This window comes from Semicossyphus pulcher, unplaced genomic scaffold (assembly GCF_022749685.1).
Source record: "Semicossyphus pulcher isolate SPU_LCO1_2020_fin unplaced genomic scaffold, fSemPul1.0.p SCAF_4, whole genome shotgun sequence".
Taxonomy (NCBI): domain Eukaryota; kingdom Metazoa; phylum Chordata; class Actinopteri; order Labriformes; family Labridae; genus Semicossyphus; species Semicossyphus pulcher.
Genome location: NW_027211715.1, coordinates 26,512,547 through 26,634,442, shown reverse-complemented (window position 1 = coordinate 26,634,442; position 121,896 = coordinate 26,512,547). Strand labels below are relative to the sequence as shown.

At 41.2% G+C, this 121,896-nt stretch overlaps 7 protein-coding genes across 8 annotated transcripts; 3 read left to right on the top strand and 4 right to left on the bottom strand.

Moving 5' to 3' along the window:
- Positions 1-314: 314 nt before the first annotated feature.
- lurap1 (leucine rich adaptor protein 1) lies at positions 315-21,709 on the bottom strand. Its single transcript, XM_069680078.1, has 2 exons — positions 21,079-21,709; positions 315-4,943 (listed from the first exon to the last, which is right to left on the bottom strand). The coding sequence occupies exons 1-2, from the start codon at positions 21,289-21,291 to the stop codon at positions 4,137-4,139; spliced, it is 1,020 nt and encodes a 339-aa protein (XP_069536179.1). The 5' UTR covers positions 21,292-21,709; the 3' UTR covers positions 315-4,136.
- Positions 21,710-28,881: 7,172 nt separating this feature from the next.
- ttc22 (tetratricopeptide repeat domain 22) lies at positions 28,882-35,016 on the top strand. Its single transcript, XM_069679999.1, has 9 exons — positions 28,882-28,953; positions 29,036-29,322; positions 30,766-31,066; positions 31,154-31,209; positions 31,293-31,408; positions 31,648-31,766; positions 32,420-32,581; positions 32,815-32,967; positions 33,050-35,016. The coding sequence occupies exons 2-9, from the start codon at positions 29,060-29,062 to the stop codon at positions 33,587-33,589; spliced, it is 1,710 nt and encodes a 569-aa protein (XP_069536100.1). The 5' UTR covers positions 28,882-28,953; positions 29,036-29,059; the 3' UTR covers positions 33,590-35,016.
- Positions 35,017-35,966: 950 nt separating this feature from the next.
- Positions 35,967-38,947, top strand: LOC138607556 (cornifelin homolog A-like). Its single transcript, XM_069680180.1, has 4 exons — positions 35,967-36,054; positions 38,075-38,180; positions 38,295-38,482; positions 38,566-38,947. The coding sequence occupies exons 2-4, from the start codon at positions 38,108-38,110 to the stop codon at positions 38,767-38,769; spliced, it is 465 nt and encodes a 154-aa protein (XP_069536281.1). The 5' UTR covers positions 35,967-36,054; positions 38,075-38,107; the 3' UTR covers positions 38,770-38,947.
- Positions 38,948-48,039: 9,092 nt separating this feature from the next.
- ttc4 (tetratricopeptide repeat domain 4) lies at positions 48,040-53,535 on the bottom strand. Its single transcript, XM_069680124.1, has 10 exons — positions 53,299-53,535; positions 53,030-53,147; positions 52,747-52,908; positions 52,452-52,529; positions 51,992-52,116; positions 51,812-51,898; positions 50,831-51,057; positions 50,498-50,582; positions 49,597-49,679; positions 48,040-48,530 (listed from the first exon to the last, which is right to left on the bottom strand). The coding sequence occupies exons 1-10, from the start codon at positions 53,407-53,409 to the stop codon at positions 48,431-48,433; spliced, it is 1,176 nt and encodes a 391-aa protein (XP_069536225.1). The 5' UTR covers positions 53,410-53,535; the 3' UTR covers positions 48,040-48,430.
- A 1,270-nt stretch (positions 53,536-54,805) lies between these two features.
- pars2 (prolyl-tRNA synthetase 2, mitochondrial) lies at positions 54,806-57,861 on the bottom strand. 2 transcript variants are annotated; one of them, XM_069680272.1, is made up of 4 exons: positions 57,762-57,861; positions 56,855-57,200; positions 56,134-56,379; positions 54,806-56,054 (listed from the first exon to the last, which is right to left on the bottom strand). In XM_069680272.1, exons 2-4 carry the CDS (start codon positions 57,182-57,184, stop codon positions 55,173-55,175), a joined length of 1,458 nt encoding a protein of 485 aa, XP_069536373.1. In that variant the 5' UTR covers positions 57,185-57,200; positions 57,762-57,861; the 3' UTR covers positions 54,806-55,172. The 2 variants fall into 2 exon arrangements, with proteins under 2 accessions (XP_069536373.1, XP_069536372.1); XM_069680271.1 differs by having other exon boundaries at positions 56,855-57,197.
- Positions 57,862-62,488: 4,627 nt separating this feature from the next.
- Positions 62,489-64,647, top strand: insl5a (insulin-like 5a). Its single transcript, XM_069680550.1, has 2 exons — positions 62,489-62,660; positions 64,493-64,647. Exons 1-2 carry the CDS (start codon positions 62,489-62,491, stop codon positions 64,645-64,647), a joined length of 327 nt encoding a protein of 108 aa, XP_069536651.1.
- Positions 64,648-66,499: 1,852 nt separating this feature from the next.
- Positions 66,500-101,987, bottom strand: sgip1a (SH3GL interacting endocytic adaptor 1a). Its single transcript, XM_069679398.1, has 24 exons — positions 101,805-101,987; positions 100,015-100,078; positions 99,234-99,258; positions 98,472-98,534; positions 96,781-96,844; positions 95,617-95,795; positions 91,276-91,287; positions 89,648-89,669; positions 89,477-89,561; positions 88,062-88,150; positions 86,127-86,207; positions 85,456-85,530; positions 84,496-85,257; positions 82,623-82,744; positions 82,260-82,413; positions 80,502-80,561; positions 77,665-77,724; positions 76,608-76,719; positions 75,061-75,216; positions 73,846-73,981; positions 72,947-73,149; positions 72,429-72,493; positions 71,208-71,372; positions 66,500-70,200 (listed from the first exon to the last, which is right to left on the bottom strand). Exons 1-24 carry the CDS (start codon positions 101,833-101,835, stop codon positions 70,178-70,180), a joined length of 2,808 nt encoding a protein of 935 aa, XP_069535499.1. The 5' UTR covers positions 101,836-101,987; the 3' UTR covers positions 66,500-70,177.
- Positions 101,988-121,896: the final 19,909 nt, after the last annotated feature.

Below are 121,896 nucleotides of genomic sequence, written 5' to 3'. Positions count from 1 at the left end.
ACACTATAGCTTGATGTAATGTGTTTTACAGGTTTGTTTCCCGCACTAAAATGTAGGACTTTTTTTTCCATATGGCTCTGCAAATTTGGAAAAGAAAACCACAAACTAGCAGAGCAGACAGTCTCTTTGGCATGCGACTTTGCTTTACAGCCAACACATATGTTAAAAAGGGAAGGAGGTTTCAAATGACTTCATGTCTGTACTGTGGCTGGATGATACAGCATGGTTGAAAAACCTGTTCTTCTTTTTTGTATGGGAAGAGATTTAGAGGGAAAGATGGAGCAACGGATTTTTACAAAAAAAATGCTCCAATTCATCCAAGAGTTCAAGGTCCGCTTCGAGCACATTTTCCGTGCCTGTCTCCAGGACGGGCCAACAGTCGCTGCTGGCTTTATGGTGCTGTCTCCAATGAGAGGGCATTGTGTGTGCATGATGTGTGTGTTGGCACAGACTGAACATTTCCACCGAACCAGTGTGGCGACGGAAAGTAGGATGAAAAGAAAGGAGGAAACACTTCGGTGGCTCAAACTCATCTTACTGTAGCTGCATGTAAAGATAGAATTTCTTTACAGTGAAACCTAGAGGAGAGTTAAATGGTTGAAAATGGACATCTCCATAGCTGTCTGCCATTCAACAAATGAACAACTAGTACCATTACGGGGAGTTAAAGAGCCATAATCCGCTAGCTGACTGTTAGCTAAACCCGCTCCTGAACAAGGCACCACAGTCCTGTCAATCTTTGGATTTCTCCAAACATGTGGAAGCCATTACACAGGGCTGAAGTACAAGCAATTAGTGTAAAAGTGTAAGAGCTAGATTAAGCAGTGTGAGTAATCCAATCATGCGTCAAATGTAATCGTTGGCATGTCAAGCTAACTAGCTTAGTACCTACAGTATTGACTTTCAAGGCAAAGCATTAGGATGAGGCTCTAGGCTGAGGGGTTACCGATCACGTTAAAAAGTTCACCCTTAGGACATCCACTGTGTGACTTCTCAACTGTGTGGCAGCCAGTCCTGCATTCTATTAGACTTTAAGCTAATGTTAGCAGCTCTGTCTTAGCCTTGGAACCAGAAAAACCTGAAAGCTCATGTTTCATTTGCACAAACAGAAGGATAGAGTCTCCCTATTCGTTGGACAAATTTGCATTTGACCTGATTCGGGTCAGGCCAATAGCAACCGGTTGTGAGTGCGGCTAGGCTTTATCGTAAACAAGATGGCTACCACTGATTTGGAACCGTCTTGTCACCATAATTACCTGCAGATTAGTTCAATGCGACAACAAAGTATTTGAAAGGTGTGGAGACAAAAATTAAAGGGCTCAGAAGTGAGCGAATGGTCCATGTATACCGCTTATCCTGTTCAGGGTCGCGGCGGGCTGGAGCCTATCCCAGCTGTCATTGGGCGAAGGGCAGGGTACACCCTAGACTGGTCGCCAGTCAATCACAGGGCTGACACATAGAGACAGACAACCCTTTGCACTCACACCCACACCTATGGGCAATTTAGAGTCACCAATGTGACAACCTTACAAGCATGTCTTTGGACTGTGGGCCCACCTTGCCCAAACCGGGGTTTAATCTGGTGACCTTCTAGCTGGCAACAGCGCTAACCACTGCACCACCGTGCAGCCCGAAAGGTCCATGTCAGGGTCCAAATACATTGGGTCCAGTACAGGGTCCAAATACATACACGATTCATGAATGTATGAAAAACTATGCCAAGGACTTTAAGGATGTTAAGGGTATGGGTATTAAACCTTGAACTTTTTTGGTAGTGGCTGAAATGTGTCCATACCAAGAACTGAAAACGCATTTGTTTTGGTAGCTGTATCAAAAGTCTTGTATTTGCACTAGTGATGAAGGTTCCAATGATTCCCAGCACTAAAGGGACATTGTTTAATTGAAGACTTTAAGCATTGTAATCTTGCAATAATCTCTTATATAAGTTAATTTGCAAGGAGCTCAGCTTGACCAGGTGTACTGCAGCATAAAAGTTACACTGATTATGTAATATGTTCTCCTCTGTTTATCAAAAGTGTTGCACTGCCCCTGCAGCATTCACATTTCCAACCGCAGACTGGTAGGAGATGAAGTAACACTGTGACGAATGAGCTGAAAACCCTTGAAAACCTTTGGGACTCATCTATTCTTATCCGAGCCTGACAGGCCAGCTGTGCTCGGGCAGGTAGCCGGCATCTGTCCCTAGCACACACACACACACACACACACACACACACACAAACAGACACATAAACACATTCCCTCCCTGTCAGTAGTCTTGGAAACTCCTGAAGAACAGACAATATTATTCAATTTCATTTGCTGAGAAGAGGCCGCTTACATAAGCCTTTCGAGAAATATTGCTTTTCTTCTGTGATTGTGTTGGGTCTTTCGCGCATTTCTCATGATTTTAACCGACAAAGCTCTCGGCACGGGGCATGCAATATCCACCCAGCCAACATAACACATTAAACACTCAACACCCACATGGCAAGAGCACACAGACTGTTGGTCTAGCCATTTGTACACGCAAGCAGAGGCCAGGAGGAGCCAAAAATAATACAAGTAAAATCACTTCAGATTATCATATCAACAGTGCAGTCATTTCAGGAGGGAAAGAACAGGCATATTTAGTTAAGGTTTACACCAATCAGGCACGACATCTGCTGATAAAAACTAGGACATGTCACCATAACGGTTAAAAAAAATACCAAATATCAGCCATATTCAGTATTTGCCTACAACCAGTCACAAATAGTACCTGATGCACAGAGTAGCTGTATTGCAATTCAGTGAATATACAATATTGCAGAGGGTTGGTTAAGCACTGAAGGTATTAACTTCACAAAGACACAAACGCTTACAGTGGGTACATCATTTCTCAATGAGGGAATCTTTTCCTAATCACATAGCTATGAGTTTGTGGACAAGCACGCCCACGAATATCCCCAAAAGGTTTTAAATTCCTGCCAGTTGCCATTCCCAGGTCGTCAAATACCGACACTTTGGCGTCCAAGGTACCTTTTAGCATCTGCATGAGACTCACAGGGCTTTCAACTCCAATTTAAACCCATCTCCAAATCCAATTTAAATGGCTCTGGCTGTCCAGCATGTGACAGATAACCTTGTAGAAAGAGCGACAAAGTCCTTGAAAGGTTGGCGCTTGGGGTTGTTGGGCAGGCCCAACAATTCAAGAGTTTTACCCAGGAGACTAGGGTTGGAGTCACACCATGATGTGTTGTCTGCAATGTTGATCTGTTGCAAGTACTTTTGGTGCACAATGTTAACTACGTGTTTATAAGGGTGCCTAAAAATAGCCGCTAAAGGGTACCTTGTTTGCTTTATAAGACGCCAAAGGGACAAGCATGGGAATTAGTCTAAGTCAAAGGCTTTGTACATTAATTTGTTCAGCCAATGTAACACAATGTGTTGATTGGGGGAACTTTGGTCTTCTACTAACTAAAACAGGCCATATAAGTGCTGTTAGTAGTCTAGTTATAAAGGTTGTGATGATTGTTGAGGGCCCACTACAGGACGAATGACGTAATCAAGGAGATCCCAAAGAGGTACTCTATAAGGGGGTCAGAAATCGTTGTTGTTTCTCCTGGGTTCTAATTATGGATTTAGTGTAAGTAGAGGATTTGCAGCTTATGGGAGTTATTATACATGGTGAAGAGGTCAAATTATAAGTTAAATCTTTTAACTTACAATCTGAAATCATGTTTCAGCTCTCTGGCAAATCACCCCACTGTGCTTTAGAAAAGAAAAGAGGATAAATCAGGAAATGCCAAGAGAGGCCCTGAGAAAAACTATGACACAAGATTTTAAAGTTGACTTTCCTAAGTTTGTTTGAGGCAGCCCGGTTTGGCTGGATATGGTCAAAAATCCTGTTATGTGCATCCACTTTAATACTGACATCATGTTTCATAGAGAGTTAGTGCAGTCACAGGAGGGATCAATGGGAGGAAAAAAACGCATTCTTTGTCTTTAAACCCAGTGTCGTTCAACAAGGAAAGCCTCACTATGTGCATTTCACAACAGCAGTTCGCTCTTCTTCTCTCCTTCAGTGATCTGGTCTTTGATGTTACGAAGGGGCTGTCCAATTGTGGCTTCAGTCCCCTCTGTTCGTATCCTTCTTACAAAAATGTCACATCTTCTTGCGACTGCACCCACCTCCAGTGCGCGTCGTACTCAAGATGCATTTTGCCGTTCATTTTGCAAGTATCCAAGTCAATCTTTCCGTTTTTGTAAGGTTTGAGTTTGGGGCTCTGACTGGTTCCACGTTTGTCGTTGAGGCCGAGGCGGGTTGGGCTGCCGCTTTGCATGGTTGGTTTCTCCAGGACGCCATTGACCTTTATGCCTTGTGTCTGGGTGTTACCCTTAAAAACAGGGCTTCTTTTGCCGGTCTCTGGAGCCTTGGTCCAGACCGGAGAGTCTTGCTTGGGGCCTTCAGACTTGGCTTGAGCCCCTGATCCACCATTCACCTCCGTCCCATTTCCTACCCCAGTTCCATTTTCATTCGCCCGAATCCCACTTCCAGCCCCAGCACAAGACCTCAACCCTACCCCATTTCCAGTCCCAGCTGCTGTAACCGTGGCCCCTGTCCGGCTCCCAGCATTAGCCTCTGAAACCAGCAGTGTGGTGGAGCAGATGACGGACTCCGAGCTGGAGGGGCAGTACTCGTCCATGTCGTCTGCCAGGGTGTCCAAGTAGCTGCCAATGGAGATGTTGTCCAGCTTGTCGTTGGGGTCCTGCAGGCTGCTCCAGGAGCCCCTCCAGGAGGTGTCGGGCCCCTCGCCCAGGCTGTACTGGCTGCTGGTGAGGCTGCTGCAGCGGCTTGTCAGGGTGCTCCGCTCCTCCAGCAGCCATTTCACCGCCTCGATGCCTTCGTGGACCGCCAGCAACTGCTGCAAGATCTTCACGTCCACCGAGCGTAAGTGAGCCTGGGAAGGAAAAAGAGATATAGATGAAATCACAAAGAATCAATAAAGTAAATAGTAGATAGATATTTTGCCAGCTTTGTATAGCATTAGTATAGCAATCTCCGCTAGCACTGCGCTGTTTGTAGTCTTCACATGTTTATACACCTGAAATGAGTTGATTTTGATTTTGACTCACTGCATCATGGACTGTACTTATACAGCGCTTTTTTAGTCTTTGCTATCACTCAAAGCTGCTTTTACACTACATGTCACATTCACCCATTCACACACACATTCACACACTGATGAAAGAGGCTGCTAAGTAAAGTGCCCATCTGTCAATCACTTATCACATTCATACCCGTTGGCTATGCCATTTGGGATTCAGTGTCTCGCCCAAGGACACTTCGACATGTAGACAGAGGGAGCTGGCGATCTAACCTCCGACCTTCCAACTGAAAGACGACCGACTCTCCCGCTGAGCCACAGCCGTCGCATCACTACTTCTTCATGACTCCTTGCGGTTGCACTTATGACATGGATGAGGGTAATGTGAACGGAAATTAATTGGCTGAAGAAGAAGTTGACAGCTGGATAAAAGAAGAAGAAGATGGCAGGTAAAAAAGTTAAGAGGTGTGCCAGACACTTTCAAATCCAAAGTCCTAATTAGTCAAATTCTGTGAAAGTGACACCAAATTTGCCGTGCATGTGTACATTTATCTGCACTTTAATTTTTAGAGGCATTCTGTATTCTTCAGTTAATCAGATATCGTGATGCCCTGCTGTTCCCAACCCTAATTTGTATCATGTTGATGTTTTGTTAGTTTGTAGTTGTAGGAAGAAAAATCCATGAAATATGAAAACCAGGCAGACTTTGGACCTGGAGAACTGCAGGACTCTCCGGATATTTATTTTAAGCATCCAGCTTTGGCTCCACAGACGAGTGCAAACACCGTCATCATGTTATTAAACCCTTGCAGATTACCATAATTGGAAGTTAAGTATAAAAGAGGCTGGCAGGTTGAGTATACACTGCATCCAATTTGGAAATAAATAAGGTAACGGAGCAGGGGGAAAGCTTAAGGACGAACTGGATAAAGGGGAAAAGAAGGTTTGGAGTGGGCGTAAGTCGTGGATTAAGTGTTAACAGGGAAATATTAGCAGAAACAACTCTGCAGGAGAAGCTGCTGAAAGACAGGATTTGAGAATCTGGAATTACAGTCAAGAAACGCTTAAAAATGATCCCTTGTAAATGGTGCAAACTACTTACACATACATTTCGTTGTCATATCATCTGCTATCATAAATAAAGTCACTGGTGTCGTCTAATGTGATATTTGTGTGTATGTGGGAGGTTGAAAAAGCTAAATGATGAATAAGAAGGAAAAGGCTGCGGTCATGGAAAATTCCTCCCTAGAATACATTAGCAGAGGTCTGCGGTGAGGTGCAGGGGCCAGGAGGTGATATATGGCACCAAGTCAAAGCTCAGCCTCTTCTGCAGATAACCAGTCCTTCTTAAAGCTCAGCGTTAAGTCTTTTAGTATCTCTGTTCCTTCTACATAGTAATTTCTTTCTTTTATTACCTTTTCTGTCTGTCTCTCACGGTGCCCCGATAGAAAGTGTCTGTCTCTGAGGACTTCTGTAGCGCTGTTTTCTGGAGTCACAAATAGTTTTATATGTTTGTGTCTTTTGTCTCACATAATCATGGCTACAATTTATATATCATTATTCATCCTGTTAAATCTGTTGCTTAGTCACATTTATGAAGATTTAAAACAAAATGTTTGTTAAACCATTTACAAAGTACTCCTTTACCTAAGTATAAGTATCCTTAAAGTTGTAATCTCAAAGATCTCAGTTTTGTTCTCTTTGGCAGCACCTATGGCGATAAATGGTAATTACAGGAGCACACTTCCCAGATATCCAGACAGTGTTGCATGTGTGACGTCCAAGGTTGGCTCCGGTTGTAACTCTTGATTTTCCTCTCTGACAGTCGCTTTCCTTTTTAGACTGTTTGCTTCATCTGAGCGTCGAGTTTGTTTCTTTTTCTTTGGATTTTCACTTATTGTTGAAGTTGTATCTGTAGTCATCCATCTTTTCTTTGTTTGTTCAGCCGTAGTAGATTATTGTTTACTCGCAACACTTGCAGAGACAGCAAAAGCAGCGGCTTAGCTCCGCCTACCCTCTCTGACAGACCAACCACTGCTGGGTGATGGAAAACGCGTCACTAACTGGGCGCCACTTACCTCATTCAGCGATAGATAGTGACTTAACAGACATTTATTTACATGAAAATCTTCACAACCATTACTTTAACCTTAGTATGAATAACAATACCATGCTGTAAGAGTCCTGGTACTGCTGTATATTAAGGTCCTTCTGATGAAGCATTATATAATAGGGCCCTAACATGTCCCTATGTGATGATCATTATGTGTTAATAAGACTATATACGTGCATGCTTAACATGTTTATTGTTAGATATTATAGATGTTATTTCTCATGACTTATAAAACAGTTTATAAAACGTAATTTAATAAAGTTACTTAAAGCCTGTTGAGGTTCTTATACTAGTTTAGTAACATTACAAACACATTTATTGAGTTAAACGAACCTTGACTCATGTTTTTTGTTGCCTTATGAAACAAATACTTACTTTATTATGCCTTAACTAGCAGTAAATCATGCATTTAACTTAACTTAAGCAGGAATAAGGTCTTATAAGGTTAATAAATCCTTTATTATGCACTTAGTAACGGTTAGTAACGGTAAGTATTGTAGCGTTACGGGGTAGCTAGATGGATGGAGTAAGGTTGATGTGTCCCCGCTAGCTCAACTAGTGTCATCTCTCTCGCAGCACGCTGAACTCCCGCTTAAAAGTTGCTTCATAACGTTGCCTCCCTCTTCCCTCCTCCTTCTCAGCCAGTTACCCACTACGCTGGACACCTCCCTCAATAAACAACTACAAAACTACAGCAAACTACAGCATTATGTGTGTGTGTGTTACATTATAAAAGCTATAGATCATTCGCTTATACACTGTAAATTATGCATCATGTATGGTTCTTATAGATTGTGTTAGGGGTGAAGGAGGGTTAGAGCTTATATAAATGTTAAATAACTAAAACTGCACATGTAGCAGAAGACCTTAAGTGACTAAGACCTTTGCTCTCTGACCCTTTTAAGTCCTTTATACCTTAGTTATTTCCTATAAGGTCCTTATGACCTTTCAGGTTACGTCAATACACCAGTGGGTTGGAACGTATTGATTCCTCCAACCTGCCAGGCTGTTTATCTCTTGCTCCTGCATAATATTAGCATTCAGTGCAGCGAAGCATCATTGTATTTAGTGTGTGTTGCTTTTCTGTCATGAACCTCAACGCTGTTAAAAACACCTACAAAATTGTTCTCCGTGTCAGTGTATGAGAGGCTCCTTTCTCTTGATCTGCCCTCTGTGGTTACAAACTCTGACTGTAGGTGACGAGGTAACACAATGGTGATTGAGCCTATGGCCCACTGATGAAAGCCTTTGCATTTGCAGTATTACAGACTGGGTGTCTGCTGCGACTTTCACGGAAAAAATCAGAAGCGGCGCCCAGTAAGTGACGCGTTTTCCATCACCCAGCAGTGGTTGGTCTGCCAGAGAGGGTAGGCGGAGCTAAGCGGCTGCTTTTCCGCCCTCTGCAAGTGTTGCGAGTAAACAGTAATCTACTATGGCTGAACAAACAAAGAAAAGATCGATGACTACAGATACAACTTCAAAAATAAGTGAAAATCCAAAGAAACAGAAACAAACTCGACGCTCACATGAAGGCAAACAGTCCAAAAAGGAAAGCAACCGTCAGCGAGGAAAATTGAGAGTTACAACCGGAGCCAACCGTGGACGTCACACATGTAGCACTGTCTGGATATCTGGGAAGTGTGCTCCCGCAATTACCGTTTATCGCCATAGGTGCCGCCAAAGAGAATGAGAGATCTTCGAGATTACAGCTTTAACAAGAAATATATTCTCAGCTTAAGCCTTAAAAAATTCTTTACATGTTACAACCAGTGAAGCGAAAGGTCATGAACCATACATTTAGATACTACAGCACTCCCCTCTCATGTCGAGGGCTGGCTCTTGTTACCAGCCATGTCATCCATATTGAATTTGTCTGGTGTCATCACAGCTGATTGCGATATGGGCCTATTAGCTCAAAAACTGTCGATTAGTCTGATTGCTTTGAGACTTTTATATGATTTGTGTCGATTTACAATAATTCTCTTGAGGCCCAAAACTAGACCATTACATTTCTGAGCCTTACCCCAACCCTTACCCAAACCATACCAAAAGCATCACATTCATTTTAACCAGTGTGCACAAGGCTGAAATCCCTTTTTTTAGGTCATATCCAATGCTGGCACTTCCAACTCTTTTTTAAAGAAGGAAAAAAATCTAACCCCTCTGCATCTAGCTTTATAGTAAAGCTTGTTTACAAGGAAATAAAGGCATGGGCTGTGTGGTCAGTGTGGGTGCAGATGTGCTGATGCCAGTCACACTATACGCTGAAAAGGGAGACATCACGTCCAATATAAACATAAAGATTTCTCACATGCTCATTCATCCCGTTCGTCCACCTCTAGTGTTCATGAACACACACATAAAAGCACACACCATGTTGCTGCAGGGAGGAATTGCCAGACAAAGAAGGGGAACCAAAGATCAACAGCCTTAGCTCTCTGTCCGTATGTGTGCTTATAAACCCGCTGACATTCTGTGGCACAGTTAGACATCTGGGTGGAGTTCAGGTTTGAGGTTTGAGGTTTGAGGCTGGCAGACGACTGGGTGAGCTAATGAGGGTGGCAGTAAAAGTAGCTCCAGGCCTGTCAGCGCTGAGGTGGCACAATGCTAACGAAGCTGAGCGCTCCGCTGGTCTGTGCCCGCTCTGCTGCTGAGCCGGGCCCCTCTGACGAGATTAGATCAACGGTTTATTTCACACCTTAATCTTTTACTGCTCGAGCTGGAAGACTGCATTTAACCGCATATTAAATTTTTAGCCAAAATGTTTTCACCCATTTGAAAATGCTGCAGTTTAAAAGTATCTATTAGTGCACATGTTTGTGAGGGGAATTACAATTAAAATAGAGCTAGGTCACTGAATTGAAGAAGCCATAGTTTGTTGTCATTTAATAAAAAATCAGATCCTTGTTCTAACAGTTTGTATGCATGCTAATTGCGTCTTGCATCTGCTGTTCTTCCATCTTCATTATTTTCATTCACTTCCCCATTGATTTCACCCTTTAATTATACACTGAGGTCAAACGTTCTCATTACAGAGAGCACTCAGTCAAATGTTAAAAGGTCAAACTGGGGTCAAAGGTTTTTTTATGTGATAGCGTTTAGAGTGAGAGCAGGAAGTGAACGTTCAGGATTTTGCAGCCTTGGGAACAGAAACGACATCAATCATGTTTTACTCAATTCTGTGCATCAGTACACGGCCAACAGATTTCAGTTTCCCTGCTCAGGCAGGAGGCCAAGCACCTTCTGGCTGATCCATAGGAGCCTGGAAAGCTCATTTTCAGGCCTTTTATATCTGGTGCTATAACATCTTGTGTGTGCTGCAGACAATATTCAGCATAATATCATACTTTACTTACAATAAGTCTGCTGAGTGAGTGAGATTTAACTCGGTGCAGGATTATTCTTAAATCTAATTACTTTTCCACCCATTCTGGTTTAATGGCACCTATTTCCAGTGTTGTGAACAAGTCATCTTTGCTCAAGTCCCAAGCAAGTCTCGAGTCATTTTTTCTGAGGCAAGTCGAGTCAAATCATAGGTTATTTCAAGTCAAGTTGAGTCTTTAGTTAAGGCAAGTCAAGTCACTTTTTTTCCACCTAAGATCCAGCACTCTTACCTGTAGTATCCGGTCTTTATAAAGAGAAAATACAAGGCATTAGCAGTCTAGCAGTCTACTAATGATATTATTGGCCAATTTATATAACCTGTTCAAAAAGTATGACAATGAATTGTATCTGTATTATCTTGGCACAGACGCAGCCATGATGATGGTTTGGTCTGAGAAGTAACGAGTACGACTGATGAGGCTCATCTTTGGGGAAAAAACATCAGGTAGCGGGGGCTTTGATGTTGCGTGTTGCCATAGCGAGGAGTTTGACTGACAGCCAGTCATCCAATCATGACAATCACATAACGGGAAGCTTTTCATTTTATATTTAACAGCTAACATTCAAACTTATGAACACACAAAAGTCATCCGAGTCATCAGGCTTCAAGTCCAAGTCGAGTCTCAAGTCATTAATTTTCTCAAGTCACAAGTCATCAAAACAGTCACTCGAGTCGACTCGAGTCCAAGTCACCAAGTCCCTCAAAAAATGTACAATAGATAGCCCAACATTGAAATAGGTAGTCGTGGTTCTTTAACGTGTGTACGAGTGCATACAGCTGAGATTTAGACAAAGACATGCGCTGAATACAAACAGCAGGAGAAGATGGCTGATGGTAGCACTTCACTGATCTCCTCTGCATCAGGGGACTGAACTGAAGGTTGGTTTTAAATCCCTGAATTAGACTGACCCATTTCTTCTTCTCTGAGAGCAGAAGGAACCAGTAAGACCCTGAACGTGCCAGGACTTCAAAAAACCACATCAAGAACCTTCAACAGCTTTGCCTTTGACAGTGAAAGCTGATTGTTGGAGAGTTTTCTGCTGTGTGTATTTTATCGGGCTTTAGTTTTCTGTCAGATTGTTTTTCCTTGTCGGACTTCTTTACCGGCCAAATTTGGATTTTGTCAGCAAATTGTGATGCGCTGTTTTGGATCTCATGTTTGGACGATAAACCTCAGTTTCATCCAGACATCTTACGCTACATCTGCTGCACATGTCGGCCCAATTATAGTTAAAAAGTGTCATCATTGTAATTTTTAAACATCAATCTGTCGTTTCTCTGCATACAAACAAAAGTTGAGGTTCGGGCATCTGATTCGGATGCCTCCAGGGGCCTTCCTTTCAAGCATGTTCAGCAGGAAGGAGACCTTAAGGTAGACCCCAAACATGCAAATGTCTTATGTTGGAATGCACCAGTATCCTTCAGAAGGAGCAGGATCACGATGCTTGAGAGAGGGATGTCTTGAATACCTTGCTCAGCATGCTGCCGCCATGACCCAGCCCCCGATAAGAGACAGAGAATGGATGAAGAATCGATCCAGCATCAATGCACGATATCATCAATGCTGCTTCCCTGTTTAAACCAAACCTAACTTGTACCAAAGCAGACTTATCCTAAAAGTATCGTTTCAATGGTACAGCAGGTCAGTTTTTCCTCATCAATATGCAAAATTAAGCTGCGAGATGCTCCAGCATCATCCTCACTTTGCTTTGTCAATCATGTACAGACAAATCGGGCGTCTGCATACAGGCGTTCAGTGATGATACAGTACATTGTGATACTGTATGCACAGCTGAAGCGTGATCGGTGACGCAGACAGAATCTCCCATGTGGTGAAAAACAGCTTCTCAATGTCACCCGGCTCCTGAACAGACTGCTGAATCACTGCCAGCAGGGACGGCTCAAACACACACTCGCTCTCCCTCATGCAGCAGCAGGATAAACAGCCGGCTCTATCTGCGCTCTCTCTCTCTCTCTCGTGTCCCCCTGTGTCACTGTCTGTCGTTTCACCTTCCCATCTCACTCGGGCCCTGTGCAGACATGTGGCGTCCTTGCAGAGGCCCTTCAGTTTGATACACAGCAGAAGGTCGGCCATGTTTCCCCTTGAACCTCCCAACTGCTCCATCTGTCAGCGTTCACCCCTGAATGCTCGCTAAAGAATCATCCTGCTATTTAGTCTCTATCTGTCTTTTGTGTTTCTGTGTCTGACTGATCAAAGTGTAGTTTTTCTTTCCTCCAGACTATCTTTGTCTCTTGTCTTTTACTCTTTTCTGTTCATATTCTGGATAGCAACATGGGGCATGTTACACAATCCAAGTGAGAGCAAATGAAAGTAAATGTTTCATGAGATTGAGAGACTTGCCGGAGATGATTCTACTGCATTTTATTTCGAGTAGCAAGTCTTGAATTTTGCACTCTTTATTCTTCAAACTGTCTGCGTAGATGCCACAGGGTTTCAAAAGTCTCATAGGCTCCGCCTCATACCAAAGTAGTTTCAACACATGATTGATGATATATTCCAACAAAGAGGAAAAGAGAATGCTAATATGTTGTTCTTATTGTTTTTCTGCAGTGCAATTAAAAAAGCCTGATGCTCCAGCTGCTGTGAAATCTAAAAAGCCCTTTAAGGTCACGGGTAAGTTGAAGAATCAAAATGAGCGACTGGAAGTTTAACACAGCAAACGAACACGTCCCGCCCCTTCCACTAACCAAACCAGATATTGAGCGCCACCCACTGCCGATAATCAACGCTATTGGAGCATGCTTCCCAAATGCCTAGGCTGACTCCCTTTGTCGTGGTTGTAACTCTTGATTTTCCTTGCTGACGGACGCTTTCCTTTTTAGACTGTTTGCCTTCATCTGAGCGTCCAATTTGTTTCTTTTTCTTTGGGTTTTCACTTATTTTTGAAGTTGTATCTGTAGTCATCGATATTTTCTTTGTTTGTTCAGCCATAGTAGATTACTGTTTGCTTGCAATGCTCACTGAAACTGCAAATGCAGCCGCTTAGCTCCGCCTACCCTCTCTGGCAGACCAACCACTGCTGGGTGAGGGAAAACGCGTCACTATCTGGGCGCCGCTTGTGATTTTTGTCCGCAAATGTCAGACACCCAGTCCGTAATAATACTATATACTGTAAATGCAAAGACTTTCATCAGTGTGCCACAGACTTAATCACCATTGTGTTACCTCATTCAGCAATAGATAGTGACTTAACAGACATTTATTGAAATGAAAAAGTTTGAGATTATCACTTTAACTTCCTTCATGTCAGCACAGCCAACAGCAGAACAGCTTCTTTGTGTTGGTCTGAAGCAGACATTCACAGGTATGTAAACTTCACTGACTGTAGTGATTGTTTTATTAACGTCTCCTCTCGTCGTTCCTCCTCTACTCTGCTAATCCGGAACAGATCGGCTGCAGGAGCCGTATTTGTCAACAGAGCTGTCAATCATCCTTTTTACAGCATCAAATAACTAATCAAAAATAAACTTAATAATAATGGGGAAAAAAAGAAGCTTTTTTCCTGTGTATTTTGATTTTATAGTTTGACTCATGTCCCATCTGTTAACATGGAGGAGGCCGGCTTTATGACCTATACTTCAGCCAGTCAGCAGGGGGCGATAGAGAGGGTTTGGCTTCACTTTTAGGGAGCTGTCATGTCGTCCATGTTTTTGTACAGTCTATGGCTTATAGCGAATCCAGCATTATAAAAATGTTTTGGGGGGTTATGTTTGGGCACTAACAGCCCGTTTTTCAGGTCAGGGAAAGATAACCGTCTTAGTTTGTGTCTGCAAAAGTCACTTGAAACATGAGACAGTACGTACATGTTAACCTTACGTTTATCCTAAACCAATGCAACACACTCAATTCTAAAACAACAGACACGATCTCTAATGTCACAGTATTGTGCTTTATACGCACATTTGCCACCCTCCTTATGACGTGCATGCTGTTAAAAAAATATGCAGCTTTTATCGCTTAAAAAAAACATTGACTGGAATCCAGCAACATTTACCCTTAAAGGAGCTGAAGTCATTTGGCAATGATTTAATCAGACGAACTCCTGCACCGACTGTCTCTGATAGCCTGATAGCCAGTCCGGGAAAGAACACTCAGATTAAATGAAGTAGATTTTTTTTATCCTGCAGCTCAGCTCTGCCTTTAAAGCTGACTTTGCACTGACATTTGGTCTGCCCAGAGGTGGACGACAGAGATGGAGAGCGACAGGGAGACGCTACAGAGACGAGCAGACATGGACGAAAAGAATAACAAACCCAGAGCAATAACATTTATCTGCTATGTCTCTCTTTGATAGCTGAAATACATGTGCTGACCAAAAATGCACCAAGCAGCAGGTATGAAACCGGCCGTGTGTGTGTGTGTGTGTGTGTGTGTGTGTGTGTGTGTGTGTGTGTGTGTGTGTGCGTGGCTGACTGCCAGTCTTGTGTCTTTTAAGGAGTGTCTCTGCATCCAGTAAATGTGTTTGGATCAGCTGTCTAATGGGAGACACGTTCTCCACTGGAGATGAAAGACAGAAGCTTTAAAACTCCTCCACAGAGAAGAACAGCAACACTAACAGCATTAATAACAACAGTTATTGGCCTTCAGCTCGCACTGCTGAGAAACGTTCCTGACCATACTGAGACATGAGAGGAGTGTATAAGAGTGTATCCAGATATCAGACAGCTAGGATGATCACACATGAAGTACACTATCTATCGATGTCAGCCATCTTTTGGCGTCTCTTTCCTCCTATATATTTGACATATTATGGGGGAAATGATTACATTTAGCATCTAGAAACATTACGTAAATAAATAAACTTTATGTGTTTCAGGCTCACTAACGAAGGCTTGATGCTGAAAAATTGTCCCACTTTGTTTGAAGGTTAACATAACAGGGTGCTGGTTTAAGATAAGATAAGACTTTAGTGATCAGCGCAAAGACAAGTAGCAAAGTAGCAAGAAGGCAAATAGAAATAGGAAGAGAATAAAATAATTAAATAAGAGATATAAGGGGCTGCACGACTGTTGCCTCACAGCTAGAAGGTCACCTGTTCAAACCCCGGCTTGGGCAAGGTGGGCCTTTCTGAGCGGAGCATGTTCTCCTCGTGCAGGCGTGGGTTCCCTCCGGGGTCTCCGGCTTCCTCCCACAGTCCAAAGACATGCTTGTAAGGTTAATTGGTGACTCTAAATTGCCCATAGGTGTGTGAGAGCGAAAGGTTGTCTGTCTCTATGTGTTGGCCCTGCGATTGACCAGTCCAGGGTGTACCCCGCCCTTCGCCCAATGACAGCTGGGATAGGCTCCAGCCCCCCGCGACCGTGAACAGGATACGCGGTACAGATAATGGATGGAAGAGATATAAGTGGTATACAAAAGTGACATAAGTGACATGATATGAGATAAAGTGACATATATGGGTGATAGCAGCAATATTTATCAATATGAAATGGTACAGTATAAAGTATGAATAGTGCAGTATAAATAAGGTGCAATATAAAAAGTGTCTAATAAATACACTATGTTATATTACAGTATGTATACATATGTAATGCAGTGTGATATGGAATATTAAGTCTATGTAATGATGAGATGTAATGATAACATAATATAGTGCAGTACTGTACGAAGACATAACAGTATATGGTAATTGTATAATTAAGTCAGATCAGTCGAGGGTCACAGAGGAGTGAGCTCCGTGGGTAGAGCAGGCGCCACATACACAGTACGGAGGCTACAGTCCTCGACACAGCGGCCAAAGGTCCGACTCCCGCCCTCGGCCCTTTGCTGCATGTCATCCCTCACTCTCTTCTCCCCATATGTCCTGTCTCTCTTCAGCTGTCCTATCCTCTAGAGGCCAAAATACCCAAAACATAATCATTAAATTGTTGAAAAAGAGAGTGCCAGTTTCCTTGTGATTCAGTGTCCACCTGTACACCTCAAACTCACTCTTTTCCAGTCCAGAAACGACCCCTGTTTTTTACCTTCAATAAATCAAGTCTAACTGGCACAAGCTAGCTTGTCCATCTATAAGTTTTGACTATTTGAGCTCACGTTTATTTATTTTTTTAGATTATTTTTTTTGGCATTTTGCCTTTATTATACAGGACAGCTGAAGAGAGACAGGAAACATGGGGAGCAGAGAGTGGGGGAAGACATGCACCAAATGGATCGGCAGACCGGGAACTGAACCTGCGACCAGTGCTCCGAGGACAGTAGCATCTATACACGGGGCGCCCGCTCCACCGACGGAGCCAAACCAGCGCCCCTGAGCTCACATTTAAGTGAGGATTCAAAGAAAAAAAAAACATGCACTTTAAAGTGGATTTTAAATCTTACATTATTTACAGTCATGTTTAAAAACTAGCAGTCCTCTTCTTCCCTGCCTTTTGCCTTTGCCACTGCTGTTACCACCAGCAGCTGTCTTACAATAAAGTAGATTAAAACCATTATGAAGAAGTCTGTGACATCACCACATTCCCAAACAAAACAGTGTCAAACTATTGCTGCATAGCATTGCTAGTGGTCCAAACCTCCTAAGGGTATGTGTATTTACACTGCATACAAAAGGACAGACATTGTACAGCAGTTGTTTTAGGTCTGATGAATCTGTTTCCAACACAGGGCAGTTTGTTTGTTCCAGTCTAACATGCACTGTAAGGACATGCAGACTAACATCCTGTTTCTCCTGACAGCTAACAAGAAGCAGAGCCACATTTCATTAGTGCTGGTGACACAGTGACAACATGGCCCACGCACGCACACACACACACACACACACACATATCTTAGATCCTACAGTAGACAGATGCTGTGTGGTTACAGATACAGAAGACTAACAGACGACTGTTCAGCAGCAGAGCACACAGACAAAGTGAGAAAAAGAAGCAGACATTAGCTTAAGACTTAACATGCTGTGTGTGTGTGTGTGTGTGTGTGTGTGTGTGTGTGTGTGTGTGTGTGTGTGGATATGAAGATTATCAGTGTGACAGGAAGTGTTCAGCATCAGAAAAGAAGCACATCCTTGGACCCTGTCAGATTAAATATGCGTGTGCGCGCGTGCCTTTGTACATGAGCCCTTCCATTTAGTCTGCGCACACACGTGTTCCTGCACAACTTACTAAGCAGATTTCTGATGAGAGTGCTCTTCTTCTGCACTCCCATTACTCTCGCACTCTCATAGATGAATGGAACAACCACACACACACACACACACAGTTAGAAAGTGGCTCTTCATCACTTCTCTCTGAGTCCTCCCTCTTTGCAGCAGACCTGATTAAACGTGTTAAAAGGAATCAGTCTGGTCCTCTGCTCTCGACAGATTTAGCTCTGTGAATCCAAATTAGGTGCTTCAGTCAACTTAGAAAACTGGTTGAGGAGTTTTGAGGTTATCACATGGCTTCTGTATCAGGTGAAAACACACAATGCAATGCTGGAAATCACTGATTTTGTCTTATCACCTGTGTTTTTGAGTACATAGTTGATTGAAACACTGATTCTCATTTTGTTTTGTGGACATTTGTCTTGAAATTATAAAAATGCATCTATGATATTAAAGTCTCATTAAGCATCCACACAATTCTGAGTGAAAAGAAAGCCCTCCATCCATCCGTCCATTATCTATACCGCTTTTTCTGTTCAGGGTCGCGGGGGGCTGGAGTCTATCCCAGCTGTCATTGGACAGGTCGCCAGTCAATCACAGGGCTGACACACAGACACAGACGACGTTTCACGCTCACATTCACACCTACAGGCAAGTTGTCACAAATGAACCTAACGAGCATGTCTTTGGGAGGAAGCCGGAGTACCCCGGGGGAACCCACGCATGCACGGGGAGAACATGCAAACACCACAAAGAAAGGCCCGCTTCGTCCGAACCAAGATTCAAACAAGGAACATTCTAGCTGTGAGGCGACAGCGCTAATCACTGCATTACTTGCTGCCCCTGCATTAGCCCTGCAAACAGAAAATATTTGTTCTCAAACAGCTGTTCTCAGCTACGTAATGTTATAAATAGACATCTGAAGTGGACACTCAATACCTGCGGCCATCTTTCATTGGCTTCAACTGCTCATGCTGGCCTAGTCATGGGAATCGTTCATTTTGCCATGAATAAATTCAACCAAACTACACCTAAGCACCGTCTAAATGAATGTATGAAACTATAAAGAGGGAAAGATAGTATTGATCGACCCTTGTTCCTAAAGTAAGTCTGATAATGTTTCCTCAGGAAGTGTTCAGTTACATTGGGGAGAGCACACTTCCTCTTTAGGACCCTCCAGACCTCTAAAGTGCTTCTGGGCTTGTGCTGCTTCATCCCTGGAGTGAAGTAAGATTCTATTTCCAGCATGTGAACAACCTGATAATGGTGTTTTGGATGTTTGATCGTAACTGATGTGTTTTGGAGCCACTCTCTGGTTGTTTGGAAGTTTGGTGGCTGTGCGGTGCATTTGCCATAACCATAGGAATGTATGACACACATGATCACAGGAGGAAGAAAAAACAACTGCGGGCCGTTGCTACAAGGAGAAATAAACTACTGTCAAAATAAAGAAAAGACTTGGCTGGAGAAGAGACTGCAGTTTGTAATGTTTGAAATGTGATGATGTTACGTTGGCAAAGCAAATCTCCGGCCCAGTATGTATTGCTATAAACGGAGGATGTACAGCAGGCAATAAAGAGTACGTATTAAGATGAATGGTGTGATTAGAGTGTTAAACACCTGACAAATACATCACATAAGTGCAGGCTTCTGGTGGTCAACTCATTTCCTCGAAACCGCAGCCATCAGTGGCTTCTGGCACGCTGAGGAGCAGCTTGTATACCTACTGAGTGAATATAAAGAGCTTACATGTTAGAGGCTGAGCATTGTGGGATTTTTGAGACCAGTAATGGTTTAAAAAAGTGGAAAATATGAAAAAGATTACTGACATCACACACAAAATCTGGAATTATGGAGCGGGAAGGATAATAGACCTTTTCTATGTGGTTGTGCAACATGTTGGCCTCTGCAAAGAAGGAGGGTGCTAACTTTGAAAGAATAAATTGGTCGATCAGACTCTATAATTATAACCGATGCATACAATAACTTTTATTTAGTTGCAATAAAACTCAAATATATTCTCAACTATTATTCTGCAAAGATATCTGCTGCAATAAATGAAGAAAGGGTATTTGCGTTCTTGCTTAGTGTTAAGTGCAAACATCCGTCGACGCTGTACCACTCCTTGTTGCCTGGTAACACCACGGTGACGACTCCAGGAAGTCACAACCCCCGGCCCGGGAGAGAACCAGCTACGTCACAGCGCATAAAACCACAAATTGTTTTTGTACTTTGCTTCTTGAACACATTTAAATAAACAAGATATAACAAACTAATTAATGAGCTGCTTCCTGTTCCAATGCTAAGCTAAGCTAATTTGCTTTTGGTTTTAGCTGTATATTTTGGATTTTCTAAAATGAAAAAAGAAAAAAGAAAAGGAAAGATAAATTACCATAAATATACAGTTCAGTTACACTCAGAGCCACACATGATTGTTCTTAAACAAGCATTGTTTAGATTACTAGACGCTTATTAATTGGTATAGGTGCAAAGAAATATCTTAAAATCTGGCAGTCCTAAATTTAACATGCAATTTAAAGCTCCTTTACTGGAGATTTTTTTTAAAGATTTTGAACAAAGTTTAGATTAAAGATGGACCAACTAAACACCCAGGCTGATAATATCAGATACTATTAGACTAATATTGGTAACAGAGAATATATCAGACCATGATTAACAAGAAATTGCAGGACAGAGTACTACATTAGGTTTAGGTTAACTTATAGTGTCATTTTTAAAAATTGTCCAGCAGAGGGCACTGATGAGTAGATTTTTTTAACTGTAAAATGTCACACCCACTATGTATCTTAGTCACAATAAATTAAAATGTAGCAATTTTTTTTGTTTATATAAAACTCTTTATTTAAAACTGTATTTAAAACGACAAAATATTAGTATTGGCCTCAGGAATCAGATACATGTCGGTTTTATGGTGCTTGTGTAATCTCTAAGAGCAAGCTGAACATTTACTAAGAATTAAATATGAAGGTCTTTGTTATCGTTCTCAACACTTGGTATGGTTAATATAAAATGGCTTGCAGTCATATACAAAATATACCTGACATTTCATCTTGACACCCATCTCTTTTTTTATGTTTTACAATATTTGTGCATTTACTTTTTAAATTTGTTCATATTGACGTCTTGAAGTGCTGTAATTTTGTTTTTCATAGATTAATCTATACTTTCGGTAGTGCTGTATGTATAGTTTTTAAGCGTGAGCCTTTAAAAACTGATCTATAGGCTAAATATGCAAATATTCATAAAAACAATGAGAGCTGATTCAAATCCTCCACCTCAGTTAAGCATCAACATGACTTTATGAACACCCAGTCCTTGAATACAAGAGTCCGCACACACAAACAATCGACTAACACACACTCTTACCATCTCCATCTTCAATTTCCTGATCTTCTCATCCAAACTCTTCTTCCCCGTCTCCTTCATGGTTTCATGCGCGGTGGTCAGCTTGGCGTCTCCCCGGAGAGAGGACGCCTCTTCCCGCATCCACCTGAGCAAACCCTCGGGGGTCTTCCGGCCAATTTTCACCTCTATGTCTTTCAGATCTGGGATGGTCTCGGTGGCGGTGCCTTCATCCATCGTTTCTGTGTGTTTACTCGTGAAAAGATCCGCAGGACAAAGATTACGTCCTTCTTGTTTGTTGGAAATAGTCACTTCCTACAGGATTGTGTGGCATCCTATGCGACTCCAGCTGAGTTAGACTGCGCCAGGAGAGGAAAACAATCTGACAGCATCAACACAACAACATGTTGGCAGGTTAATGCTTGAATTAATTTGTATTCTATCTGTATTTTCATCTGGTTTAAATTAATTAAGCTCGTATATCAAAACAAACTCAAAACAGGAAAAAAAGATAGCAGTAAAGAAAGAAAGCAGTAAACAGAGGCCGAGCTCTACAGTCCAGTGTCCGGTGAGTGTTCGCTGCAGGCCGGCGAAGGCTGCTGTGTCTGCTCGGAGATCCCTACACAGAGCTACATTGCGCAGATTCCACCTGCATGATGACAGCGACCAGCAGCCGCAGAGTGAGAGAGGAGACCTCAGACTTTCAAGTTAGCTGCAGTCATATCCTACAGCTTCCGGTGTAACCTTCAAAGTAAAACATACGGACAGGAACACGTTGGGTTTTAGCATTGAGGACTACCAAACTAAAACATAGATACTAGGAAGATTACTAAGGGTTACGTTTTAGTCGATCACCAGGGCTGTGATAACAGCTGTCCATCCATGAGCAGGCTGATTTCATTATACAGTCAAATACTGTGTTTTCAAGACTAAATTCTGAGAGTTTTGTATACTTCATCTTAAACACTTTGAGACGTCTGTTTGGTTCATTTTGACAGAGACTGATCGCGCCATAAATGACAAACAGAAGTTTAAAAATGCTCTTTTTTTCGCTGCGATGGTTCACATGAGGATAAAATCAACCAATACATTTGTTTTATTAGGATTTATTAAGTGAATTTGCACTTGCAGTTTACACCACTGTAAACGGTAAAATATTTTGACTCACTGTTGGCTCCGTTTTTGATCAATCTCAAATCTGGCATTTGTGGAGGACAGTGTGAAGATGACATGTAGCAGGTTTGGTGTGAATTCATTTGTTTCACAGTTTGACTACATAGTTCCTGCCAACACTTAGTGTGTGAAATATCCTGCCAAATTGGGCCAACATTTTGGTATAAGGCAGATTTCATGGTAAGAAGAAGAAGAAGAAGAAGAAACAAGAGGATCCAGCAGCTGATCTGCTCGGGCCTTGATAAAAGATTTTAACAAATGTAAATTGTCAATAGTATCTTTTTAACAATGACAGTCAGCCCCATCATGATTAGGACTGGATATCATAATGGCTGGATTAACTGGTTGGCTAAGAGGGGGAAAAGTATACTGCTGGGCCCCAACTGCTCTTTTACAATCCCCTGTGCATTGTGTAAATACCATGTTACAGCTCCAAGTCTCAATTAAGGTTTTATAGGTCCCTAATGACCCAATTAAATCTTCTAAGTCTTATATGTTGCTAGAATAACGCTTGCCCCAGGATTTATTTACTTCAGAACAGAACATTTCTTATCTGAGTATTCACAATGTGGACATTATATGAGCTAAAAGAATGGAGGTCTCACTATTAGACTTTTAACAGGGCTCCTCTATGAGATAAAATCCACTGACATGTGGTGAACCTGGGCCTTTTGGAGTCCTTGGAGTCTAGGGCCTTGAATAGCATTACATAAGTATGACATAGCATCTCACAATGTTGAAATTCTCAGTAAGCCACAAAAAAAAATTGTCAACAATTACACCTCGATAAATCTAATGCATCCCACACAGCAGCCTGTCTAAATGAAGCTTCACTTACAAACTCTGTGTGTAAAAGTAGAAAACCTGCTGCTAATCCTTTTGCCACAGGTTGTCGGCAATTCAATTGAAAGTAATTAATTGCTTCGTGTTTCACCTTTCTCCTGACTGACTTCACTAATAGACGTGTCAACTTTGTCCTTCACAAGCAAACCAAACATACCTGACAAAAGGTAAATCTTTTGCCATTTTATGCAAAAGGAAAAATATTTTTAGCTCAAACCAAGATTGCAAAATGTGTTCAGCTGATAAGAAATAATTTCAATAAGAAGCAGACTCCCTGTGGTATGATGAAGGGCCTAATCAGTGTAATGAAGTTGAACAGATGTCTGTGTTACTTAAGACTATCACATACAGTAACACACTCTCACACCCTGTGGCTCACGACAACCTTCTGTAGCCTTCAGCCTACACGCACTCCACGCACATTTTTAAGCAACAAGGTTTAAGCTCGCTGTTATGAGGCTTGTGTGCTGATGTATTATACTGGCACTGGTCAGGGGCGGTGATGATGAAATACAGCTGTGAGAAAATTCAATTAGCTGTATATAAAGCCCCCCTGTGACATTTTCCTGATGGCACATGAGGGAACGTATTTAAAGATTTCCAAATAAATCTGGAGATTGTTTTACGCACATGTGCTTAGCAAAAAAGACACGTGGCTACATGACCAACCTCAGAACCCATCGGCTATCATCTGACAGTGACATAAGCTGTGTCCCAATGGACGGGCTGCACGGGGGATGCTCCATTCATAGCCTGCGTAGACGGTTAAAGCCGAACTGAAATGAGACGATTTGGTCTACACTTGCGTCACCAAACGCAGCTTCTGTCGCCTAGCAAAAGGTAGCTAGCGGGCTAACTAGCTAGCATAACTAACGTTGCGTAAGTTAACTTCTTATTTTAAAAATAATTTGTGTCAAGGGCCCTTTCATTTTCTTAAACGTGTAACAATAGCTATTCGATTGAGTTGAAACCAAAAACGTTTACATTTTACAGCGTATTCCTCTGCCGTTTAAAATTCCGCCATTTCGTTTGAATTAGTGCGCAATGAATGTCGGGATACGATGGGCCAGGAAGGATGCACACGATGGATCTGCGGCCGCTGGATTGGGACACAGATATAGTCTCTGGAGTGACGGCTAACTTCTCAGGGCTTCCGTTGGACAGCGGGCAGCGATAAAGGACTTCGGGCCAGTGCGTTTGCAGTCCAATTAGCAACTTGAGAAGCAAGAATGCAGCTTGAGTTGAGATGTCTAAGATCGGACCATGTTTGTTTATAGAGATTAATAAAAAGCAAAATCGTCTTCAGATGACCACTGTTGGGTTGCGGGATTGCTTTGCGGCCGATGCGTTCCGCCCCTTTTGCTCTCCACACGGACTGTTTTCCTAGTGGACGATACAACTTGGACTACAAATGGAAACCAAAATGCTCCCGAAACCCAAAACCCTGTCACATGCCTACATTTATATGTGTGTAGTCATAGCTTGAACTTTTAGTAAATTGGTTGTATGTAAAAGAAAATAGCTTTGATGTAGCTACTTTTACCGTGTTGCTGTAGATTAGCTTGCTGCTTTTCTCTGGGCGTTAGCTTCAGTTGTAGTGAAGCTTCATTTAATCTAGAGTAGCTGGCCAACACTGAGATAACTGCATAACAAGCTAGAGCTGCCATTATTACTTAATTAGTCAATCAAAAGGAAATGGATCCCAAGGGGCGCTGGTTTAGCTCAGTGAGCAGAGGCTCCATATACAGAGGCTATAGTCCTCAATGCAGCGGCTACAGGCTCTACTCCCACCCTCAGCCCTTTGCTGCATGTCATCTTCTCCTGTTGTTTCCTGTCTCTCTTCAGTTGTCAAAATGCACAAAAAATAATCTTTGAAAATAAAAAAAAGTTTGAGTCATTTTCAAGCAGAAATTTCATCATTTTCTGCATTTTTTTGTCATCGTGGAACAAACGAAGGGCTTGGAGCTATGGGAAAGTGTGCTGGGCTCTTTTTCACAGCTCTTGGACATTTCATAAACTAAATAATGAATAAATTATTCATGAAACTAATTGTTAGATCAATCAGTTATGAAATGAATCCTAAATTGCAGCTATAACACAGTCTTTATTAATTTATAACCAGGATAGAAGTGTGATTTTGTTTAACATCATAAACTTTACCATCATTTTTGTTATATTTACTTGGCTAAGGTTTTCTGAAATTGCTGCACACTTCCAATACATGTCCATTTCACACGGAGACAGCACAAAGAGACATTCAGCTGTGTAATCTGCAGTCAGAGAGGGACTCTGGAGAGCTGCAGAGTTGCTTTTCATGTGAACACTCACTCAGAGTGCCAGAGAGAAGCTGACTCAGAGCGGAAAGACAGTCATGAAGTGGCTTAGAAAGGTTTTTCAGCTACAGCATGGGCACTAATCAAATGCACAAGTGCGTCTCAGGGGAATAAAGGATGAAGGGGGGAGTGTAAAGTAAAAAAAGGGGGGGTGGATATCAGCCTTAAATACCAATATGTTAAAAGCAGGATTCAGGATGTGAAGTGGATTAGGGCTGTCTCACTCTTTCTGATACGGCAACGTAAGGCTCCTTTTCCTCAGATTGAAGTTTAATACACGCAGAATAATTAAATCCTTCAATTTCTAATAACGCTTTGTGCCAGCCAGATAGTGAACGTGTAACAAAGGTATTAACAACTGAGGCGAGCTAAGCCTGCAGAGAGGGGATAGAAAGGTATAAAGTCTGGATTAATGAGGCTTTCCTGTGATCCTATGATCTTTTGTATTCAGTGTCACATCTCGTGAGGGGCCCCCAAATTTCCCCGCTATGCTCCTGTCAATATTAATGTGATGTTTCTGTAAGAGGACGTCTTTGATGCTGCCATGTCTGCTCTTATCCTTGTCCATCTGTATATTAGTAATACACCTCGTTTCTTTGTGCCAGAAATTAAGACAGACTCCAGAACAATGAAGTAGGTTAAAAAGGGGTTAGTGTGAAGCAAAGGACATTTATTAGGACACGTATCCTAATCCTGCTTTACAGGGGTGTACTTTAAAAGCTACAGGGATTATTAAGGGTAAACATCTTCCCCTTAATACCTTTGCAGTCTCTTGGCTGCTCTGGTGTAAAATTCTATCATCTCAGTCGGAGCCTTTATCGTCAAAATGCTGTTAAAGACACACAAACAAGCATCTGTCATCATTGTTACCATGCAATCAGCCTGGTATCCAGGATTGCCGCCATGGCAACGCTTTTCGAGAGGAGAAAATTTTCAGTTTTCTGTACACCCACATGGTACAAATGGAAAAGCTGCCCACGAGGAGGCAAATTTGCAGTGCTAAACACACATTATGCAACACACTCTGCTCTATCTCCAGTTTCAGGGGCAGCAGAGGTGGTTCGGAGCTGTTCACTGAGGCATGTGTGTGGGTTTACATGTTCCCTCCATATTTGTGTGGGTTGGCTTCAGGTGATCAAGTTTCTCGCCGCATCAGGAACGGTAATGTTTTCGAGTGCATGCCCTCTCGCTGACCTGTGTGATCTGTGAGCTGATGGTTCGCTGCTGCCAGCTGTGGTCTCTTCGTGCCAACTCCTTCCTCCTCTGATGGGACTCTCTCTTCTTTCCACTGTAGATTTCAAGCAGATTTTTTCTCCTGTACTGTTAAAAACCCCTGGGCCTAACCTTAAAGTAACTGTTTCTACTTCTACTTAAACATGTCCTGAGGAGATCTTTTAGTTTTTGTCTTTATTTTAACTGGTGGATTTAGGAGGTATGATAAAGAGGTATAGAGGTATGATAAAGATAAGATGCCCAACTAGGGCCAGGGGAAGAAAACATAAGATAAGATAATCCTTTATTGATCCCCAGGGGGGAAATTCGGGGAAATGATAAAGAACCCTTAAATGTACCCTTGTACTGGAGAACCATTGTATGTACCATTAAATGTGCCCTTCCAGTGGAGAAAATGTGATGAAGTGGCCTCTAAGGTGCCCTACCGATGGAAAAACATGATAAAGTACCCTTGAATGTGCCCTTGCACTCGAGAAATGGTATAAAGTGCTTTGCCAGTGGAGAAAATGTGAAAAAAGTAATATCTCAGGTGCCCTAGCAGTGGAAAGAACAAGAAGTACCCTTAAATGTACCCTTGTACTGCAGAAAATATGAAAAAGTACCCTCTAAGATTTCCCTTTAAGTGGAGAAAATGGGAAGTGCTCTCTAAGGTGTCCTACCAGTAGAGGAAACAGGAAGTGCCTTTTAAGGTGCCCTACCAGTGGAGAAAATGGAAAGTGCCCTTTAAGGTTTCCTACCAGTGGAGGTAACGGGAAGTGCCTTTTAAGGTGCCCTACCAGTGGAGAACATGGGAAGTGCCCTTTAAGGTGCCCTGCCCTTTAAGGTGCCCTACCCGTGGAGAAAATGGGAAGTGCCTTTTAAGGTGCCCTGCCCTTTAAGGTGCCCTACCCGTGGAGAAAATGGGAAGTGCCTTTTAAGGTGCCCTGCCCTTTAAGGTGCCCTACCAGTGGAGAAAATGGGAAGTGCCCTTAAAGGTGTCCTACCAAAAATGATATAGTATCCTCTAATGTTCACTGCACTGTAGAAAAGGTGGGAAAAGTACCCTTAAGATGCACTTTCAGTGAAGAAAAAACTGCCCTCCGTGGCTTTTTCAGTAGAGAAACATCATAAATTGCCCTCTGAGGAGCCAATAATGCTGTACACAAGCAGGCAGTTATTTATATTTGTTACATGGAGAGTAATAATATGATTAACAACTGTGTAAATGCCGTCTTAAGAGCAGTTTTTCATTGTCGCATTGGTGGCATTGTGATGCATACGATACAACATTCCTTAAATCCAACAGTTCTTCCTGTGACGGACTTCTTATACATCTTATATCGGTCTGAAGTTACATTACTGCAATACTACTAGACTATTGATTTTTCCCACCTATGACTACTAATGCCTCCAGCTCTCAGCTGATCTCCCTTTGAAGTATCTCTCACAAAATGGTCTCTCTTATGTGCTGAGGTTTTGTGGAGTTTTTCCTTCTCTTGTTAGAAAGCTTTCACTTGTTTGGGAACCACGTTTGATGTGGAACCTGTAGAGCCCACAGAGACGACTCTAAACACCCTGTCCACGTAGTCAGTCTTGTTGCTCATAACACAAGTTTTCCCTCTGGTGGAGAAGAACATACTTTTATGCAAAAGCATCCAGAAACAAAAATGTGCTCATCATGTGTTTATCCGATCTTGTGAGACAGAAGTGTGGCCCGCAGGATCATGAGGACTCAGTCAATGTTTGCTTTTGTTGATCTCTTTGCAGAGTATCTGCATATCTCCTCCAGGTGTGAACACAATAAGTCAACAGCTCATCATATAGCTGCTTGTATCTTTTTGTTCTCATTTGTGTTAAGTCTAAATTTAAATTGGAAGAGTTACCTTCAGCGTGTCACTCACACTGATCCTGACGGTTCACATTCTTCTGTTAGCTGCAGGTGACTTACGCAGGGGCAAAAAAACAAGGCTTGACAATCATTTTTGTGTAACTCAACGTAAATATTATCATCCTGTCAGAACTGACTTAAAGGAACGTCTGCTGGTACTTCTGTTTAAGAGAAAAATAAGATACAGAGTGAAATGAAGACAACTCACAAGTCGTCTTTTTGTAAAAGAAAATAGAGACAATGTCTTCAATTTTAAGGGGAGAGAATTAAAACAGGGACTTTTAGGGGGGAAAAGGAAGAAATAAGTGCTGCACTATCTCCCCCTTAGACTCGTCTCCACTCCCTCGTCACTCCCAAGTCTAACCTGCTCAACCTGTCTTCACTGTCTGCAAGAGTGGGTGGTGGACATATGTCACAATAGATTCAACGGTCGGCTCAAGAGAAAGAAAGGTATTTTTCTGTACGATTTGAGAGCAAAATATATAAAAGCAGTTCTTTTATTTTAGTTTAATTTCTGTTTTTGTAATACCAGGTGGAGGAGGAGGAGCAGGAGGCCATGGAGGGAGACAGCACAGAGGACATCGAGTCCCTCATGGAGGACTTGGACTACATCCCCGGCCACTTCCACCTGGAGCTCAACCTGAACTGTGATCCAGCTGGGCCTGCCAAGCTGAGACTCAGGGACACGTACCTGAAACAGGAGAGTCTGAGGGGAGAGCTGGAGGCTGAAGCTGGATGTCTTCAGTACGCCGTCCGGAATTTGCTGGGTCTGCTGGCTTTTCACCTGGAACAGTTTGACACGGCAGAGGAAATATTCAGGTGATGATACACTGTGATTTAAAAGGTAGTATAGTCTGAATATCCTTTAAGCAAGAGGACTTATTTTGAGACACTGGTGAGACCTGATTTCACAAGAGAGCTTGACTAGAAATTCTTTATCAAACTTCACTTACTCAATAGAGGCTACTTTAGCTCTGAGCTAACCTAGAAGCACCAAGGAATGATCTCACAGCGGGAGAAAAGGCAACACAAAAAGTGTAACATGACCTTTTTACAGCTACAATTAAGTAAAATATATATATATATTTATTGTCATAAATTCATAGCAATCTTAAATGGGAATGCTGCGTGACAAACATATGGTTAACATATTCTAGCTAGGTAGCTAATGGCTTGTTTAACTCATGCAAATAATATAAATATATAAAGATAATTGAAATTATATAACATAAGCTCTAATGAGATTAACACATTAATATCTACTAATCAATTACACTCATGATAAAGTGCAATTATGTATTAATAATGCAACCTATACTTACCCGCAGATAGCTACACTTTATTATTTATTATTTGTATTATAGTATTTCTCTTTGCGTGTTCGTGAACGCCAGGGTCAACAAGAAAACTGCACTTTAGCAAGACAGCAGTTAACAAGTCCAAAGACACACGAGCTCATAATAAAACACTCGGGGGCTGCTGTGGCTCAGCAGTAAAGTCTGTCATCTTTCAGTCAGAAGGTCGGGGGATTCGGGGAGCTGGTTTAGCTCAGGTGGTCGAGCAGGCGCCCCATGTGCAGAGGCTACAGTCCTCGATGCACTGATCACAAGTTGGACTCCCGGTCTGTGCTCATTTGGTGCATGTCATCCCCCCCTCCCTACTCCCCACATTTCCTGTCTCTCTTCAGCTGTCCTATCTAACACAGCCAAAAAGCCAAAAAAATAATAATCATAAAAAGAGAAGGTTGGTGGTTCGATCCCTGACTGGCTATAGTCACGTGTCGAAGTGTCCGTGGGCAAGACACTGAACCCCAAATTGCTCCCAAAGGCAGAGCCATTGGTGTATGACTGCATATATTGATTGGAGATTGGCACTTAGGTTTTTGCCATCAGTGTGTGAATGTGTGTGTGAAAGGGTGAATGTGACATGTAGTGTAAAAGCTTCGAGTGGTCTGATGCTCAGAATGATAATGCTACATGCTAACGTTTTAGCAGGTAAAATATTTACGTCGTTCAACATCACAGTTGGGCATGTTAGAATGCTAATATTCACAAATTAGCATTAAACTCAGAGCATGTAGAGTTTGTATAAAGTCATAAAAGTAATTCTTTAGTTATCACAAGTCATCCTGAGGGGAGTGTGGATTTTTGTGCTCATTTTCTGGGAATATCAGAGGATTATTTAAAAATAACTTCCAATGTTATAAAGACCTGTATGGGCGGATCTGTAACCCCGCTATCTCTGTGCATGTCGGCCTTTCAGAGGCATTTGTAAAGAAGACCCCGGTAACCTCAACGCTTGGGCCAACCTGGGCTACGTGTACGACAAGCTGAGGAGAGAGCTGGACGCGGGGGAGTGTGTGGAGAAAGTGTCCCACCTCATGGGATTAGATGCTGGAGAGTCCTCTCAGGAGGAGACCCGGGTCCTGGCGGCTCGCTGCCTGGCTGAGCAGGCCTATGTTTATCCGTACGATGTGGAGCTGGACAGTGAGGAGGACCTGAGGGAGAGACTGACGGCAGCGCTGACGCTTTACAACAGAGCCCTGGACTACGGGGGGCAGCTGGTGAGATGGACACAAATGAAGCTGTACATGTCGTAACATAAATGTTCCTTCCTGCAAAATAAATGGGATTGTACTTTTGTTTTGCAGATACAAATAGAAGAAAAAAGAAGCTGGTATTTTAAGATGGCGACCATCTATATAAGGTACAAATCTGCAATCAAAAAATAACTATTGCACCACTTTAGATGTAAAAATTAATGTGTACTTACTGATTTTCCTCCTGCAGACTGGACGACATAGTAAAGACCAAAGAGGACTCTGAGTACTCCAGACTCTCTCACTTCAATAAGGGACTGAAACTCCTTAAAGAAACGCTTGAATCTGAGAAGTCACAAAACAAAGGTAAACAAGGTTTGTTTTTCTTTGCATATATCGGCTTTATTGTACAGTCAGAGGCATCGTGTTGAATCTTTAGTGCTAGGCTGGTATTTGTTTTAAGAGCTGCAATCTGTTGATCCTGCTTTACACTCCAAACTTTGTTATACTGGTAAAATCAAACTTAAGATGTTGCTTCAAACAGTAGTCACAACTATCCATGTTTAATCTAGAGGGAGAAACTCTGATGCAATGTTTCCCCTCAGCTCTGGCCTGGTGTTATGTTGGTCTCATGTTGGAGAGGAAGGACGAGTTCAGCACTGTGCCCATGTCTATACATGACTGTGGCTACTCAGCCTCTGACCCTCTGTCCTGCTATGGAACTGTGAGTTAACACACACACATTTAGATCTCTCAGCAATAATCAGGCAAGCTACGAAAAAAGTTAGGGTCTCTTTAAATCTTGCTTTATCAACTGCACAATTAACCTGCTCTGGAAGTTTGTTCAGCTGTAAAAGGCTCATCCTTTCACTGACGATAGTCTATTCTCTATGAGTGATATAGTCTTACCTTAGGGAATACATTATTGGATGTGCAAACAAGTGGTTAAATAAATAAATTAACTTACACCTTTACATGATTAGTAATCTGCTGCAGCACTCCTCTCTTGCCTGATTTGCAACAGCAGTGTTGCTTTCTACATATTCATCATAGCTGCTCTGATAATGACCTAAAGGTTGAAAGCGAGCGCTCCATTTTCTGCAGAAGAAGACTCAAATGGCTCCCCTTGATTGGGAACAAACACAGAGCCGAAAGACAAAAACCCAAGACCAAAAGCAAGTCGATAAGCAAAATCCTGCTACCTGTTATTTCACGCTTGGTAGTACACCTCCAGGTCTAGAGGTTGCTAAATCTTTAGTGGCGTACTTGTAACTCTTACCCGCAGGCACAGTCCTATAGCTGTTGAACTTACATTACTAGAGACACCTCTTTACACATTTTCACCACAACATATGGTATACCTGTCCGTGTCCTCAGGCCATAAACCTGGCCAGTGATGATGCATTCACCCTAAACCTTCTGGCGAAGGTCTTCTTCCTGCTGGGCAAACATGAGATGGCCACAGGGATCTGCAACATGGCCCTAAACGTGCTCCCAGACCCAGAGCTCAACTGGCAGGCCTACTGCACGCGTGCAAAGGTACATAAAGTCAAGGCCAAAACCAAGCTGGAAAAATCCTCAAAATGTTTGAGAGTTTGGCCACATTTAAACATCACAACACTTCACATATTTGTGCAATTCCAAAATGTTTAAGCTTTTTAAACTATTAATGGTGATACTGACATGGTAAACGTTACATTTTATATTCCAAACAACAAAAAAGATCAAATAAGATGCTATAGAGCGAATACTAATAAAGGTTGTTCTTTTAGATCAGCATGATGCTCTACATCAGGGACCTGGAGATTGCTAAACACGGTGAAGGTGGTATCCCGGACCGACAGAAGCTAACTGAGGCCAGAAAAGACCTGGACAAGGTCCTGACTGTACGTCCGTGTCTGCGGACTCACCTGGAGATGGCACAGGTAAACACATGATCAATGATGATGAATGTAGATGGATTTTCTACAGCGACAGAGGTTTTAAGATTCATCTCTGTCACTTTAGGTGTACTACTACATGGGTGTAGACGCCCTCCAGGAGAGTCTTCTGGTGGATGAGGGGGCGATAAACTGTGCACTGGTGAGTCTGTCCCACGCCCTCCAGTTCAATCTGAGTGACAGCCTGCCGGACCTCCACGTGCTCAGAGGACGCTGCCTCCTGCTGAAGGGCGAGGAGCAGAACGCCGCAGACTGCTTCAAAGGAGCTGTGGAACTGGAGAGACCCGGGAGCAAGGACACCACGGCGCTGCGCTGCCTCCTGGAGGCTCTCCTCGCTCTGTTCATGCAGGGAGGCCCAGACCCCTACCATGCCACCACCCAACTGGAGCTGTGGGTGAAAAAAGCAGAGGAGAGGTACCCTGCGGACGCCGTGAAGGCCGAGCTGAGGTGCCTGTACAGGACTCACACAGAAGAGGTGACGGAGTTATCGCGGGCTCTGATCAGGACGGGCAGACTGAGCCTGGTGAGGAGGCTTCTGGACACTGTGGTGCCTAAAAAACTGGTTAACAGGAAGAGACCAATAACAAAGGCCTTCTCCCTCTCATGAAGCAGCATGAGAGTTTAATAATTACACACAGTAATCAATGACAGCATTTCACAGATAAAAATTAACTACAGCGAGCTCTCTAATCAAGCTGTCTTGACTAGAACTGAGTAAGTTTTGAAGCTGAGATTTTTCTGCAAAGTCGCCTCCAGTTACAGTGTTACAGCACAGGAATATGTTCCCTTTGAGCTTCCTTTGTGTGGGAAAATCAGTTCAAATGTTCGGCTTTTGTATAAAACAGGAAGGTCATGCCTTTAAGGGCATTGTCCACTTGAAGAGAAGGTGGTGAGGAGTGTTCATGGAGGTCAGATAGCCGTTTTTCTGCTTAGCAACTAATATTAGAATTATGTCGGGATACCTTTCCTTCAGTGGGATATTTTGAACCTCTACCCCTGAAGACCGGCGGACGGATGTGTACACTTCTATAAAGATGCTGCTTGTTTATGAAAAGTTGTTGTCTTTGAATACTGATCTATACTTGTTTTTGAATCTCTCATTATGTAATCCATGCTCTCTCGTTTATGGACACGTGACATTCAATCGTGAACTGGAATGTTGGATCTTCGACAAAGCTCCTCACAGGAAAACATTAAAACTTTTGGAAATAACAGAGACAGAGAAAAAAATGAGAGACTAACGTTTTTTGTTTCTCACAAGTTCCCTGGTTAAAATAAGGTTAAAATAAAAAGTCTAAAAGAAAAAGCAATTGTCTGAAATACCTATTGGAGATGTTGTGTTGCTACTGTGTGTCATTTACCCCCCCTTAAAGCCACTTTCAGTAGAGCTTGTTTTGTTAAGACTCCCTCTTGTGATAGCATCAGTAAAGATACTGTGACACTGAATGCACGACTGCAGCCGAATAGAAAAAAAAACATCCTGTTTATTTTTCTAATCACTATATTTGACCTGAATGGAAGAGGTCATAAGAGAAAGAGAAAAAAATGATTGCACTTATACGAGGCTGTATACGACACTGTCCAGTGTAACATGTGCGATTGAGATAAGCTCTTATCAGCTCTTATCATCATCTAGACTATTCAACAGCAGCCCTGGATTGATTCCTGCACTAGTGCTGCGTTTCAGACTGTACTCAGCAAGCCTTATTGACTGTCAGCAGGGTGTAAGGCGTCGGTTCTTCATGTTGTCAAAGGGACACCCAAAAGACCCTAAAAATGTGCAGTGTGACGAGGGACATGAGGGAGGCGGGATGTTTTTTTTATCTGGTTTCAATAGGACGTTTAGGTGCCCACAACTCTGCTGGATGAATTTTGAAAAAGTCTACAGCTGTGTGTGTGTGAGATCCCGACACAATGTTTCAGTGTGGGACGTGATTATAGTTCTCAAAAACATTGCCTGCCTTTGGTCTGATGATTCTGTGTTGTGTCGGAGCTGCTTTACCTGAACTACAACTAATAAAATCCTTTACATGAGCGCCTAAAGCTGTTTGAATTTCTTTAGTAATGGGTGATTATGAGATAAATCAAGCCTATTGTCCGCTTATGATAACTTTCAATGACATAATCACGGCAAAGTATATAACTGAGGCTGATGAACAAAAGGTAAAACAGACGGAGATGCATTCATAACCTCAGATGCAGTTCAGTTTCAGTTCAAGCTTGTGAATGACATCTGTGTTTGCAGTGCAAAATACCTAAATGGAAGCTCAGAAAAGACATAGATGCATCAAAACTGTTGTTTCATAATAAGTCTCCAGATGGTACATTGGTTTGGCTCGGTTGGTGGACAGGGCCCCGCGTGAAGAGGCTGCAGTCTTAGACGCGCTGACTCCCGGTCTGCCGATCATTTGGTGCATGTCATCCATTCTACTCCCCACAATTCCTGTCTCTTTTCAGCAAAAAAGTATTTTTTTCAGTGATGTTGTTAGGGAGGGATCTCTTCGTAAATATGGGAATGAGAGTTGAGTGTGTGGAAACAAATTTTGATTCACTTTTGGGCCAAAGCTATGACACAAACGGAGGAGTGATTGCTCTGACAGGATAATGTAAACATCACTGCAGATAGGAAATACAAACATCACAAGAGGACATTTGGTTTGACATGAATTTAGGTATTCTCAGTTAGCCTTGGGGTGATGTGACATTCTTTACTACATGTTGAATCTCATTCCTAAAGAGTGTAATATTTAGTTTTCAACATCTAAATGCAAGTTAAGAAGAAATGATCCATTATGTGCTGCGATTGCACCTGATGAGAATCGTGATTCGCGCGGCTCTTTAAAGAAATACTTTGGAAGTAAGTGTCTGACTGGTTTGCCACACCTGTGTTAATAAGAAAAACAATGGAAGCACCTTTTTTAAGGTGCATGTTTTCCATCACGTCTCATTGGTTCAGGTTCTGCAGCATTGTTGGTCCTTTACTAGCTCAAAATGCGTGTCATGCCACTCCTCATTCATGGGATATTGTTTTGCAGCCTTCCAAGGTGAGAACAACGCGCTGAACTTCATCAGGTAAGATTGCTTAAAAAATAAATGTTTTTAATTCAAATATAAGGTATAAAAGCTTAATCTGATATTTTGGAAGGTCACAAGAAAAGCGAAGAGAAGGATTGTTGGTTTTGTTGATGTGTCTGACAGGTTATTTCTGAAGCTACCTTCTGTTGGGTGGCATACTGTTCAACTTCTCAGATGCTTACTTGCAATTAAGAGAACACCATAAAAGGTGTCTACTTTTGTTCTATTGCTTGAATCTTATAACCACAGTACCTCTAACTGCGTCCAGGGTGGCTACAAAAGGTGAATTGGGGTCACTAACTAGGCAGACTTTGGTGGAAAGCCTCAGAGCCGCAGAGGCCTTAGAGACACGAGTTTGAGGATTTTCTCTGAATATAAGCCGAGCTGAAGCAACCGTACGTGTAGACAGTCTTCTCGGTCATCTTCCTCTGTTGTCGATGTCTGTCTATGTTTTCATTTAAAATAGTCATTGACTGTAAAATCCAGAATAATAGATAAGGTAATATAATAAAATACCGCAACACAGTAACATACCTCTCATTTTATACTGTTATATTGGTCGCACTGCCGATCAGTGAAGTGTGTCGATCAAGATGTTTACAAAAACAGAGGGCACGAAAAGTCATGTAGGCGTTGCTGCTGCTCTTTGCTTTGAGAATTCTGGCTACAGAGCCACGCCTACTCATACCACATTATAAAGTCACTTATTTTCAGAGCCCTACGGCAGTCGTAGGATTTCAGAGAACAATAATTAATTTTATTTTTCTTTCTTTCGAAAAAACCCCTCGACAGAATGTGAAAATGAGGAATGAGGTGTCTGGGCTCAGCTTTAGAAATAGGTTAAGGAGCTCAGATATCCGGAGAGAGCTCAGAGCCGCTACTCCTAGAGCCAGTTGAGGTGGTTTGGGCATCTCAGTAAGATGCCCCCTGGGCACCTCCCTTTGAAAGTTTTCCAGGCACGTCCAACTAGGAGGAGACCCTGGCAGACCCAGAGCTCGCTGGAGGGATTATATATCCCGCCTGGCCTGGGAACGCCTCGGGATCCCCCAGGAGGAGCTGGAAAATCGTTGGTAGGGAGAGGCCTCGGGTCACCTCGCTTAACCTGCTGCCACCGTGACCTGGCCCGGGATAGATGGATGGATGGATGGAAAAATTTTTTAGAGGGGAATATTAATTTTGCAGCGATTTTGCAGCGATACATAAACATGTCAAAGTAGGAAGAAGGCAGGAAGGTTTTTCATGACTCTTCCTAGCCATGCCTTGAGGAAGACCCGATGAGGGTCGGCGTTTACTTCTGTGATATTGATGTTTTTTTATGAGAGATGCCCTGATTTAATAAAGGCATTTTAAATTAAATCCTTGGCTCGGTGTGAGTGTGCCTGAACAAAGCCCAGTGGTTTCCCTCCCTCGACAGTTAACTTTTTAGCCTTCCCCTGGCATTCACCTGGAGTTTAACAACTGGAGCACCTAGTATCCCTCTCTCTCTCTAGGAATAAGGCAGCTTTCTTAAACAAATTATTTTATGAAAGAATATTAAAAATCATTAGATTATCATTACATGTTTAATGTGGACCACTGTCTGCTTAGATGTGATGCTCCGCTACATGTGCTGCAGACCGCATCGAGAGTACTGTGAACTATGGTGTTGGAGCACCCTCTGCTGGACAAACACATTAGCACTATTTCCTAATCTACCCAAGTGTTTTTTTCCTGCATTTTAAGTTCTTTAAAAAAAGATTTGATGATGTAATGTATCGGAATATGTACACTGATACCAATGTATCTCTGATTGGAGCGTATCAGTCCCATATCTGCTCTTCTAACTGTCTTTACAAAGTACATGGCTGGCTCTAATTTATGAAATCAAGTATATGTGAATTAAAGTATATTTCTTTCAAATTTCTGCCACAAAATGGTCCAAAATGTCAACATATTATCCACTCTGTTATAAAAAGGTATTCTGAAATTAATTTTCCCCAGGTTTTCTTGCTTTACTCTCATATTTGTGTGTTGATAGGTTAAATTATTTGCTCTCGGTGGAGAAATTGAAATGGCGGTTGCAGCACATCCCCTGACAGAGTGGAACACCGACCTGTTTGACTGTTGTGAAGACCTAAGTACATGTAAGAGGAAACGTCACTACTTTCAATTATGATTAGATAGTAACAAATTCTTTTCGCGATAAGGATAATGTTAAGGCCTTAATTTTTCATGTATTTCCACTGTTTATTTTCCAGGTTGCTATGGTTTCTGGTGCTGTCCTTGCCTCGCCTGCACGGTTTCAGGAAAATTTGGGGAGAACCGTTGTCTCCCGTTATGTGACATCTGCGGTCCTGCCATAACAGCAGCGTGTGGGTTGCCTCTGTGTGTGCCTCCTGCTGTCCTGTCCCTACGGGTTGGCATGCGACACAGATATGGTATCAAGGTATGCCAAGTGCATAATGAAAGTAAGACATTATATAAGGAATACCGTAAAAAGAGCATAATTGGTACTTTGGTTCCCCTCAGGGTTCGCTTTGTAAGGACATTGCAACTTCCTGTTTCTGTGAGTGGTGCTCCTGGTGTCAGATGAACCGTGAGTTAAAATACCGCAAGAAAAACAGGGCCGTCATCATCAACGTGCAGCCGCCTCCAGTGATGATGGCTCCTGTGAATTCTCCTCCACCGGCTGGTTTCATGGGCCAACCTGGAGTCGTCATGACTTCATACTGAGCGTTGTGGCTTCTGATTGGTCTGCTCTGCCCAGTGAAAGAAATTTGAGTAGTGAGACCACGTTGTGATTGCTTATTGTTAAAGTTTATTATATTATAGTAAGGTGTGGGGCTTAGAGGGAGAATAATATCTTTGCTGTTTGTTTCGTTTCACTGAAGACAGAAGTGTTATATTTTTATCAGTGAATTACTAAGATGTGATTATTTTAAATTGTTTCTCTGAAATCAGAGCATGCTGGGTAAATTCTAGTTCCATATTGTAATGATGTCACGACAGTTGGTGTATATTATCAATTATTTACTCTTTTTTAAGCACTATAATCACAAACTATACTGTTGTGAGGTGTCAAGATGATCTGTTCTAGGTTCCCATGTACAGTATGTTGAAGAAATGCTGATTAAGAGTATGATTTAATCTAATCTAAACCGTCCAGTCGAGGCAGATAGCCGTTCAACATGAGTCTGGTTCTGCTCGAGGTTTCTGCCTGTTAAAAGGAAGTTTTTCCTTGCCAATGTGGCGAATATTGCTAAGTGCTACTTATGGTAATCCATGTCGGCCTCTCTTTAAATAACATAACAAGAGTACGGTCAGGGGTCTCAACTCTCACGCAATGGCCGTGAGACTCACGCGTTTAAGCCAGTTATCACGGTCTCACGCCACACATGATATTTCTCACGCTGAAATGCACAACACAGAATTACGTGGGGAGTGAGACCTCTGCACTGACTTCATACTTCCAACTGCCAATCAGAAAACAATACTGTTGGATGAAACATCTCCGTCACCTCTGGCTGCTGCTGCAGGACAGGTCGTCTGCTTAAAGCAGCCTACGTAAGTGCACTCAAACATTGTAGCAAGTCCCGTTAGTTAAAAATAGTAATCCGATGTTGAAATCCGTGTTGAAATCCGCAGAATAAAAGCTAATTAGCGAACTAAACGAGGTGCCATAAGGTTATATTATGATGTGTTCGAGGTTGGCTCAGAAAAATGACCATTAGGCGACAGTAAACAAAAAAAGTAATCATGGTGTGTTCTAATGCAAATTCTAGAAAAAGAAAATTTAGGTAGGCAACAATAATATAGTTGTATAGTGCACTTTAATGATAAAATGAAAATATTTAAACTGATGTAAAACTTAATTTATAATAATCACTTACATGGATTAATTTATAAAGTTATTCAATAATTTGGGGTCAAAGTGTTGTCTGTTCATCTTAAAATGTAAAATAAAACAGTTAATCAGCTGATTCAATTTGTCTTATCAAATTAGCCCATTGTTTTCATTCCTATTTGTGCTTGTCAATTATGAACAGTATGAAAAATTGAACTAGTTTTTAAATAGCAAAAATAATTGGGTGGGGCCGAGGGGCCTCTGGGGCGAAACTACAAAATTTTGAGTCACTACGGCCTGAACAGATGAAATCTCACTCTGAGCTCTTGATGAAACTTGAGAGGTCTGAGTACGATTTGACTTGAGTCAATCCAAAGAGCTTTGTAGTCCCAACTTGTAGATTTATTTTAATTTAATGTAATGTAATTAATTGCATCAATACTCACATAAACGCATAAACATGACTCTTTTCTGTCTGTTGATGAGGGAGAAATCACAACGCAGTTACAAACATGAGGGAAAATTAATTAGCAACACTTAATTTTCTTTATACAAGATCTGCTTTCTTTAGGTCTCAATAAACTGTGATCTATGAGTTACTAAACATTACCGTTAACCAAAAATAGGATTCACTCGATAATACAGCCTCAGTTATTGCATAAAATGAAAAGAGAAATACGGTTGTTCCCTGGAAATATTGGCTATGGTTATATTTTGTAGTACCAAAGGAAACCAAAGGATGGCGCCAAACACTTTATCAAAATCTAGACCAAAGCACACATTTACCTCAACAAAGAAATCCCGGCAAAAAACACTTTGAAATTGCGTTCTGGCTGATATTTGCTTCCAAGGTTCTTAAAGCAACACGTATGTCTCACCTGGTTTATAAAGAACAGCTGCAACTGTCTCTCCAGTCGCAGAAATACGTTTCAAAGAGGTCCGGCACTGTCAAAGACCACTGGCACTACTTCCTCCGGTCCCCAGCTACTGCTAAAATTCAAACACTGAACATTTTTCCTCCTGTTGAGATTCAAAACAAAAAGGCACATTTTTTATCAACTACACTGGTTACCTTAAGAAATATTGTCATGGTGGGGTTGAAAGGGTCTTTTAAAAATTACCCCCAGGCAACAGAAAAGTTGATAGATGGTAAAAAAATAAGTACGTACATCAAGCTTTATGCCAAGATTAAACAACATACATGATAAGACATTAGCAACTGCTAAGACAACGTTAGCATTCGGCCTCTTCCTAGCTAACACTACTGTCAACACATTACAGCTTCACTATCATATCTTTTCACACTATCAAACAGTAACGTTAACATTCATCCACTCTGGCTAACGGTCATTTTAGCTATTAATTGGCTGAATGCTAACATTAGCTGTTGTATAACGATAGCTATTAATGATAGCTATTAATGAATTAATGAAATGGTCAGAGAAGAGTTTTCTCCCCTGTGTACTAAAATCACAAGTTAATGAAACACCTTTCAAAAGTATGAGAAACAAATCACATATTTAAAACCAGCATTATGAAAACCCTGACTAATGTCAGAATATGATTATTATACATTTGGTATGTTATTTCAACATTACAAACCTACATATGGCTAGGCAAGTTGCATGAATATTTGAGTGTAATGCCTCACACTGGTATCACTTTTCCACCAGTGATAAAAAAAGATTTTTATATGGAGATTATGTTGCAACAGCAGAACAGCTTTGTGTTCATAAGGCCTTAACATGTCATCAAACGTCAGAAACTGGGTCAGAAAGATCAAACTGTCCTAGCTTTAAGGATCATTTGATCCAAACCTGTTAAATTCTCTGGTCAAGTTCTTGTCATCAGGAGGTGAATCCTGGGAAACACCCTGCAGCCAATTCATCACTGTTTTCCCTCAGTGGAGTTTTCTTTACAAGAGAGACTGTCCTTTTAACTGAAACAACAAATGTACTTATGAGTAGTAGTGAAATAGGACTAAGAACTATTCTTAGCTTTTGCTTTCGTTTCCTTTGTGCCTATAGATTCAGGTTTTGCAGCATTGTTTTCTTGTGCCGTCTCGCATGCATAAGATCATAATCCAAGAAACATCCTGTCACATTTTACTCTGATCAGAGCTGCCAGGAAGGTGTCCTCAGTCAGGTAAGTTCACCAATAAGACTTCTATTCTAACAGTTAAACCTTTACAGATAAATGAAAAGCCCCAATTAAAACAGGTGGGGTTCCTGATTTTATTTTATTTAGCAAAGCCTCATAAAGCAGTTTTGACAATCTTACCTCAACTAAAAAACAGAGGCATCCCGAATTTATGTTTTAAATTAGATCGTTAGGGAGCCACCTGTGTGACTTTACAACTACGGTCATTCAAATTGTGACATAGTAGGAATACATACCTCTGGAAGACACATGTATGGTGGTATAATTTAGATTTTTAACATCATTATTAAATTGAAATATAAAAAAATTTAAAAGTATCAAACTGTCAAAATTATTCTTGGAAAGAGATCTCAGTGGGTTGAATTGGTTTCCCTCTCCAACATCAACCAACATCTACAATCAGAGCACTATATACTATTATTCTTTAACTTTATATTGTAATTCAAAGTTTATTGTTATTTTCTCAGATGTATCAGTTTCAACTGTACAACTGCTTTAAATTTTTTTTCCATATTAGTCTGCACACCTGCACCTCTATTCATGGGTTTCCAAATAATGAGGAAGGCATTATTTCGCCCATTTTTTGTTATATTTTAGGTGGGTACCTTGTTCCCTTAAGTATCTTAAATCAAAACATGATTGCCACAGGTGGAGGTTACACCATAACAGGATATTCCTGTGTTAAAAAAAATTCTTCTGCATTTTACACATATACACACCAAAGCAGAAATTTATAGGAATAATAATTGTACTCAAGTGAAACTAACTTTCACTGCTTGAAATGTGCCGTGCCCTCAGGGTCTGATTTTATAAACTTGTACCTGAACAACATCTCATGATATGTGCTGGTTTCATGCAACTCTTGACTACATTCTTCCTGCAAAAAAACCCAAAGCCTGTGGAAAGTTTTACCAAGCATTATTCTTTCTGATACTGACAGAATTTTTTAAGGCTGATCCTTTTTTTTTTTTCTTTCTCAACATTTTCAGCTGTTGCTTTTACGATTCAACCACAAATCTAATTTTTGGATTTTCATCTGTAGTTCAATCTTAAAAATGGCTTCAAGCTAACACAAAAAACAATGACAAACATTAACTCCAACATGATTGTGTTTGACACTTTATGTCAGTTCGTTAAAATAGCATTGTTAAATATTAAACTTTGCATTTTATATCAAACTTGGTAACTTATTGAAGATATGGTGATATGATGTATTTAAGCATTATCGCACAGGAGGGAGTGATGTTGTACTGAATATCATCACAGTGATATTCAGTACATCACTTCCTCTTGTGTTATATTGCTTTTATGCAACAGTAACAACAGCAGCAAATAGTAGTAAAGGTTATAATAACAACAGATTCTTTTTGCTCCACCAACTGAACTAGTTCCACAACTTAACTGAAACTGGACTTTTGTTGCCAAGCAACCCAAACATTGTCCTGCACTTTGTGTGTACAGGTTACCACAGATAAGCTGTTCTTATCATGTACATTTATCTGTAGGTTTTAATTTCTCATGAACCAGTGAAATAAGAGCCTGCAGCTTGATCAACGTAGACTTACACTTTCTGCTGTTATGTTAATTGACAGTATTCAGAATACATGGCTGAGGCGGAGTGATACAGAGAGTGAAAAGTCCCACTTACTCCCATTGCTTGGTCAGAACTAACCATTGTAAAATCAATACATACAATATAATATTCAACATATAAGGTACCAAGATGAGCTCTGGAAATACAACATTGGAAGTTCTAAGATTGTTGTTACCCCGTGTTCACAGGTTCATTGTCTGTGCCTTAATTTGTCCAACAAGTGATGGCAACACAACCCCTGGTGGACTGGGACTCTGGTCTCTGTGACTGCTTTGAGAACGCGAGTACCTGTAAGAAGCAAATCCACAACTATTTTTTAGGGTTAAAGGTATTTCTCTGTCATTTGTCTGAGTCACTAATGAAAAGTCACTTAATGGAGTTTGTACCCCTCTGCTTCAGGCTGCTATGGTTTCTGGTGCTGTCCTTGCCTCGCCTGCACGGTTTCAGGAAAATTTGGAGAGAACTATTGTCTCCCGCTATGTGACGTCTGCAGTCCTGCCATAACAGCAGCCTGTGGGATTCCTCTGTGTGCACCTCCTGCAGGTCTATCTCTTAGGGCTGCCATGAGAAACAGATATAGCATCAAGGTATGACACATGGGAAGCTGACGTGATATGAATGTTATGCATCTATGACTTACAGTAAAGTAATATTGAGTTTAAATGTGTTAATATTTGTTACATTTGTTGTTTCCCTGCAGGGCTCTCTCTGCAAGGACATCGCAGTTTCCTGTTTCTGCGGGTGGTGCTCCTGGTGTCAGATGCATCGGGAGATAAAACACCGTAAAAAAACTCCAACTGTCATCAATGTGAATACTCAAACTGTTTACAACGTGCAGCCTGCTCCGATGATGATGATGCCCCAAGCATATGTGAGCCAACAAGGGGTCACCACAGTTATTTCACACTGAGTTTTGAGGCCTCTCATTGGTCTTTTCAAGTAAACAAAATGTGATCGAGGTGCTTCGATTACAGTAAGATTAGGAATAACAGTCATTAAAAAAATAATTACATTAATGGATTTCAAATCAAATTATTTCATTTTACGTTTCAAGTTTCCATTTAAAAACAAAGAACACAAATTAGCCCCTCAGAGCACAAACGTGGTGTCAGTTAAATCAGTTTGATAAGTTTCTGATTTGATTCATAGAATTTCTTTTTCCAAATAAAATTAAGCTGTCTTAGTTGCCCAAATGTTACTTGTTATTTGCTTGTTTTAGCCAGACGAATGCCACATTTTCACTCATTTGTGAGATTTCATCATTAGACTTAACAACGCTCCTAAATGACCATATAGCGCTGCCCGTTTTTACAGTCTAGGGCTGTGTTCAAAATGAAGTACTGTGCTGGCAGTACGTACTGATTTGGCCAAAATGTAGTATATAGTATGCAAACAAAAGCAAAATGTGCAGTACGCCAAAAATACCCGGATGCCGCACTGATTCGGAAAAAAATTCTAGTATGCATCGTGTCAGTACCCCATCTGTCCCGGCTGTTTGCTTGATTTCTTTTTGGGATAATACATCATAAGAAACACACAGCTCTAGCATGGACAATGGACTTCTTTTGCCTGTGTACACCACACCCCCATGGTGCCTCAGTGGCCCTTTCATTATGTTGTAATACCAGCATTATGAAAACCCTGACTATAATGTGACTTTAAGTGTTTACAATATATACTTAAACCCGACAAGCCAGGCCAAGTTTCATGAGCTGTATTGAATATTTGAGGGTAATGCATTACTGCTTTACACTGGTATCACTCTTCCATCAGTTGCCTTTTACACTGCGGTCCGCCTAAGCGGATGAAGGTCCGTCCTCATGCCACCTTTGAGATTCTACATTGAACCACGCAACGCCGGCGTAAAGCCGCCCCATAGTGTGTTTTAAATAGCGTTCCGTAAGCAAAACATGCGCGAGGTGTAAACAAACAGCGCGTGTTTCAAATACACACACACGGCACTATTCCGCCCTGCCGGCTCTGCTGTCTACACAGACGCCGTTTCGCCTCTGTTACTACCTCCGACACCGGCTCAGAGGCCGAACGACTTCACCCCAGCATACCGCCTCCGTGCGTTCTACATAGAAGACAGAACGTAACAGAGGCGTAATAATCCCGCCTTGAACTTGCAGTGTAAAAAGCCCTAGTGATAAAAACATATTGAGGTTATGTTGCAACAGCAGCGTGACGGGAGAACAGCTCTGTGTTCATAAGGCTTTAACATGTCACCAGATGTCAGAAACTGGGGCAAAAATACCAAACCTTCCTACCCCGTGTTCTCGTCTTCAGAAGTTGAATCCTGGGACACAAACTGCAGACGGTTCATCACGGTTTCCTCTCCATGCAGTTTGAGTTTTCTTTACTAGAGCCTAAATTAGAAATGTTAAAATTTCTCACATAAGCAGCTTAAAATATACAACAAAGTAATGATAAAAACTATACTTAAGATGAATTTATCTCCTGTCTTTTAATGTAATATATTTTTTATCTGCTTTCCTTTTTATCTTCTGTCAAACACTTTGTGACCTTGTTAAGAAAAGTGCTATACAAATAAAGTTTTATCCATATATTGGAAATTTAGTTTCCGCCTGTTGGTTTTTTGGGACCGGGGAAGGAACATTTCATGTACCTTTATGCTGCACACCTACACCTCCCTAGACGGGTGCGCAATAATGCAAAGGAAACTGGTGATTGACCATCAGTATCAGCTTCCCACATGCTTAGCACTTTACATGCTAGCTCCTATCTTAACAAATGGACTGTACTGTACGGATCGTTTTTTAACAATATCCAACCTTTCTAAAAAGAACCAAAGCCTCTTCTTCTTTAAAAGGGTAACCTGTACCTTGCATTTGAATTGCGTATCATCCTCATTCTACTTAGTTGTTTTATATGATTTTGCCAGCAGCTTAGTAGTTAAGTTCTCAAATTATGTTGACGAGACGGATCGAATAGAAAACCCATAGCTTCAGGAAATTGAGGCCTTGCTTGGGTGAGGTTATGTTGTACTGTTTATCGGCATTACAGGAGTGGTAGATAGAAGAAAAGCTGGTTTTGTCACACTGCTGAATGAAACAACATGACCTGCCAAACATTCATTATCTTCAATGTCAGTCTCGTTCAGGTGGATGTCGCTTAACCTCATTCTAAACACGAAACATCTTCACTGTTGCTTTCACTTTTGACTTACCTGTTTGTCGCTGGTATTTTTGAGGTATGAGGAAGTTTTGTTGACAAACCTTTTCCTGGAAAGCAAAACTTTCCTTAGATCGAGACTTAAAGGTCACATTCAGACAATGCGGTACATAAATGCGCGCTTAATGGGAATGCCCCTTGGTTTCCCCATTAATGAGGAGTGTTTTCGATTATATAGATGAATGGTTGGAATGTGAACCAACCACGGCTAAATAACGTGCGCTACACTGACTCTAAGATGTTGGAAAGAGCCTCAAACCCCGACACTGAACATGTGGAAGGAACAAATGATGGGAATCGCTGCTGAAGGGAATGATATGATTCAAGTTGTAATCTTGAAGATGTTCGTTTCATTCTCTTTGGCGTCAGACGAACGTGTGCGATACGTAAGCGTAAGGGCAGCATCTATTTTACAATCTACACCGGCTGCGACTGGAGCAGAGATGTGTACTTGTGATTCCTGGCCATAAATAGGAGCGGCAGTGACGCCAAAGAGTGTGCAGTCTGCCAGAAACAGTAGAAGACAACATTGCAACCGACTTGTAGACTTATTTCTTAATCAGGCATAAACTCTGTATTTATGTAGGAAGTAGAATCAAATGAGAATTAATTAATAGGACAGATGTTGAGGAAATGTACATATTCATTGCTCTTTGCCTGCTCATCGAGTCTATCAATAACTTCAATAGGAAACTAAGATCGAAGTTGGCCAAAATGAAGAGATCACATCGTCTAACATGGATTCCTGGGTTGTCATTAAATGGTTTTCTACGCTTCACTTGCGTGCAGCAGCGAGGAAAAATAAACTTGGCGCGTACAACAAACAGAGCAGAAGAAAAATAACTCGCATATTACGCCTGCCTCCCACACAGCTTACGCGGCTGGTTGAGATTGCAGCATTGAATAACAGCCGTTCTGTCTCGGCACACGCGTGTCAAAAATAGGCTTCAAATACGTTGCCTGTGTAGATTCCCGGTGATGGATGTTGTGAACTATTTCCCACTGCATTGTTGTAACTGAATAATTACCCTTCTCATGTGAATATCTGCGACGTTTCCTGCCTATTCTTTATGTTTTGTCTTAGTTTGTTTTTGTTTTCTTTTTAAAATGTTCTTGTTGTTGGATATCCTTCTTATAAAACTCTATAAAATCTCAAATTGTTAAAAAAAGAAGAAGAAAAAAGTCAAACTCAGGAGCCAATGAAGTCTGTTTTTTCTGTTGTCTTTTTTAATGATGTCTTTAAATGATCTTACAACCACTTCTATCAATGTTGATACCCAATAAGTTTTTGTTCTTCACTGTTTCATTGATTATTCATCATTTCAGCTGTTTAATTATTTGTCTACATAAACACTTGTATAAAATGTCTTTCATGTTGTTTTTGATCTGCAGTTTGTATTTGTACAGACAGAAACAAAGAATCCAGGTGAATTACCTTCAGATATCTCATGTTTTATACCCATGTATATTTGGTGTACAACAGAGTGTTCTGCTCTTGGCAAAATGAGACAAAAATGCTTGCCATGGTGTCTTTTTCAAGAACAAAGTTAATCCTTTGAGGTCGTTGTGCATCCAAAGTCCAGGACTTGAGACCCATGTCCTTACAAACCTTGTATTTTCTTTCCTGTCACAAACTGCTTTCTGAATGACGAGCCGTCCACCAGAACAATAAAGCTGGGAGTGCCTCCCTTCACGTAAAACCTGTCAACAAATCAAAATAATCAGGTAGGTGTGAAGGTGATTAATGTCAAGGAGTGTTAAGAAAGGAGGAAATAAAACCTTGGCAGCAGAGTGAAAATATGCTTCACAGATAATATCTCAGAGATATAAATTCCTCTGTACAGGATTACAGATGCAAAGTATCTGTAACACGGAATAAGGATCTAAACACATTGAGGTCTTATAGGACAAAAAGGAGACGCAGGTTAAATTATATTAGAGCACAGACAAGAATACAACAAAAGTGACGTTCTGCAGGGATTTAAAAATAAAAACTCTTGATGACCATCGTACAAAAGCTCCTGTGCGCGCTCCTGCATGCATTGCTGGCATCAGTTTGAGTGTAGTGACGTCGCAGTTCAGTTAATCAGTACAGACAAGTAACTTCTCCCCTTTGATCCGTGTGCGTGAATGAACAGAGTGAAAAATTGCTCATGCTTTTGTAACTCAAATGCCAGTTTGTTTTCCATTAGTATGTATACCTTTGTATACCGTTTTTGTTGTGTATAATTATTGCTGCGCCTCGAGGTGCGCTAGCTTAATAGCGAGTTACAGCTAGGTTACTTTATATCTATGGTTCTCTGCATATTGGGTGTAACGTAGAGAGAGCTTTGAACCCACATTTGTTGACATATCTGAGATGTCTAACTGTAAATGGACCGGGGAGAACTTCAGGCTACTTCAGCCTGGATTTCTAGTCTTTGCCTAGCTTATGTTGCAATCAAACGTAGCACCCACACTACAAACAGAGAAAGTGAGGCAGGTGTTTTTATAAACAGTGTTTTGGCAGACTTGGATATAAGGCTAGATTTATTCTAGCAGAGTTTAAAGGGAACAAAATGCAGCCAAGCGAGACCGAGGCTAAGGCCGCTAACGCGTGCAAAGCATCCTGGTACTTGTAGGTGCTGACGTACAGCTCTGCATGCAGGAGAATTGCACTGACAAATGTATTGCTTCAGTTCACTACGTTTACCGTCAGCACTGATTGGGAATCCACAAACATGGTGGCAAAAAAACATATTTAATTACTTTATGTCAATGGACGTACCTTTTATGCTGCAACACTTTTAAAAGTGGCGTCTCTAGGTGGACCTGGAAGAGCGTCTCATTCTTCTCATCTTCAAAGTACAGCTGGAAAGAGGAAAAATCAGTTGCGGTTAATTAGGATTGAAAATCAACCATTTTCTTTATAATTATATACTCCAGCTAAACTGCCCTGTAGGACCATCATACTCTTGATTACTTATATTAATTAATGTATTCAGTTCCTCTCAGAATGTGGCAATAATGTGTCCCTGCTATAGTTTGAAAGGAAACGTTTATTTTTCAAATTTAAAGGGCCAGTTCGCCGATTTTCAACCTCAGTCCTATCATGCTATTATGGGGAGCTAATGCCATTATGGTAGGGAAAAATGCAATTTTGATCTGTGCCTTTGGAGGACGCTATCTGCTTCTCCATTGGGCCCTGGAAAACCTAGACTACGTTAAACGCGTCATCTGGCGGAGGCCAGGGAGCTCGCTAAACTACACATCCTCAATCTAGGACGCCCGCCTCCGATGTCATGTCTCGTTCAAAATCGTCAGGTTTTTTAGACGATCCACTGGCATATTCTCGTCATATTTCAGATTCTGTACTGCTCTGAGCCATTGCCTGCAGCAAAACAGTAGTACTTCACTCCAGAGTCTCTCGATGGGCTGTTCCTTTCAGAGGGAGGGGCGCAATGCATGCTGGGTGTTGTAGGAATGTAGAATGGAATTTGACTGACAGTGGCTTTTTCCAGGGGCGAATTGCTCCTTTAAGGATGCCAAACAAATGAGCAAAAAGTACACACTACATTGTCTTCTTTAGGATGATGCTGTGTATCTTTATCACAAGAAAAACATGCATTTTTGCTTGTCTCTAGTACTTATAATGAGGGACCAATACAATTTAGGCAGTATATACAAACCTGCAAATTTTGTGGATGATATTTTCTGTCCGCGTCCCAAGGTGGAAGTTCTTCTCCAAACATGACAGCCAGGTGATCTATGAAACTGGGGCATACAAAAAAAGGGATACTAAAAAGGAGGAATTTTGCAGCTGCATTTCTAAATGCAATTAAAATTCCATTTAAATTTATAATCTTATTTATGATTATTTTCTCAAATGAAAAGGAGAAAGGGGGACGAATGACGTATCCTGATAAGTCACAATACACAAAAATACTAGTTAGTAACTATAATCAAATAAACAAAACCAAGATAAATTCAGGACTAGAAAAAAGAACGAGAGGATTTTTTACCAGTTGTTCTCACAGAAAGCAGAGATGAAGTCACTCTGCTGGTGTTCAGGATAGAGGAAGAGGACGGGCCAATGCAGGGAGCCCTGTTCGTCCAAGAACACCTGAGCCCCTGTCACCTCCTGGGAGCTGAGTCCGTCCAGGCTCAGCTGTGATATCGCTGCTGAGGAGCCCTCATCCTTGCTGTCTGAACCTCGCTGATGAGACTTGAGGAACTTGATGCCTCGATCCTGCGTGAAACACAAAATGATGCATGATAATCACTAAAATGGATTAGCACTTATGTAATTTTAACAGAGATAATTAGAGATAGAATTGGTGTCAGATTGTTTCAGGTCAAATAAAGTTCAGGGGTGATCCCTGCAGCATTTCATTCCTCACAAACAGGTAATAAGCTACACCTGGGGTGCTTTTCTTTATGCTAACGTGTCACACAGGACTCTCTTCCTTGCATCTTAGCTCCTCCCAGCAAGGATTCGATTAGATAGAGATGCAAGAAAAAGTGAGCTCAAGTTGCCATATGAGAAATCCATTGTTCTATAATTAACTTCAGTCTTAAGTGAATCAAACTGTGGGTCACATTCGAAGGTGTGGGATTCATACACTAATAACTTGATGAAAGCACTTCCTAAGAGGATACACTTGTGTTGTAAGCTCCTCCAGAATCCTCCTCTCTCTTTGAGTTGCATTTAAGGCATTAGGAGACCATACATAAGGGGGTAGGGGGAATCATTTCCAGGTCACGGAAGGAGAGAGGAGACGAGGAAGCATAATGAAAAGCACCCCTGGTTTCAGGTAGATAATGGACAGGTGTGGTGGCTCATTCACTACCATGGAGGATCAAAGGACCTGACTTGAACACCTCTGATAGAGTGATTTTTACATATTACATATACATAGTGTTTGTAAAGTTTCACCGGTTTGATGCTTTACTAACAGAATGTTGGAGTTTAATTTTCCTCTCAGTTTAAAAAGGATGCTTACCTTTATGGCAGCCAGAAGAGCTTCTTTTTCACCATGTAGCTTTTTTTCTTTGGCCTTGGCCTTCCTGGCGTCTCTCTCTGCTGCTCTCTACGGCGCAGAAAAAAAATAAGCAGGGATTTAAACTTCACTGAATCTAAAATCTGCACCACAAAAATAATTTGCACTTATAAGTGAATGTACCTTGTTTTTATCTGCTGCTGCTCTCAGCTCAAGAAGCTTCTTGTCCTTCGGATGGGCCTTGAGCCCCTCGTCACACCACTGGAGGGCCTCTCCAAAGTTTCGCAGCTCAGTGCAACACTGAACACCTGCGAAGACATACACAAGATCTTCACATGACTTTTCTGATCAGTGGTTCAATATTATCCTGTGCTTTTTAATATCTATTGTATTTCTTTTTTTGGAATTTCTAAAGATCTTTGAGTTATTTTTGCAAGAGAGAGACCTGAATGTTTCTTGTAGCTGACAGCAAGACTTATTGAAACACTTCCTTCTGGCAGCGGGCCTCTTATTCAACCCCAAGAACACTAAACATTACATTCATGTAAAGCTTTACATGCTACATAACACAAAACTTTGGATTAATATACTGCACATCTTCGAAATTCGTAGTTTATACTTAGGATTCTTGATTTTTGTATACCTCTGATCAAGGCTTTAAGGTGGTCTGGTTTGATCTTCTTTGCAGCTGCTGCATCATTCAATGCAGATCGCATGTTACCTGTGTAATAAGGACCAGAAAAACTAGGATGAAATTAAGCATGAAACGTCTGTGGATAGGAAGCATTGCATGAAGAACTATTATTTTATGATACATCTTCTTTCTGAGCCAGTTCATACATACCCATCCACATTCTCAGTACTAGCAACACATTTATCTCTTGAAAAGATGTAAATGTACATGTGTTTTGCATGTAAATAAAATCCCTCCTCCTCACCCAGGTGGAAGTGTGCTGCCGCCCGGTTGGTGAGGAGAACTGTGTCGATCTCCTGATCACCACATTTCTTCTTCAAACCTGCTGTGTAGGACAGGATCGCTTTTTTGTAGTTCTTCTCTTTAAAATACACATTACCCTCATCTTTCAGGCTCTTAGCTTGCTCTGTAAAGAAATGAGGGGGAATGAATATAATTATTTATAGTTTCTTACACGTAGAAAGCTTTTTCACTGATAAAAGAGGTTTTAAAAAAACTTTAAGGACTTTAAGCTGTGGCCCTCCTACCCTCTGGAGGTCTATCTTCATCGTGGATCATGGCCTGGATACAAGCTAGCTCTGGGTATATTTTGGGGTCAATCACTTCAGGAGCTTTTTTCATGAACATGGGTACTCTATCAAATTCCTGCATGAAGAAAAAAAACAGATGTGACATTTTACCTCTATCAAGAATACGGTTAGCGTGTTAGCTTGCTAGCTTAAAACTACATGTTGACACAGCTCATTTTCATGGACATATTTTTTTTCTCTAAAGTAGACATCAAGTAGTTTCTTACCTCCTCCCAGTTATTTTCACTGAAGCCATTTTCATATCCCTCGGTCTTAAATCTGTCCATAAAGTCGTCCATGCCATCATCGCTGTCATATTGATCCTCTGATGACGCCATTTTTTTTAAACAACGGTTTATTACTCTTCTGTTGTGTACAGAACTTACACAAACTATGACTTTATACTAAACCAACCTTTCAGTTGTTATACCTTTACATATTCTAGAAGTTACCCAGCGCCTTGTCTACACGTGCACGAACGGTGCTACGTGACTGACGATCCGTGCGGAAACACAGCACTAGTACATTTGTTCCGTCACAGACTGCAAGGAACAGATTTTCTGGAAACGGAAAATAACTATTTACATGCATTAAGAACTATAGCCTATATGATGTCAATTAAAGCTAATGGGCCTTTACTGAATTGTTTCCATTTGATGTTTCTTTACTGTTAATCTCCATTTTTCATACAAAACACAAAATCATATTATGAAATAGAATCAGAATCCAGTTTATTGCCAAGTAGGTTTACACAAACAAAGAATTTGAGTTGGTGTTTAGGTGTAGAATACAAATAAGTAAAAAGCAATTTAACAGTAGTACTCCTACTGTCAGTGAACTTAAGTAGAGTAAGATAAAAATGGACTATAAGAATAACATATAAAAAAGCAATATAATACTAAATATGTACAACAGGTGTGATTAAAGACTTGTACAGATGTGCAGGTTTGCGCAAGATGATGGTATATAATAACATACATGTAGTCCAGTGTGTGTTAATGTAGCGCATACATCTGAAGAATTAACATTATTGTGATGTTAAGTGAGGACAAGTGAGTTTGTCGTGAGGTTTTGGTCCTGATGGACCGCAGCCTCTTGCCAGAGGGGAGGGTCTCAAAGAGACTGTGTTAAGGTTGAGAGGGGTCGGCCAGAATCTTACCTGCATGCCTCAGGGTCCTGGAGGGGTATAGGTCCTGGAGGGATAGGAGACTGCAGCCAATCATCTTCTCTGCAGAGAATTGTTGGAGACTTCACACACCCAAATTAAACAAATCAATTTTGACCATAAGCTATTAATGTCTGCTTTTTTGGAATAATTATAAAACTTGAAATAAAATATCAGGCAAACCTGGATTTTACATCCATTTTACGTAACGGTTGTACTCTTTTTATTTTTGAATGCAGGTATTGGCACTTGTACAGCTACATATTGCTGCAACTGAAATGACCCAATTGCATATAAAAGAAATTGACTTTTTCCATCAAAAATAATGTTGCTTATATATAAGAATAAATAATCCACACTTTTAAATAAGGCTGACCTTTCTTATATTGTGGTAATTGTTTTACTTGCATAAAGTACCTGAGTTTCCTTTTACATGTAACACAGGAAATGATCACTTTATCATGGTTGTATTTGCAGTTTGTACCAAGTGTCACCTAACTTCTATTAAGATGCCACTAATGCGTTACCGGTGCAAATAAACTAAAAGACGAAAACACAACAGACGAAGGTTGATATTTCTGTTTACCTCAGTGGGTTCATGTTTTTTATTTTTATAGGATCATGAAAGGCCGCAAAAAAATAAATAATGAAATCTTGCATTACATCGTGGTGACCAAATTTATCAATTTAATTAAAAAAAAAAAAGTAAATTATATGATCAAATATCTATTGTCGTATCAAGCCTCTGTTGTGACAGTGAGTTTTATATAGTAGATTTCATAATTTTGTAAACCAAAGACACTTCCTGTCTTCTTCAGGGCATAAGACGAAAGTAGAAAATATATAAGGCCTTAATGTTCTCTCCCCTTCACCTCACTAGTTGATTATATACACAAACACAGAATAAGACATTGATTCCCACATTCAGCTTGTAATTCATACAGTTTCCACTCCTCCCAGGAGATCCAACAGTCCATCTTTACTGAGAAACACCGTCTCACCTGTCTGCTGACAGATCACCTCAAACTTTGGCGTTTCCTCCAGAGCTCTCGGTCCTATCACAACAACATACGGGTATCCCAGTCTGTTGGCATCCTTCAGCCGCTTTCCAATGGTCATCTGTGTACGGTCATCAAGGACAACTTCACCTCTCAAACGAGGCAGTCTCTCTCCCAAAGTGTGAACCAGCTCCTCTGCTAAAACTGTTGCCTCATCCACCTTACTGCCCTTCTTTGGGGGTAAAACACAAACCTGGTAAGGGGCGAGAAGGCCTGGCCAGCGGATCCCCTCTTCTGTAGACATCACTTCAATGGCTGCTGCCAGAATACGGGTCACCCCGAGACCAAAGCATCCCATCTCTGCAATAATAGGCTTGTTTTGAGCATTGCTGAATGTGGCATTGAATATATGAGAGTACTTTTTGCCCAGGTAAAATGTATGGCCGACCTCTATACCCTTTGACTCTACCAGTGTGCCAGTTTTGCACTGTGGGCATTCAGTTCTGTCTGTTGACATGGTCTCTACATTAGCAGAGAAGGAGCAGCTCCCACAGACCAGCAACCTGTCCTCACCGATGTCTGCAGGCAGCTGGAACTCGTGGGAGAGTTTACCGCCGATGTTGCCCGTGTCTGCCTGCACCTGAACACATCGCAGACCCAGCCGGGCGAACAGCCTGGTGTATGCCTGGCACACAGATTCATAAGTCTCGTAAGCTGCTTCTTCACTCACATCAAAGGAGTACATGTCCTTCATGTAGAACTCCCGTCCTCGAAGCAGACCAAACTTAGGCTTTGGTTCGTCTCTAAATTTGCGCGTTATCTGTTTTTTCAGAAAAACAAACTGTAAGAAATGCAGCAAAATGCAGCAAATAAACTTTTAACTACAGAGTAAAGGTTACCTGATAGAGGAGCAGAGGGAGCTGTCTGTAGGAGAGAGTCGTCTGGTGAGCGACCAGAGTCGTCACAGCCTCCTCATGAGTGGGAGCGAGGCAGTAGTCGGCTCCGTGGCGATCTTTCAGACGGAGCAGCTCCTTTCCCATCAAGTCCCAGCGCTCACTGGTTTTCCAGAGATCAGCTGAGCACAAACTGGGCATGTCCAACTTCTGCCCACCAATGCCCTGCATCTCCTGGTCAATTATTCTCACCTGTAGATTTAACAAGTTAATACAATTTTTTAAGACCGAAAAACCCCTAAAAACCAGAAAGCAAAATATTATATGCAGAAGTCTTTTATTTTGATTTTAGCTTCTATAAGTGGTCTTCTATTTTAAAATTACATCAATCCAAAACATTCAGAAAGTTTAATGAAAATAGGAGAGCAAAATCCAGACATAAACAACAGCTAGAAAAAGTAACCAATTTTAAAAAACAAAAAGGAGAATTCTAAAAATTATACATTAAAAATCAAAAACTGTCCTGAAGAAATAAACAAAATAATAATAAAAACAATAATATTGTTTTTAAAAATCCAGAGTTATTACTTTTACAGCATACACTTGTAAGATTATTATTATTATTATTATTATTTTAATGATTTCAAGTGAATTTCGTGTGTAAATATGACATAACCAAATTCAGAATGCTTACTTGATTTTAAAAAATATCTTTGAAAAGTCTCACCAGCTTCTCCATGGAGCGGACAGTAGCAGGAAGATAGTAGTAACACCCGGGGTTAGAGGGATAGATGAGCCCGGCCTGCTGCATAAGCCTCTGGCTTTTACATGTCACCTCTCCTTGCAGCCGGGTGTCCGGCCCCACATCACGCAGGTTTGCAGGCTGGTAAAGTCGGGAAACAAGAAGAGTGGGCTTTTGGATATGTCTGGATTTGGTGGAGGCAGGAGCGGTGGCATGTTCAGCAGCACACCCTGAATGGCTCCTCCTCAGAAGTACTGAGGTTCTGTGGAGGCGCTGGAGGACTCTCGGCCAGATCTGATTCATTATGGGCTCCATGATAGATCCAGACCTGCTGGACAACAGGAAGAAAAATACTACATATGTTAACTTAAGAAGCACTTAGAAACTAATGTGTGGGATCTATCTACTTTACTTTACCATTTTATTCTACTGAACTATAAGTACTAGTTAAATTAGTAGAATTTCTAATGACATTACTTATAATGCATTATTATATAGACGTACTAGAAGTTGAACTTAAGTAAAGGTACTTCCTCCACCACTGACAAAAACACGTGATCTCAGTGCCTTACTTTATAGGAATATTAAAAGATGGTCGCAGCATGCACGTAGTAAACAGGTATAGTCAAGGACGTCTCAACCCAGGTAACTTTAGGTTGAATCCACAAAATATATGCCCTAGATTATTACATAAATGCTGATAATTCAAAGCTGTGGTTTAAAATATAGATACAAGTGAGTCGTAACACATGTCCAAAGTTATGTCCAGCAGTGACAGTTCACAGATGCGTGTTAACAAATGTTTCTAATATACAGTTTAGTAGTTTGGCTAGCTAAGGTTAGCTTCACTTAGCACACAAAAACGTATGCAAAACTATTACTTAAGACTGACCTTGAGACCGAACTACTGTTTAACTGTTCCGAGTAGATTATCTTTGCAATTGTACAAAGAATTTAATTTCTATTAAGTTGTTAAGCTGCAAAACGCTGAAGGTCCCTCCACCATGCTGCTGTCTTCCTTTGCTTCAAGCACGGAGGCTCGTTGCTGTAATGTTGCATCGCCCCCTGTCGGTCTGGAGTAGTAACCGCGTGTCATCGTTCTCAGTGTGGTGGGAAAGGGGAATGTATTCAGATACTTCACCCGACTAAATTAGTATTAAGGAGCTCATTAAAAAAAAAAACAGTAAAAAAAGAAGACAGATAGTTCAATGTTCAGCAGACGAGTTTTGTTACAGGTCAATTTCGATATCTGTAGGCTATTTGAGCTTTCAGTAAAATGTAATCTCCCTTATTGGGATATACTTGCACTTTTAATAACATTGCACATTATTGCATATGTATGTATTTAAATAGCTAAGTATATCCTGTATTTATATAATAGTCCACAGAATATTTTACTTTATTTAGTAAATTCCCTTTTTTCAGTTTTCTTCGCTTGATTAGCAATTAGTGACTTGTTGGAACAATAATCGTATTAAAGCCCTTTATTTATTAACTGGTATGCTTATTCATAAAACAGGTGTCACCATTGTAATAGAGAGTTGAAACAGTAAGGCATCAAACTGTCACATGAAGAGATCTCCTGGTTTCTGCTTTGCCAGTTACAGTATAATGTCGCCCTCTAGAGGCAGAAAAGTGTCTCTGCACCGGTAAACCATAATACAGTAATGTTTAGGCATCTTTTTTTTAACCAACATGACGAAATACACAAAGACCAATCAGGCAAAACCAGGAAATATGTCTGCACCAAAGGAAATAATGTTTTTATGACATTACTGAGGTCCCGAGTGGCCCTTTTTCTTTTTGTATTTTTATGATATTTAAATGTGTTTTTATCACAGAATACAATTTATTATGTGTATAGTTTTAACAATTATTCAGGGAGGTAACTCAAATATATGTTCAAATATAAAGTGTATGGGTTAACCAGAAAAGTATTATTGCACATAATGAGCATAATATAACCTGATATTGTAGGTGTTATTGCACATGATTTTAGAAGTTGCACATTGTGATAAAAGTCCCATCATGCTCCATTTGTCCTTCTGCTGAATGGGGAGGAGTTCTTACAGTCTCATGGCCTCAGGTAGAAAAGACTTCTTGTGCGCTCTGCGGTGGTCTCAGTCTACCGCTGAAGGTGCTCTGGTAGGACTCCAGTGCGGCGTGCAGGGGGAGAGCGGTGTTGTCCACGTTACTGAGGAGTTTCCTCACCATCCTCCTCTCAGACACTTCCACCAGAGACTCTAGTTCCGCTCCCGGGACAGAGCCAGCCTTCCTGATGAGCTTACTGAGTATGTTAGTGTCCTGGTGCCCCGGCACACTACAACGAATGGGATGACGCTGGCCACCACCGAGTGATAGAACTTGTGGTACTGCAACGTTAACTTCAATAAAGATTTAAATACTCTTCCATCCTGGTTTAAATAAAATTACTAGTAAATCTAGGTCTATAATATAAGTTATCTCCACTGTTACACTTTTAGTTCTTCTCACAGAACAGAAGATGCATGTTTCTTGTTTCATACATGAGAAATAAAGATAAAATACATGGTAAAATATTTGAGACACTGTTTTTGTACTATTGATGAGTTTTTATTGAGCGTACTGTCACATGTAATTCTTGCCTTCTGTTGACATGACGCTGCGCTGCAGTCTGTGATAATGCACTGTTACCTACTTTATAGCACTTTATGCCAGCAATTTGAATCCATTATTCCCTCAGTCAGTCAATGACACACGGGCCCCTGATGGTCAGCTCACATGGCATCTGTGTCTTCTCTTTCAGGTGGACACTGTGGACGACACACACACACACACACACACACACACACACACACTGATGTATTCCTGAGCCAATTAGGTGTGCGTCTGTTTCTTCCATTTACCTTGTTGCTCTTGTTGTAAGATTCCGTCCTCAGAGAAAAGGGCGACTGAATGTCTCCTTCAGATACGAACAATCCCATTAGGACGGAGTTTATCTGCTCACATCACATTTGCCTGTTTGGCTTTATACTAAACATTGAGTTGTCATTTTCAGTGTTTCAGGACTTCGGTCAAGGTTTCTGGGAAATACAGTGTAGAAATACACGTGTGGTGCTTTAAATGTACTGAATCAAACATAAGAAAGGATGTACGTCTGGTTTTAGAAGCGAAAGGAGCACAATTAAGTCCATGTGGAACCGAAAATTAAAGAGTGAATGTTATTTCTTTCCAATATATCTACAATATAATACAAGGTGGTAATCAGGCTGCTAAGTAGGCTACTGACTGATTTGAAATTACAAATGCTGAGTCATCCACTTAAAATCATGTTTCCTTAATAGAGATTGAAGCTTTATTATCAATTATTTTTAGTTTGCCTTTACTGTAAGGACTCAAGCTAAACTATTTCAAAAGGGAATAAAAACTGTCCATGAAAACCCTCAAAGCCAAAATGCGCGAACATTAATCCTAACCAAGCTGGTCCTGGAGCTTGGGGGAAGCTTGCACAATGATACGCTCTTCTTATCCGCGTCCCACTGGGTGACAAACCAAGTTAAACAAATGAAACAAAGCTGTATGAAAAACAGGCTAAAATAAAGGTTCACAGGGTTTGTACCTAAAAGGCTGGATACTGAGAGAGGAGCTTTCTAATTCAGTAAATGCTACAAGCTTTTCTGCACCATAATGTCTGTTAAATTGCACAAACACTGAGCACCGGTTTAGCTCAGCGCTTAAACTGCGCATCCCGTACACAGAGGCCACAGTACTCGACATGGTGGCCCCGGGTTTGACTCCCACCCTCGACTGCTTTGCCGCGTGTCGTCCCCACTCTCCCGTCCCCCGTTTCCCACACTATCCACTGTCCTGTCTCTCTCAATAAAGGCAAAAAAAAGCACAAATATTGTTTGAATTAAATTTAAGAAACCACCTTTTTAGTATCAGAAAAACAGTCAGGGATAGAGTCTAAGTCTCTTATTTTCAGTTCATCAGGGCATGGCAGATGCCTTAGGGTCATTTAAGGTAATTTAGGGTCATTAAAGGTCATCTTCATCATCTCTCCAAGCCATCATTATAACCAAAGGAGTCCTGATTACAGCAATCAACAGAGCGCATCAGGGTTAAAATCATTAAGGTAACATACGTATACGCATATGTTTTCTTGCTGCTCTGAAAAATAACAATATGGATCGGAGGAAAACCCTTTGTTGCTCTCTGTGCAGTCATAGCTTATTCACAATTAGCAGGCAAAGCAGTAAATAATGGCAACAAACATGTTAGCCAGCATGCTAAGTCAGGCTAACTTTATAGACCTAAAAGTCCCAACTCAAGATCTTTTACTGGGTTTTTGCAGAGCTTTCAAGCGTCGTCGTCTTCTGTTGTGATTTCATTTAGAGAGCATTCATGTCTTCAGCTGATGAACACAAGCTTTGGAAATTTGTGTATCTTGTAGTATAACGTTACGGTGCGTGCAGTTATAGGAGGACACGATGTTCTCTGGCTCAGTGCTGAATTGCTGACCACAGCTGTCAGAGGTTCCCCAATCTCGCTGAAACAAGCCGCTTACAAAGGCAACAACAAAACCTAAACATGTGAAAAGTCAGGAGGTGGTTCAGGGCCTGAAATCAGACTCGTACATTGTGGTTATTTTGTGCGACAAAGCAGTAAATTATCACTGATTTCACCTCTCACCTTTCACCTTTTATGAGAAATTGAAAGGGCAGAATGGATGCAGAATACAGGCCCGGAACAACAGCAAAATTGTGCCACAAAATATAAAGAAAAACATGGATATCTTCATAAATCACTTGAAATACTTGTTTGGTCTTTTAAGTTTGCTTGAGTGCCGTCTATCTGCTAAACTTTAACTCAAGTTTCATTAAGAACAAAGAGCCAAAACAGCAGTAAAGGCATCAATCATTGACTAAGTATCTATTTCCACACTAAAAACATTTTTTGGTGCTGCCATATGTCAAACTAAACATAATATAATTTCATTGACATGCTAAGTGGGACCTCCAGCGTTAATGATTGAAGTCAAATGTCTTCCAGAGTATCACATCCCACCATCAGCAGCATCCTAACGACCTGCATGATGGACTGTCAACATTGATTTTCTTCCTCTTATACGGACAAAAAAACTGCTGTAAAGACCATCAAAGTGCTGTACACACATGAAACACCTGTTAGACTGCGGGGCGGGGGACACTTTAAATCACTTAATTATCCATGCAGCGTGGTGAAGGTCGCTGTAATCACGGCCTTAAAGCACATCATCACGGAGAGGATGAGGAGGCTAATGTGATTGTCTGTCGAGGGTCGTAAAAAGGATGACGGCTGTCACTTTCTCTGAGACGGCTAAAGATGGTGGAGATGACCGGAAACATAAAGGACTTAACTGTCATGACAGAGGATGTGAGTGTGTGTGTGATGGGATGGACTAAGACGCCAGTAAGAGGGAGGAGGAGGAGGAGGAGAGATACTCAAAGGTGGATGCTACATAATAAAAGCCGATGTAAGCGCTGGTCAGGGAAGGAAGACTGCAGCGAGATAACAGATCACAGCTCATTGAGTTTCAGAGAGCGAACAAACAGAACAGATAGACCTCCGTGCAGTCAGACAGACGGACAGGTATCCAGCATGCGGGCTCTGGTGGTGTTGCCTCTGCTGTTGTGTGCAGCGGTGCAGGTGGAGCAGGTGAGAGCGGAGGTGAAGGCGGTGAAGCTGTGCGGGCGAGAGTTCCTGAGGGCCGTGGTGTACACCTGCGGAGGCTCGCGCTGGAGGAGGTTCCTCACGGAGACGGACGTGGACGGTGAGACAACTTCTCCTGCAATAATTTATCTTTAATTAAAAGAAGGGATTTTTCCTCTTTGATTGAAGAACAAATAGGATTAACATTGTATTAGACTTTTCTCTCCCTGTGTAGACTTAGCCTTAAAGTGAAATATGCAGTTAGTCAGTAAATCAGTTGCCAAATGACCCATATGGAAAATGAAATGCCTCTAATCATTCCTCGTGTTTATACCAACCTCGAGAGCTCTCCTGATGCGCTTTGAGTTTAATAGATGATGGACAAAAACAACAATCCTTCTGTAAAAATAATGTGTTCAAAATGTATCTGAAGTTGTCTGAGTTAAGCCAATCAAACAGATACTTATAAAGTAGTAACCTCTTTGTTACTATCCCTCCATGTCAGTTAAACACAAATACAGGACCTTGTTGTGAGCAGATAACTGTGGAAGATAACCTAATTTTAAATATACTTAAACTTTTGTAGTCTACTAAACTCTGTTTTCTACTTTTTATAAGATATCTGTAAGAGATGTCCTAATTTCATCCTGTAGAAATATCTTTTCTGATCCACACAGATTTAAAAACAAGTGTAAAATCTAAAATTAGTAAAAACCAGTGAGATCATCTTTCACTGCTTGTATTTTATCTCTTTATTGGATTGCTTTTTTGCTTTAAACGGCTTCCGAGGTCGGCCTGTTTTATCACCTTTATTTCCCTTTATTCTTGTTGACCTTTGCATTTGGTTCTCGCCTCTTATTGCCGTGACTTCACTTTTTATTCTGTCGTCTTCCTGAGTTCCTGCCTCTGCATTGTCTGTCAAAGCACTTTGTAAACATGGTACTATATAAATAAAAGTTATTATTTTTATTACTATTATTACTAAATTGAAGGGGTGCTGGTTTACCTCAGTTGGTAGAGCAGGTGTCCCATATACAGATGCTACAGTCCTCAACGCACTGATCACAGGCTGACTCCCGATCATTTGGTGCATGTCTTCCCCCACATTTCCTGTCTCTCTTCAGCTGTTCAATCAATAAAGACAAAAGACAAAAAAATCAGCTTTAAGTTCTGAAGGTTCAAAGAGACAGACATTTATTTGGATGGCTTATCGATATTTTGCAGTAATTCTGGCGAACGAATCCTGAATTTTTAATAAAAATTAATGAGATGACCTGAAACTTTTTTTTTTACCTTTTGACAGCATTTTTCATTCCCTTTACACTGTATGTTCTCATGTTACTTTCACTCAATTAGGCTCAAATGCTGCATACTTCTACTCAAGTGCAGTGACTTTATTTTGCATGTTAGATGGAATCTCTCGGACTGAAACTAAGGAGATGCTTTCCACTCTTGTGACCTTTTTCTTAAGTTTATGTTCCTTTAAATTCAACCAAACTCCTGTTATTCTCACTTCACGATCTGTATATCATTAGTTCATTAGCTGCAGTACAGTGAGTGTACAGACACACAGGTGACCCAGCGCAGAGTCTGCTGTCGTACCTTATTATTTGAGAGGAGCGCTCATATCCTGATTAAAAGCTGCCGCTGTGTGTTCCCCCTCGCTGCCTCGCTGTCTGTCACACACACACACAAACCCAGTTAGCCGATCAGTCGTGCTGATTACAAAGAGTAAAGTGACACTGTAGAAGACAAATAACACTGAGTTAATCTGCAAAGTCATTTAGAGTTTCCTTATTCAATGGGAACGTACATAGAGCTCAATTATACGAGACTGATTTAAACACCAGTCGATTATGTCATCCTGCTGGAGACAAACTTTAAGTAATACTTGGAAACAAATTGAAACATGTAGTGAAAGTGTTTTTATTTACCGTTCTTTGTGTTTTGTAGTTCCAGGTTTGCCCGCAGGCGATCACAGCAGTTTGGAGGACCTGAGCGGCAGTAATCTGGGCTCCCAGTTGACCAGACGGGACATGAATAACATCCTGACCACCGTGTGCTGCCAGGTGGGCTGCAGGAAGAGCGACCTCACCTTCCTCTGCTGAGGCCGACCCCTCTCTTACTCCTCTCTCATCCTCCAAGTGACCAAAGTGACTCAATCTGAAATCTGAATCCAAATGCTGACGTTTCAAAACAATATAATTGCTGCATTGCATGTACGATCATTTAAGCTGCTATTTTGTAATTGCTTTGACATTTTTGTGAGGTATAACTTTTTGTAGAAGTTAATGTGACCTTTGGAGCATCTGTGAACATGTTTCTGACACCTAGCTGGAAGATTTACATGTGCAACCACAAGAATGTGTTTAATTATAAAAATAAATTAAGAAATGGAAATTAGGAAATAAAGCTACATTGCACTCAGGGATGATATGAAAGCAGGCAAAGAGGGGACAGATGTCTCAGCCGCAGCCTGTGTCCTGTATGTAGCAGTCAGTCTCCACAGGGTTTCTTCTCTGCTCTGATGTATTTATTGGAAACTTGTATTCTATCATTTCGCTATTATTTTGGCAAATAAATGTTCTTGCACAGAGCTTACATTCTGCGAGGAGTGAGTCTTTTTGAAGTGGCAGTCTTGGACACTAAAATAATAAAATATCAACAACAACGCAGTAATTATGTGTGGGGAAAAAAGAAACCAAAAATGAATGCCAACAATAAGCAACAAGGTCCTCAGTGCTCGTCCAGCGGGGGACCTTTATGTTGTGTCATTCACCCTCTCTTATTCCACTTGTCACATCTGGACTGTTGAATAAAGGCTTAAAAGTCCAACAAAAACAAACAAACAAAAAAACAGGCATAATCTACAAACTTTGAGCTAAGTGCTCATAATGACGAGCATGCTAACGTGCTAACTTTTAGCAGGTGTTTTTAGCAGACTTGCTTTGCAGGTATTTGGTTAAACCACCGTGCATGATACATCTCCTGAATGCACTGGGACGCATCATCTATGATGTGACCCGGGGTCATCACATGTTTCTGGTCTTTCAACATCAGACACCCTCGCCCAGGTGACCCAGCCGGGGTTGATCAGGCCCCGACTTATGTCCCAGTCGCAACCGCCCACGGATCAGCCATCTTGATCCAAAGCCATCCGCCTGCTTTCTGCGGCTTTGCTCACGGAACAAATGGCCCTCTTTTTTGAGATACCTAGTCGATTGAGGACGGCAGCTGAGCAAGCGTCCTGCAAAGCCTCGACAGCCCGCCTCTATGGGCTCATACTGCGTCTTCCAGCACCTGTTCTGACACAATTCCACCAGTTCCTGGTATTTTGCCCGCTTCCTCTCGTTGGTCTCTTCTATGCACAGACAAAAAAAAGAAACAAGACAGAGTCTACAAACTTTGAGCTAAGCGCACATAATGATGAGCATGCTAACTTTTAGGAGGTTTTTTAAGCAGATTTGCTTTGCAGGTTTTTGGTCAAACCAAAGTATTGCACAGATACATTTGAGAACATTGATGTGTTTAACACGTTCCAGATGATTCTATGCAACAGTTGTCAAAAGAAAACGAAGAGTCAGAGAATAACAAGACTTGTTTCATTGACTGAGAAATATTACATTTTGATTTTGTTTCAGGTAATTTTGTCAAATTTTCATTGACACTGCACAATTATTTCAATGCAAATGAAAAAAAGGCTTAAAAATACAAAATTGAACTACACAAAACTAGCCTCTTTCAAGTCTCTATCTAAAAACAGATACAGTGATATTGTGTTGGTTGAACAGACAAAGCTACAAATAGAGATAATGAAGTTGTTGAAAGGCTCTAATCCCTCGGTCCATCCCAAAAAAGCTAAAGAGCTATACAGAATATACAAGAATACTCATGTTCATGTTCCTGAGAGGGACACAATCATGCAGATATTACTTCACTCAAAGAAAAGTGCAAACACAGTTTCATCCAGTTATAACTTTTATTGGTTTTGGAAAGAAGCAAACTAAGTTTCTCAGTTCATCTTAGCGTAGTTATGTACTGTACAAACAGCTTGCACATGTGTTTGAGGTTAACGGTACAGAACCAAAAAGCATTCTGGCTTATAGCACACATAGACACACTCCCTGCTCTCTTCCCAACAATAACACAGGTCACTGACACTCAGCACAACACGTCATTTCAGTACTATCTATCATCATTAGATGCCCCACCTTGTACTGCATGCTCTGCATGCAATAATGAATTACTGCAGGACAAATTCACTACAGAGATGAAGATCTGACAGTTTTGTTCCATTTTTTAACTAGATGTAAAGAATTATCAGAGGACTAACAGAGTGAGTTATGTACTATAACATGACTTTAAAGGCGAAAGACATGTTACTTGTAGTGTAGTGGTCATTAAAAACAGATGCATGATGGGATGTATATGGTGGGCCTCTGTAGATAATGCTGTAGTGACTGTTGCACTGATAGCTTAAAGGTAACAGCTTCCTGTCAGACATGTGGGTCCATCCAGGCGACTGAACGAAGGACAAACATGACTGAAAGGAAACGTTACCAAACTAATGCGCGAGCTAAATGGCACCAATCATCATCGCCTTGCATTGACGTATTAAATACAACCTCAGAGCAGTTAAAGGTTCTCTTTTAGATGTGCACAGGAATAATCTGCTCAACTGCACGGCTCGAATTTGATCTTTTTATTTGCCAAATAGCCACATGTTGAAACCTATGTCTGATCAAAAGTACTCTATCATTATAAAGGAGTATCGACATGTTACTTATCGTCTTTTTGCTCTAAATTCAGCCTAAGATTCTTCTGCAGCAGCGCTGAAAGGACCATGATTGGTTGCATTTAGCAGAATGCCGACATACGGTACAGTACGGAGATCACACACACTTTTTGTTCTTCATGTTGAGTGTCAGAGCGTTCAGGAAGTTCAACATCATCAGCACAGTGTTTTTTTTACACATTAAACAATATAATATTTTTTCACTTTTATCTGTTTTAAAAATATTCAGCTTATTCTCCTTAACAGAGGACTGACTGTCTGGGGTACACACACATAAAATACAAAAAAGAAAGCATTTTGGTCAACTTAACCTTGCTCCACAACCTCATTCAACTCATGTCATCTCACAGAGACCATTACGATTATGCAAAATAAAGCCATGGATTCAAGCGCTGGTTGGATGATCGGGGGTGTGATCATGTGACAGTCAGGGGGGGGGTTTAGGTACCACAGAGGTGAATGGAAACAGGTAAGAAAACAGGTCAGACAGGTGGTCAAAGTTGAGGGATTTCTGAATATGTAGATGTGGGGAACTGAGAATGCTGGATTAATACAACCATGTTTTCTTCCTGTTTTATCTGGATGAAGTTTGAATAATTAAAAAAAATAACAAACCATGCTGGTCCCATTGAACAAATCCTGTTCCAGCGCTCACCAACTTCACCTGTTGTTAAAGAAAACGTTTGCTTTTGTCGTCTTTGTCGTGACCTTGTTACAAGTTCAACAATTTGGAAATACGCTAACTCACTTTTTAACAAGAGTTATGTGAGAATATTGATGTCACTTTTAGGCCTGTCTGTTAAATGTTCAGCTGGAGCATTGACACCGTTAGCTTAGCTTAGCTTAAAGACTGACCACAGGGTAGAAACAGCTAGCTTGACGCTGTGCAAAGACTGGCTCTGTGAGGCTAAATTTAGAAACAGCTTTGAGCTACATTTTTACCTTCTCACAGTGACAGTGCTAACATGCTAGTATTTACCATGTTCTCCATATTAGCATAGTATGTTAGCATGATGACATTTGCAAACTTGCAGCACTAGAGGCACTGGAAGAAAAGTTAAGGATGTTCAGTTCAGAGTTCAAGCAGGACCAAATTGGTGGACCAATCTAACTACATTGCTGTGCATAGAGCCAAGCTGCTAGCATGGCGAAAAGTCCTCTACTGATCGAAAACTAGCACAATATAGCTCGTTTAACCCCTGAAAAACTATATCTCAACATTTTTACAATTAGTTTTTTGTACAATTGAACAAACATGATATAATCTGTTGCTGGTAAGCTTTTTTTGTACACTAACGCAGAGCCAGGGTAGCTGTGTCTGCTCTTTATGCTAAGCTAACCGTCTCCTGGCTCCAGCCTCATGCTAAGCAGACAGACATAAGAGCGACATTAATTTTCTCTAACTCTCAGAAAAAGAAAAGGCCAACATGTCAAACTATCTGTTTAAAGTGTGGACCTCGCCCATGGTATAACTAACTCTACAGTAACACTGCTTTCACAAAGCATAACACAGCATCCAGGAAGATATTTATCTTTTTCTTTAAATTACCCGTCCCCACCCATATAGAGCTCAAATCTTCTGTTGCACTTGAGTTAAAAAATTATATCTGAAATAAATTCAAAAATTATACCTTATACTGTACACAGGTTACCCAACTACACAGATAACAAAAAAAGAGAGAGAGTTCAAATATTTATACCTTTAAGGGTTCTGAGTCGTGTGATACCATTCAAATTCTATTCGTATACAGAATCACATGTTTTATACAACAAATCGTCGTCATCAATAAATAAAAATAGAACGCTGTCATGTACTCTGGAGGCTATCACTGCTGCTCTGGGAACAACAGAAAGGCTATCTGACAATACGAGGAAAACACCAAACGCCCTTTAAGATATATATTATTGATTTAAAATGACACTTTGTACACTTGTTTTGTTCTGACGGGAAAACATAGTTTCTTATTTTGCAACCAGTACACTGATTTATCATTGCAGCTGCCTAACTTAACTAAAACCTCTTCATGACTGCATAATCCAGAGAAATAAAGTAACAGTTTGATTGACTGATCAGTGCATTTATATTTAAAAGGATGAGATCCAAAGTCATGTGACCCTGTAGTACCAGTAGGTGATGCATGAATATCTAAGTTTTAATGTAAATAGTTGTTCCCGTGTTTCAGTCGATTGAGAAACACTTCTCACTAAGCTGTTCGTGTCCAAATGCATCAGTAAATGCATATACTTGCTGGCAAATGGCTGCCGTCTCATTCCTCGAGCTCAGACTCAGACAGAAGGATTTTTCATAGAGCTGTTTTTGTAATCTGCTAATGAAGGTGTAAAACTTGCTAATATTCCTGTCCCGGGCCTTGCTTCACTTTAACCCAGCGTGTCTTACCACTGAGATCTTATTCACGGTAGGTTTTTTACAGCCAAATCTTCCTGGACAACAAACATCAAGTTATCCAGAGCTCGATCTGTCCACGTCTTCGGTCAGGCAGCTGCAGTGAAAGTTTAAAAAACACACCACCACACATTGACCAGAGGAGGATGGAGACAGAGGCACAGACTTCAGAGGGGAGGAAGAACCCAGGTGTCTAACTGCAGCAATACAGATGTTATGAAATGAATACAAATACGATAATTACGTGACCTAAAACAGCTCCACGATGCTATATGCAAGTTATACAATACTGCTGGGTAGGCTGCTGACCGGTCGGTCGTTATGGGTTCAGAAAGGGTTAACGGAAAGTCTGTCTGGTGTCGGTTTGTCTCTGTCCTCGGGGTCAACCTCAGTCCACTGCGATAGATTCGCTCAACAGTGCCGCTCTCAGCAGCAACAGTTAGTTGTCAGCCAGGTATTTTCCTGAAACGCAGCAACAAATCAAAGAAATGGAATAAATTGATGCACATTGTAAACTCATTGTTGTGTTCCTCCTTTCAATTATCAGTCTGCAGTTTATATTTATGCAATTATGGTTTAGTGATAAAGGAAAAGGTAATTTAATAAAGCACTTGACTGACTCTCAATTAGATCAAAATTAAAAGACATCGAGCCTAACTATATTAGTGCCTATTATCATCCCTTACCAAAATTATATTACAGCTTGATCTACAATCTAGCAATATATTGGAGAATAATACACTTACACTAATTGAAAAAATCTAAAATGTGTAACTCATAAAAACTCAAAGGCAAACATAACTTAAAGATACAATCTCAAACTTTTTCGTGTAAATAAATGTCTGTTAAGTCTCTATCTATTGCTAAATGAGGTAACACAATGGTGATTGAGCCTATGGCCCCCTGATGAAAGCCTTTGTATTTGCAGTATATTGTATTTTTATGGACTGGGTGTCTGTGGCCACATTCGCTGAAAAAAATCACAAGCGGCACCCAGTTAGTGACGCGTTTTCCATCAGCCAGCAGTGGTTGGTCTGCCAGAGAGGGTAGGCGGAGCTAAGCAGCTGCTTTTCCGGTCTCTGCAAGTGTTAGTTAGCGAGTAAACAGTAATCTACTATGGCTGAACAAACAAAAAAAAGATCGATGACTACAGATACAACTTCAGAAATAAGTGAAAATCCAAAGAAAAAGAAACAAATTGGACGCTCAGATGAAGGCAAACAGTCTAAAAGGGAAAGCGACCGTCAGCGACGTCTAGTTAAATTGGGAAGTGTGCTCCGAGAGCACGAAACTAAAATATTCGAGATTGTATCTTTAACTTAGATTGACAATTTTCATCAAACAATCTTCAGTCCTTTATTCTTTGGTAAATAGTCTCATAAGTTTAGAAAGGTTTGATCCACTTGATTGATGGATTTCAGACCTTCAGTTAACACCAGTTAATTAATCACTAATGTTGGCAAACTGACCTGCGGCAAACCTCTTCTTGATGAGGGAGAAGCGGTATCCTGGCCCAGCCAGTTCAATGTCACAGCCTGACAGCGTGCTGCCCTCACTGGTGAACTGCACCGCCAGTGGAGCCGGTTTACTGGGGCCTTCTGTTAGCTGAAAACGTGCTAACAACGATCCCACACCTGAGGGGAGAGGGTCAAACAGAAAGACGTCTGTCAGCCACGGGGAATGATTTACTCTTCTTACAGAGACAGTGACGTGCAAGAGGGGAAAAATTCAGTTCAACAGCTCAGGTGAAGTGGTGAAGTAGAAACTACTCTGAAAGGATGGCAGATGTAGCTATATTTAATGTTTTTATTGTAAGAACAGGCCATCGCTTCAGAGACTGTTTAAAGCTTGCTTAATACAGATTTGAAGAAAGCACTGAATGAGATTCATTTAAAAAGGAATGATTGATTTTTCATCAGAGGACAATAAACAGACAAAAGACATGATGCAGAGTATTACATTTAAAAGTGAACCATGTTTAACTGACAGTTAAACTGATCATGCTCGAGTCTGGTTACTTTTTCTATCTTAAAGAAAACACATAATTTGGTTTATTGTTGCTCTCCTGAAGAGCAGGTAAGCCCCGGAGCCGTTCTGCTCAGTAATATGAGAAACAGGCCGACAGTTTAAATGACATCGGATGACGTCAGTTATATCCCACGGTTGATGTTACTGTTTATATCATTAGAGAATAAGAGAAGCTCTGGAAACATACAACAACACACTTTAAGTTTTGCTGAAGTAACTGTAATTCATTTTGTAGACAGAAGGAGGTGCTGTTTACTTTAGGCTCGACAACAACCTTGGAATCTCTCCTTTCCTTAAGGGCAGCCTGCTTAGCTGCAGTCACGACTCAAAGTCAGTGTTAGGTCAGAGTTTAAAACTGTCCAGATCTACAGGCCTGCAGAAATGTTTAATTTAACTTTAATCTCTTCAATTTGTATTTGATTTTTTTAACACAGGGCTAAGTGTTTCATACTGAAACAATCTAAGTGACCCTTAAAAGTTCCATAAAAATCTTCCAAAAATGTCACAATCTGCCCCGGGTTAGTCATCAGATTGTTTTAGATCCAGTATAACATCTGATTTTTATAAATATAGAAGTAAAAGCAGGACTCTCTCATCACCTCGCAACAAGGCTTTTCTTTAGAAGAGATCAACTTGACAGTATAACATCACACAGTACACACCTCCGTTTTCAGATTTCTGTGAGATGTCAGGAATCTTCCAAAGGATTCTTTGCTGCTCCGCATTCCTGTCACGATCACAAGACAACAGAAAACATCCTTTTAGAAGCCTCTAAGATGGTCTGTCACTTTGTTGACTTTTGAAGAAAAGTTTAAGATACTTTACACAACTTTGAGGTGTCTCAGTAATTTCATGTATATATTATAATGACTAACAGATAGAATATTGTATAAATACTTTCTACACAAACAGTCTCATCAGTTGCTTAGTGAATTTGTGGTTCCACCGAGAGGTTCTTGTTAAGTACTACGTGGAGTTTCTGGGAACTGTAAGGAGCCCTTATTTAAATCCTCATTTTCAATAAGCTTTTATAATGCTGTGGCGTCTGGCATGGTGTTGCATACTACACACTTGTCCCTTTACAAACAAAAACAAAACAAAAAATGTAATGTAAATACTGTAACAGAAAGTGCATAGTAATCAAAATAGAATTCACTCTAAAACAAGGTGCAGACTGTACCATGCAGCAGGAGGTAAGACCGCCTGTAGCTTTGAAACCCCTCCATCGACAGGGACGAGGAACTGCACGTTGTTGAGGGCCATCGCCGTCGTCATGGCCTCCCCGTTGTATTTGTAGTCTATCCTCAGGTCGGTGCTGGTGGGCTCACATCTCCAGCTCACCGCTAGATTCAGAGGAATCGACTGGAGCCCCTCTGCTGATACCTGCACACAGAGATTGTTCAGGGATTTCAGCACAACAACACACTGTACCTAAAGTTTATTTTAGCACCCTGCAAAGCATGGGCATGATCAATGGGCAATAGATGCAGTGTGTAATTTGCAAAACACACTTTAAAGTGAAACCGAGGAAGCTATAGGGGCTGCTGCGAATCTCTTTGCTTAGTAATACCCCTTTCCCACTGAAATTAGCGCGTTGACGCAGGTTTTTCAATTTCATCCGATTGTCTCTGTTACCATTGCCAGTGAAGTATACTCCTTTTGGTCTCTTTTGTGCTGCACCACCGTCTGATGTCACAAACAAGCCCGAAACGGTTAGTAAACAGTGAAGATGTTACGGTGGTTAGGTCTTTATATTACTCATTCATTTATTACCCTATTCATAAAACTCGACACCAACAAATTTGTAACTATGTTCGAGCGCTGCTTGGACGGAGACAGGAGGAATTTGTAGCTGAGATGACAAGGAGTCACAGAAGTTACCGACAGAGCATAGCATCGCGCCGAAAAGGGCTAGGAGATTAGCACGTTGACACTGGTCATTGCTGATCGGAGCCGAGGCGATAATTACCCGAGTCTACTGCAGAGTCATTTGACCCGGGTCTGAATGACGATTGTAGCCTTTCCCATTAAGCAAAAAAGCCGGGTGGCTATAGCTATAACACCCAATGCCAGGCTTACCTGATACTTGAGCATGTCCACGTTGTAGTACGTCGCCTGGGGCTTCTGCTCTGCCACCTTCTTTAGATGGGATATCAGGTTTGGCATGTTCACCCAGAAGTCCTTGGAATCAGCCTTGGCTTGAGATGTATTGTCGCTGGTAGGGAAAGCATGTAGTAAAGCACAGTTAAAGACATCTTATATTACTTAGTGATTTGTACAAGGAATATTCTGTCACTTACTGTGTAAAATAAGAGCGCAGCCGACAGCGGCTCAGTTTTTAAGTTATGTTCGACAATAATACCTATCTTATTTGGCAGCGAATTACTTTGCAACACTGAGCTTCACAGGCTGATACTAAGAGGCTTTTAGTTGGCATTTTGATTTTCTAATTAGCCACAAGAGGTCTCCCTCACACAGATTCTATAACTAGGTGGATTTTAGGGAAAAAATAACAATGACTTCTTGATGAAATCATCCTCCATTGTGTGGTGATTGTGGTTAACCTACTAATGGTTACAACACAAGGCTGAATCCACTGATCATAAACAAAGAAGAAAACTGACCGCTGTAAACTCAGATGACCTCATCATGACTCCAAACGCGGTCAGCATCAGTGGTCTGAGATGATCTCATTAAAGTTTACTCATCCTCACTGGTCATCACTTAGCAACCAAACTACATACGGCATCATGACGGTTTTATAAGCCAGTTCTCAGATAGTTTTGCTAATTAACACCGTTGAGATATGTATAATCACACGTTTGGTTTATTCGTGCATTTTTTATCTCCCTTCTAATTCCTCCCTTTTTTAATTATGTAAATGCACTCCCCTACTTCTTACACATTTAAGATAATATATTGTGCTATAAATATGATGACAAAAATAATGAATTGGAAACAAACATTGTTGACAAAGAGTCTGTAATTATAGCTGTTTCCACTCTCTGATATAACAAGAGGGTGACTCACACTCTTTTATCTCACATGCTGTGTAAGTGAAATTATTAATACCAATTTACAACGGACAGCAAGTACAAAGATTTCCTTTGGTTTAATTAAATTTAGTTACATTTGGAGGATTTTCCAACTGCACAATAAAGCATTTATTCTTGTGTGACACATGTTAGGAGGATGCAGTAAGAGTTATGGTGGTATTTTATATGTTCACTTGTTCACACTGCATGTCATTTTTTTTTTTAAAGTGATGTGGTGACTTCACAGAGGTGTCATTACCAGCAGAGGAGCTGGGGGTTAGGCAGCACATGCTCCAGTCGGCTGTAGTTGGTTATGGTGAAGGTTAGCGTGGCGGGGGACGGGTTATTGGCAAAGTGCCGCGTGATTCCCGCCGGAAACGACAAAACCATCTCACCTATGATCTTCACAACACACCTGAGAGGAAGAGGAAGAGAAGAGGGGTGTCAGACAGGGACATAGAGACAGCAGAAACTAGAAAGACTCAATGTATGCTCCTTCTTTTTTTCTTACTTAATAAACATAAAAGATGGGAAACTTTAAAGATATAATATCAAAGTTTTCAGTTTTGTAGTATTTGGCGGCACCTTATGGCGATAAAAGACAAGTTGCGGGCGCATAAATCCTTTGTAACGGTTGTGACTCTTGATTTTCCTCGCTGGCGGTCGCTTTCCTTTTTTGACTGTGTGCCTTCATCTGAGCGTCGAAATTGTTTCTTTTTCTTTGGGTTTTCACTTATTTTTGATTTTGTATGTGCAGTCATCGATCTTTTCTTTGTTTGTTCAGCCATAGTAGATTATTGTTTACTCGCAACACTTGCAGAGACCGGAAAAGCAGCCGCTTAGCTCCGCCTACCCTCTCTGGCAGACCAACCACTGCTGGCTGATGGAAAACGCGTCACTAACTGGGCGCCGCTTGTGATTTTTTCCGCGAATGTCGCCACAGACACCCAGTCTGTAATACTGCAAATGCAAAGGCTCTCATCAGAGGGCCATAGGCTCAATCACCATTGTGTTACCTCATTCAGCGATAGATAGTGACTTAACAGACATTTATTTACATATAAATCTTCAAGATTATATCTTTAAGCCTAAAATAGATACAGTAGACGGTAACTTTTTGATAAAAGTTTTTATGTATAAAATAATTCTTGATTCACACAACTTTATCCTGAAGTTCCTTTATCTCTTCTCAACCTGCCTCAAAGCAATACTAACTCAGAAGCTGGGCATGCTCAGTGAGGTCCTTCTGACATGAAGCTGCTCTGCAGAAGTCTGCTGCAAGTTCTTTTGTATCAAATGAATGATTAGGCTCTTTACCCATCACTCAGACCAAAAAGGAAAGATGAGATCGAGGTGAGGCAAAATCTAATGTAATGACAAGTTACGTTAAAAGGTATGAAGCTGCATGTAACAGAGACAGTCTTAAAACCCAAAATATGCATTATTATTGTCACTACATAGTGGAAAAAGTTATCCTCAGACTGGAGAAGCTGGAACCATCATATATTTGGTACTGTAGCGACTAAGACAACAGAAAATATCTGCACCTAACTCACTCTCTTTGTCTGAGATCCCGCCTCCCAACTTAACAGGTAAATAAAGGTGAAACCAGGTGCCAATCACCAGAAGTAATTAAACCATTAAAGGAGCGCAACAAAACAAATGATAATCAATACAGAAATAAAGGTATTTTCCCTAAGAAATGTATGTAAAAAATTAATTGATGATCCAAAAAGTTGTCGATTATGTTAGTGTAGCCTGACTAATCGATTAATCGACTAACTGTTGTTTAGTTCGTTGACCTACTTGCTGGGGTCGGCTCCTTTAAAGAAGGCGTTGACCGTCTCTGTGAACGCAGCGGCCACAGGCAGAGTGTCCTGAGCCCCCATGGTGAGAGGACTGGGCCCTCTGGAGCAGCCTGGAGGGAACACACACACATACAGACACACAAACACATTAAAATAGTCTGAATGTGGCACGAAACACACTCCAAGGTCCATAGCTCATCATCCACTAAGCTCGATTGTCACTTTAAACTATCCTTGATTTAAGAATGAATAAGTTCAAGCTCCAAAATCATGACAATAAACTCCTCCTGACCAAAAGTGTTTGTATGAAATGAGGAACAACACATTGCGAGCAAACTATTGTAATGAAACGAAACTTTACAACAGTTTGAAATGAGAACAAATGTTGGTGTTAGTAAGGTGGCATGAAAGGTTATATGCATACAGGAAACCCATTTCTCTCTGCTCTTTGACTGTGAAATCGTTAAACACAATAGGATTAAACATCTCCCTTTTATACAGCATGCTACAACTTCTTTCCACTGAATGTGCACACAGGAAGATGAGAAAGAAAAGAAAGCAGCAGCAGAGAAAGAGAGGGAGAGAGAGAGAGAGAGAGAGAGAGAGAGATGTGCATGCTTGTTGCTGCTCAAGCTGAATTATTCTGACAAGATCAGAGTAGATCAGACAGCCCAAAGATCAAAAACCAAGAACCAAACGGCCAAAAGTGACGACAGAAGGATTAGTAAAGTACACGAAGAACGATCATTCTTCAGGGCATGAATGAAAGGCAGTCAGCGCCGAAGAAATGACAATGAACAATGTCAGGAAGAGAAGGTAGATGAAGATATGACTGCATATGAGGGGGCTCAGCCAGGAGTTAGCATGGCGTGGGTTAAGGGTGATGAGGGGATTGCAAAGGAGAAAGAGGAGGAAAGGGAAGAAGGAAGGAAGGAAGGAAAGAAGGGGCAGGGCAAGGGAGGGGCGAAGCTTGCACAAATGAGCCCCGAAAAGAGAGTGTGTGTGTGTGTGTGTGTGTGTGTGTGAGACGCAACCCTGCTGCAGAGCAAACTTACCTTCAAATGTTAAATAAAACTTCCCTCTGTCAAACCATACAAGGGATGGCTGGTCATTCTCTGTGTGGGGTTGAGGGATGGAGGAGGAAGGGAGGTGGGCAAGGGAAGAGGGAGGAGGAGGAGGAGAGAGGAGGAAGAGGGATGAAGGGGAGGGAAGTGGGTGAGGAGGGGTGAGAGGGGGAGGGAGAGAAGGACAGTAGCGTGAGTCTCACATGGCAGGTCTATCACACGTCACAGTGAGGTGGAGGTTGGTGGGACGAAAGGGGGACAAGAGGGGCCACGGCAAGCCGAGACAGAACAACACGGGGGGGTGACTGGATGTTTGTTTTCGTGGGTGCGTGCGTGCGTGAGGAAGTGCAGGAGTGAGGTGGAGTGAGGGCCAGATGTTTGCTGCTGGATGCTGGCAGTGGTGCGACTCAATGCGCAAGATGTGTAATAGAGAGAAGAGAGAGGCGAGGCTGTGGAGTCTGAGGGGGGTCTGCCAGGAGAGACAGTCTGATGGCTGTCAGCTACATTGTTTCTCTTGATAAAACAGTAATGCTACACCAGCTGACACTCAGAATATAAGCAGTACAAAGGGTCCTGTGTCTTTTATCAGGGACATACTGCAGTTGTTTGTCTAAGGCTTTGCTGTCAGTTGTCTGTGCTCTCATTTTTAGGTCTCCTATTTTGAAATTATGAAACAGACTGAAGGAGACTGTCGTGAACAAAGACATCCTGCAGGGGGCAGCAATGAGACTAAGACCAGAGAGGGAGAAGAGGGGTCTGTGATGCACAGAGAGATGCTGTGTCTCAATTTCAGGGGGCTGGATCGTTCTGAAGACCTCACAGAGCCAAACAAAGGGGATTCAGACAGAGCCAAACTTTAGCACCTTTAGGTAAAAATGCTCCTGTTGTCTGATTGTTTTGTTGTTGTTTGTTTTTTCTTTTTTCTCTTTCTCCTGTTATTTTCCTCTTGTTTCGGTCTCCTGTTTGTTACTATGTCACATTTTGTAAAGTTTTATAGATCTTGTTATCTTTGCTCTTTACTGTTTTACTCTCGAAAATGAGATGGCACATCTCAAGGTTTTTTTCTTCTTCTAATTAATGAATTTACAACAGTATTGCAGTTGTTCCAAGCCCGGGGATCAGGATCCCTGAAGGGCCCACGAAAGGGGCAGCACAAGGTGAAGGTCACAGGTGAAAGAAGTTGGGAATTGGCAGATTACAGGACATTGCAGGCTGCAAAAGTGTTCCTGTCTTCAGACTTTGGGGAAAAGAAAAGAAGACTTTGGGCCATGCATGATGTATTTGGTCCCAAGTAGGAGGTCCAAGTCCCTGAACTGGGATGCATCTCCAGTTTGAATAGAACAAGTTTTAACAGGGGTTGTGTTTCCATGAATTACCTCAATTTTATCTGACAAAAAACACGACTCTGACAACAAATGTGTGCATTTTTCTCATGTCAGTATTTCAGCTGGACACAGAACCCCTCCTGGCAGAACAGGATAAGCTTGTTTTAGTCTACTATTGTTTTGATGGGAGGTCCCAGCAGTGACGGTGTGTTGTTGGGTGCTGGCTGATGGAACGGTGAGAGCGAAGAGAACAAAAGGGCAGGTGTTCAGATGGGGGAGGGCAGAGTTCGGTGCTGTATTTGTTTATGGCTGGAGAGTGCGTGAGTGATGTGAGTGACAGGTGCGAAAGGTGGGCGTCAGGGGTCGAGTGTGGGAGGAGACCGAGGTTGAACTTGAGGTTGTGTTGCGCCACTCCAGCGGTAAAGAGAGGATAGCATGAATACCAAACAGCTGCTGCCTGTCTAATTCGGCTTAATTCTCATGGCAGACTTCAAACGACTCTGTGAGCAGCAGCTCTGATGTGACAGCATGTGTGAGAGAGTGTGTTTCAGTGTGTGTTTGAGAGAGAAAGACACAATATGGATCTCAAGGGCCCACAGATGAGGAGCTCTTCAGACGAGCTCATCGAACACACAGCACACAAATACACTCTTGTGGTGCAGACTGAAAGTAAAGGTATCTGGGAGCGACTGAACTGCACTCTGCACACACACACACATATATATTATGTGTGTCGCCAAGAGTAGAAACAGGAGGTTGCCATGGTGACATGGCGAGACAGCCACTGGTGCACAGTCATAAAACAGAGAGAAAGGTCCCACGAGCAGGTAGATGGGTAAAATGGCACAAACACTCAACACGTCAAATATTTTATGCAATAGATGCAGCTTTTTGTGCGACCACAGCTTCCATTTCTTTTCCTGGCAGATTTTTTCTGTGGCTGAACGAGGGAATGAGAGAGCGAGATGTGCAGAAAAAGAGAAAGAGTGAGAGAATAGAGAAGAAGAAGAGAGAGGCTATTATATCTATTAAATGCTTGGGAAATGAGTGGGAAGGTATGAGTTGGCAAGAGCTGATGACGAAAAATGACGATTTCACTGAAAAATGCTGCCACGATTCAAAAGAAAATAAATGAACGTGTGGTATGTCCCTACATCTGTGAGCAAAACCTGAAGTACACTATTTAAATAAGTAGGTATTAGGAAAATGACACAGACAAGGCGTTTTTATATCTCAACATTTGAGATGTTTTAGAATTTAAATGATGGTCAGAATGTGCACAGGACCTAGAAAATAGTCTCACTTTCCCAATACCTACAGGTTTTGACATCAGTCGAGAAAGCACAAAAACACTAAGTGATGACCTTTACCCTTCTCTGTCATACGCACTCAGGGTAAAGGGCATCAAACAGCTGGAAAACTTACACAGGAACACTCCCTTCAAACCTCTTTCACATCCCTGCCCCCCATATCTCTCTCTCTGTGAGGGGGTCGTTACTCTACCTGCAAATGAATCAAAGTGTCTCCCAAAGGTGGGCAGTTTGTCTACATAAGCATCGTCTTCTGACAAGGCCAAAGGAAAAAACAAGGAGACAAAGAAACGACAAAACAAAAAAAACAGAAAGCAAATCAAACCAAGGAGGAATAAAAATCATAACAGTACATTCATGCATTCGAAAATTAGAAAGAAAAAAGAAAAGATTTTACATCTTTAACACAAAAGAGCTGAAAGGGTTAAATTCAAAAGGACTGGAACTGGAATAGGTGCAGTTTTTAACTATAACTGTCTGAGGACTTAAAGATACAATCTCAAAGATTTCAAACTCGTTCTCTTTGGCGGCACCTTGTGGTGATAAGCGGTAATAGTGGAAGTACACTTCCTACATATCCAGGGGTCCACGGTTGTCTACGGTTGTAACTCTCGATTTTCCTCGCCGACGGTCGCTTTCCTTTTTAGACTGTTCGCCTTCATCTGAGCGTCCAATTTGTTTCTTTTTCTTTGGATTTTCACTTATTTTGGAAGTTGTATCTGTAGTCATCCATCTTTTCTTTGTTTGTTCAGCCATAGTAGATTACTGTTTACTCGCAACACTTGCAGAGAGCGGAAAAGCAGCCGCTTAGCTCCGCCTACCCTCTCTGGCAGACCAACCACTGCTGGGTTATGGAAAACGAGTCACTATCTGGGCGCCGCTTGGGATTTTTTTCCGTGAATGTCGACACAGACACCCAGTCTGTAAAAATATGATATACTGCAAATGTAAAGTCTTTCATCAGTTGGTCAAAGGCTCAATCGTCGTGTTACCTCATTTGGCGATAGACATTGAGTTAAAAGACATTTATTTAAATGAAAATCTTCGAGATAATACCTTTAAGTCCAGTCATATATTTTCATGTCAGAGTCTATCTGAGAGGATGTTTCCCTATTGTTTGTCCCTGCAATCTGTTTAAAAAAGCGACATCCAGTCAGGGATTATTTCCTGTTTTTATGCAACTTCTACCTCCAGAGGGTCTATTTTTTTAATCTGATATGACTCAGCCATGTAACAGTCTACTGAGATTTGTCATTATCCACTAAAACTCTGCGCTGCGAGGTCCTTCAGTGCTGAATCTAAAGTTAGATCAAGGAGTGTAAACTGTAGTTGTGCCATTAATTCATTAAAGAAGGCTTGTGGAGAATGTCTGCTCTTTAAAATTAAAATTAACACCCTGCCTCACAGCCTCACCTCCCACTCACACCACAAGTATGTGTGTGAGGGTGTAATTATGATGTGTCTGTCTGTGCGGCTGCCTAAGCTAGACAATATTTATGCACAATTGAACAATTTGTTAAATCAAAATGACCCTTGGAAATGATCTATTCCTACTTAATATGAAAAGAAATCAATAAACAAATGATTGCAGCGGACTTTCAATCTATCTCTGGATAGTAAAAGCTTACATGCATGGGTTTAAATGATGCACGGTAATTAGATGCAACTGCAGTTTTTGGATCTGTATTAATGACATCCATCATTTAGTGGATCATCATTGCCAGGAAGCTGTCACCTTTCCAGGAAAATTAAATGTAAAAAAGAATACATAAAAACACAGCTGCAGGACTCATTCTAAACAGAAGGAAGGACGGGGCCGGTGCATAAAATCAATAACAAACTTTTAATATTACACATAAACAGTTAAATTCAACTTCCACTGCCAGCCTCTGTGACCACAGCCACCAGACGACAGGCTGCAGAGCTCAGTGACTGTTGAGGGAGCACACACCTGACACGGACACGGAGAGCTCTTTACCGACGGTGGGGGTGGTGGCGGCACTCATGGAGTTGGTGGAGGAGATCGAAGAGGTGCTCTCGGCCCGCGCCAACGGGGCGATGGGAGGGGGGCTGGCAGAGTGGATCGGCGGGCTAAACGGACGATTCTAAAAGGATAGAAAGGTATAAGAAGAAAGACAGATTAGACTGTCATAACAATGGGGCTAAAATCTTGAACTTTAACTATATTTTTCTATTTTTAATGAATGCTTTAATCAGTAAAAGTTGTTTCTTTTTTAAACAAAAAAACAGTTAGAAAAATAGTGCAAACATAATCTCAATTAGAAGAGAAAATAAGATAAATTACACGACTTACTGCGTCTCCTATAGTGGGTTTCCCTGGTGGAAGTTTGGGCCGTGAGGGAGGGCGAGGCGGAGGAGGTGGTGGGGTTTGGTTCACTGACGAGGGAGTGGCAGGTCGCACCGGAGAAGAAGAACCTGCAGAGCAGAAGAGAAACATAAGACTTTATTTCCAAAACGCTGCCATTCTTTTTAAACGCTTCATAGTGTGGAAAAGGCTACAGTGCAACTGAGAATAGGTGCAGGATGGACAGAATCTTTAGACACATTGGCCAGCATACTTCCTTTTCCTATCTTGGCTGGATATTGATACTCATTGTAACTGAAGCTGAGCTAAAAACAAGGGAATCATTAGTTTCACCTTGCAAACCTACATTTAAACAGTCATTTTATTGTTTTCGCTGCTTTTCTAAGAAACGTCTACCATACACATCTCTACTAAGAAAGAAAACCTGCTTTTTTAGCTTTAGCCTAAGGAATCTGTTATTACTGACAATAAGGATTTGCCTGAAGCTGCAACCAGATACAATTGTTTTCAAACAGCGCTGGCATTATACAGTATCTGCTAAACTATTAGTCACACGCTTTCATTTGTGAACTGCAGGTCTAAATTTGATCAGTGTTCTCCCTTGTATTGAGACTTTTCTTGAAAATGGATATGTGTAATATGTTTCAGTTCCTGGCTCATTCATATTTAACAGAAAAGACTTGAAAGGTGAAAGTTTCTGTCACATTTAGATATTTTCTTAGGTTTTTTCCTTTTAGAGTGTCTACCTAGTGAGCTTCCAGGGTTCCTTGAGAAGTTCATTCTTTAAATACTGACAGTACTGGTTGACAACTCCTACAGAAGACATTGTATGTGCAATAGAAAGAAGATGTTCAACTGAAGTGAAGTCTGACCTTTAACTGCAAGGCAGTCTGAAAAACAGCCTCTGCCTAGACATCGGGTCAAAACATTTTTTTCAGGGTTAAAATATGCAGAATCAGGGTTCAGTTCAAAGGAGCAATTCTCCCCTGGAAAAAGCCACAGTCAGTCAAAGCTGGTGTTCTCTGTAATCAATAGAAGCAATAATATTTGAAATTGGCGCCATAGCTGCAGAGAAAGTTGTACAAACAGCTTGTGGTATCGCCCATTCTACAATTCCTACAACACCCAGCGTGCATTGCACCCCTCCCTCTGAAAGGAATGGCCCAACGAGAGACGCTAGAGTGAAATACTACTGTTTTCCAGTCAAGGACATTGATCACTGCAGGCAATGGGTCAGAGCGGTACAGAATCCGGAATACGACGAGAATATACCAGTGGATCTTTTAAAAAATCTTCAGGTCTGCAGTCTACATTTCAGACCTGACGATTTTGAACGAGACATGACATCGGAGGCGGGCGTCCTAGATTAAGGGAGTGTAGTTTAGCAAGCTCCCTGGCCTCTGCCAGATGACGTGTTTTACGTAGTCTGGCGTAGGTTTTCCAGGGCCCATTGGAGAAGCGGATAGCGTCCTCCAAAGGCACAGAGCAACATTGCATTTTTTTCCTACCATAATGGCATTAGCCCCCCATAATAGCATGATAGGACTGAGGTTGAAAATCGGTGATCTGGCCCCTTAAGCCAGTTTGACAAAAAAAGATAATGCAATCATCTCAAATCAAAACAATCTCTACTTCTATCTTCATTTGTACGGATGCTATTGGTGTTACCGGTCACCTGACCTCTATGATGACCTGGAATCTGTATTTTTGTAATTCCGATTTTAAAGTGGGACAATCAATCACCATCATCTGAACGCCATGGTTATCACCTGGTTGCATTCAGTGAGTAATTTCCACCAATCAGAGCTCTAATAAAAACCTGTCCTTTATAATGCTCCAATGAGAGTCACAGTCTACTAACCGCTATTTGTGCCACCAGCTCCAGCCGTGGGTCCGGGTGACGACACCACCGCCCGGTACGTGGGAGGAGGAGGTGGAGGAGGCGTACTCCTGTTGCCCTGGCTGGCATCAACGGGCGATGTGACACTTTCAGCTCCGTCCTCTTTGGGATTAGTGGAGTCTGTGTTCTTGGACTGCTCCTCTTGAAGCAGGGCAAGAGGCGGTGGGGTGGGCCGAGTTGCAGGATCCTCGGCGGGAGGTGTCACCGCAGGAGGGGTTCTTGCTTTGGGAGCAGGGGGCGGTGGGACGCTGGTAGGTGACTCAAGAGTAGGTGGAGAGGAAGCGGGAGGAGAAGCGAGATCCTTTGGTGGTGCAGGGGGTGGAGAGGTGGCAAGCGTGGGAGGATTTAGGTCCTCAGGTGTAGGAGGACCTGAGCGTACAGGAGGTGCAGCATGCTCCTCCGCGGGAGGTGGAGAGGTTGGTAGAGGGGGAAGAGGTTCTTCTTTTGGGGGAGGAGAGGTGGGGAGAGGTGGTGCAGGGTCGTCTGGAGGAGGTGGTGATGTTGGTAAGGGAGGGGCAGGAGATTCAGGTGGAGGCGGGGAAGCTGGCAGCGGAGGTGCTGGTTCCTCTGGTAAAGGCGGATGAGCAGCAGATTCTTCACTGAAGCAGACCCACGAGTCACTTGTCTCCTCGCCAGCAGGGGGAGCCTGTTCTGGCCCAAAGATGTTGTCCAGGTCTGCTATTGACGGCTTCCTGGCAGAACCGTCTGCTTCTATTGACACTTCTGCAACACAGACAACCAGCGACCAATCAAATGCTGTGTGTGCACAGAAGCACAATGTGTTTACGCAGAGAGATAAAACATGGCACACAGAGAAAGTAACAGACAGAAAGTTGGAAATAAAAAAAAACTGTAACTCAAATGTAGAAGTTTCAAGGTGATAGTGATACAACAGGAGGCAGAAATAATAACATGTCTTACCGGCATCCTCTGCAGAAGGAGAGCCTGTCGGCGGGGTGGAGGTTGGGACATTCTTGGGTGGAAGAGGAGGTGGAGCTGGAATAAAAAGAATAGTGCAACATAAATTAAAGGCAACTCCAGGAGAAATCTAAAAGTTCATGTTGATACATATTTATTTATTTTTTATTGTTGACAACTGTGACGTCACGACAACTTATGAAGGGCGGTATACAATGCTGACAAAAAGATATGCAGCCTATAACACACAAATGAATGTAAGGAATATGGACGTTATCCCACCTGCCAAACACAATCAAAACAAAGTGAAGACAAGGGATAATCACAAAATCACCACCATGCAGCACAGTGACACCACCATGCCAAATGCAGGAAGGAGGCAGCGAGGGAGGAGGGGTTGGTGCAGAGTCATACTTAACTGTCCCATAAAATAAACCATAACCAACAATGAATCAGTTTGCTCTGAGATGGCAGATGAAATGGAAAAGGATAACCCCGGCTGTTTAGTAAGAGAGGTGAAGTTATCACTACACAGTTTGATCGGGTCAGTTTGCACGTCTGTTTGTTAGTTGGATGATGACGATGGGCTCCATGAGGTGAGCTGATGGGTCTGAAGTCATTCCAGGGAGGAGAGAGGAAGTGCGGCACAAAATGCAGAGCATTACAAAACTTACTTCCTGCTGGGAAGGATCTTGTCAAAGGAGACTCGGGCTCTGGGAGAGGAGCCCCCCACGCATCGGACTCAGACAGAACCACTACGTTTAGGAGGGGACAAAACAGGTCGAGTCAGGGGCATTACAACCACAACACGGAGTGTTCTCTGAGTCTTTGGGGCTTAGAAAAGGTAATAGGTGTAAGAGGGGAAACAACACAGGTCAGCATGTCAATAACACTGTTCATTAGAGAAAACAGATACCCTGCTTCAAGGGCAGACTGCAGTCAGGATGTGTTTTACTGTAATACTAGAATACCCTTTTTTCATGCCAGCTGAATTTCAGTCACATATCACTTTAATATGTCCATACTTTTTTTGATTATCCATCAATCCAATCAATAAATCGCTAAAGTCAAATTCAGATTCCTGCTTCTTAAATGTGAGTATTTTCTGGTTTCTTTACTCTTCTATAACAATAAACTGAATATCTTCAGGTGGGTTGTGGACACAACAAGCCGATCGAGGAGGTAATATTTGGATTTATGAAACACTGATTGACATTTTTCACCAATTTATCACATTTTATGAACTAAACGTCTCATGGCTTAATCGAGAAAATAATCAACAATGAAGTCAGGTCAGGTGGCTGAATAAAAAAAAGCTTACCGCTTGTCTCAACAAAAAAAATCAGAAGATGCTAAAACCCACATTATTAGGGTAAGACGAAATAACAACACACGAGAGGTTAGTTAACTGGAAGATCCTTTTTATAATGTTCACACTGAGCTAGTCATCTAACCGTCTAACTGTTATAGTTCTGCTGGATATTTAAGCCAAAATGTTGCACGAAAGCTTTATGAAAAAATTGGATTAAAGAAGATTTGCTAATGCTTTGCTTTTTTAGGCATTTAATTCACTGGATTAAAAATAACCTTTCCTCCATGTTCTATATCTATGAACTGTTAATCAAATACTTACACTCAGATGAGAGTTCATTAGGTATACTTGGTTATAACTACAGCAGTCAGGACATGATATTCCCTTCCTGAAGGCTATAATGCTCAGTGGTGCTGTTGAGTCATTACACTGACAAGAGTTTAATTTTTTCTGAGCAGGGCGAGGGTGCTAAACAACAATAACCTACAATAATAAACACTTATCTTTATGACTCAGTCTAACTATTTCAGTATCTTCCCAAATGATCACAAGAGTGAACAATGCCTCACTAAAAACATTTAAACAAACACTGAACATTATAACCTTCATAAAGGCAGGATTTACTGCGGGACTGTACTTATTAAACTGGCAACCGAGTCTTCAATGACATAAACCATGATGAAAGGCTTAATACATATCATAACCCTCTGTCTTGTGAAGATAAAACCAGAATGTGTAAGAAAGTTAAAGTTCCCAGTGTTGAACACAGGCCTGTTTTATTTGTCTGAATGAATGAATGTAAAAAGGGAATTTGTGTCAAGTTGATATTAGTTATGCCTGACGTGGCAGTTGCGTAACAGTGAAGAGCTCTTCCACAGCCTGAAGCACTAAATCCTACTGGATTGGATGAGAACGGGTGACAGCAGAATCTGCATATCAACAAGCTGCCATGTGCAAATGAACACGACTTCTCAGTGTCAATCTCAACTTTGACCTCAGCAAAGACAGACTGAGTAACAACTGCACAGCCTGAGGAAAGAACAAATGTTGTCAGAGATATAGGTGAGAGGGAGGGGGAGGAGGATAGAGATGACAGAGAGAGTGTATCTGCTATGACAGCCAAGCAGGGCTTAGCTAGAAGCCTTAAAGAGACAAAATGTGTGTGTTCAGAGAGCCCTTTCAGTGCTTTGCTCACAGTTTGACAAAAAAAACTACGCTGGTTAACACCCGTCAGCACAAACAAGTGCTCAGAAACAATAAAGACACAGAGTGACAAAGACACAGAGAGGAGGGTTACCTTCAGTTTTTGGTTCTCCAAAGGATGTTTCCAGAGGAGGCCCAAATAAGGCTGTGGTGTCTTCAGGGACTGGTGGTGTTGGTTGAATGCTGCAACAGACAAAGGACAAAATAAGAGAAGAAGCTGCGTGACATAATGGCAACAGATCATCATTTAAAGGAAACAGCTATGTTGTACATGACTTAACAGTAAGAGAATCAAAAGTGTTTACACTTTAAAGAAACAATGCAGATGTACTCATCATGGCACTATCTTATATAGCTGAATATACAGGTTTTTATTGATTAAAATTTCGTCTTAGTTTTCATTTATTTTATGGAAGGCTTTGTGCTTAAATTTGAGCCTGTTTGTTGTAGTTGTTTTGTGTATGTCTGTGTTTGTGTTGCCTTTATTTTGTGCATATATTGCAGAGTAGTTGAACCATTTTTAATATTATGAATAATTTTATGTTGTACGTCATGCTACCATGCAGTTTCTGATTAAACTTAAAGCTACAGTGGGCAGCATTATGAGGTAGAGCTGGGCAATATGACAATATATATCGTTACAACAATATGAAAATGTCTATCGTATGTGTTTTTTTATATCGTCTCTATCGTGATGTCACAAAACCAGTAGCTGAACTGCTTTATGGCAATTTTAACATCGTTTTGACTCTGCTTAACGAGTGAACCTGGAGCGAACCATAGAGGGAGGCGCTGTTTTTTAACATGGACATTAATGCGCTGAAAAGGACCCAAGCGAAAAACAAAAACGCCCTACATAAAAAGAGGCGAGTGGGAGTGTAAGGAAGCGATGCAGAGGTTGCCCTGTTCCTTCTTGACAGGTAACAATAGCTCTTACGGTAACAGCTTACAGTAGCACTGAGCTTCAACACCTAGAGGTAAAAAGGTGGTCCACACCAAGAATCAGAACTATAATAACTTGTATTTATTTGAACATTCTCTCCTTGGCAATCTCTCTTTGCCTCTGTGCTGCAGAGAGACGCACTGCACAACGGCTGCGCGGCACACACCTGTTGTAAAATGCGTGTGCATGTTTGGTGCGTCATTTGGTGGGAGGGGCTTAGCGGAGTAATACACAGAGGCAGAAGGTTTTTCCCCATTGTAATGTTCATGTTACTAACTGCCACTTTAAGCTATTTGTAACATTTTTATCCCTATTTATGAGTAAATGTGATGCCATTACTATAATGACTGTTATCTGCAGAGAACATTGCAATGGCCATCACCTCCATTAGCTGCTACACTGCATCTAACTCACAGTAAGGGAATTAGAGGAAAAGACACGTTTTTAGGAATACTAAGAGAATACAGTATAAGCAGAAGAATGCCAGGAGGAAGAAGGGATCAGCAGTGACATGTACAGTACGATGCATTCACACCTGGATTGTCAGGGAACAATGAGGTTCATACCTGGGGGGTTGTGGTGCTGGAGCTGGTGTGGGGGCCACAGTGGGTACAGTGGTGACGACACGTCTTGGTCTGGCAATCTCCTCACCTGGAAACAGAATGAAATCTGTCAACCTGTGACTCTTGCATCATCATTTTTGTAATTCGTTAAAAGTAGACAAGACGATGACTTACTTGATGTGTTCCTTTTCAAACCCTGTAACATGAAAATGAGATAAAATGTAAAAACCCAAAAACATACTTAAAATGAGTCACTAAAATTAACAGTGCTACAATTCTAATAATATTTGTCTTTTATGCTAAAATCACACAGACCACTCAATGACAAATAGGCAAAATACATTTAAAATGTCAGTGCAGTCCAGAAAAATATTGTTAAATAAAAGAAGCTATGTGGTTAAAGTAGAATTAAATGAAGTAGTAGTCTGTAGAGCTGAACTTCAGCCTCAGGTTGACTTAATCTGATCTGATCTGATCTTTGACGTGTGCAACCACCTGACCAGCTACAGGCTACACCGGAGCAGGTCGTACATATGCACATGTAAAGTGGTGCAGCACATGTTGTACTGTCTTTTAAAGACAGAAATATAGAATTGTTTTGCCTTTATTAAAAGCAGACAAAAACGAGGAGGAGAGAGAGAGATCGGGAATGAGATGCAAAATAAGGTCCACGGTCGGATGCAAACCTGGGCCTACAGTCAGTGTCCTCCCCCTGGGCCACTAGGCCACCCAGAGAGGGAAATATTTCACTTTGCACTACATGTATTTCTTAAATATCTATGACCTCAATTAAATTGGTAAAAATAACATTTTAGTAGCAATTCTTGTGTATCTACCAACTCTTGTACATATTCACACGTCCTGTTAAAACAAAGTAAGATAGGCTAATCCTAACCTGCATGACAGTGGTCATTTTACTGTAAATGCCACTTCTTATACTTTATAAAGTGTTTTGTTAAACATTGTACATTCACAGAAATATGACACAGAAATGCCTGTCAACAGCCCCAATAGCTACTGCATATTGGATAGAAAGGCATAAATATCCACCGATCGTGATACAGAAGTCCAAAATTCAATAACAACAACATTGTTAGTATCAAGTTAGAAAACAGCAACTGGGTGAACTGCTGCTGCTGGCATCAGAAAAATTGGAAAGCTTTCAAAACATGCTTTTGAAGTCTTTAGAAGCCACCCCCGCTACCAGAGAAGGTGTGAGGATGATAAAGTTGGAGCGTAAGAAAATTAAAAGAGTGATGAGTTTTGATGTTGGAGAAGCAACAGCACAACAATATTTCCTCTGCAGCTGTGCCTTTAAACACCCGTGTGTGCGTGCGTGTGCATGGATTCACCATGAGAGGGACACAAGAGGCCAAGAAAGGCAGAGGGCAGATATGTAGAGAGAAGGAGGGAAGAAGAGGGAGGGACCGGAGCAGATGAGAGGAGAAGACACGACGATGGGGAGTGACTGAAGTAAGACATCAAAGGGTCCAGCTGTCAAAAGTGCAAATTTTCTCCCACTACAGAGACCAAGCATGAGGCTTTTAAAGATGCAAAACAAGCAGGCTTGTGATCTTGAGAATCTGTAAAAATAAGTCACATATTTATATAAATCTTTAAATATTAATGTCAAATCAAATGAGCTTACAGCTTTGACCCGTAGCCTGAGCCACTGCACCCACCTACGCATTTTCTGTCTCGTTCAATCAACTCAGAAGACAAGGTGAGGAGCAAAAGGGAACAGGAAGCATGTGACATATTTCGAGCCTGACCCCAGGGAGACGGGAGAAAAGGACACTTACCGGGCTACGTCTCTGTGACCAGCAAAAAGGAAGAGAGAAGAGATACCTGGTCAGAGAGTGACAAATCAGTAAAGCAGACATTATATGCATCAGGAGAAGAAGATTGTTTGGGCCTGGCTGGTCAGATTTGGGAATAAAGATTCCAAAAACTGTTTCTGCAGCCTCACACAGTTAGGGGGTTTTGAGAATATATACAAATCGCTCCTAAGTCAAGTGGGACATAGCTATTGACACATTCAAAGTGTTGATGTTGAGGCAAAACAAATTGTACCAATTAAAGGCTCAAAGATAAATGAGGATATTCTCTGATGTAAAAAATATACAAGACATATCTTCCCTCTCTTCCTCCAGTCTTTCATCTTTAAATGTCTCCACTCCCGTCCCTTATTTCATATCTTATTAAAAACAATGTAACTTTTGCTATTTAATAATCCCTGCGAGTGTCCTCTCTCTTTCCCTTCAGTCTCCAATCACCCTCTTGTTCTCTTTAATTTCTGCTCAAACGTCTCCATCTGCCTGCGTCACTTCCACCGCGCATCATCCCTCTCTCCCTCCATCCCTCGCTCTTGTGCTTGTTCCAGTTGTGCAGCGAGCCATGAGTGATTAAAGTGATGTAACAAGGGGGTGGGACACGCTGGCAGAGGGGATTAATTTCATTGGGTAAATTGGGGCAGGACACAGCGCAACGCTCTTTGTCGTAACCAATCGTCTTCCTCCTGCTGTGCGTAAACAGGAAGGACAACAGGAAGTGTTTAGAGTCGTACGCTGTGACCTTTTAGCCTCTGTGTGTTAAAGGTGATTGTTAATCCCCGACAAACTGTTGCGTACAGGAGCGTGTGCTGTTTAAAGTAGAACACTCAGATTAATTGTGAAATATATATGAAATCAAAAATGTAAACGATGAGAAGAACAGCTTTTTTATTCAATTTTTGAACAATAGAATCATTGCATCTTTGTTTCTGGTTCTAGAGTCAAATAGATGAGTCATATTTGAAGAGAGAGTCAGCTGGGTTGTAAAGCAACTGACTTTGCCTGAGGGGACTCTCCATGTAGACCCGACTGCACAAACTGGCTACACTAACCACACATATGAAATATGAAGAAGAATTTCAGAAATTCAGCACAAGAGTGAGATGTTTGTCCACCAAATTAAGCCATTTCTGTTTCATAAGCTGGGAAGGGAAGAAGAATATGCAAAGCAGAACCTAATTTGTGTAGTTTCCAACATTTTAATTCCAACCCTGACCTTTTTCTCACAGCCGCTGCTGCTTGTAGCCTCGTTATTTGGGCTGAGAGCTGGAATCTCAAGACTCCAGAACCAATTAAAATCAGATTTAAGACGTCTTAGTCGGTGGAAACAACTTAAACGACAGAGCTCTTGTACTCCAAGTAATCAGGCAAAAAAAAAAAGAGCTATAAAAATGCTGAGCGGAGCACATTACCTGCAGTACAATGTATGACACCACAATGAAACACACTCACACCAAAAGAAAAGTCAACACTGGCTATTTCCCTATAGATGCCGGGCTGATAATAAAGCCTATAGGGCTGACCCGAATGCTTCGAAGCTTCAATCGTCGCCATGGTAATGGAATGGAAAAAATCCCCCTTTTCAGCCACAGATGTTAGGAGAGCAGATAAAACACAGATCTGTGATCGGTTTATAACAACACAGCGCGGGGAGGACACGGACGCTTGATCACGCTGATCTTTCTGTCTGTCTGTCACTGTTAACAGAGACTCCAGTCTGCTGTGTGCTTCATATATTTCAGTTATAAACCACAGAGCTGTTGAGGAGCATCAGGCTTCATGATCGAACAAAGTTTTATATCATGTCATCACTTCAGTCCGTAATCACCCGCTCCCTCCCCGCTCGTGCTCTCCCCCTCTCAGCACTGCGAGTCTGCATCACAGTTTTTATTAATATATTTAATCGAATAATTGCTGCGGAAACTTCAAAGCCCAAAAAAAGGTATTCGGGACAGCCCCTTAAGCCTACATCTTTGTTACACAGGATTGATATCTTGCTGTATTTGTATTTAATTTACTTTTAGCAACACAGAACAGATTATGAGAAAACACATGCATAAGCAAACACTTGGTATTGAAGGGGATGAAAGTGTACACAGTCAAGAGTAAACACAAGATTTTAACAAAACAGCATGCAAAACGAAGGCTTACCGGACTCCTCTACAGAGGATCGCAGCATTAAAGACAGGAAGATAAGAGAGAAATAAAAAGAAGAGGGGAGGAACAGTTAGAAGATTTGAGGGGAAAATATATAAGCAAAGCATCTGTGTGCAAAGTAGGCTGTTGTGTACATCAACTGCAATCACTAATACAGACTGGTGTGCTACTATGGCTCCTCACTCTACACCTACACATTACCCAGAACTCCTTCTAACGTGATGTGAGCACCAAATCCAAGCGAAGGTTTTCAGCAAAACAAGTTGCTAATGTGCCTCTTCGTGTCCCTCTCACAAGCTTCTGTTCACATGAATAATTTATGAAGAATATGCCAAATATTACTAGAGAAATTAAGCTCAAGCAGGCTGCTAAATACAACTCACAGTGTCTACTGAAGATATCCGTTTCAGGTTTTTTCACAGTTGGGGTAAGAGATTGTAAGAGACTGCAATGTCATATTTACATGCAGAAAAACAACTTCAAGAGCAAGAGAATAGGACTGTACAGTCTCTGTTGTTAGTCGAGGGAATCACATTGATATTCAGATGGCTGTGGGCTTGTTTTTGAAAATAAGAGCAAGTCATAAATGTTTTAGCCTGTGCATGAAGTTTTACTGGTTTAGCTCAAGTAAAAGTTATAATAATAATAATAAAAATAAGAGCTAGAAAGAAAAGCAGCGAAAGGGACATGAGCACTGTTTGCTCTTAGAGTCCTGTTACCATTTGGCTCCTCTTCCTGTAAAATGGGGCCATTTAATTCTCAGTCCATATCCGAGGTTACCCAGAGTTGCCAGGCACTGGGAGTGACTGTGTGACTCATGTAATTTATGTGTGAGCAAAAAGCTCGGCCCAGACAAACGTGATGCTAATTTGTACTGGTAGAGGTGCGGGTGGCAGTTTCGTAATCACAGCGACAGGACAGTAATTCAAAAGGCTCAACCTGAGTTAACAATCAGGTGGCTCGATGGCATTTAAATGGATTTCTGAGGGGTTTGGATAAACGTATTTCAGAGTACATGTCTTGGTCTAAGAAAAAAACCTCAGGAATATAACTTACAACAACAAATACTTTCAATTCCCAATGAAAATATCAAGCAATACTGAAGAATTCCCATCAATTTTTCCAAGTTGATGTATCGTAACTCCAACCAACAGCTTAAAACTAAAAAAACATGCAATTAGCAATGATAGAAAATAAATACAGGCAACAAAAACAAGCAATAAATGCAGATACTTAAGATGGTGTAACAAGCAAACAGCGTTCAGCATTATATTTGTGAATGAAAACACCCACTCAAAAAGACAAAAACCACTAATGCCTCCTACCTAAGCACGTGCACACAGACATTACCTGCATGGAAAGACGTTCACACCTGATCAGGTTAACAGAGCCAGCAGGCTGGATTAAATTATTGAGTCCACAAGCTCAAATGACCACAAGCAGTCTCACTGTACAGCGGGCCGACACACAGGTTCAATGTGCCCACTTTCCTACCTGAATTATTCAAGGCAGACACCCAAGCTAACTGTCTCACTGAGGAACAGAGGGATTATAGGTAGGAGCTAGAAAAGTAGGGGAGGCCAAAGCCTGTTGGGGAGTCTCACTGCTTTTAACAGACCGTCTTAAAGGAGATGTTGGCTGGAATCTGGACTCTTCAACAGAGCTGTATCACTTCAAACAAGAGCTTCACACTCGGCTACTTGGCAAGGACGTCTGAAATGGTTTGTGTTGTGGTGGGACATCTGTCTTGTGTTAAACCAAGTAACACAAATTAACTATTAGTAATTCAAACGTTCATATAAAATCAGCTGACCGCACTTACAGCTACTTGGATTGTGGTTTCAGTCTAAGGTTCAAACCTGAGACATAACATGCTGCTTGTTACTGTCTCATTAATATAAACTTGTTCTGTTGCCATGTAAGAAAAGTAAAGCAGTGACCTGTTTAGAGCTCCTAATAATAGCTAAAACAAAACAGTGGGATAAAGCGGCAGAAAATATAATGTAGAGAGAGAGAGCAGCTCAGTATGCCTTAAAAGGCAATTCAAAGGGACCAAGAAGCAGGAGTGGTTCACACGTACACATTATAAGCATCTAAACGCTAACACACAGCCTTCTGTTAATGAAAGGCGGCAACGGCGTCAGAGCTACTCACCAGAGGAGACGGGGACAGGGCTATGTTGCCTATTGAGGCTTTGAGTTCGTCGACCGAGGGCACTGACACGACTTGATCGGCCGGCAGCGGCTTGATCTTGATTTTGAATTTTTTCCTGTGGTCCTCCTCTCCTTCTGACTCATCGGAGGAAAAGAAGTGTCCCTTTTTGGTGATGGGAGGTGGTGCAGTGTCAAGGAAAAGAAAGGTTCCCTCCTCAAAAAGGCCAGAATTTATTACATTTAACTTATGTAATATTATAAATGATGCTTAATGATTGTGTCAGGGCTGCCAAACTGAGGAACTACATCCCTGGTTGAGCTAGCCTTAATACTTCAGTGACTACCTTAAAATCTCAACTGATTTCTATAAACCTGCTTTTTGGGGATTTTACTTCTGTCTCTACTTCCAAATCATTTAGCCTTTTTCCTAACTAAAATGGTGACTCAAACTATTTAATCTTGTAGCATTTCTTTCAATTACTGTCTAACTGCTCTTAAAATATCCCTGCTGCATAACTGATAAAGTGGAGATACAAATCAAAACCTAAGATTACTGGTAAATTAACTTACCGATAAGACAATTGTAGCCAAGACTAAAAACAAAATTAGACTGCACGTCCCTCTAAATCATAGGAACCAACTGAGGAGGTAACTGCAAAGTGATGAATATAATTTCACCATCATAACAAACGTTTACGGGAGGAGAACAGAGAATCACTTCTGCTGATACAAGCTGACAGTCTGGGTTCAGGCTCCATGAAGAAGTCAAGTGGCTTTTCTCAAACAATGCAACTTCCTGTTCACGTCTGGAGCATCAATGACTCATTCCTCGCGCTGTTTTACCTTTATTTAGATCTGTGTTAATTGGATGTTTTTACACTTTGTTGACGCACTTCATGAGAACTGTATGTCACGATGTGCATGTGTGGATTTCTCTGTAGAGTAAGACGAGGATATTTGATTATTTAGATTTATAATCACTGATTTTGCAGCCTCAGTAAATTCACATGTGAATACGATTTCCAACACAAAATGCTCTCACCAGTACGCACTAATTTAACAAATCCTGTACTAATAACAGAAAAAATTCCCTTGTTTTTTCAGCCAAGGTAAGTTTGCAAAAAACAAAAATAAGACATGACAACTGAAGCAGAGCTGAGGATATCTCCCTCTTCTGACTCCTCATCAGGTCTGATGCTGTAGCCCTCATCATCCACCTCAGGGGAGTTCTGAAACAAAAAGAGCGACGCATTATTAAAGTCTTCAAATAAGAACAGAAAAAGAAAATTGCAGGTTAATTGAGCTACAGTTAAAGGAGCAATTCACCCCTGGAAAAAGCCACTGTCACTGAAGCAATAATATTTGAAATTGGCGCCATAGCTGTGGAGAAAGTTGTAGAATGGGTTTCACCCATTCTACATTCCTACAACACCCAGCGTGCATTGCACCCCTCCCTCTGAAAGGAACGACCCAGCGAGAGACGCTGGAGTGAAATACTACTGTTTTTGCTGCAGGCAATGGGTCAGAGCGGTGCAGAGTCTGAAATACCACGAGAATACACGAGAAGTCTACATTTCAAACCTGATGATTTTGAACGAGACATGACATCGGGGGCGGGTGCCCTAGATTGAGGAAGTGTAGTTTAGCAAGCTCCCTGGCCTCTGCCAGATGATGCGTTTTACGTAGTCTGGCGGAGGTTTTCCAGGGCCCATTGGAGAAGTGGATAGTGTCCTCTAAAGGCACAGAGCCTAACTGTATTTCTTTCCTACCACAATGGCATTAGCTCCCCATAACAGCATGATAGGACTGAGGTTGAAAATCGGCAAACTGGCCCTTTAAAGTTCCAACTGATATAATTAGACAATAAATCACACATCTCCAGTCATAACAAATGCTGTGTTCCCTGCTTAACCCTCTGAGGCTCTTAGGACATTATTGTCCATTTTTTGCAAGTTTTTTTTGTCGTCTGGCCACCATTTTGCCTGTGTTAATGCACATGGCACAATTTTTTGTAACAACATTTTGGAAGTATGGAATTTTGGAATTCAAATATACATTTTTCTATAGACCAATAGAACACTGTGATATGAATTTACTACCCTATTTAGACGTTATGGACAAAAATGTCCACTTACAAGAACTGCTATAAAAATAGTACAGATTAATATTTTTTTTCCGCTTTTTGGGTTAAATCTTTTGATCAACTTCAGTCCTGATCAAAACTATCAAATATTGAATAATTATCAGGATTTTAACCCTTTAATTGCCAGTTTGAAAACATGAAAATCATATTTCTTGTGAAATAACACACAAAAAATGAGCTATTTTCCATATAACAAATGTTGGGTGGCTGGGGCATTTTTGTTTAATCAGTCTTGGATATGTCAAGGATTAACCAAAATATTGACGTTGATGCATTATTAGTTTTTGTGTAGCATCAGATTTAAAATTTACTACCCTATTTAAAAGTTAAGGACAAAAATGTCCCATTAACTCCCATTCAAACCACATTTTTTTATCTCAAAGCCATTACTGATTATAATCATGCATTCTGTAATGTTAGGGTTTCATTTTTGAGAAAAATAGTAAAATCTGTCATTTTTACTGTTCACCTCTAAAATCAGCCATTTACTCATTATAGGCCTATGCACACAATTCTTGTTATTGCTTGGTGATAAAACCTATGTAAAATACTGCAGTAATACTATTTCCGCTTTTTTTCCACGTTTCCACTGAAATAATTTTTAAATCAGCATCAGATCTTTCAATTCTTATTTATTTTACATATTTGAACATTTGACGAGCTGAAATATCAGTGGAAGACAATAAACCTACATTATTACTTTTATAACTTACATATCTGTCCCAGTCGATGTCTCCGTAGAAACCATTAGGGGCTCCGTTGGTCTTCTTCTGAGACTGAGCAGAGAGAGAGTTTGATTAAAATCCCACCAGACAGGGACAGTACAGTGTATTCTACACTACTGAGCTACCACTGGATGTGTCTCTATGTTAGCTACTGTTCACTGGAACTATGGTGCTACTAACTCTACCATATAAATCATGGTGCTGTGTAACCTCGATGTCATGTGAGACTGTCTCACAGTTTCCTGTATTTACTCACACAGACTTTATTTGCTCTGTTTTATCACTTCAGTGTCTTTAAAGTTTCTTGAAAGATATATCTTATAAAATTATATATTTAATAATAATGATGACTATTGTTATTATTCAAGATGCTGCAAATAGTCCAAATGTGCTGGACAATATTTAGCATTTAGGTCTCTTTAACTACCACAAAGGGATTTGTTTTTGCACAAAGCCTCCTCCATGCGCCTGCTCATACAAAGAAAGCTGAAACAGCAACATTGGTGGCTGCCTAATGAGTTGAACAATGCACCGGGATGGCTACAATCTCTACTCTAAATACTAGATCTACTCCACAGGACTAGAGACTAAAGTTTAGTACCGAGTCAACCTCTTGGGGTTCCTGGCAAGTAAGAAAACAAAGCACAGAAAGTAAGACTTGATTTACCCCAGTCATACAACGGTAGAGGGAACAGAAATTTACAAATTAATTATTTAGTTGACGCATGTTAAATATTTTGTGTTACTTACACCCCCGTCTCTGTCTGGGGACCCCCTGTGAGAGTTTAAAGAAGAAGAGAGAAGAAAGTAGAGCATGAAAGTCACTTCACATCGCAGCTCTTCACTTTGAATATCAAGTGCTTTGCTAATTAGTCGAGCAGAAATATTTGTAAAGAGGCATTCAAGGAATCATATCACCATATCCACACACTCACAGACATTTTACTGTAAGTGTGCGTGTCGCAAACAGAGTCACAAGTTGGATAAACAACTTTGAAAAACTATCACACTTACAACATTTCACAAGTGACACACTTGCTCTATTACGTCCTGTTTTGTTCCTGTTGTATTTGCTTACAGTTAAACACAATTTCAGAAAATTTCTGCCTTTAAATGACAGAAATAACATCAGCTCTATACAAACAAGCAATTTCAAAAGTAGAGGGTATTATACATAAGCCCAGGATTTCATGGATTCATAATAACGTGTCATAAAGGAATTAGAATGGCACTTCAGCAAACCTATTCAGCTGTGCATGGTTAATAGAAATTGACGTATTACGTTTATTTGACAGGACCTGTACTTAAAACTAATCCTGTAATTGTTCTCACTTATCGTAATCCTTTTATTCTGCTGTAAAGAATCTGCACAACCCGCTAGCATAAATCAATTCTCCTTCTTCCTCCAATTCAGAGGTTTTAGCCAACAGTGTGGTCGACTGCACAGCATCATTGTTAACAGCTTCAGCAGTGGAACAATTAATATGCTCCATCTCTGGATCACACAGTACACAGGAGAGTAACAACTCACGTGGAGTCATTGTCCTTCTCTTTCTTCCGTATCCCAAAGGCCTTCCTGGTACGTTTTTTCAATCCTGAGGAGGAAAAAAAGAAAAGAGACTATTGCATGATGAGACACCACATGCTCGGCTAAAGGTGGTGTCTGGGGGTGGGTAAAAGGGTAGATGGGGTCAGATGACCTGTGTCCATCATCCATGAGATTAAAGGCAGTGTTTTGTTATGTATTATTGAGTGACAGGCGTGAAGGCAAACACCTTTTTTCAGAGCTTTAAATGTGTTCATGGTCATTGCAGATGGACAGACAGCCTTGCAATCCTTGAGGAGTTATCAAGGAAAGGAAAATTCATTAGAACTGTGAAAATCAATGCACCAAGAATTTTACAAGAATAGCTTAGACCGCCATAAAGCACCAAGGATCCTACTGTAGGTCAGACAGTCGATAACAACACTTCGATCCGTGAGGCTAAATAAAGTATGTGAGAGTCCTAATGTCCTGACTCGCCATATGGCCGCGTGTTTGAATCCTTGGACTAACTAAAACCTCAGCCTCAGAGGAATTCAAGCCTTGCTGTACCTCCCCCTCAGACATTAACTGTTTACAAGACAGAATGTATGGCTTTGACTAAGGCATCAGATATCCAGCTGAGGTAGTGGAGCCGCTCAGTGTTCAACAACAGTGAGTTTGTTTTGGCCTTGAGAAACGTTTCTGTATGTTTGGGAAAGCCTTAAATGCAAACTGGACTTTTAATCAGACAGTAAATCTTAGATAGTAGATGGTATGTAAACACAACCCAGTGAGTCAAAAAGCAGTGTACAAAAAAACCCAAAACAAGACACATTTTTTTTTCATCTAAAAAGTGAACTGCATCCTATATACCTGTGCGACCAATATACCAGTATAAAATGAAGAGAAAGGTATGTTATTGTGTTACAGTATTTTACCCAGACGATGAAACCCTACAACGCTTCGTCACGGACATGCACCGTCATGATCGCCATTGCAGCCGCCACCCACTCAACCATCAACGTTACCGTAGGCTGCCAGCCACCGCTAGCTACAGCACTGGTAGCTAGCAGGATTGCAAACTCGACATGGTGAAAACAGATGGTTGGCTGTAATTTGTGTGTGTTTTGAATGTGTTTTAATTGAAAATAAATTGAAATAGTGTTGAAATCACTTAATAAATAGCTTTAGAAAACCCTTTTCCCTCTGAGATAGCCCCTGAAACACAGACTGTGTCTTATATTCCGGTGCGATTTATATTTCAGATTTTACGGTTGTAATAATGCAACATTTTCAACTTAATATGACTCTAAACAAATAATGTTAAGACAAATAAGGTTTCTGTGTTCTCATGTGTTTTCACATGATCCTTTTAACAACAACAACAACAACTCCTGCTCAAGCTTTCTGCTGCACTAACAGGATGTCCTCTGGATGAGAAAACAACGGAATTTACAAATGTGCTAAACAAAATCAACAAGGAAGCACTGTGTTAAACTGGAACATTACATTAGGGCATTTTGTTTTAGTGATGATATTAACTGACGTATTTCTTCATCACTGTTTTTCTGTAGCTTTCTTTTTTCCCTTCATTCACACATTCAGAGGAAAGTGTTACATTTCACGTTTTAAATACTCAATCCAATCATGTCTTCTTCCCTTTGGATGACATTCAATAACAATCCATGTGTGCTTTCTTCAAGCTTGAATACAGATGAGCTATGTTTAATTTAACCAGCTGTACCATAATGTTATGCCAAGCAAACAGATCTCAAATGCTCCTGGCCCATTCTTACCCAAGATGAAAGCCCAGTTGTCCCCCTCCATTTCTTTTTCGATAATTCCTCGACTCTCATTCTTCTTTGTCTCTATACGGTCGCAAACTCATCACACCATCGCATAATCTTCCTCAGACAACACGTAGACACACACTGAGCCTCAGACCAGGAACCTGATGCTACCTGCTGCTAACCCACACACACGAAAGCAAACCCACACACACAAACACAGATAAGGTATCATGATCCTGCGCTTGAGACGCGTCTGGTACTCAAATTCAATACCAGTGACTTCAGTCTTGAATTAAAGACAAATGTCAAAATTTCTTACATTTCATACATTATTTTGGGGGCCTTTTACCTGTATTCAGAGGACAGTGAATAGAGTCAGAAACGGGGGAAGAGAGAGTGGGGATGACATGCAGCAAATGGCGAACCCGGTGCCGCTGCGTCAAGGACTGAGCCTCTACATTTGGGGTGCACGGTTTAACTGCTGAGCTAAAACAGCGCCCCGATTTAATACCTTTTTTGAATGTAAATAATCTTGCCGGCTGCATCCAAATTGGAAAATGGATTGCTTAGAATTGCTGCTGGCCATGAGGACAGGTGACACCCACCCTCTCATAGATCCTTACGTATTCGGCCTTGCATCCCTAAGACCATTCTCACAGCTCAAATGAATGCAGAGGAAACGCACACAGACTCAGGAAAAGGCTCGACCTTGTGTACATACACAAAGGTGGGCAAACATGTCCCTGCAAACATTATAAGAGCATATGCAGAAACATGAACACACCTATAGAATCAGAACAGGATTAATATTCATTGGCATTAGGTGATGATATTTGAGGATGTAGCATGTTTGTATAAAAGCTCTAAAAATAAGACATTACTCAGTGAGAGAAGGAGGTGAAAAACCATTTTTAAAGTATCCTTTCAAGAACAATATATTTGTTGGGAGAGAGCTGTAACCATCACACAGTTTGCGTGGGTGCTTGTGAGTAAGTGTTGTTTGGTCATTCTGTGCACACATACAGACGCCTCTCTGCACATAATAACTGATATCAAGTTTTACTCCCCCCCCCCCCCCCAGTAATATTACTGAAGGCTTCATCTTATGTGCTGACAGTTTCCTCTCTCGAAGCTTGGTGCTGAATCAGGAGCTCTCCATGTGAGGACATTGCGTGCTCTCTTAGTCTTTAGTGTAATACAGGGAGGGAGATTTAATTGTTCCATCAACAGCTGTTCCACTAAGCCAACCAAGTTTCAGCACTTCTGTTACAGCTTGTTTTTAACACGCTCTGTATTGAGTCAATTCTCTCAACTGTTGCTTCAATTATTATATTTATTTATTTGTTTTTGTGTCTGATGCAACACAGAAGCAACATCCTCTCCCTGCTGTGGCCTAGTTTAGAAATACCTGTTGATTCAATGTCGAAATCTGTTTGGGTGTTATTATCCTTCATTGAACTGCCGTGTTATCTTCAGCTTCCTACAGTAACTTGTACCACGCTAGCATCTGACACCATGAAGACATACTTACTAGAACAAACTTTTAAGACTCTAAGTCTTGTCCGTTTTCAAACTGCGCTTGCTCGTCAGCCGGCTGTATTTCACCCTATTTGTCAGAAGTACATTTCTTTACAGTCCCATCCATATATAACTCTGATTTCCTGCCCTTCTATTGGCCTCTCCTCTTTTTCATTCCTGAGTTTCCCTCTCCTGTAAATCCAGCCTTGCCCCCGAGCAAGAGCTGACAGGTTTATAGCGATGCTTGTGAAAGAATATATAGTGGTTGTTTGTGTGTGTCAGGGTGCACATGGCAGCTGTAACCTGGCTACAGAAAGTCTGCACTCTGCATCCTTTTCACTTTTAAATTTCTGCCTTTACCTTTCGTTTATTTACTCTATTTAATTTGCTTGTTAAGTATTACTGGCAGTAGAATAAAACCTGCCTTATTGCATTATGGGACATCTGTCCCTAAGCTGCATTTCCCTGAAGTGTTCATCCACAGGTTGTTGTTTTGTTTTGGGACATGGGAATAAATGGCACTAATGTAACCAAGTCTACAGTAAAAACCCAGAATAATGTAACTAATGATTCAGTTGACTCTTCCTTAATTTGTTTATCTACAAACACCTCAAACACACACAAAGACCAGACCAAATTCTGATACAGAAACTCCTACATGACTGAATTGACCAGCACCATTTTAACATATGACTAACTCTTCTGAGTTTACAATACAGCAGAACCTAAATCTGATTGGATGACGATGATGTGAACACATGAATGCGTATGGCAGGGCTTAATTAACAGGCAGCGAAATAACAGAGCGTGCGGTACACACTGTTTAATGACTTAATGGCTTCCGTTCAGAGGGATGCTAGCACAAGTGCTAACGTAATTAGCGGCCTCTTCAAGACACAGTAATGTAATTCCAAGAAAAGCCAAAGGACAGGACGCTGCCAAGGCTAAAAAACCCGACATGTCAACTCCAGAGCAGCAGAACGCTGACCAGAGTCATTAAAGTTTTTGGCCCCGGAAAGGAGAAAAAAACAAGCACTTCTTTTTCTGGGGTGTCTGTGGGTCTGAGTGTTTTTTAGGAAACTATTTCTGAAGTAATGTTTTTCTGGTCTTTGAAAAGGGTTAAGGATAGTCTTGGACAAGCAGAGTTATCTTTAGAAAGGATCCCATGAAGTGAAAACAAACTCAAGACACGGGGAACACCACCCTGAGCAGTCATTATTATAATAGCTCTGTGAGGTCACTCCCTTCAACCTCCAGGAAGAGGTCTGTACTAACAGTGCCTTCAATAAAAACAGAACCATCTTGAAACCCAGCAATTAGGCTATACCTTTAACCCATTAGTCACGTGTACATGAACATGAACTCATTCCAAGCTTTCACATTCAGAACGCAGATTTACACCTGAAAGCTGTTAAAAACAAACAGGTGCTGCAAAGCAGTAGTATTCACAAGTACAAGTTCGGTGTCACTTAGTGTCTATAGAATACTTGTAAATAAACCTACAACAAGGACAAGTTTTATTCGCCCCTTTGTCAGGCAGGAAACCTGAGTAAGACTTTCCTGGCCCTATTTGGAAGCACGCCCATTGTGTTGGTGAATGAAATAATACTGAAGAAATAAAGCAGCAGTTTAATAATGTGATCTACAAACCAATCCAACAATGCGATTACATTTATAGATTTGATTTTAAAGACCAGGTCCAGTCATGTTTTGAGACATAAAATGCTGCACTTGAAATAATAAACTGTGTCTGATGTGTTTTTTCTGCAAAATACATTTAATTACCTTGTAAAAATCCTCCCAAGGCATCTCCTTCTTCGCCCTCATTAAAAATTCCTGAATCTGCATAGGCCCCGCCCACTATGTACTACGTTTCTACAAAACACGTCTCTGCCATCGTTTAGCCTCAACTTGTTGAAGCTAAGCTAGCATGAAATATAGTAATTCGTAGCAGTAACGTTAATGTTAGTAGTCAGTAGTGAGTTTGCAGAAATTACGATGGCGGTTACAGCTGGCTCACACAACGCCAAAGTGGTCACCATAAGTTGCACGTAATGATATGCATAGCGTCACCCTGTATGTTTTTTCTTTGTGAGGGACAGATGTAAACATTCTTTAACTCATTCTTGTCTTAAACTTAAAGTTGTGATTGAGTGTGTGTGAACTACACCTATTATGTAATTGTGACTTCCTGTGGGCTTGCATATATCTGCTTCTACAAGGGGTTTCCGGTGCATTAGTCTCTGTGCACAAAAATGTAAATAACACACAGCTGCACATGTATGCTGCTGCACACTCCCACTTTATAGCACTGCTCTGCTTCTGAGCAGGACGGGCAGAAGCTGTTTAACAAGCTGCTCCAAAGGGGGAAGAGATGAAGAGGCTCTATAAGGCCGACCAACAAAACACACACACACAGCTTGTGCTGGCAGCCGCAGCAGAGCAGACCAGGCCAGGCCACTCCAGACACTGGATGAGAGACCTGTGCTGCTGTGCATAGTAAGTGGAAAGGACATAATACACCATTGAGGCCGTGAAGCAGGAGAGTAGAGATGGTTTGGGGTAAAAAAACTCTGATAATTATAAGTGAACATCGAAGAATCTACAAAAAAATTCGCTCCAAAAGCAGAAGATAAAGAAGTTAGTGTACGTAGTCCTGTGTCATTTGCATGTAAGCATGCTCAGGCGGGAGAAAAGCGTAAGAGAGTTTAAGTGTGAAGACGCTGCATAGAGTTGTTTTGGTATTGAGTCAAGCTGTTGACTAAGCACGAGGAGAAGCATGCTGCTCTGACAGGCAGACGGACAGGTTTGCAGTCAAGGAGACCAATAATTAGGAGAACAGGAAGAAAGCTGGCAGGCACATAAACAGACTGACAGAAACGTGCAGACAGAGACGCTGTAAGGCAACAGTAGGTAGACAAGGAGAAGGCAAGCTGTGAGACGGGCAGGCCGGCAGACTGACACACAGCAGACCAAAGGAAAAACAGACAGACATATTGCAATCGAGAGGTTTAAAAGGCTCTCTCGTTGGGAGTGACTCATCCATCCTCCTGGCCCTGAGAGGCAGGGGGAGGAGGAGAAGGAGGACGCAGGTGAGGACAGAAAAGCTGCTGAAGACTGGAGGATACACTAACAATGACCTCGCAACACTGCAATGATGCTGAGGCAGAAAAATGCTCCAATATCATGCAGAGACACGTGACGCGTTGCTATGAGAGTGCAGCCTCCATTTTATGTCGTGCACTGTTTTTGCAGACGTGCATGGAGCTAAAAATATGATCAGGAGTCTCGACAGTGAAGTGTATCGTTGAAAAAGGCAGAGCAGAGGAGACTGGAGGAAGATGTAATTATTTACTCGCTGATGAAAGCTGCATTTCTCTATAAAGCAGCTACTATGCTGCTCTCTTACAACCTTTCAATATGAAGCAGCATGTCGAAAGATTTAATTCAGGTAGAGAGATGTCAACTTTTCATAGGCTGTAAATAAAATCATTCAGAGCCTCCCACACTTCGTACACTCACTACAAACACAACAGGGCCAAGTGTACCACCTGAGTTCAGGTGTTTCAGCCAGTCATTGCTAACAAGTGCCTAAAATCAAACATAAAACCAAGAAATCTCTGTAAACATTTAGGGGTTTGAATGGGTTGTCAAAAGCTCACTGGCTTTAAAAAATAACACTATTACAGGGTGACAATTTCTACACTACTAGAACTGGTTCTGTCAACTACTGTAGGTCATATGATTGTATTGTAAGGTACTGTGAAAGCACGTAGGAGCAACAACAGATCATACACGAAGTTGTCCATGCAAGCTCAAAAAGCAGGTCCAAAAATTGTTGAAGCGTGTAGCCTGAACAAATCACCTCTCAACTCACTACATAGTTACAAACTGCCCCTGAAAGCATCACCAACACACACACACACACACACACACACACACACACACACACACACACACACACACACACACACACACACACACACACACTGTGGACTATAAAATGATGGATGACATGGCAGCTCGATAAAAGGAAAGCCAAAACATTTCAAGCGCCCCCTGCTGACTGGCTGCAGTATAGGTCATAAAGCCCGCCTCCTCCATGTTAACAGATGGGACATGAGTCAAACTATAAAATCAAAATACACGCCAAATACATTTTTCTGTGTTCATTTTTCTGACAGGTTTAGTTTTAATTACTTATTTGATGCTGTCAAAAGGATGATTGACAGCTCTGTTGACAAATTCGGCACCTGCAGCCGATCTGTTCCAGATTAGTAGAGTAGAGAAGGAATGGTGAGAGGAGACGTAACTAAAACAATCACTACAGTCATTGAAGTTTCTTATCTGTGAACGTCTGCTTCAGACCAACACAAGAAGCTGTTCTGCTGTTCAATGCGCGTGCGTGAGGGATCTTGGCTGTTTTTCCGGTAAGTGTGTGTGTTTTGGTTAGCGGAAGCGGCTACGGCGGCGCCACCTGCTGATCTCTACTGAGCAGACTCTGGCTCCAAATGACGTCACTATCGCAAGATGGCAGGGCCTGTCACAGGGGCTATTTTGGCATTTCGTACAATGAGAGCAGATGGAGAAGCGTCATCCATCTATATATTGGTCAGGGCTTTTATGGTTACACACAAGCCTCAGATCAACATGAGCAATACCAAGCATCAGCTGGAGTGGTGTTAAGACTACCACCACTTGACACTGGAATGCATCATAACTACTGTATGGACACTTAGCAGAGGGTCTTTTAATGGTATGAGATATGAAGACAATCAAGTCAAATGGGCACTCCCAACTTTTTTTAAGCAAGACTGTGCTCCTGTGAACAAAACAAGGTCCTAGACATGATTAGATTTGCCTGCCAAGAGCCTCACACTATAGACTTTTTTGGGAGGAATAACTTCCCTAATTGGGAGCGAGGTCTTCTTGTCCAACATTAGTGCCTAGCTTAACAAATACTCTTTTGGTTGAGTTGTCACAAATTTCAACAGACAATCTCCTAAATCTTATGGATCGCCTTCCTGGAACGGTGGCGGCTGTCATATCTGCAAAGGGAAGTCCACCTTCATATCAATGCACATGGTTTAAGTATGTGACTTCCAACAAAGTTATAAGGGTTTATTAAATATTAACAGTTATTAAATATTTTCCTTGCTAGTCTTAGTTTAAGTCTTCCTGTCTCTGACCCAAAGATGGAGGAAGACTCTGGCAGAAGAGGCCAAGAGTTAAGAGGCTGTCTGTGGAAATGTCTCCCTGTCTCATCACCTAACAGAAAGCTAGGGGCAGCATGGTACAAGAAACCCTCCAGAAATGGCCATCGATAGCCATCACGTTCAGCCTCAGTGTGTAAGTGAAAGAGCCTGTGCTGGTGTGGCAGAGGAAGAGACAAAGAGACGGTGTCAGTTTGCGTTTGTGCAAAAATTAGGCCTCGACTGTACTGTCCAGGTGGCTGCACTGTGAGCTATCAGCTGAAACACATGCAGTAACAACTCTCCCATGCGTAACAAACACACATTAATACATTAGGAACTGGATGGAACATGTGTGTTTGCTGCACGGATGCACCCTTAGAAAAAAAAAAAAAGATGCCTCACTCTGTGACGTCAGCCACCTCCAAGGAAAGTGGGTCAGGGCCAGAAACCATATAGCAGCATGCAGACAGTTGGTGCAGAGATGCACAAAAGATGTTGGAGAATGCCAACACGGTGGTGATGCATCCATCTGTGCACTTACTCTGCCTCCAATCTATACCTAACATTTCATTTATTCATGCTTATTATTTAAAAAATGACAGAAAAATAAGCAGAAGCATACAATGAACAGACAAGGGCAGCATTTGAGGATTAATATAAATGATTCTGTAGTATTGTTCTTAATCTCTTCCTCTCACCCTCCCTCGCTCCTGTCTCTTTAAAAAGCCAGCACTGTTGGTTCCCATCCCCAGGCTCCAAATAGCATCCACCAAGGACTGTGTGGCGAGTGACCCCGCTGCAGAGCCAACAAAGTGGCTTTTAGCATGGATTTTCAACACAAAGACACTGGGAGAAGATATATTTTCCACCGCCGCCTGTCCACTTATTGACACAAGACATCCACAGATCTGAGGGGTAAGTATGGGAACCAAGTGCCCCCTCTGCCTCCAGCTGGTGCTCAAAGGGTTCCTGCTCATGTCACTGTCGGATGCTTCTGGTATTTCCTGCGTATTCCATATTGAGGCTGGAAATGTTTAGTTACTTCTCACCGGATAATGTGATGCATAATGAAGCTCGGTTTTCCATGTGTTACGGTTAGTTTGCAAGATTCCATTAAAGATACATGCTGTGAAAGTTTAAGCATACCTCTTAAAGCATTAGCAACTCCCAAATGAGGTTTTAAGCTCTTGAGAATCAGCAGGGATCCTTGCTCTAAGCTCTTTTTAAAACACACATAGTTCATTGTTTTTGACATTTATAGTGCAGTCTCTTCTATATTTTAAAGACATTGAAATTAGTTTGAAATTTCTAAGCAGTAGCTCTGAAACTTGAGTATAACTACATCTTGAGGCAGGCCTGTAGCAGGAAGGGAACAATGTTTTGTACAAGCCCCTTCAAATTACTCCAGACAAAAAGTGTATGTATGGATGCTGCCTGACTACAGTTGTCAGAACCCCTGCAAGGCCTCCAACTCTCCCCAGGAGACAAGCCCCCAGCTATGTCAGTCATGTCCTCCTCTCCAAACAGATCACCACAGCCCCCACTGAAAAACGGGGAAAACCGAAAAGTAGAGATCCTCCCTTCCTCTTTGGTGCACATTAATCTGACAGTACAGAGAAATGTCATCTGCAGGGGCCCAGCTGAATCCCATAACCAAAGGGAGATGAAGCAGCAGGGCGAAAAGAAATCCTCTTTTTTCATTTTCATGCATGCTGCAATTCAAAGCCACAGTTACCTGGCACATTGACTTAGCTGTGGAGTGATGTTCAACAATTAGTTCAGCTGGACCCGCAGTCATCCCTCAAATCTACACTCACTGTGCACATCGGCCTCCATCACCAGTACGCTTTGTGCTTGCTGAAGGGGCCTGCTGTTCCCCCTGATAATGGTTTGAGTTCTTATACAAGTTCTTCATAACCTATTTATAATACTAATAACATTATTAAAAAGGGCCAAGAAAAGTCTCAGACGAATAGTTGAGGATCTAGCGATGCATTTGTATTTACTTAACAAATAATTTCCTTCACAACCTCGAATCAGCCTCCAAAAACGTTTCTACCTTATTTCAAGCCTCCTTTGCTGCCACCTGTGACTCAACTTAAGTCAAATATGCTGTGTTCGAAATGCCATACTATGCTAGCAGTACGCACTGATTCGGCCAAAATGTAGTATGTAGAATGCAAACAAAAGCAAAAAGTGCAGTTTGCCGTTGAAATGTCAGACAGCAGCAGAAGAGTAGAGGTGATACAATTGTGCTGTATCATTAGAAACTACATGTCTACAGATGAGGAGCATTTGCGCCAATGAAACAAGCGTATTGCGTCCATAACTCCCACCCAGCTTTGGACCAATAGAAACTGATATGATGACACATGTGACACATCAAGTCAATCTGTCATGAATCACTCAACTCACTCAGTAAAAATGTCTGATGTATTTAGGTTGAGACTTTTACAATACAAATAGTTCCAAAGGCATCTAAGCCTGCAAATGCTTGTAAGCTAATCGGTGTAACGATTAGGAGGGGGTCCTTAAAAATTGCTCTCCCCTGTAAGGGGTCCCTGGCCCCAAAAAGTTTGAGAACCCCTGGTATAGAGTATACAGAATATAGTATGGCATTTCGAACACAGCCATAGTCTGGTATTCGAGGCCAGGGCTGCTCTGATGCTTTAAGCTGTTGGTTAGACAACATAAAACTAATGTAAGACACCTCCACAGACGAGTGGATTCATCAGCCTTCAGGGATCATAACAAATGCATTCTTTCCCGGTTGCATTGTCACAGTTCTGTCCCCGTTTTATATTTATCACTGCAGATACTGCAAAGATAAACAGTTGTCCTGTAGCAGCAGATGTGATCCAATAGTTGTGTGTTAAAAATGCTAAAAAAGACATGCTGTCATGGGATGAAACATATCTACAAATATGAAACATTTAGATACAGATTGTTTAGTTTCTTTTAGGCTACTAGAGCCTTATCTTTCTGAAATGACTGAAAGCGCACACACCAAATACGACATTACAGCAACCTTCTTGTGTCTGATGGAAAATGTAAATTCCTGAGTGCAGAATTCGTCTAACAGGGAGAGAAATGATGTTGTGTTTATCATCACACAAAAAGTTCCAATGATATGTCCATTTACATCAAGATGTTTTCTCTCTTTCTCTCTGCTGCAGGTTCCTGCTTGTCTTTTAACTCAGGACTAAAACACCAAAGACCTTTGTTATGCCTCCTCTTATTTTTATGTTGATGATGATGATGAGTTCTCAGTGCTCACGTCTGGCTCAATCATATGTTGATCAAGAGTCTCTTGGATGTCGTTTTCCAAGGTGAACACAGTAGAATTTACACTGAAGGGATGTGACAGCTACAGACAGGAAAGTACAGTCTATGTAAATGTTGCTACTACAATACAACTTCAGTACAATCGAAAAAACCCTGCCCACTTGTCAACATGATCCCTGCGTGTTTATTGACATGTGATCTGTGTTTACAAGTGATCAATGCTTCCCATAATTGGCAGGATTATCCCTCTGCTGAAGCACTGCAGAACCAGCAGGGTAGACATGATATAACATGATCAAGCCACGTCATGTCTTTAAATTAAGTTATGCTAATACTGTCGATTTCACTGAGAATCAACAGTCCTGAACGTACGCAGCTTGATGGTGCTTTCAGACACAATCAAACTAACAAATTGATTTGCTGGTCTAACAAGTATCTAAAAATAAATATATATGTCATATAAACAGTTAAAAATCAGCTTTCTCTTAAAATGCATTCTAAAATTGTGGAAATGCAAATAGGAAACTATAAACATAAAATCTCAATGACTCAGCAGCTCAGAGATTTTAATATTTCAAATGCTGATGATTCAAAGTATCTGAGCCATAAGGCAGAAGACAGTGTGGGTGTACAATGAAGTGTGATTCACTGATGAGAGGAAGGATAATTCTTTTCTCTTCAGAACTGGGAGATCTGTGTTTGCACTGAGTGTGAACCCTCCATTGTATTAAGAAGGAGGCGGAGGAGGATGAGGAGGAGAAATCATGGAGGGTCTGTGGTGAGAAAATGTCTTCAACGCACACACACACACACACACACACACTCACACACACACATGCCTTCAACTACAGAAGAAGCAAACACAGGCCCACAGTTAATGAGTCACTTATGAGTCATTTTTACAATTTTACAGAAAGGAAAAGTCAATAACGATGAAGAATTGACAGCTAAACAGAGACGCAAACCGTGAACTCTGTTCACACACGTTCATACAGTAAAATGATGAAATTACATTTTTAAGTATGAAAGTGTTTGACAGAATTTGAGTTATCCCTGAGACTGGATGGTGTATAGGTTTCAGAGGATGGGCCAAAGGTCGCTAAAATAAAATACTGAATCTCCGTGGAGCATCCTCTGAAAATGGCATTGTGGTGAGATATGTTGTGCACGTTGCCTTAATGAACGTCACTAATTATGAACATGCATGCGCAATAGAAATGTGTGTAATAGATTGTATTGTTGGTATTTTGGGTGTTTCTTGAATAAATATGGGCTTCAGAAAAAATAGTGTTACATGCAAGATCACTGGGACAATTAATTCACTTCACGTCATCCCTTGAAAAGATCAATATTCATAAAACTTGCTTTGTGGCACAACACTGAAAACATTGCCAACATGAAGGACAGCAAACAGACAAATACACACTGTTAGGAAAGCACTCAGCCTCAGGACCCACCAACACTGCTTAATGACAAATCGCGACCCAAATATCTGAAATTTTTCAACCACTCAAATTTATTTAATGAAAAATTATGCAGTTGGACCTGAGACGAAACATCACAGTATGTCTACATCTCAAAACACAACAGTATAATGGTCAACCAAAATAAAAAGTATCCCTCTTCATTCAATTAACAGCCTTTTTTCCACAGAAATAAACTAAAGTGCAACATAAATGCAAGAACTGTAGGGCTCATCAAGCTTCAAGAATGTAAATGTAACTGTAGCTGGGATTACCCAATCAATGGATACATAGAGAGTGAATAAACTAAACTACTACGGCACGCAAGTCATAGGAAACCCATTTCTTTCTAAATAAAAGGTGCAGCATAGACACACACACACACAAGCGACCCACTGAAAACAGCTCGTTGACCCACCAGTTGAGAGCCGCTGGAGAGATAATGCTGTTAACTATGGGTGGGACAAAATATCAATACATCGATATATCGCCTTCCTGACTCGTGCAATCCAAATTATCGTTAAGCTGGCGCCAAATGTCGATATTTTAATTTACACATATATGTCGCTGTAAACAGATTTCCCTGCCATCTTGACTCACCACGTCATGACTTCATGACCCCTCGCGGTGGCGCTTATGACATGAATGAGGATAACATGAACAGAAATTAATTGGCCGAAGAAGTAAATCCGATATCGTCGTGTATCATTATGTGATTGTCTTGCAATATCAATTATCGCAGAATCGTTGTATCGTGATAACATTGTTATTGTGGGCCGTATCGTGTATCGTATCGCGAGTTACTCTGCAATTCCCAACTCTGTTTACTGTAAGTAATTATCGTCAGATATCATCCATTAAGTTCTAGAACCAGCATCATCATTTTAAACTATTTTCTTAGATGTTACAAAAAGTGAACTAGATCAACACTTGAAAAACGGCTGCATCAATATTATTCATAAAATATATTTTTGATTGAATCACTTCAAACTACTGAATTTGTTTCCATTTGGTAGTATTAATAATAATTTGCTAAACCAGCATCAATGCCAATGATCTCCAACATGAGCGACTCTGATGATTTCAGACAGTTGGATCAATATTTGGATCAATGTCCTAAATCAAATGTGGAAATGAGAGTGCCAAGACTGACAACAGGCTAATCTATATCAAGATGTGGACAATACAAACTTGTATGGGATGTGCTTTTGCTCATATTGCTAGTACAATATCTAAACCTGCCTCTGTTTGTTCTCTTTTTTGTTTTCCTTTTATCATCAATATACCCATTTACTGTAGACCTCTATAATAAAATGATATGCCTTTTTTTGCGCATGCAAGGGCTTAACAAAATATCATGCAGCCCTGAACAATGTACTGCAAGGCAATTTGGCACAACAATTATTCCCTTTCTGCAGCTTACAAAAATTAAATCCTTGGTTTACAAAGGCTGGATTTGTTGCAAGGCCATTGTGCTGGGTGGAGGGAAAGTGCATTTTCACACACAATATTTAGGAGCAACAGTTCCAAGGAATACTGTATGTAAGTAAGAATGAAACAGAGGTGTTTAAGTGCAGTGTTTTGGCAGAAACTAACCAGCTGGGCTTTAGCTCAAGGTAACCGTCCAAACCATAATTAGGATCTTGGAACAGCAATTTGACTGTTATTTGTCCACCTTGATTGCTTGGATGGTAAAACTGAAGCTTTATGGTCAGACTTGTGATAATAAAATCCTGCAAGTATTTTCCGACAGCAAAACATTATGTTTTGCTACAGAAACTCTGCTTCCACATTCAATTACACCCATTGAACCTTCCATCTACGATCCCAGCACAGCTTTATATCAAGGTTCCATACAGTATGAGTGTGTCAAGGAGTGATGGATATGATCGCCCCATTTGTCTCCCTAATGTACTACGTGGGTGCTCTCCTCATTGCCAAATCTCTCATTATGAGCCAATGCACCAAGTAACCAATCAGGTAAATGGCTTTGAATCAGTCAATAAACTGAGCGATAACAGAGGGATGAAGTGATGATTCATAAATACCAGAAAAACGAATATTAACTCACGCAACTACATGCATCAGAGTTCAACAGATGCACCAAGCGTCATGATTCCTCTTCCTCTGTCCCCTCTGCTCCTCTGCTCCATGCGTGCACTTAAAGTGGTGGCAAAGCCGAGTATAATTAATAAACCGCCTCTCCTCCCACAAGTCCTGTTAGTAAGATAAGCCCATTCATCAGGGTGTCAGCTCCTCATAGGTCAGCGCTGCTTCACTGCTCTGCAGAGAGCAGATAGACTGGGAACTTAACTCGGAGCACTTCAGAGTCTTGAGAGACTCGCACCTTGATGGGTAGGCCACACTTATAAATTTAGTTTGCTATTTCAAGTTTTTGTATGCCGTGTAGCATAGTTGTATAGATGTGATGGACATTGGCAATATATTATTACCATTTTAGGACCAATTTAATTAAAAATAAATATATTGTTTTCGGACAAATATATTATGTCTTAATTCTAGCCCTATTTGGATGCAGACACAATTGCATCTGTACTATTCCCTGAATTATGTTAAAGGGAAACCCAACTGATATTACACAAAGATCAGTTTACTAGTCATTGGGAGCATTTGAGAAGCTTAAAGTTAGAATCTCGAAGATCTTAGTTTCGTTCTCTTTGGCGGCACCTATGGCGATAAACTGTAATTACGGGAGCACACTTCCCAGATATCCAGACAGTGTCACATGTGTGACGTCCACGGTTGGCTCCGGTTGTAACTTTTGATTTTCCTCGCTGATGGTCGCTTTCCTTTTTAGACTGTTTGTCTTCATCTGAGCGTCGAGTTTGTTTCTTTTTCACTTCTTTTTGAAGTTGTTTCTGTAGACATCGATCTTTTCTTAGTTTGTTCAGCCATAGTAGATTACTGTTTACTCGCAACACTTAAACGCGTCACTAACTGGGCACTGCTTGTGATTTTTTCCACGAAAGTCGCCACAGACACCCAGACTTTAATACTGCAAATGCAAAGGCTTTCATCAGAGGGCCATAGGCTCAATCACCATTGTGTTACCTCATTTGGCGATAGATAGTGACTTAGCAGACATTTATTTAAATGAAAATCTTCGAGATTATTACTTTAATATATCTTTATATAAACATTAAATCTATCTTTGAGATTTCTCCAACTTTATGAAAGTGTAATAAAAAGTTGCTGGAGCACCACTCTACTGTAAGCGTGGATGGAATATAATATATGATAAAAGGGAACTTTTATCCAAAACTGGGTGCTGCTATTACCAGCCACTTTTCAATAAAAACACAGGATTAATAACTTTGCTACTCCGGACTCTTTGCTTGGATTTTAAACAAAATAACTTTGAGTGAAAAAGGAAAAAGATGGATGACGCTACAACTGAGTGAGACATGGAAGAGCGATGTGGATTACTGCATCACTTCTCTTCTGGGCACTGCTTTCTCATGAGCCAATCATACATCCTGCAGTTACCATGCCAGCTATATGACTCGGCTTCAAATATGGTCAGTTTGCCAGCGAGAGAGACATGTGAGTGTGTGTGCATGTGATGTGTGAGTGAGAGGGATCGAGACACAGGCTGAGAGACATACAGTGGATTCCCAGTCAGATTATGAGGCTGCCCAGAATGAAAAGTTTCCACATGAGCAGTAAGCAGTGCTGCCCACAGTGTGTTACCAGGCTGTTAGTGTGTGTGTGTGTGTGTGGTCTCGTCCAGATGAGCCTTGACAGAAAGTTGATATGTATCAGTAGCTCAGATGCAGCCTGGTCACGTCCTCCTCCCATGTGCCCCAGGGGAGCACAGGAAATTACTTTGTTTGTAGAAGAAAAACAATTATGAAAATGAGGACAAAAAAAAGGGGGAGATGATGGGAGAAAGAGGAATACAACACAGGCACACTCTGAAGAGACACAGAAGTGACAAGCCTCATTTTAAAATGGACGAGATAAGCAACAAAGGCTCCATCTTCTCCTCCATCTCTTGTGTCTCTCAGTGAGACAGCATCCGAAAAAACTGGACCGAATTCCTGTGGATTACATCTGCTTTATTCCCTCCCAACAATCTAATCTCAGTGAGTTCTGGTTAAGGCAGACCGCTGACTCCACCCCTCCCCTGTTCACACCCAGATTATAGGTTTGGTCAGCAATGGAATGTCCGGACTGTCTATGGTTTAATAATACAGGGGTGTCTTAAAAACCTCTTCTCACAGTCGCAGTCCTCAAATAAAAAAAAAAACACTGCCATCATCAAAAGGTGGAGCGGGGGAGTGGAAGTGAGAGTGACACAAGGAGGGTGAGGAGAGAGAGAAAGAGGGGATGTGGGGAAACCACGACGAACCAGAAGATCTGGAACCACTTTGAGGGAACACATCATCAATTCCAGTGTCACTCTTAATGCACAGCAATCCAGTGTTATGAAAAATCTTACATAACCTGCAGGTTAACCGAGGCTGCATGAAGTTGTATCCTTGTATCATATCCTGTTTCTTCTTTAAAGGTATAATAAGTAGGATTTTCCTAGAAGACCCTTCCCCCTGCATCTATTCTGTTGTTTTGCTTTGCACGGGACATTTTCAGGAGGGGCGCTGTTGTGGTTCCCTGAGCCAATGAGAGTGAGAGTGAGCCTCTGGTAAGGAAGAGCCCAGGAGGAGGGGCCCAGTTTGAATGTGCAACTTAATATACCTTTAAGTAAAGTGCACGACCTGCTCCATGCATGTCTTTATGTCTCAATTGAGACTAGGAATTTTGTGGTTTTGCCAACACTTGTCAGCATTTGCTGCTGACATTGTTTACACATGATGTTGTTCTGGCTGCGCAAAGGTATTGAAAAAGCACATTGTTCTTAGAGACTGCATGTTATGTAACACTCTGGTACTTCTAAAACAACAAAAGGGGCCATTGCAGGAGATTCCTGCTACAACTGCTGCACCAAAGCGATGCAAAATGGAGGACAGTGTGACCCTACTGTACCTCAAGCAGCAGTCCTGAAGCAGTTGTAGGCGTGCAATGTCACACAAATTACACACAGAAGATGCAAGCTTGTATCATACTTTAAACTTGTAGCTCTAACTGGTACAATACAAGAATTGTGCACTGATCCTGTTAATCAAAAAATATATAATGAAATAAAATGTAGAACTATTCAGCTGTAATATAAAAGTATAAACCCATCTGGGATCAGAGCTGGATTACACGTTCCCTCTGCGTCTCACACTCTGATTAAGAAGAATATGAAACAACCTCTTTTACTGCTGATATTTTTAAGAATTAAAATTCTTGCTCTATTATTTGAAGCACAAGGCAGGAATTCTTGGCAATTTATTGAGGAATAAGATTTCAGAGAAGATTATGAAATATTGTTTGCTGTGGGGCACTAATATGAGAAGCTTGAAACACTCACTAACACAATGTCTCAGTACAAAGGGAGCAGATATATAAATCTGGATTTTTCTGTATTTTAAAATTTCCTATCGCCCTTTTGTTTGAGGAAAATCCTGCTCAACAGTCCTGATGACATCCCAATTTTAGTTGACAAATGTCAGCAAATAAAACTGTTTTCACAGAGCCTCATGACCTGCTGGAGGGGAAAAGGAAGAACAAAACAAAACCTTGTGATTCTGGGTCGAGACGAGTTTGTCAAATGTCCTGTTTGCTATGCAAATCAAGCTTGAAGATGACACATTCTGCTGATGTTTAAAGGCCTATGTAAAGAAGAAATAAGACAGGAAGACATTCTCTTTCCGTCATCGCCCTTACCAATTATAGAAAGTGGTTAGTACGGTGGTAAAGTGAGGGGAGTAACTTCCTCTTTCTCCAATCTCCCTTTTAATTAGGACAAATCTCACTCCGGTCACATGGGTCTGCCTAGCCCATTTGTTTTGGAAAGAATGTTAAATGACAAAATATGAATCTCACTCTGTTCCTGACCAATGAGGTCAATGAGGTACTGAATCTCTGAGAAATATGTAAAACGTTGGCAGGAGTGATGAGCCTGTGGTGTAATGAGAAACGCTACAAATCATCTTCAATCCAGTTCACATGGACTCCCGTTCGTTTCTACTTTCATCCTCCTCTTAACTGTTTTGTTCCCTTTCCTTTGTACTGTCTGGGAAAGCACACGCATATGAGAAAGTAATACGCAGCCTGAGAAAGTAATAGAGCTTTAGTTAGAGTGGTTCTAATATTCGGCTACACGCTTGACAGTTAATCTTGAACTGGATCTTGCCAGCTAGCTTAATGTTAGCTAACAAAGATTGTCTACAAAGACTGCCAAAAATTATCTTGATTAAAGTTATAGTATCATTTATGATCTGTTGAAAATCTGAGCAATTTACATATTATACCTTTCAGTTTCTAACCCATTTATCTCCATTGCCGCCCACCCTATCACTCTGCTATCTGTGCTGTCTGGCTGACGAACAAGAGCCTGAGAGGATCAAAGGTCTACGTGCCTGCGCTGAGCCCCGGACAGCCTTGGCCCGATATAACCCTGAATGCTATAAGAACTGATGTATTTGTAAGCACTTTGATATAAATCTGTTCTTGTCAGTCTCTGATCTTTTGATGTCCTGACCAACCTTTATCAGTCTGTCCCTCTTTAGTCAACACATTTTATCAGACAAGTCTAAGAATCTCAGGGGGCAATCAACACATCACACTATGACCCCATCTGTCTCTCATGAGACGGCATGACTATGTGATTGTTTTCTCTTGGCGCTGAAATTTACACTGATATTACTGAGTCACCTGAAGGCAGCACTTTCAGTTGACATTTAACAACAAATACTCACATAGTAGAAATTAATCTGTTTCAACTCCTTTCCTTTCGTTTTTGACTGTAATGAAGTTTATTTTTTCTTCAACCACACACACACACACACACACACGTACACAAAACCCCAAAATTAATTGGAATCATGACTGGAACAGTCTGGGGGCGAATGTTGAGGTACTGCTATTAGGATATGAGCTGTGTTAATAATTACTCCTGCGTCAAACTGTAATATCGCACATCAAAAACACAGAGAACGAGCCCCAAAAGAGCAGTAGTTATGATGGAAAAGTCCAGAAAAGAAGGCTCCCTCTCCCTCCTCCTCTGATGAATATTAACAATTTACAAGAGAATATCTGAAAGGCTCCAGGGCCATCTTTTATTATAGACACAGATACTGCACAGTGTTCAGCCGGCAGTGTCTCACAGTGGGACGGCACAGGACAGGTGCTTTGTGCCGTGTGCTTTAGTTTCACTGATGTGCAGTTTTCTCTCAGTTGCGCTTCTCTGTGTACCTTTAACTCCCATGTCTCCCTGCCTCCAGTTTCTCTCCCTGCTGATATGGTGAAAATCAATGGCTCCTCTATTCCGTGGAAGGTCTGATGTCTGCTAATGAAATCCTATCTGCTATGAGTCATCCATCTGATAGCTGCCGGGACAACCACTGGCAGAGGGACCGTCTCTCTCCAGCATCATTTATGATCACTGACACACACAAACACGCACACCTTTGTGGGCGCATGCATCCATGCAAGCATGAATGTGTTGTCAAGTGCAAGACACAAGACAAATATTCTCATGATAAGTAGCTTTCTATACATAGACTTTCACCCTTTGAACAATGCAATAGAAATAGTCTGACAGTGTCACACTGGTATTTTTCTTATTGTGATGTCATTTCTTCTTCTTCTGGTATCTTGAAATGCTTCATAACCCTAAAGTTGATATACAATAATAACTGATAAAAGCATTGAAAGTGTATTAGAAATAAAATATTTCATCATGAAATACTCATAGAAGAACCGACTGTTAAAGGAGCAGTTCGCCCTTAACAAAGCCACTGTCAGTCAAAGCTGGTGTTCTCTGTAATCTATAGAAGCAATAATATTGGAAATTGGCCCCATAGCTGTGGAGAAAGTTGTACAAACAGCTCGTGGTTTCGCCCATTCGACATTCCTACAACACCCAGCATGCATTGCGCCCCTCCCTCTCAAAGGAACGGCCCAGCGAGAGACGCTGGAGGGAAATTCTACCATTTCAGCTGCAGGCGATGGCTCAGAGCGGTACTGAATCTGAAATACGACGAGAATATACTGGTGGATCGTCTAAAAATCTTTGGTTCTGCAGTCTACATTTCAAACCTGACGATTTTGAATCAGACATGACATCGGAGGCGGCCGTCCTAGATTGAGGAAGTGTAGTTTAGCAAGCTCCCTGACATTTAAAACGTGCCATCTGTTGGAGGTTTTCCAGGGCACATTAGGGAAGCAGATAGCGTCCTCCAAAGGCACAGAGTGAAATTGCTTTTTTCCCCCCAATCATAATGGCATTAGCTCCCCACAACAGCATGATAGGACTGAGTTTGAAAATTGGCGAACACACACGCTTGTAATGAGGGCTGGAGAATAGCTGAAGTTGAAGAACGACACTGATTTCTAGCAATGCCTTAAAGGCCAGTAACAACGACCTCATGTCATGTCTGCAAACACATCACACTCTGTTTTTACAGTCACACATGTCCGCACATGCACACTCACTGTATTACAAAGTGTCAAAATACTTTTGTAAGTACGCAAGAATGAGTGAAGCAACAACGCTGAGAGATTTGTCCT

Bases quoted from the DNA above. Each gene is read 5' to 3' on its own strand.
- ttc22 (XM_069679999.1), top strand. From the start codon at position 29,060: ATGGAGGGAGACAGCACAGAGGACATCGAGTCCCTCATGGAGGACTTG. The intron at 32,582-32,814 runs GTACATAAAGTC...TTGTTCTTTTAG, and splicing joins CCTACTGCACGCGTGCAAAG to ATCAGCATGATGCTCTACAT. The intron at 32,968-33,049 runs GTAAACACATGA...CTGTCACTTTAG, and splicing joins CTCACCTGGAGATGGCACAG to GTGTACTACTACATGGGTGT.
- LOC138607556 (XM_069680180.1), top strand. From the start codon at position 38,108: ATGGCGGTTGCAGCACATCCCCTGACAGAGTGGAACACCGACCTGTTT. The intron at 38,181-38,294 runs GTAAGAGGAAAC...TTTATTTTCCAG, and splicing joins TTGTGAAGACCTAAGTACAT to GTTGCTATGGTTTCTGGTGC. The intron at 38,483-38,565 runs GTATGCCAAGTG...GGTTCCCCTCAG, and splicing joins GACACAGATATGGTATCAAG to GGTTCGCTTTGTAAGGACAT.
- lurap1 (XM_069680078.1), bottom strand. From the start codon at position 21,291: ATGGATGAAGGCACCGCCACCGAGACCATCCCAGATCTGAAAGACATA. The intron at 4,944-21,078 runs GTAAGAGTGTGT...TTTCCTTCCCAG, and splicing joins GGAAATTGAAGATGGAGATG to GCTCACTTACGCTCGGTGGA.
- insl5a (XM_069680550.1), top strand. From the start codon at position 62,489: ATGCGGGCTCTGGTGGTGTTGCCTCTGCTGTTGTGTGCAGCGGTGCAG. The intron at 62,661-64,492 runs GTGAGACAACTT...TGTGTTTTGTAG, and splicing joins CACGGAGACGGACGTGGACG to TTCCAGGTTTGCCCGCAGGC.
- sgip1a (XM_069679398.1), bottom strand. From the start codon at position 101,835: ATGGAGGGGGACAACTGGGCTTTCATCTTGG. The intron at 88,151-89,476 runs GTATGAACCTCA...TGTCTGTTGCAG, and splicing joins CCAGCACCACAACCCCCCAG to CATTCAACCAACACCACCAG. The intron at 85,531-86,126 runs GTAAGTTTTGTA...TTTTTATTCCAG, and splicing joins AAGATCCTTCCCAGCAGGAA to CTCCACCTCCTCTTCCACCC.
- pars2 (XM_069680272.1), bottom strand. From the start codon at position 57,184: ATGGAGCCCATAATGAATCAGATCTGGCCGAGAGTCCTCCAGCGCCTC. The intron at 56,380-56,854 runs GTGAGACTTTTC...TTAAATCTACAG, and splicing joins TCCGCTCCATGGAGAAGCTG to GTGAGAATAATTGACCAGGA. The intron at 56,055-56,133 runs GTAACCTTTACT...CTGAAAAAACAG, and splicing joins TCCCTCTGCTCCTCTATCAG to ATAACGCGCAAATTTAGAGA.
- ttc4 (XM_069680124.1), bottom strand. From the start codon at position 53,409: ATGGCGTCATCAGAGGATCAATATGACAGCGATGATGGCATGGACGAC. The intron at 51,899-51,991 runs GTACATTCACTT...TCTGCGCCGTAG, and splicing joins CAGCAGCAGATAAAAACAAG to AGAGCAGCAGAGAGAGACGC. The intron at 48,531-49,596 runs GTACGTCCATTG...ATTTGTTGACAG, and splicing joins AAAGTGTTGCAGCATAAAAG to GTTTTACGTGAAGGGAGGCA.